Genomic DNA, 144,179 nt, shown 5'->3' with positions numbered 1-144,179 from the left:
AGTGAAATGAAAATAATAGTAAGTATAATGTAATATTTGCGCTTTTCCTTTACATACACATATACTTAGAATAAAAAAAATTGTGGGTATTTTGAGTGAAATGGAACTTAACATGGGGTTTTTTACTTTTCATAGGCAAATGGAGTTTAACCTTAGGAAAATGGATTTATTAGGGTAATGAAGGAAAAGACTTTTATGAAGGGAATTCTAACACTTGATGTCCATAAGTCATTAAGTCGAGGGTTCAGTCCCACCAAAAGTTAGAGAAATGTTCTGGGCCTTTATGAATTGAAGGATTTTTAGTACTAGAACATGTGGATGGGGAAATTAGTTAGTATATGGATGAAATGAATGAGGGGATGTCAATTAAATCAACTTGTAAACCTATGTTTTTTCTTTCTTAATTTCTCATGCACATTGAAACATATGAATAAGCATGATAAACGTTCTTTTGTCCAATCAACTTTATACTTCAGCATCCTTTCTTCTACTTACCCATTACATACCCTAACATTTTTTTCTTCACTTATTTGAGTGCATTTAGGCTAGCAGACCCTTATCATTCTTTTTTCTTTTGAAAAGTAAACTATCTAATTCTAACCTTATATCTTCCAAGGGCTCAAATTAAGCTGATGAGCACCTTTTATTTTCTCTACCTATCTAATGATCTGGCAATATTAAGCTGTTTGGTCAGATTTTATTCTCTAACTATAAACATAAAATTCAAAGTATGAAATAGTCAGGATTAAGCAGTTTGATTACCATGGTTTGTGGCATGTATGACAAGCTGCACACAACCATTATTTAAGATAGTAAAGCAGTAAAATAGTACTGGCATTTAGACTTGCACACTTTCATGATCTGTTTTTGTGTTTGGGGTTCATATATTTTCATTTTTTTCTCTTTTCTTATTCTTTTTGTCCTTTGATATTTCTTTTAGGACACACCCTCTTTACATTTTTTAATTTTTAATATGGAAAACATTTGCATAAAGCAAAGGTATGTACAATATTACAAGGCTTAACCTTAGCCAATTCAAAATTATGAATCCTATCACTATAGAACTCTAACAGTGGCTCCAAATGGGGATGACATTTCTTAGTGAAATGTCAAGAACTCTAAAGATCAGTAGCTTTTGAATTGTGGCTCAATTTACCTTGCAAAATATCCTTCTGTTAATCTACATTATTGATACTTATGAGAGTGAATCCTTCAAAGCTCAGGGCCTTCTCTCCGGGCTTCAACTTCAAAGGATTACCTTCCAATCCAGACTACACTATGCAATGTTATGTATAATGATGCAAAGTAAATTGAACTATTATAAGTCAGTGGAAAAGTAATGCTTCAGCATCCTACCATTAACAGGTTCTCCTGGTAGATTTGATCCATCTATTTTTCTCAAGAAAAAGGCATTGTTGCCTATGTAGCCATAAATGACATAAGGCCCTTGCCACAAAAAATAAAATTTTCCATGCTTGCCTTTGTCTTCTCTCCTTGAATCCCACTTAAGGACTTTTTCTCCTATGTGAAAATCATCTGCTTTAGTATTTTTATCAAAGACTTTCTTAATATTTTCCTAGATTATCTGTGATTTTACATATACTTCTTCTCTAGTCCGCTACAAGTGTATGGTCTTATTTATTCTTCTCTGAATATCATTTGGTTCCACCTATAATTCCTGAAGGATCTTCATGACTAGCAATCCCAAGGATGATGGGAAAACTGCATCCATCCCATAAACCAGCTGATAGGGTGATGTTCCAATGGATTTCTTATTAGTCAGTCTATCTACCCATAAGGCATTGACTAACTTCTTGTTCCATGTCTTTTTGTTATCCTCTAGTAACGTTTTGATAATATTGACTTGACTTTTGTTGGATGACTCTTCTAGTCCATTACCTTGAGGGTAATAGGTTGTGGAATGGCCAAGGGTGATGTGGTATTTGTTACAGAAATCTATCATTCTTTTGGGTTTAAAGGTTGCTTCATTATCAGTAATGAGCTTTTGGGGACATCCAAATCTTGAAAGATATTACTTTCTAGGAAGGTGATTACGACTGTGTTTGTGGCTTACCTAGAAGGTATGGTCTCTATCAGTTTGGTAAAATAGTCTGTGGCTATTAGGATCCACTTGTGCTAAGTTGAGGATACTAGGTGTATTTCTCTAATGAATTCTAACCCCCATTGTTGAAATGGAATCTCAATGGAAATTGGTTTAAGAGGCAAGGGTACAAGTTTTCTCTTTCCCTCAAAAATATGGCATTTATGACAGGATGCCACATGTTTTTAACATATGCAAACAAAGTAGGCCAATAAAAACTAGCCCTCAAAATATTGTCATCAGTACTCTTCTAGTATAAGTGTCCTTCACAAGCCCCTGCATGAAACTCTTGTAAAATCTTGTCAACTTCATCTTTCAGTAAACAAATTAAAAGAATACCACTATTTTCTTTCCAAAACAATGCATTATCTATAACACAATATCTCAATGACTTCAATTTTAAGAATCTATCTTTAGTTCTTGTCAATCCAGGAGGAGCTTGTAAGTTTAGTAAAACAAATGTAATATCTGCATACCATGGTGAACCAATAAAAGATTCACTGATCTGTGGAGTCGCCATCTCCTCCTGATCATCAAGGGCACTAATGAAGTTGATATCAAGGGCATGACAGTTCAATTCAGCCATGAGTTTGGCTAAACCTTGGCCTTTGATGAGCTTGGTGGGTTTTATATCTATGTCATATTCCAATATTGTGGTAATCCATTTTCCTCTTTTTCCTTCAAGCCCATTTTGAGTCAAAATGTCCTTAACTACAGAGTTTGGAACATAAGCAATAATGTGAGAGTATAGAAAGTATAATCTGAAATATTTGATAGCCTTAACCAAAGTTAAAGCCTGTTTTTCCATGATATTGTGAGTGTGGCATCCCTTAAGGATTTACTAAATAATGCTATTGGCTGTTCATATCCTTGATTATTATTTTGCAGCAAGACTGCTGCAATGATGTGTTTTGAAGCAAAAGAAAAAATGATAAAATCTTTGTTAAAGTCAGGACTAATCATGACTGGAGTCTTGGTTAATGCTTCCTTAATAGCTTCAAAGGATTTTTTGGCCTCCAATGTCCATTTAATTTCTGAGTCCTTTCTTAGCATGTTATTTAATCCCCTAGTTAATTCTACTAGATTTGAGATGAATCTCCTAAGAAAATTAATCTTTCCTAGAAATGATTGCATCTATTTAATGTTTTGGGGATGGGAAATGGTAAAAATGGCTTCTATTCTAGTAGGGTCTATCCTAATCCCATCTTTATATATGATGTGTCCTAACAGCTTTCCCTCTTCAAGAATGAAAAGTGTCTTTTTAGGATTTAAAGAAATCCTGAATTTCCTGCATTTGATAAATACTCTTCTGAGGTGGTCTAAGTGTTCATTGTTAGATTTAGAGAAGACTGTGATGTCATCCTGGTATACTACTACGAAATCATGGATTTCCTTGGCAAAAGCTATATCCATAGCTCTTTGAAATGCGGCACCTCCATTCATTAACCCAAAGGGCATCTTTAAATACATGAAGGTACCCCAAGGAGTAGTAAACACAATTTTGGCTTGGTCCTCAGGTTGGACTAATATCTGGTTATACCCAGAGAATCCATCTAACAATGAAATACTAGATAAGCCCACTACCCTTTGCAATATATGGTCCATTTTTGGTAAGTGGTAGTTATCTTTTAGAGAGACCTTGTTTAAGTTTCTAAAATCTACACAAAGTCTATTTTCACTTGTCTTTTTCCTAGTTGTAACTATTTTTGAAATCCAGTCTGAGTATCTAATGGGCGCTATTACTTGGCCATCAAACATTCTTTTAACCTCTTTCTCTATGGATGGCATAAGGACTAGGTTTATCCTCCTATGTTTCTGTTTGGAAGGTGTATGATCTTCTTTTAGAGGTATTTTATGTTGGATTATACTGGTCTTCGTAACTCTAGGCAAATACATCTTGGAACTCCTTAAATAGATTTATATATTTGACCTTTTCCTCTGGGGTAAGGCTTTAGATATCTTAATGAGTTTTGGATTATCTTCAGTTCCTATATTAACCTCTTCTATGTCAGCTCTTAGACGTTCCATCTTGGGTTTCCTAGCTACATCATTAGAGTCAAACAAATCTTCTAAAGGTACTAATCATTTAGGTAGAAAATTATTTTTCAAATGAAGAATATCATGATCATCATCCATTATTTCATCTATCTCTACATTTTATAAACTATCTATTTCTATTCTATTAAATTTAGTTGGTTTAGTTATATCAAAAACATTTTGATCTAAACTGCTTTCCACATTGTTGTCTATTGTATAGTCAGTATCTATCTTACAATTCCGAAATTCACCTTCATTGTTCATGAAATCATAGATCTGAGAGTTCTAGGAGAAAATATGCCAATACTTAATGTTGTCTGCTATAATAGGTCTATGTCTGATTTCTGCAGTGTACTAGTGGTTTGATTGAAATGGTAATTTACAAGTACTAGCAAAGGTAGCTAGACTATGGGCCTGCATGTTTTGTTTTCTATGAATGGAAACAAAGTTTGATTCCAGGAGGTCCTTGATCAAGTCTAAAACAATATCCCTATATCTATCAAGCCTAGGGTTTTTGACAGAATATTCACCACTAATCTATTTGATAATCAGCTCTAAGTCTCCCATAATGGAAACTCTTTTGGCTCCCAATTTCCTAACCAATTGTAACCCTAGAATTAGGGCTTCATATTCAGCCATGTTATTGGTACATTTGAATTTCAATCTGAAAGCGTGTCCCTCAGCATGGTTATTTTCCATATTATGGATCCACACTCCTGCACCAGCCCCTATCTTATTGACAGACCCATCAAAGTCTAAATGCCAAAGTGACTCATGGAATATTTTCTCACTATCAGTTGTTTTGTACTTAAGGTCTTTGGCTGTGATTTCCTTTTTATCACTTTTTGAATTATATAAGATGAAGGAGTCAATATCTGAATGCACAGAGTATATGGGAAAGTTTTGTGGCTTTTCCTCACTACTAACCATGTACTTCATCAAGGTCTCCCTATATAATTTTCTTGGTTGGCCAAAAATAGATATGGTGGCATAAGACATATCCAACTACAAAGATCCTGTATTTTTGCTCCCCATAAGAGAGATAGTAGCATTCCATATTTTGGTGGGATGTCTACAACTACAATGTCCATTAGAATGCTCTTTGCAGGGCACTGGACAGGAGTCACACATAAGTCTTTGATTAGACCAAGGCATTTAACCTGGCTGGAGTCAAAAGAAAATAAATCCTTATAAGGCTTGGTAATTTCTAGGTTCAGCCTTTTCATTATTGCCTTTAGCATTAGATTGTGGGATGCTCCTGAGTCCAACATAGCGTTATGAAAAATTTAATCATGAATTTTTAGGTTGATGTAAAAAGGAGGAACTCCCCCTTGCTGATGAATTCCATTGGCCTCAAGGCCAAATATAAATTCAGGATGGTCATCATTCAAATTAATAGAATCATCTCCCTCTCCTATGTTCAAAGTCTCAGTTATCTGTGACCTGTAAGATTGATTCTTTACCAGTTCAGTCAAAGGAACTGATATCTTTAATTTAGCTATTTCATTTTTAATATTGAAAGGGATCCGAGGTTTGTTTGTTTGATTCAGATCCTCCTTAATGTGTGCAGTTTGAGTATCTTTATTCTGTTTCTCAGTGGTAGGTATTTTTGTTTGTGTTTCTACTGTCTTGCCTTGATTTCTTTTATTTTGATTTTTTTCAGTGATTGTCTCTGTTTGGGTTTCAGTGGAGGTTATATCTATGATCCTAGGGGTTGAAGTTTCAGTTGTTCCCCTAGGGATAATTTGAAATACTTTTTTAACTGGAGCTTCTTTTATTAGCTTAGTTGGGGTTTGGATGGATCTTTTAATGGGAGTCTCATTATTCTTCTTACTTCTCAAGCTTTATTGTTTATGTACCTCATATATAGCTGACTCATATCCTTGTTTAAAATCAAAAGATTCACCAGATTCTAACGGCAACTGCTGAAGCATATATAACTCTTGTTCTTCTTGAGTAAGAAAAACAGTGTCTTCCTCTGTTGTTTCCAGTAAGTTAATTTGGGTATCATCCTCTGCTTCTTGGTTTTGTGAATCCTCAACATAGTTTTCTTGGAAGGGGGACCTAATCTGTTGGTCTGGTCATAGTTTTCTTGGAAGGGGGGTCTAATATGTTGGTCTGGTGTAGCATTTTTTTGCAGTATTAGGGTTCTTCCTAAAATTTGGGTTTCTTATTGTGGGTTGTTTTTGTTGATTTTACCATTGATTTTTCCTCTCCATGTTCTCTAACATATCCATGATTCTTTCTAAACTTTTAGCTAAAACATCTACTTTTCCATATAAAGTTGAAGCTTCTTCTTTAAATACAACTTTTTTTTCATTCCTCATTCGTGCTTTCTTAGCGAACAGGTTGGCCTCTACACTAACAACATTACTCTGCATTTGTTCAAGTGTTTTATGGTTTCTATCCCTTAGCTGGTATGACATGTCAGAATCAAAACCATCAAGGAATTTAATTACTGCTAGGTCAGGCGGAGGCTTAATGTTGGCTAGAATTGCATTGTAGATATTATTAAACCTAGTGCAATAGCCCTGAACTAACTTGTTATGATCTCTTTTAATATTGTCATATTCAGAAAGTATTTGCAATGGGTTTTTCTTTCTCTCCCATCTATCAATGAATAACCTTTGAAAATTTGCTAAGTCTGCAATATGGTTGGCAGGAAAGGCTTTGAACCATTTCTTGACATCCCTAGTTAAAGTTTGGGCAAACAATCTCATTTGGACATCTGCTTCATCTATTTCATGCAATTCAAAAAAGTTGGACATCTTGTTTACATGATGTTGGGTAGTGTAATGACTAGTGGCATCAAACAGGAAGATATTACTCTGATAATCTGCAGGCATGGGATGGATTTGGGCAGGTAAAACAAGAGGAGCATATCGGTTCGCCATTACTGTAATTTTGGTTTGACTGGGGGGTAAAGTTGTGGTGGTTGAAGAAGGGCTTGAAACTGATGGAGGTGAACTAGATGATGATGAAGATGATTGACTAATAAGTGGTTTAGGTGATTGGATTGTGTTAGATACAATTGATGAAGTTGTGGTAAAGGAAGGTGGAGTTACAATGAGTGAAGTTTGTGGAGAAACTCCAAGGGCAACAATAGTAAGGGAAGCTAGCTTAGTTGATTGTTGAATGTAAGAATCACCTATATTACTTATCAATTTAGAGGCCCAAGCTTCTAATTTGTCAAAATTCTCAATGACTAATTTATCTAAATCTGAATGAATAACCCTTTTTTATTCAATGAGATGAACAAACCAAGGATCTAAGGTTGTTTCGTGGATTTCATTCTCATATTTACTTCTGAAAAATGAGAGGTCAAATGAAAAATCGAAAGGGATGTTCTCTAAAGTTGAAAACTCCTCAGGGAGTGAATTAGATCTAACTAACCTACTACTTATGGCTTGAGTTCCTATTGTTTTAGGTTATCTTAAAATCCTCTCTGGGTCATCCACTATATTTGCAGGGTTTGGATCTAGGTTTGCCCTAGTATAGTGAATCTTTTTATGAGCCAGAATTTTAAGTTTTAAAATTGCTTTTATGAAATTTTCTGAAAACTTACTTCAAGTAATGACGTTAAGGGGCTCGAGATTTAATTTAAGGTTTCCTTAAATTTTTATGAGACCGAGGATCGAAGTCCCCAGTATGGTTGCCAAAAATGTTATCACTTTGATAATTCTTTTGAAGTAAAAAGAAATAAAAACCAAAGGTAGCCACAAACCGCTTTTGGAGATCAAGACCTAGCCTTCCTGATGCTCACAGAGGGCTCTCTCTTTAAAAATTTAACTTAGTTTTAGTTAAGATGCTTTTAGGCTTGTTCAAGCGGTTTTTGATTTGTATTTGAGATTGGGTGGTGGGATCTCTTAGACAGATGGATAGAATGATGTCTTTTAAACCATTGGGCTATGGAGTCAAATAGTAAGGAAGCAAAATTGGATTAACTCACTAAAGGGAATGTCCAAAGGGCAAGATAGCAAAGTGTTTTTCAGATCTTTGAGATAGAGGGGTGAAAGGTTTTCACTATGGGTGGGAGAGAAATTAAGGGTTCTTAGACCAAATAATGAATGATGAATGAAGGGATAATCGAGATCAAAGGGCAATTAAGAATCCTCTAACCCGGATATTGAAGAAATCAATCTAAACCAAAGAGCAATTAAGAATTATTTAATTTAGATATCAGCAGAAAACATTTAAATGTATAACTATTAAGACAGAGTGTATTTAAACAAGTTCTGAAATATTATTTCAGTTATAACATTTAGATTTGGAAAAACATTAAAGATTATGAATAACTTGAGAAAAATAACAATAACACATGAGAATACTTGTCTGAAATTTGCTTAACACATGAATCCTTTGAAATGTCTGATCTTTATTTATCAATCCAGCTTGCTGGCTCAACAAATGATACAATAACCCTCTGGGTTTTCTAATAAAAAAGTATATAGAAATGTCTAGTAGAATCCACCCCTACATACTTCGAATTTTGAAGTATTTATAAAAATGGAGTTACAAAATATCTGAAACTGTATTCAGAACTAATCTAGGAAAAAATAAATATCTCCATGCAGGAAGATAGAGACAGCTATTGAACTATTTCATACTTTCCCTTTTATTTTGGTTCTACTGGCTTTGTTCTTTTTCCCTTTTGTCACACGGAATAAGTCGATCTTGCGGACAATATAGACCTTCCTAGAATCTAAAGAAGGCCTAATGACAAGCAAACCAATCACACACTATCTTTCTCTAAATATGCTTTTATAAACAAAGGTAAACAAGTGTTTTAGGCCTACCTTGGGTCCAACGCAAGTTTGTGGAAGCCTCGCTCCTTCGATCCAAATGAGCTCCCTTGTCGTGAATCTGCAAACACAAATAAGCAAACAAATTAAATAGCACCTGAAAAGCCAATATCATAAAACATATTTAACATGAAAGTCAAGGAATTCATGAAACAAATGACATGAGACAATTTGTTGAGAAAAATGAGTTTGATTGTATTAATTCAATCAAGAAGAACTTTACAACCTGTGCCTTGACGCTGTACAAGCTCCTCCCAGGGTCCAGCAAGAAGTCTCCTCTACTTTGACAAGTTTCACTCTCTTCCCAATGAAGCCAAAAAGGTATGTGATCTCTCCTCTCAAGCTTAACTAGGAAGTCTTAATTTCACTAGCATTTACCCTAAAAAATGTTCAGCTTCTAACTTCTCTAGCAACCAGCCCAATGCCTGAATTTATAGTGCAATGGAGGGAAGTTACTAGGTCCTCCTTCAAAGGGATAGCTCCTCTCATCAAGGGATTAGCTCCTTCTCTTTTGGGATGCATGAACCACCTAAGAGTGGCCAATCCACGTCAAAATTCCTTCTAGAATCATCTAGAATTAACCCAAAGTGAGTTTTTAGAATAAACTTGTGCCTTTTTGACTTTCATAGGGGTCCGCACCCACACCTTTAGGGACAGAGCGGGCAGGTCTGCAATTTTTGTAAACAGAAGGTGCGGGACCGCAGGCAATAGTGAGAGAAAGTGCGGAACCAGAGTTTGATTGATTTTTAATGTTTTTCTCTCATTTTCAAAGCTTGACTTGAAGAGCTGAGGTCTGAGACTTGCTTAGGAGGACAGTACAAGTGGTGATAGACCCATACTAACTGCAAATAATCATGGTGATGATATTTTTGTGTAACAGATTGCCCCCTAAAGTGCGAAGTCTGTAGTAGATGAGGATTTCATTTATCATCTAGGAAGAGTGAAGTACTTTATCATTTCGAGGATCATCTTGTGGAGAGCCCGATTGGAACCTGTAAAAACATTCAATGCAAGATATATATATGAGATCATATCATCGCTGAGGTAGGCATTCCCATACTCAGATCAAAACTGACTTAGAAAACTAACTACTGCTCTGATACAGGAATGATCTTGTAATACATTACAAGTATAGACTCATGTGGACACAGTATGGACGCAACCATATGTTTATGAATAGTCCATTATATAATGAACACAAAATTCCTCGTAGCCTGGATTGTGGAAACTAGATCCAGGGTCTTCATTTCTACTTCCTGAAAAAGTACGATTCTATCCATGCGAATAAATGTGTTGATGTCAAACATGGTAGAAACCACTTGATTACCAGTCAATGATGTAAACTGTTAACAAGTGTGAGAGAAACCACCAGTGATGTCAATGGCTCTCAAAGTACCTAGTACAATCCATGAGATGTGAATAAATGTGTTGATGTCGAACATGTCACAAAATCCTTTGATCGAAGGTCAATGATGCAACCTGTCGTCAAAGGCGAGAAACCTGCCATTGAGGCATGCAGATCCCAAGGTACTGAGGATTTCTAGATCATCTTTCTAGATAATGAGGTGAATTCGATAGAAAGCGATCCGTCGCAGGCAAGCCCACAACACGAAATCATAGATCAAGTTGAAGAAATTTAGTTGCAAGGACTGACTCAGGGATGGTCAAGATGGATGACAGATATTTTGCAGATGAATGGCTTATTGGCAGTGACCTCTTGAACACATAATGACACAACAGATGGCTTGGTGACAATTGACCCAAAATTAATACCCAGAAACTGGCTAAAGACTTTCAATGTGGTTTGATCAACTGTTAGGCAAAGGATTTCCCAACCCAAGTGAATAAAAGTGTCGTGTTCAAGAGTGGTTACAAAGTATGACAAACAGGCTCATTTTTCTCTCTTTTCCCCCACCATTTTTGGCAAGTACCTCTTTATTTTTGACAAGCTTGAGGAGGATAACATTTGCTTGATTATAAGCTCATCCTTCGGATGAGTCCAACTTAGTTTAAATTCGAACCCTAAGAAGGAGTGGTTCATTCCTGTTTATAATTGAATAGGGCCTTTACTGTGAAATTTTAACGAGTCCAGTATAGGAGAAACTCGGCGTTTTTCAATTTTAGAGAGTCTGAAAAACTTAAGAAGACTCCAGGGTTGACCTTTTTCATAAATTTGTGTCTCCCAAGCCCGAAAAAGTATAAAATAATACTTGAGAGAACCGCTTGATCTTTATGACCAAGGAGTATTTTTCGTAATTAGTGCCCCTGATCCGAAAAAGTAAAAAAGAAATCAACGATACGTCGTTTTATAACCAGTATCGAATTTGAAACGACAAAAATCCGGCAATATTTTCATGTTTTTACTGTCAGAAAAGAGCTGTAAGTGGACCGTCTTTTAGTTCCATTTTAACGAGTTTAAAAGAAAAACTCGGCAATCTTTTCATGTTTCAGGAGTCAGAAAAGAGCTTAAAGGTGACTCTAAATGTTTTTCGTCGAAAATGATAGATTTCGCCTGAATAATCCGTTATCCTGAACAAAAACGCAAACATTACTCATACCTGTTTCAAATGAATAAAAATGTTGCAAAAACACCTTTCCAAAGTGAAACATAAACAAATTTTCAATTTATTTACTCAAAAAACTTATAAAAAGGGCTTTCGTCAATTCATTTTTACCGTTTGAGTTTTGGGTGAGAAAATAGTGATTTTGTTCAGAAAACTTCCCGTGAAGATTGCGGAAAATCCAACCGTCGGAATCGAACGCCGTCTTCTCCAGTTAATCCACATCATCCCACTCTTCGTTTTTAACAGTTTCATTTTTTGTTTTAGGCTTTTATTTCATTTTTTGGAGGGTTTTTAGGCTTAAAACCCGCGCGCGGGGGCCCGCAGGTGTAACACTGCCAGCCCACGGACCCCGACTTTTTCTCAATGGGGAAAAAGTCAGGGGTCCACACCTTCCATGTAGGCAAGGTGTGGACCCACGCACTGTGTCTAACCCAGAGGGTGCGGTCCCCACCGCAAGGGTTTTTAACCCAAAAATTCTCAAATTTGACCCAAACAAATTAATTTCTAGCATTCTAATTTATCTTTTTACTTGATGCAGAGAGTACATCATGCTAGATTGGCGTGAAAGAGAGCATGGGGACGTGGATCTAGCCGCGTTGAATCACCAACCTTTGATCGATGCATTGAAGGCCTGTAGCTTGTACAAATTCTGGGCCATACCTGGCATGAGGGCCTAGGTGGATTTCTTACAGTGGCTGGTTGACAGATGGAGCATACAGGACCAGTGCTTCTTCATTGGTGGCCACCAGCTCGAAATCGAGCCGGCAGATATATATTTCTTGACTGGTTTGCCTAAGAGAGGCGAAGACTTGACTCTATTTGGGACTAGGCTAGGTGGCCAGTCTGTCGATAGCCTTCGGCTAGAGTTCTACAACAGCCAGGCTAGAGACAAAGGGATAGACATAAAAACCATATCCCTTCCTGAACTCATGGTGATCGCGTTTACTGTCACCAGACTTTGCGGGAGTTTCGCATTACATGTTACCACCGGATCCCAAATGCGGATGGTAGTTGACTGCTTTCGAGGCACCATCTTTAACTGGTGTGATGTTGTGTTGGCCAATGTGAAAGGCTAACTGACCAGAGCCAGGAACGGACAACTAAAGACCTTTGGTTATGGGGCTTTTGTTGTGAGCTTTGGTCTGGAGAGGGTTCCCATGTTGATCCCGCAGCACCTTACTGTTGGAGCTGGGCTTCCTCGAGAGCCAAAACTGATGCGATGGGTCGCAGTTATGGCCCGTCATCCGTACGAGGGGACAGAGGTTGTTCGATTCAAACCTGAGTATTTCCAGTGGTTGGAAAGCCAGGTTTTTTCTATTCAGGACTTCCCTTACGCTGGGGTAGATTTTCGTGGTGGCCCAGACATGGCTCTTCCACCAGGAGAGCAATGGGATGACTCAGGTAAAATCATTTTCAAAATTTTTTCTATTTTATTTTTTTTTATTATTTTTCTATCGCCCCAAAACTGATAATAAAAGTTTCAAATGCAGATGTGGGTCCACAACGACCAACCGCTCTCTGGCCTTACAAGAGGAAACAACCAGTTGCAGTTGCGCCAGCCCCACAGGACGAATCAACAGAGGTTTTGGCCGAGTTGTAGAGTCATCTAGAGCGCTTGAAGGAGATATTCCGGAGACCACCATAGATGACATTCCTCGTCGACTTCAGCGCTATGTGATTGGGGTCCCAGGACCTTTTAGGAGGTTCCTTTGCAAGGTGGCCCGTGCAATGGTTCTTATCGACATCATCACCAGTGATAGGATGATCGCTTATTGTGGGCACATATGACATTTTTGTTTTTTGTACTTATCATTTTTGCCGATCATAAGGTGTTTTTCAACCTATGATCAAGGACGATTTATTTTTTGACACACTCCTATATATATATATATCACTATTACCGGCTTATCTTGTAAATCATGTTATGGAATGGTTTTAAATTTTCATGTATGATTATTGCAAATGTCTACTTAACATTCGAGAAGCAATTGCATCTGCTAATGTATTTAAAGATCTTGGAATATGATGATATTCAATATAATCAAATTCACGTTCCAAGAGACGCACTCTCAAAAATAATCTCAATAACACTGGATTTCTAATGGCATACACTCTATTAAGCTGTAATACAACGAGTTCAGAATCTAACCTCAATATCAAACTCCAAATCCCAAATGAAATAGATTCAGATAATAACTCAATCACTGGACTATACTCGGCAATGTTGTTCGTTGTTTGACCGAGGCTTACCCCATGCATAGATACCAACTCGTCAGAGGGCGAATAGATAACCCAAGCTGCGGAAGAAATGTTCCGTGTATTACGACAAGCACCATCAGCGAAACCAATGTATGTTTGGAGAGGCATCAACATCTGCAATATCAAGAGTAAAACCAAGATAAGCAAGAATAATGACGAAAAACACTCTCTAAGCTAAGCACACTGTTTAAACTAAAACACACCAGCTAGAAAGAAAAAACTATCCTAACTAAAAATCTCCATACCCATTCTTTAAGCATAATACCTCTTCAGGTAAAGACCATTTCTGGGTTTACCTAAAGAGTCCCCGTCAAAGTCTACCAATTCATAGGCCCCTTTTGCTAGCTTTCGCTTGACAACATAGGGACCATGCCACATAGGAACGAATTTTCCAGCGCCTAATTTATCATTATCTTGATCGTAAACTAAGACTAGATCTCCTTCCGAAAAATTTCGAGCGGTCACATTTCGATCATACTGAGCTTTCATACGTTTTGCGTGAGTCTCGATCGCCAATACAACATCATGTCGATTCTCATCTAATTGAGCCAAGTATAACAAACACTTTTCCTCTTCGGAAGTGGTTGGAAGTAACTCGATGGCCATTTGCAATGACGAGATTTCGCATTCAATGGGTAACACAACTTCCAGACCATAAACTAGTTGGAAAGGAGTGAACCCTGTTGATGTTTTACTGAAGTTCGATACGCCCAAAGCGCTGAAAATAACATGTTATGCCAATTCGACCGATGAATCCCAATAATTCGTCGGATCATGATGACTAAGACTTTGTTGATGGATTCAACCAGACCATTAGCTTGTGGATAATAAGGAGTTGAACTATCGTGTCGCAAACCAAGCTGGCCTGTAAGTTCGGTCATCATAACGTTTCGAAAATGATGCCCATGATCAATGATAATTGCTTATGGGACACCAAACCTAGCAATTATATGATTGAACACGAAAATTGCAGCTGTCTTGCCGTCTGACTCAAATGTAGGCATCGCCTCGGCCCACTTGGTAAAATAATACCGCAAGGATGATATACGCATGCCCCCCGACCGAGTGAGGGTTACATGTAATAAAATTGATACCCCATTTGGCAAAAGGACCAATGGCAATTATAGGGTGGAGAGGAGCAGGTGGAGCGCGCATCTTTCGATCAAAAATTTGGCAGTTGTGGCCAGAAGTAGCCAGCGCGCAATATCTTTTGGGCTGTGGCATACCCAGACATATGATCACCACACGCTCCAGAGTGACAGTCATTTAGAACCCTTTCAGCTTCCTCGTGAGTTAAACAACATCGAAAAACAGAGTTCGCCCCACGGTGATAAAGAGTATCTCCAATAATCCTGAATTGTTGGGACTGGAATCGTATTTTCCGACGTTCTGACCTTGAAATTTCTGGCCGAAAGGATTGGGTCTAGAGATAAATGATGATATCCCCATACCACAGATCTAAAGTGCTGATTAGAAACAAGGATTCGTCCGCAATGGGCTCCTCCGCCACAGTTTTCGTATCAGTACACGGGAAATCACACATTAATTCCGCAAAAACTAAAGATTTCTTAGACTTAGATTTCTCAAATTCCAAGTCAAACTCCTGCAGGATAACAATCTATTTAGAGTACTTTCCCCCTAGCAATTGCTTGGTCAACATGTAGATCATAGGGTTGCAATCCGAAATTACTGTAGTTTTACGTAGTAAAATGTAGTGACGAAAACGTTGGACAACTTGAACAGCTGCCAATGCCAATTTCTCCACATGTGAGTATTTTAGCTCAGTTGGATTTAAAGTTCGACTAAGGTATTATATCACATGTTCAGTTCCTAATTCATCTTCCTAAACTAAGACCATTCCAATGGTGGAATGAGAGGCGGTGAGATACAAGAAGTAATCCTGGTTGTAGTTGGGAGGATGCAATAACGGTGCATGGGTCAACACGTGTTTGAGTGCATCAAAAGATTTCTGAGCTATCTCATCCCAATAGAATGGAGTATTCTGTTTCAACAACTGGGTAAAACCCTTTGTAACCTCGGTGTAGTTAGGAATGAATCGTCGTAAAAAGTTTGCTTTCCCTTGCAAACTTTGGAGTTGGCGAAGATTCGAAGGAGGAGGCAGTTTGACAATAGCTTCAACCTTCGAGGGATCAACGCAAATACCGGCTTTCGAAACTACAAACCCCAGCAATTGATCCATTTCTATACAAAAGACACACTTGTGTGGATTCAACGAAATCCGATAATGCCTACACCTCATAAAGATTGCTCGTAAATGGACGAGGTGATTTGCTCGATGTAATGAATGAGCAGGCAAGTCATCGAGATAGGGTTGCACAATGTGCTTGATGTCATGAAATGCATAAGACATGGCCCTTTGAAAAGTTGCTCTGGCATTCTTGAGCCCAAAAGGTAATTTACAATAAGAAAATGTCCCCCATGGACAAATGAAAGTCATTTTTGGTTGATCGGCAGGTAGAATATTGATTTGATTGTATCTAGAAAAACCATCCATGAAGGAGAATATTTCACTGTCGGCACAATCATCGATGATTTGATCGATATAGGGAGTTGGGTAATTTTCCTTTGGACAGGCTCGATTAATGTCCCTATAATCGATACATATTCTTATTGTCCCTTGCTTCTTGTTAACCGGAAAAATATTCGATACCCAATCCGTTAACCGGATTAGATAAATGAAACCTGCTTTGAGTAATTTTTCAACTTCTGCTTTAATTGCAGCAGCTTTTCTTGGGTGAATCTGACGCAAAAGTTGTCGGATGGGTTTAGCGTCCGGGTAAGTCTTTATTTCATGAACAACAATCGCGAGATCAATTCTTGACATGTCCTCATAGGACCATGCAAACATGTCGCGGAATTCCTGAAATAGGGCCTTATATATTTGAATTTCGTCATCTGTACACGAGGCACCTATATGAATGTTTTCAACAATTCTAGGTTTAACCGAAATGTCAATAGGAATAGTTCGAGAGATGTTTCCCAAATTTAACTCCGAATCAGGATGTTTCATTGGATTTTGAGGTTCCTTGACATATGCAGTCGTAAAAATTGATGAAAAATCATTTTCAAAACGATCATTCTTGGATAAAAATGAAGATCTGTGATGGAGATCTTCCCATGGTAAATCATCTACACATAGGATTTCACAAATTTGCTCATCAGAGTGAACAAGTTTAGAAAACGTGATTGAATCCGAGCTTGATGTGAAAAGTGATTCTTCACAAACCACATTCATTAAGTCAATTTTGGTTGAAGATGGGTTGGTAAACGATTGCACGACCTCATATGCAATTTCATATGGACTCAAAGGCATGACATCACCAAATGAGTCTATCTCAGATTCAGAAGGAACGATCCAAGGATCATCATAAACAATGGTGTCTGACGTAATCATATGAATGGTTGCAAATGAAGACGATGCGTTGATCAGAGGAAAAGGAAAAGTTCCCAGTAAACCGGCATCTTTAACTAGTCCTACTCCAACATCCTTATATGGGATAGTCGTTTTACCGACATGCTGAATACTTTCAGAAGAGGCTGAGTCGGATGAGAAGTAAGCCAGCTGGTCTATTGTTACGATCTTTCCATTATGAGGAAACTTTATAACCCGAAAGACCGATGAAACGACAGCTGTCATAGCGTAAGACCAACTTCGACCCAATAGAAGGTTGTAATCTAGAGGGGCATCAACCACCTCCACATCTAAATTAACGGTTTTTCCTTCAACCCCTATAGGCAAATCTTGTAGAATGCCAAAAGGATGAAACCCACGACCATCAAAGGCCTTAAGAATCGTCGGGGATTGATTTAGCGAAGGAGAACCAAGCGATCTCCAACACTGTATCGACATAATACACGTTGAGGCTCCCTCATCAATCACAGTCCGATGAATAGGCCTGTTTTTGACTATCATTGGAATTTGGAAAGCCATTTGATGAGGTAAGCGTGGTGTACTATTTTCTAGATCGAAAATTATTAGGTTCGAGTCATGAACGTCAACAGCTCCTATAGTCGACAAAAGTAATTTACGTTATGCTGGACATGATTGTAGCACTTCCAAAGCCGACATTGCTGAGGGTGAAATAGCTAAATCCTCAACAATGTTATATTTCTGAGCCGCTCTCGCATGTGGATTGAAAGCTGACTTTCGAAGTATACCCTTGGCGGGCGGTTTGATTACCAAGTCTGGATTAGGTTTCTCGATCTGTAGTGGATCGGAACTAGGAGCTGAAGTTGATGGATTAGAATGAGAAGATTCTGCTTCTTTACCATCAACATGACTTTTACTACCATAATCATGTGATCGCGTTGCAATCCTAACATGAGACATCATCAGTATGGGTTCTTCATTGGCACTCGAGGAAGAACCTATCATCTTACTGTCTTGACTTGGAAAAGGATCCTTCAAAACAGTAGGCATTTGGGAACCTTTGACAATCTTCGCAACCTCTGCACGATGAGGGCAGTCTCTTGTAAAATGTTCATCGTCACAAACGAGACAAGTATAATGATGTTTGCGTTTTTCATCATTAGATTCCGATTTTTCAGGTCTCTCCTTTGAATTTTTGTCCGCTTTATTCTTCTTCTTCCCTTTCTTCTTTCCACTAGATTTTGATTTGGCTCTAGATGACTCTACAATGTGAATATCGGCAGAAATCTCCGCGGAAGAATCTCCTGCCGGGGAATCAGGAAAGGTTATGATAGGAGAAGAATTCTTGGAAGACTTCTTCTTGCTCTTAGTGTTAACCGTACCAATCATACCATCGGCCGCATGAGATCCTGAAGGAGCTGCAGCGATTTGATTTTGCTTGGGAAGATCGGGAATTTTCTCGTGTAACGTACCTGACTGAGTGTAGACCAAGTCAAGATACTGTGCTTGAGCAATTACTTGCTCCTCAGTAACAACTCTGGCTTTAGCTACATCTTCAGTGATCTTTGGCAACAAAGACTTTACAAACCACTCAGCCAAAATCTGATCCGGAATAAAAACCTTCACTAAGCACCGCCGACGTCTCCATTCATGAATATGATATGAAATGTAAGTGGACGTCGATTGCTTTAACGAAGTTAACAATTCCGTGCCATTGTCATATCTGACCAGCAACTGAAAATGAGTTAAAAACGAGGTAGCTAATTGACTAAAATTATAAAAAGTGCCTCGCGGTAACTCAATGTACCACTTGGCCGCAAGACCAATTAGAGTGCGCTGGAAAAGTCTTAGACGAATTGAATCATCTGAAATGGAGTTAGACACACACCAGAGGTGATAAGTCATCACATGGTTCGACGGGTCCTCTCCTGATTTGCCTTCGAACTTAGGAATATCACTAGGCAACTTATTCGGCATTGGCAGTCAAAACGGAAGATAATTAATGGGATCGTTCGTTAGGCGCGACAAGTTAGGCAAGTCCAAAGTTGAGATAAACGGTAACTGACGATTAGGGTCCCTAAAACTCTGGGTCATGAGACCAGCCCCAGGAGGAGGATATCCAGGATAACTAGGAATAGGAATTACATTTGGGATATTGTATCCTTCCGGAAAACCAGGATTAACTGGACCATACTGGGGTTGTTGAGGTTGTTGATATGTGTACCCAGGGTACGGTTGATACTGATAGACTGGCTGCTGTACAGCAGGACCAAATTGGTACTATCCTGGGTACGGTTGATAAGTAAATTGTAGTTGACTTGTGGCAACCGTACTTGAACTAGGTTGTCTTACAGGCATCTGAACCAAAGTTTGAATTGTAGATCCAGACGGTGGTAAAGATGTCTGAGGAGTAGATACAGGGATAGTAGAAACCGGAGCTGTCGATACTCCAGAAGTAGGTGCGGTATATTGAACAGATGTTGTGGCAATTGCAGCAGTTGTTTGAGGTGGAGTACGAGGCGTACTAGGCCCAAGCTGAGAAACTACTGAAGGTACAGAAGTTTGAATATTAGACTGGACAGGTTGCTGGGGTGTACCAAAAACTAAGGGTTGTCCCATTTGAGATGACAACTATACATTTGGCTGCAACACCTATTGAGTTTGTGATGGATCCCACACTAAATTCATTCCAGGGTACGGACCCATAACAGGTTGAGAATATTGAGTACCATAACCAGGTTGAGGGTAAGATTGATAAGTCAAAGGTACATTTCCCGTTCCTTGAACATATGATTGACCGAAGGGTGGTTGGAAACCTTGGTTCGAGTACTGACCTTGGGGTTGATACCCTTGAGGCACATACTGATACTGGGGTTGACCTTGAGGTATAAATTGATACTGGGGTTGACCTTGGGGCACATATTGAGTCTGGGGTTGACCTTGAGGAACGTACTATCCCGTAGGTATGTACTATCCTTGAGGTTGCCCCCCAGACGCAAATTGGGTACCTTGAGGTTGCCCCCTAGGCAATGATTGAGGCTGCCCCCCAGGCGGTAACTGGCCACCTTGAGGTTGAGGATTGGGAATAGAACTTGACATCATGAGAATATCTTCTACGCTCAACGGCTTAGTACCATTGCTTCCAGTTAATAACCCTTGTTCAATGGGTTGAGGAGATTCTCCCGAAAAAGTACCAGAGAGTGACTAATACCCAGAGGGAATAGAAGGACCGCCGTACAAAAAGGATTCAGGCAATTGAGTAAACATGGACGACTGCCTTGACATATTTAACGGAGGATAATAACCTCTAGGTGTTGGGTGATAAGGAACACGAGGTGGTGAAAAACTTAACCCTGGGTTTTCTAAGAAATTAGTCAAAGAAAGATACCAATTACTGCTCCTAGGTGGACTGTAAAAAAATGATTCACGCTCCCTTAGCTCAATAACAGGTTGATTTTCAGGGATAGGGATGCCTACTTCTTCTTCTAGAGTAGCAAGTTCTTCAATAGCTATGAGTCCAGAAGGAAGATCTTGGGTGATTACTCTTTCTACCCTAGGTGAACCAGGACCACTAGAAGCTGGAGAAGCAAACCCCGATGTCGGAGTAGCAGCAAATTCACTTTTAGGTTCAGATATTTCAGGTTCCTCACCTATATCACTAGTAGACGAAAAGCTACTAGTAACTTTGGAAACACACTGATTGTGGATTATAATCTGCTACTAAAGCTTGAAAATCAGGATGTAGCACCAAATAAGACTCTCCTTCTTCAGGTGACCCAACTCTACTGTCTCTAGGAGTTACAAGGACTTTCAAACCTTCAAGCTGGCTCGGTGAAAACTCAGGACGTTGGCCCCGAAGTCTATGGGACTTCCTCGATAATTCAGCCACGGTTAAAAACTTTTAACTACTTCACATGCAAACAAAGTAAAATCTCAATGGAAACCACCTAAAGCCTCTAAAGAACCAAACAAATTTGAATCACACACCTAAAGAATCTAGGAGATCAAACACACACAAATAGTAACTTTCAGTACTGAAAACACTAGTTGGTGATGAAATCCAACGTGGCAGAGTTCAATACAGAAATGGCGGTTGGAACAGTTACCCCTGCAACCTGCTTAATGAATAGACTGGCACAAGTTCCTCCACTTAACCGTCTCGAGTGAAGAGAACCCCCCAGAAAATCCAAGTGAGTCTAGCTGACGTCTGCTCCAGGTACAGTGGGATCTTCCCGCCACTGTCACCTTAGGAAGAATCCTAAAGAATATGGCCACTAAGGTTACCAACTGAAACAAATATACCTGGGGGAATAGTCTACGATCCGATACGCACGCAAGGGCAGAGTAGCAAGCTCAATCCCCTTGAAGGCTCCTTGACATAATCCAAGGTTTACCAACAAGTGACCCTAGGCTCCTCGACAATGGTTAATCCGAGGTTTACCTTTTTTAATACGTGAATATCTGGCATCGTTCCCAATGAGGAAGGATTGATTCCCACACTGGTTCGGACACGATCTCGTGCTTCTCCTTTAAGAGGAGCTTTCCCAGAGCATAAATGAAACAATTGGATTTCTTCCCTACCACAAGATACAACTACTTGTTTGTTTTTACTGTCTTGGAGAGTTAATTACTCTCCTACTCCAAGACACTAGCCTAAGCTATGTTGGTGTATCAGAGCCCTAGAAATAAAAATTTTGCTAGATGAATTTTACTTTAAGCGTTATTTTTATTGGTTTTTGTTTAAGTTAGAAGGTGCGGAGATGAAACTCGTGGTATGAAGACTCGACTCAAAATCACTACAAATGCACCTAAGATGATTTAAACAATCTTTTCCCTTCGTTGAACTTCTAGCTAGGAAAGAGTTTGAGAATGCAAATACTTTGTAAACACAAATCTTTCTTAACAAAAAAATTAAAAGAAGAGTTTTTGTCCTTTCCAATGCACTCAAAATGAGACAACTAGTTATTTCACAAAAATTTCCCTTTTCTTTTCAAAGCACTCAACCACTACAAAAACAAACTTTTTTCCAAAAGAGATTTTTTATTTTTTATAAAACGCTCAAAACTATGCAAACGACTAACTTTGAGATCTATAAACTATAAAAACCTATTTGAAGTCAAAGCCTACAAGATGTCTTTTTTAAGGATGTTTTACTTAGCTAGATGTAAGCTAAGGACCAATTTATGCAGAATCACAAATCAGTAAAAAACAACCAATTTTGTTTTCTTTTTTAAAAATGAAAATCCAAACTTTAAACACAAGCTTTTCGAAGTTTTGTAAAGAGAAAACACAAAGTGGATTCCTCAACAAGGGTAGATTTCATTAATGGTCAGACTCATAAGAAGGTTGGCAGAAACCAATGTGATCTGAGGTCCCTACAGCTTCTAAGCTCAGAGCTACTACAAGACCAAAATGAAAAACAAGCCCAGCAAGCAAAACTCCTAGGAATTTCACCTAAGACCCTAACACCAATGAAATCAACCTAAGGAAATCTTCTGACAGGTTATATGCAGGTCTGGGCAGTGGATAATAACTTCTAAACAAAAACTAAGCTGACTAACAGAGGAAATCTTAGGTTTTTCAAAATTTTGACAGGGTCCGCAGGCCCACAGTTAACACAGGTGCGGTACCGCTCTGTGCTAAAAGCAAAAGTGTGGATAAGTACGCACTGTGTCAAAAGGCTAGGGTGCGGTCCTCTCCCAAAGCTATGAAAAATGAAAAATAACCCTGGATCTACAAACTCTACCCAATTCCACACACACCAAGCCAAAAACATAAACAAAAACACAGTTTCTCAGGTCAAAGTAAAAACAAGGAAAAAATCAAGGTCCCCAGTATGGTTGCCATTTTGTCACACGGAATAAGTCGATCTTGCGGACAAGATAGACCTTCCTAGAATCTAAAGAAGACCTAATGACAAGCAAACCAATCACACAATATCTTTCTCTAAATATGCTTTTATAAACAAAGGCAAACAAGTGTTTTAGGCCTACCTTGGGTCCAACGCAAGTTTGTGGAAGCCTCGCTCCTTCGATCCAAATGAGCTCCCTTGTCGCGAATCTACAAACATGAAAAAGCAAACAAATTAAATAGCACCTGAAAAGCCAATATCATAAAACATATTTAACATGAAAGTCAAGGAATTCATGAAACAAATGACATGAGACAATTTGTTGAGAAAAATGAGTTTGATTTTATTAATTCAAATCAAGAAAAACTTTACAACCTGTGCCTTGACGCTATACAAGCTCCTCCCAGGGTCCAGCAAGAAGTCTCCTCTACTTTGAAAAGTTTCACTCTCTTCCCTATGAAGCCAAAAAGGTATGCGATCTCTCCTCTCAAGCTTAACTAGGAAGTCTTAATTTCACCAGCATTTACCCTCAAAAATGTTCAGCTTCTAACCTCTCTAGAAACCAGCCCAATGCCTGAATTTATAGTGCAATGGAGGGAAGTTACTAGGTCCTCCTTCAAAGGGACAAAGCCCTCCTTCAAAGGGATAGCTCCTCTCATCAAGGGATTAGCTCCTTCTCTTTTGGGATGCATGAACCACCTAAGAGCGGCCAATCCACGTCAAAATTCCTTCTAGAATCATCTAGAATTAACCCAAAGTGAGTTTTTAGAATAAACTTACGCCTTTTTGACTTTCACAGGGGTTCGCACCCACACCTTTAGGGACAGAGAGGGCAGGTCCGCATTGTTTGTAAACAGAAGGTACGAGACCGCAGGCAATAGTGAGAGAAAGTGCAGAACCAGAGTTTTATTGATTTTTAATGTCTTTCTCTCATTTTCAAAGCTTGACATGAAGAGCTGAGGTCTGAGACTTGCTTAGGAGGACAGTACAAGTGGTGATAGACCCATACTGACTGCAAATAATCATGGTGACGATATTTTTGTGTAACTCCTTTAATCTGCTTTGTTATTTGATCTTTCACACTGGATGCTTCATTTACTTTAGCCTTTCATCTGATACACTTTGAATCTGTTGATCTATCAACATCCTTTTACCATGTTGTTTTACTTTTACTATACATTAACCTTTTTACTGCATATTTCTATAGTAAATCAGTTAATTTCTCCCATGTTTCAACATCAAGTAATTGGATTTTGAGCATATTTCTATATGTTTGATCTGCCTCTGTGTATTTGGAAAAAGTAGGTTTATTGATAAAAAAGTGTTTTACCTCATGTTGGAGGTAAAATAGGTTTTCAAATGTTTGGTAGAGTACTTTACCTGTTGGCAATGCCTTCATTGATGATGTATTTACCTGATCTTTTTCTACCTCTCTGATTTTCTTGTTGTAATCCTCCTGTGTCATCATCTTATCATTTATCACTAAGGGATTGGGTAATCCCTTTTCTCTCAAAATCTGGAACTTAGCCATAAATCTATCAGCGACTAGCTGCATATTCTGAAACTTATCCTCCAAGTTTTGCATCAAGTTCCTCTTGGAGAGGACCTTTTTGAGCTCCAAAATTATCTTTGTTCTATCCTCTATTTCCAATTCCTACAGCTCATACTTATTCTTGGTGTTAAGGAATTGGATAATTCTAGCAACCTCTTCTGGCATTTGTCATAATTCTGCTTTTACTTTCTGGATGGCCTATGTAGCTAGCTTTATCAAAACTATTTTCTTGAAAATCACCTAAATAGATGGCCAAATATTATTGACAGAGTCAATGATATTGGCCCATAGTTGTTCCTTAGCCTGTCCAAGCGGTTCTTTCAGTGTTAAGTCCTTTTCTAGAGCTTTCAATCTTTCACTCATCCTCGTAGCCTTTTGCACTTCTTCTTTGTGCATGAATTTGGCAAGCTTGTAATCAATTTCCAAGCTTGTCACTTTCTATTTGAGCTTATTCATCTCTGTTGTTTGTATGGACATTTCTTCCATAGCTTTAACCAATTTTCCTGCTTCTTCACCTGTTGTAACTATTGCTAATGTAGATGTTATAGAAACTGGTACCGTTGTGGCCCTTGGAGCTGTGGGAGCCAATGAGGCTGCCAATGTGGAAGGAACAGTCATGGTAACTACTAGGATGACATTCATCGAGGTAGTGCCAAGATTAGTTTGTTTTAATTGGATTAAGATGTAAAATTCCTTTTTTGTCTCCCTCAACTGATCATTGAGTTTAAGGACTAAGTCCATCAACTCTTCATGCTTTGTTTGGCTTTCCAATACTTCCTGTGTCTAGCGGTGTTGTAGTTGAGGTATCTTCAACTATTTCTTGAGGGATGTAATGTCATCATTTTTATTTTTGATTAATTGTTCAATAGCCTTGATGTCTTTGGAATCATGTCCCAATTCAATTACCAAGTCTTCCAAAGACTTGATTCTGGTGTCTTTGGACTGTGAGGAGGCCTTTTCCAACTGATACTAGGCCGAAATGTTATTCAGTGAATTTTGAAACTGATGTGCATTCATGGTCTTCCCTGTAAGGGTGGAGTAAATCATTTCTCCAGTCTACTTGTGAAATTCAATCTGGTCAATGGGATGAATATCCCTTTCCAATACTTCAAAGTCTATCTTCTTGAAATCTATTGATTTTCGAGCAAATAGATTTGATAAAGCTAGCTACAGAGGCCATCCAAAAAGTAAAAGCAGAATTAGGACAAATGCCAGAAGAGGCCTTTTCCAATTGATAGTGGTCCAAAATTTTATTCAGTGAATTTTGCAACTGATGTGCAGCCATGGCCTTTCCTGTAAGGGTGGATTAAATCATTTCTTCAGCTTGCTTGTGAAATTCAATCTGGTCAATGGGATGAATATCCCTTGCCATTAATTCAAAGTCTATCTTCTTGAAATCTGCTGATGTTCTCGGTTGTTGTACAATTGGCTTTATGAAGGACATTTGCATCTTTCCTTCCTTGATGTCAAAAGCTAACATCAACCTACTTTGATTAGGCGGTGTAAGCTTGAAATACTGTGCATAGGATTCCGCCTTCAGTTTCTCATTTCTCATTTTAATCTCCTTGAACCTGTCCTTAATGTCCCTATCTCTATTAGCAGGATTATTGAATGAGGAGACTTCTACACTGAGATGCCTTTCTAAAATTTGAGTTTTTGATGTAGATGGCTCCTGTGTTTCTCCAGATGGAGTTGTGCCTTTTCTCATGTCTAACTCAGCATCAGTTATTTCTATTGAGCCTTCTGTGTCTTCCTATTCTGAAATAGGATTGAGCCTAGGCCTTTTTCTCTAGCTAGCTTCATACTGTACATTTGAAGTGTCCCACCTGAGTTGGAGCCTTCCTCTTTGTTCCTTTTGGGATTCTTTTCCTCATTCTGAAGAGTCTGCAAAATAGTGGGGGTAATCATGGTTCCTTCTTGCTCTGGTACCTGCAAGAATGAGCTTTCATCAAGTTGTTTCTCTAAATAAAACAAGGTATTTTCAACATCTACCTTTGTACTTTCCCTGTCTATGAGATTGTTTTCCAACCACTCAGATTGGTTGGCATATCTCTTTATTTCTGGTATAGGGTGATGAATGTAAGGTCCCAATTTGACCTTTTGTCTTAGTTTGGTTATAAACCCTTGAGGGTCATACATCCAAATGAAATTGTTCTTCAACTTCATTTGTTGCAGAATTTGATCTGCTTCCTCTCCTGCCTCTCTAGTATTGCAAATAAAAGGGCATACCTGGTTTTTGATCTTGAACTGAGTCTTTTTCTTGGCTAAGACAAAGTTGATACCATCATAGTTCATTATCTACCGATAATATTCGAGAGCAAATAACCTCATGGGGAGGTACTTGGGCAATTTGTACAGGGCAAGATGGTAACCATAGATTCTTATTTCAGTGTGATTTTGGTAAAGGTACCAATCTCCCACCTTACTTTGTTTGAAGAACTGGAGCACTCTTTTGATTTCTTGGCTTATTCTGGGTGGAGGGCTTCCGGTCAGCATAGTCATGACTGGACGGACAAAAGAGTCAATGAAGTCTGTGTAGGTGTATGATGATGAATACATGTGGAATAGTGGTGTCCAAAATATAATAGACCTAGATTGGCCTTTAGTATCCAGCTTCTGGATGGTGAAGGGAATCTGTTTGGCTGATAATACAAAAACATGTGGTAAAGTATAGACGATTACTTGAATACTCTCTCATTGTGCATTATGGTAAATTGTTTATGCATCCTTTCAGCTATGAACTGGGCATAATTGTACAAATAGAAGGAGGCTTTCATGGGGTGAAAATGGACATGAAGGCCAGGATGAGCTCATTAATGTATTCATATGCGGTATAGCCCAGAATAAATGATATCATGGTTACAATTTTCTTTCCTTGTTCAGAGAAAATGGCAGAAACATATGGAGGGGCATCTTTAGGAATGTGTTGGTCCTCTACAATGAAAGTTTGGAATATTTGGGCTAGTCTAAATGGACTCAATTTGGTGTACTGATCTAACAAATCCCCAATGGAGAGTGGGGTTAGGTTTGGACCTGGTTGAACTTGCAACATTTCACTGATTGACTCAGTTGTCATAGTAAAAAAGACTTTTTGGTCTGGGGACATTATAGCTCTTTGGCTGGGAATGTAACAAGCATGGCACAGATGAACAATCTCAGGAAAGACATGTAGTTTTGGAAACTAGTATTTGGGCAAATTGGAATCCCAAAGGCCAATGTCATCAGTATGGTTTAGATATCTGTCCTTACTCCAACAATGAATTTTGAGCAGGAGTATATAGGCAACCATGTCTTTGTTTTGAAAATCCCTGTCCGCCAAGGGAAGGTGGTCAAGGTCCAAATGGGGGGTTGACACTAGTTTGACATCCATGGCGACGAGGGCAACCATAATTCAGTTCCTATGGATTTGAATTTGACTTATACAGGTTTATATTAGAGGTTTGAAGGTAATTTCGAAGCTTTTAGAAGTGTTTGGGTATTTTATTCAGACACACACTTTAATTTTAAAGTAATTTCAATTAGTTTTACTCAATTAAAACACTTTAAAGGCTGAATGTTTTCAAATTGAAAGGGTGTCTTGTAATTTCTCTTCAAATACCTGGAATTTGGGTGAATTAACTTCAAATTGGTGTTCTTGACAACTACAGAAGGTTGAAAGGGCTCTGGTACAGACTGAGAACTTGATTGGGGTCTCTTCAACTTCTTCAGGAGTGAAATTGAGGTCAACTGGTAATTTCAGGTTTTGAAGGTGTCACAATGGCTTGCAGAGATTTTACAAAGAAATTGATCGAAAAAGGCTGAATAGGGCTTCTCGGCCTTTTTATTGAACAACGGTTATTTTTTGGCGAGCGAATTACAAATGAATAGTGAGCGGTTTTTTGGGTTAGGCAGGGAGGTGGTTTCCGAAGCCATCGCACCGCTTTATCGAGTAGGCGGTATGTTGGCGAGGTCACCTGATCTACCTTAAAGCTTGACACATAGCAGATGGGGGCCTAAGAAATAAACACATATTTCATTAAAATTGGAATTAAATAGTGTATCTAGAATTTCAAAATAACCAAAAAAATCAATTCTAATGATGTTCTTGTAATAAAAAAATTCCAATTTTAATGAAATAAGTGTTAATCCCACTTTATCGGGTCGGTAAATGTCGGATATCGAGTGAACCTGATATGGTTGTGAATTGTTAGATTCGTGTGCTAACAATCAGACAACAGTTGGGCGACAGAGTAGCACAAATGAAATGGGAAAAGGTTTTGGGGGGTCTGGGGCTTTAATTAATGGTGGTTTGTGATTATTTTGGAGTTAAACAGGAGATTAAATGATTGGACGGGGTTAATGTGGGGATTATCTTAACTTTACGTAGAATTGGTGAGTTAAGAGGGTTTTGTCGGGGGATAGCGTAAAAATATAGTTTATAGTTAAACTAAGGGTAGGGGTAATATATATGGGGATTTATTTATATACAAGGAAAAAGGGTATATCGGGAGCTATATTATTAAGCTAGAAATTAAAATGAACTAAAATGAGAGGAATGAAAATACTAAGTATAATGTAATATTTTTGTTTTTCCTTTTCAGACACTTATACTTAGGATAAAAAGAATTTGTGGGTATTTTGAGTGAAATGAAACTTAACATGGGGTTTTTTACTTTTCATAGGCAAATGGAGTTTAACCTTAGGAAAAGGGATTTCATTAGGGTAATGAAGGGAAATGACTTTTATGAAGGGAATTCTAACACTTGATGTCCATAGGTCATTAAGCCGAGGGTCTAGTCCCACAAAAGTCAGAGAAATGCTCTGAGCCTTTATGACTTGAATGATTTTTAGTATTAGAACATACTTGTGGATGGGGAAATTAGTAAGTATGGGGATGAAATTAATGAGGGGAAGTCAATTAAATCAACTTGTAAACCTATGTTTTTGCTTTCTTAATTTCTCATGCACCTTGAAACATATGATTAAGCATGATAAAATTTTTTTTGTCTAATCAACTTTATACTTCAGCAACCTTTCTTCTATTTACCCATTACTTACCCTAACATTTTTTTCTTCATTTATTTGGGTGCATTTAGGTGAGCAGACCCTTACCATTCTTTTTTCTTTTGAAAAGTAAAATATCTAATTCTAACCTTATATCTTCCAAGGGCTCAGATTAAGCTGATGAGCCCCTTTTATTTTCTCTACCTATCTAATGATCTGCCAAGATTAAGCTGTTTGGTTATATTTTATTCTCTAACTATAAACATAAAACTCAAAGTATTAAATAGTCAAGATTAAGTAGTTTGACTACCATGGGTTGTGGCATGTATGACAAGCTGCGCACAACCATTATTTAAGACAGTAAAGCAGTAAAATAGTAGTGGCATTTATACTTTCACACTTTCATGATCTGTTTTTGTGTTTGGGGTTCATATATTTTCATTTTTTGATCTTTTCTTATTCTTTTTTACCTTTTATATTTCTTTTAGGACACACCCTCTTTAAATTTTTTAATTTTTAATATGGAAAACATTTGCAGAAAGCAAAGGTATATACAATATTACAAGTCTTAACCTTAGCCAATTCAGAATTATGAATCCTATCACTATAGGACTCTAACACCCTATCAACCCACGTGCTTGATCTTGCCTATTTTCCCATTTGGTTGCATTATCTTCATCTTTAGGTTTAGTTTTTTGGCCTGAGGCTATTCTGTAAATACCTTTACTTCTAATTAAATCCATAATGTAAGACCACCATTAGAAGTAGTTGGTGTTGTCAAGAATAACTTGGCACGAAATTTCAATTTTAACAAAAACTGAAGCTGTAGATATTGAAACTAAGTGTTCCAATGGAAAGATCTTGAAAAATTAGGCCGATTAAAAAAAACGACTTTGAAAATGGCTTTCGAGTGAAGAAGTTATGGCTTTTTGAAGAAAAGTTGTTGAAGATGCCGACAAAGTGCATGAATGTGCGAAAGTGAATGATAATGTTAGATTTAAAAAAACAAAATCCCCCATCTTCCCAAACTTAATCTAATTAGCTCACTTTAAAAAAAAATATGTGACCCACTTTTATAAATAAGTGAAAGTCACTTTTACAATGGTCCTTTATGAGCTACCCACTAAATTGTAACTTAAATAAAAGATAAAGAGACTTTAGAATTATAAGTGACTCGCTTTTTATAATGGGTGAGAACACTTTTACATAAAGTAACTTTAATACATAAGTTACATGTGCTTTTTGAAAAAGTAACTCAACAAAAAGAAATACTTGAACTCAAGACCTCTGTTCTCATAAAGTAGCTTTGGACCAAGTGAGCTGGTTTAAAAGGTTAGTAATTTTTGGAAAAGAGGAAGGGCCCTTTTTTTTTGGTCACTAAAGCTTTGGGGTGTGTGCTTACTTGAAAAAACCCTTTTTTCCTACAAAACAAAAAACCACACAACCCAACATGGACATACAAAAAAAACCAAACCTTATGGCTTGAAGTTAGCTTTCGCCGGAAACTAGATATTTTCCTTTATGTTTTTGATTTTCTGAGATCACACTAAGGCATGGCGAAAAAGAGCATACACATGAGAATAATCCTTCCTTTATGTTTATGACTTGCCCAGACCGCAGAGTCACGGGGCAAAGAGCATACACAGAAATGAAAGGTATAGATCTGGTAATAAAAAACAAAGAGATAAATAAACTGAAATAAATAGAGAGATAAATAACTAAAACTGCAAATAAAGACTGTATACCTCCAGATCTTAAAAATGACGTAGCTAGGGATATCGGAAACCTTTTCACATGAAACGAAAGGGTTTCCTCACTAGAACGGATGCTCCTAACACAATAGAGCAGTCCTCTCAGCCTGAAAGTGGTCAGAAATAGTAGATCTAGGAAATGACAGTCAGATGGAGTTGTATTGGCTTCTGATTTGGATCACCAACGGATGCGGCCCTCAAATAGCTCTGATACCATGTAGGAATTTACAGGGCAAGTTCCTCAGATAGAATACCAAAGGACACTGCTCAAAAACATATCACAGATCAATACACCAGTATTCTAGATGTGGTTAAAACCCTCAAAGAGGGAAACAGTCCACAGCTTGAGCCAACACAACCACTTCAGGAAATTTATTAATAAAAGAAATAAAATTACATAAGCTTCTCTCATGAATGGTCACCTTACAAATGACCGTCCATTCTCTTTAAATAGAGATCATGGACCTGTAGGAATTTACAGGGTAAGTTCCTCAGACAGAACACCAAAAGGACACCGCTCACAACCAGATCGCAGATCAATACACCAGTATTTTGACGTGGTTAAAACCCTCAAAGAGGGAAATAGTCCATGGCCTGAGCCAACACGGCCACTTCAGGCAATTTATTAATAAAAGAATGAAAATTTACATAGGTTTCTCTCATGCACGGATTACCCTACAAATGACCCTCCATGCGCTTTAAATAGAATTCATGGACCAATCGGGTGTCAAGCCACGGATCAAGTGTCGGTAATACCGAGGAGAGAATGAACCGTCGGATCACTACATATCGTGACCATCGGATTGTAAGTTACAAAATGTACAATGGTAAAGAAACACACTTTACCTAACTCTATACCTAACTCTACACTAGACCAAGTTGTACTTAACTATTTCCTATGTGTCAGAATATCCTAACATCCCCCCTTAAGAACAACTTGGGATAGGATTGAAGGATTTACAAATATGACACAATAGGAGAAGGAAGGAGGCACTAGAGCCTATCCCCCCTTAGTGACAACTTCCTGAACTCCAACCATAAATCGAAGTTTAGTGAACTTTGCCTCTGTGAGAGCCTTTGTGAAGATGTCTGCAACTTGATCATCTGTTGAACAATATTGCACTTCAAGAACATGGTCATGGATGAGCTTTCTGATGAAGTGCATGTGCAGTTCAATGTGTTTGCTGCGCTGATGTTGGACTGGATCTTTGCATAGCTGAATGGCACTTTGATTATCACACCAAAGTGTAGTCGGATGCTGCTGCTGAAAGCCAAACTCTGACAGGATCTGACGAAGCCACAAGGCTTCCTTACTAGCTTCTACGGCACCACGATACTCTGCTTCTGCTGATGAAAGAGAAATGGCAGCTTGTTTCTTACAAGCCCATGTAATAGGTCCTGAACCAAGAGTGAACACATAACCGACAGTAGACTTCCGATCATCAGGGTCACCAGCCCAATCGGAATCAGTGAAACCAACCAATAGAGGAGATGCTTCGGCACTGTAATGAATCCCAAACTGAACTGTACCTTGAACATAACGAAGTATTCTTTTAGCTGCTTTCCAATGACTTTCACGGGGGTTTTGCATGAACCGAGCAACAAGGCCAACAGCAAAGGAAAGGTCAGGATGAGTATGGGTTAGATACAAAAGTTTTCCTACAAGTTGACGGTATAAGGTAGCATCAACTTCAGGAGAAGTACAAGTGACTGAAAGTTTGACTCGAGACTGAAAGGGAGAAGGGGCTGGCTTACAGTGTTCCATGTGAAAATGGCGTAGAATATCACAGGCATACTTGGACTGGGAAAGAGAAATACCCTCCTTGGATTGCAAGACTTGAAGACCGAGAAAATAGTGTAAGTGTCCTAATTCTGTCATTTCAAATTTCCTTTTAAAGCTAGACTTCACATGGTTTATAAGGTTGATAAGAGAGTTGCCCACTTTCTTCGTGTAGACAGTATTGTCAAAATGACACCTAGAAAAGCCAGATTCTAAAAGAAAGCTATCCATTTTGGCATACCAAGCCCGAGGAGCTTGCTTGAGACCATAAAGGGATTTCTTAAGTCGACATACAAGGATGGAGTCTGTTTGTATGAAGCCAATGGGTTGTTCCATATAGATTTCTTCATGCAAGTCCCCATGCAAGAAGGCAGATTTAACATCCATCTGATGGACTTCCCATTTGAAAGAGGCAGCAAGGGAAAGAACAAGGCGGATAGAGTTCATTTTGGCAACAGGGGAGAAGGTTTCGGTGTAGTCAATGCCTTCAACCTGTGAAAAACCTTTAGCAACAAGACGAGCTTTATGTTTATCAACTTTCCCATCTAGTCCATACTTGGTTCTGTAAACCCATTTGCATCTGACAAGTTTTCGTCCCTTTGGTAGAGGAAAAAGATCCCATGTATCATTTTCCAATAATGAATGATATTCTTCATTCATAGCTACTTCCCAATCTGGATGGCCTGAAGCCTCTGCAAAGGTGTCAGGATCATAATTTACTGGAGCTTGAGCCAGTAAAGAAGAGGCTCTCTCGAACTGAGAACGTGTACGTTGCTGATCTGTAGGATCACCGGCAAGATCACCTGCTGCATCTCGAGTAGCACGAACCCATTTTGGAAGCTCAGGAGCTGAAGGAGGATCCTGAGAAGGTGGGGGAGGATTGTCATCCTCACTTTCATCATCTGAAGAAGAAATGTTTTCAAAAGTAGAAGAGATTGGGAGAGGTGGCACAACCGCCGGACTAGGCTGGCAGGCCGATATATTTTCATCAAATTTTACATATCTTCTAATGATAACATTTTTGGACTTAAATGGAATAAGTCTATAGCCTTTGACATCTTCAGAATATCCAACAAAAGTACATTTTTCACTCTTAGGTTCTAAAGCTTTATGCTTTTCATCTGGAATATGGGCCCACGCTTCACTTCCAAAAACACGAAAGTGACTTACATCTGGTTTGATTGAGCTCCATGCTTCTTCTGGAGTGATATTCTTTAAAGCCTTAGTAGGAGTGCGATTTATTATGTAATTTGCACAGTTAATTGCTTCTGCCCAAAAACTAAGACCAAGTCCTTTAGATTGTAGCATACAATTAGCCATTTCCTTTAAGGTGTGATTCTTCCTTTCAGCTACACCATTTTGTTGTGGAGTATATGGAACAGTATGTTGCATTTGAATTCCATTCTCAGTGCAATAGTTGATGAATGTGTTTTTAACATATTCTCCGCCATTATCAGATCTTAACTTAAGAATTTGATGTCTAGATTGTTTTTCAACAAAGGCCTTGAAGGCCAAAAAAGTGTTAAATACTTCACTCTTGAGTTTTAAGAAGTATACCCAAGTGCGTCTGGAGAAATCATCAATGCAAGTTAAGAAATACTTGCAGCCAAAGAATGACACAACTGGAAGTGGACCACATAAATCACTATGCACAAGCTGTAAAGGGGTTGAGGCGTGCCAAGAGGCACGTTTTTCAAAACTGTCCCGATGATGTTTTCCGAGTACACATCCGGAACAAACACCATCTCTGCAAGATACCATAGGAAGACCTGTCACCATATTTTCTTTACATAGATGCTGAAGGGAGCGATAGTTTAAGTGACCAAATCGCTCATGCCAAAGTTTGCTCACTTCATCGTTTTGAGCAACAAATACTGAGGGAAGATTTGATGACCCAAAGTTGTGAAACTTATACAACCTTGTGGAATCATCAGCAATGCCAATAGCCAAAATCTGTTTAGGATCTCTTAAGTCCTTGATTACAACATCATGAGGTGAAAATTCAACGATTTTACCTTCACCTGAATGAGTTATCTGATATACAGATAGAAGGTTGCAGGATAAGGTTGGAACACATAATACATCATTAAACTGACCATTGTCTAGATGAACAGTTCCAGTCCCTACAACATTAAGAGATCTATCATCACCAACATATATATTTTTGGTGTTACAATCATTTAAAGAAGAAAACATGGCTTTGTTTTTGGCCATGTGATAAGAAGCTCCAGAATCAATGAGCCACTCATGAGAATGAGAAGAAGAAGATACATTTAATGCATAGCCAGACCGAGATGCTTGACAACCACATGCAGAAAGTGCCATTCCTGAAGATGAAGTTGAAGTTGAAGATTGCCCCAAATGGATGTTATGCTTCTTCATTGCTGCTTCCAAGGCTTCCATCTTCTTAAAGCATTTTGATTCTAAGTGGCCATCTCGATTACAAAAATTGCAATGTCTATCAGTCTTCTTCCCTTTGTTTTTATTTGTCTTATCATTTTGTTGAAATGAGTTTTCATTTTGGGGCTGAAATTGCTTAGGACCCTTTTTTGGTTTAGGACCATTCTTTTTAGGATATGACTTCTTGGGATTTTTTGAATTTGGTTGCTGCTGGGCGGCTAACGCTTTCTTGGAAGAGTTTCCAAGATTAAGAAGACCAAGGTGTAAGAGTTTTTCTTGTTCTCTTATTAAAGAATCACAAAAAGAGTCAAAGGAAGGGAACTTGTAGTCTGTTCCTTAAGAAATGAAGGCTTCTCTTGTAGAATGGAAGGTGGAAACAAACACAGAGTAGGCTGGTCCCAACTTTGTAAGAATGGAATAGATAAGATTACTATCTTCTTTCTTAACTTTAACACCTTCCAAAAGATATCTAAGGGTCTTGAACTTGGACAAGAAATCTTCAATGCAAGAAAAATTATTAGGGTCCAATGTAAGCAACTCATTTTCAAGTTGATGGGCTCTAATTTCATTTTTAATGCCAAAAACTTTATTGATTTGTTTCATTGCTTCATCAGGAGAATCAATTTCTGCAATATGGAATCTACGATCTGGAGAAATAGACATCCCTATTAGTCCATGTGCTTGATCTTGCCTATTTTCCCATTTAGCAACCTTATCTTCATCCTTCGGTTTCTTTTCTTGGCCTGAGGCTACTCTGAAGAGACCTTTACTTCTAAGTAAATCCTCAATGTAAGCCAACCATTGGAAGTAGTTGGTGCTGGGGGGGCTTTGGGTTGCGTGCTTGCCTCGAGAAAGCTCTTTTTCCCTACAAAACACAAAACACAAAACCCAACACGGACATGCAAAGAAAACGAACCTTATGGCTCGAAGTTAGCTTTAGCTGAAAAACTAAATATTTTCAAAAAATGAACCTTGCGGCTCAAAGTTAGCTTTGGCCGGAAAAATATTTTTCTCAATGTTTCTGATTTTCCGAGATCACCCTAAGGCGCAAGGAAAAGAGCATATGCATGAGAAAAATCCTTCCTTTTTGTTTCTGATTTGCCCAGATCGCACAGAGTCGCAGGGCAAAGAGCATACACAGAAATGAAAGGTATAGATCCGGTAATAAAAAGGCTAAATAAACCGAAACCGAAATAAACAAAGAGAAAATAACAGTAAACTGCAAATAAACACTGTATACCTCCAGATCTAAAAAATGACGCAGCTAGGGCTACCGGAAACCTTTTCACGTGAAACGAAAGGGGTTCCTCACTGGAACAGATGCTCCGAACACAACAGAGCAGTCGTGTCGGCCCGAAAGCAGTAAGAAACAACATATCTAGGAAACGGCAGTCAGATGCAGTTCTACCGGCTTCAGATTTGGATCACCAACAGACGCGGCCCTCAAATAGCTCTGATACCATGTAGGAATTTACAGGGTAAGTTCCTCAGACAGAACACCAAAAGGACACCGCTCACAACCAGATCGCAGATCAATACACCAGTATTTTGACGTGGTTAAAACCCTCAAAGAGGGAAACAGTCCACGGCCTGAGCCAACGCGGCCACTTCAGGAAATTTATTAATAAAAGAATGAAAATTTACATAGGTTTCTCTCATGCACGGATTACCCTACAAATTACCCTCCATGCGCTTTAAATAGAATTCATGGACCAATCGGGTGTCAAGCCACGGATCAAGTGTCGGTAATACCGAGGAGAGAATGAACCGTCGGATCACTACATATCGTGACCGTCGGATTGTAAGTTACAAAATGTACAACGGTAAAGAAACACACTTTACCTAACTCTATACCTAACTCTACACTAGACCAAGTTGTACTTAACTATTTCCTATGTGTCGGAATATCCTAACAGGACCAATCAGGTGTTAAGCCATGGATCAAGTGTCGATAATACCAAGGAGAGAATGAACTGTCAGATCACTTCATGTCTAGAACATATTGTGACCATCGGATTGTAAGTTAGAAAAGTACATAGTAAAGAAATACAATTTACATAACTCTACACTAGACTAAGTTATACTTAACTATTTCTTATGTATCGGAATATCCTAACAAGTCCACAAGCTCAAATCATATCCAAATCAACCTTCCTTTTGTCTTCATGTCAAAAACCTATTGATGTGCTCATATTACTAATAACCATGACCTCCTTGATCTCATCAAATGTTTATAGCTACTCTCGATCAAATTAAAAATGAACCCAACCAATAATACCTTTTCAAAAATCAATTCGCACTCAATTTGACTCCCAAAACATTAGGAAAATATTTTTTCTACAAAATGGTTCTTTATGGTGTGTGTTATACAAAATGCACAAAGTATGGTAGTCATTCTACAAAATGGCTACCTATGGGTGGCTTAAATGTTTGACAAAATGTCTCTCCATTGGAAAAATAAAATTAATAAAATAATAAACCTTCCATCCGGCTCAAACCCTCAACCTCACAAGAGACTGACAATGCACCAACCAACTATGATACATGTACCTCATATAGGATGGAACTATATATTTAATTTATCGAGGTCCTTTCCACATCGAAGCCCAACAACCAATCAACATGAACTATGCTTTAGACAGTTGGAATTCAATCAAACAATCGTGCTCTCCACCTCAGGGAAACCAACCTAAATTTTCTCTCGGTGCTCACCACGTCATACAAACTATGCTTTCATAAGTATAAACATCAAGCCAATCAACATAAATGTGCTATTGTTTCTCTCCATATAATTGAAACTCTTCTCCTGGAAGTCTGCACATCAAGCCAATCAACAAAACTATGCTCATGGTGCTCTCCATGTCAAACCAATAAAAATAATTGTGCTCTCAACACTCTCCATGTCAGTCTAGAATGAGCCAATCAACAAAGTTGTGCTCTTCGCTCTCTCCTTATCACACTAGAATGAATCAATCAATAGATTTGTGCTCTCTGCACTCTCCACATCAAACCAATCACCAAGATTGTGCTCTCTATGTTGTCCACATCATGCTAATAAAAAGAACTGTGTTCTTGGAACTCTCCATGTCAAAATAGAATGAGCCAATCGATAAAATTGTGCTCTTGACACTCTCCATGTCAAAGCAATCAATAGAAACTTTCTCTCGATACTCTCCATATCAAACTAATCAATAGGATTATGCTCAAGGAACTCTCTGTGTCACACCAGTGTGAACCAATCAATAGAATTGTGCTATAGGCGTTCCCCACATCAAACCAATCAATAGGATTGTGCTCTAGGTGTTTTACACATCATGCTAATCAAAATAAGTTTGTTTTTTGCACTCTCCACATCAAACCAAAATGAACCAATCAACAGAATTATGCTCTCAGCAATCTCCACATTAAACCAATCAAAATAATTGTGCTCTTGGCACTCTGCACGTCAAACCAATCAATAGAAATATTCTCTCAACATTCTCACCATGAGGTTTTGACCCTGCAACCACTCAAAGCACAATGTCTTAGACTAGCCACGAAGACCAAGGATTCACCTTGTTCTCCAAGCTTTCTTTTGATGCTCATAAGTCACGAACCATGCCTCAATATATAAATGGCAAGATCCTTATTTTGGGGAAGTGATCCAACCTTTAAAAATCCCATGGGACCACATCAAATGAATGGGATCTAAGGGTCATTAAGTGCCTGAGTGTTGATGTCACTATGACATCATACCTTCCATGTGGCACATTCTACATGGTCTCTGTGTCACCAATACTTTCCCCTATTGGAAGACTAAAATTTCCATATTGGAATACCACATGACATCATGATAGGATGCCATGTCATCCTCATCATGCCACATCATCAAGGAAAATTTTAGGGGCTAATATTTGCAGGTGGGCTAATTTTCCGTGTTTTTTCCAACAACAAAAAAAATTATTCAATTTCCATTTTTTCTAAAAATGATTTGCCCACATTTTAGAGTATAAAATTATTTTATCTTAAAAGTCACCAAAATTTTATATAGACTAATATAAAATCATTAGAAATATAAATATTTTTACAAAAATATTTCCAAACATTTTACAATATTCATATTAGGGACTAGTAAGATTCACCAACGTTTCTAAACTTTAAGATAAACTTCCATCCTTAAAATTTTCTTTGCACATCATCATCACTTTCCATGTCATAATTTCCTACCACGTCATCTTCTTTAACACTGTCACATGCCACCACGTGCCACAATTATTCAACTAGTCATATCCTACCATTTTTACATCTACTAGATGTCTGCCACATGTCAACATGTCATTTTCTCTAAGAAAACCATACAAGGGTTCATTCCTTGTTAAACACTGTGTATCTCTACAAATAATCGCCATACTTGTTATTATCCATTGTCAAATCAGTCGAAAGGTGCATAATGTTAGTTATGTTAAATAGTGCACATATTCACATGCCTGATGTCATCTATTGTTTACCAATGTTTGGACCCACTCTCAATATGCATGATCGTTAACATATTTGGTGTTTTTGGTCCTCATTATAGCTTCTAAATTCAAATGGTCGTAACTTCTCATCAGGGAGGAGTTTTTCCAAGTGTGTTACACCATTGGAAAGGTATCAGAGAGGAAAATCCAACCTTACCATTCATAAACTAATTAGGACATCATAACTTCAAAAATAACTTAGTAACTATCATACTACTTCCTTTGTTCAATGAATAATACTACTACTCCCTTAGACTTCCCCTTTGACATCAATGACACTAGTCGTCATATGTGAGAACATTATGTTCAATAAAGGTTGCAAAGGCCTTGTAAGTGCAACATAGTATAAAAGATCCAAAACTTCATTTTCTACTTTGTAAGCTACTTTTAATTCTTGAGTGTTAGAAATGATTATGTTTATTTATTTTCTGCACAAATTCCACAAAGTTTAATACTATCTAATGGATAATCTCTTAAAGGATTTGTTTTCCTACATATAGGAAAAAATTGGCAATGCTTCAATTTGTTATTCCTACCTCTTATTTACTTTTAATATATATATATATATATATATATATATATATATATATATATATATATATATATATATATATATATATATATATAAGATAAAAGTGTGCTTAAGATATCAATTTTAAAATTCTCTAATAGATTTCCTAATTTTTCCATTGTCACACTTCTTGGAGATGTCTTGGTGATTTTGGAAAGATTGTCTCTTTGTCCCTTGCCAACTTTAGCTCTTCCCCTAGAATGCTTCTTGCTAAATTCAGAAATTTGATCAAAGTATAAATAAGAAACATCACCTACTCCCATAATACTTAGTATGTCTATGAATTCAACTCTAATTCCTTTAAAATCGTAAAAATAGTAACTAGATTTAGTGCACTTTGTTTGTATTTTTGTAAATTATAAATAAATATTTCTATATAATATTCTAAGTTTGCATCCTCTTGTTAAGACATCCTAAAGATATCCTCTTTGGAGTCTCTGGACCTATGATAAGGTTAATATATCTTTAGAAATATTTTATTCATATTGTCCCAATATGCTCTAGTATGTTCACTTAAACCATAAAACATTTTAAAGTTGTCCCTTTTAAAGTGGTTGGAAATAAAATAATTTTATGGGTCTCATCTAGTATCGATAAGTCTGACACAAAATATTGAAATTGAAAAGAAAAGCATCAAAGTATTTAGTTTAATTACCATAAAAACTTGGAAGGATAGATGGTGGTATATTATTCATTTCTATATTAGTACCAAAGGCTAGAGATGTATCCAAAATAGGAAATCCAAAAGTAACTTCATTTTGTAGCTCATGTGCTCCATATCCTTCATCTCCTTCATTTATTGTTATCTCTCTTCTTGCTCCAACATTAGATCCTTCTTCATCATGGTTTTATTTTTCCTTCCTTTCTCTTTCTCTTGCTCATGTAGCCTCCATGTTGACTTCTCATCCCTAATGTTCTACCATCTTATCTTCCCACAAAACCCAAAACTCTTTAGTCCAATTCTCAAAATTATCCTTTATCAATGTTTCATTAGATGAACTTGTTTGTATTTGTCATTCTTTTGTTTTGTCCTCAAACAATGCTTCATATTGTACTTCTTGTATTTTTCCTTCTCTTGATGATTACTCCTATACTACATTAGTTTTTGGAGTTCAATTAATAGTGGTGGGGGGGTGGGTTGCTTAAGTCACTACAATTCCTTTTCTAACAACATGCAAATTAACCTTTTTTTATCTCTAAGCTTAATTAACTTATGCATATATGAACATGATGAGGGTTTGTGAAGACTCACTAAAGCCAATGCATAGGTTCTCACTATCTTCACTCCTCCTTGTCCTAAATGTTTATATTAAAAGAAAAGAAAAGAAAAATAAAAAAAACTATCACTCTCTAAAGCTAATTCCAGTTGTGTTCCCCGACAATAGTGCCAAAATGTCAAGATAACTTGTTTCATAAATTAAGACACTAATTATCAATTAGTGTTAACACACTTATGAAGTGCATCCACTATATATGAAGAATTACTTTTAGTCTTTTCTAAGGTTCTACTCGGTAATTAGTATAACTTTTAGAAGGTTAAAATTAAGAATGAAATTCAAATTGAGACTACAATTGAAAATAATATAAATATTATTTATACTTAAAATACTTCAATGCAAATCAATAAAACATCAAAATAAATCAATAACTTATATTTTCAATTTAAGGCTACCACATTTTCATTGGTAGAGAATTGATATATAAGGTTCCATTACCTCAAAAGGGCTAGTGGCTTTTACAATGTTACTTTGTTAATTAATGTGGTTTAATGATTTGAAAATATTTTTAACACTCATTAATCAATCAATATTTAATTAACTAAACTAAATAAAAAGATGCTTGATAAAGTTTAACTTGTTAGCTCTAATAGTGGAATCACCAACTACAATGTGTTTATACAATTCTATGGATGAAAAAATCTTATAGCAATAATCTAAAGATGCCTTTTCTAAGAAAACATAATCAAACTTGTTAGAAATGAAACTACAACTTGAGAAAATAAAATCTGATCATAAAGCCATAGCTAATCAAATGAAATTTAACCCAAAGGTACAACTTGTCAATTGTAATGAAATCTAAAATTTAAAGAATAGAGAATTGATATATAATAGAACTTAATTAAATAAATATAAACAAAGCATTTACTTATGAGCATACACAATATAAACAAAGTTTATATCTATGATAAGTATGCACAATAGAAATAGAGTTTCTATCTATGAAAAGTATGCAAAGTAAATACAAATTTGCTATCTCTGTAAGGACAAAACCAATGCATATGGAAATAGTGTGGGGGTCATCCAAACTTGGCCAATGCACAATGAAAACTACTCCTTATTAGAATTCAAAGCTGATATATTGATAGAATAAAAGAAAATATACAAATATTAGTTAATATTCCCTGTATGGGGTATTGATCCCCAAGATTGTTCTCTTAATTACTTATTTATACAAATGGAAATGAAACAAAACAACTACGATTTCTCCCTTAAATAATTTCACATAAATATTCCCTATAAACATAACCACATTGATCCCATAGATGAGTAATTCCATGCCCCATCATGCATTTATGAAATAAAATGAAAAAATTGTCCATACTATTGTGTGTATCCTCATGTTGGCACTGGATTGAGTAGCACATCGACTGTGGAATTCAATATAATCTTCTGCAAATCCAAGAAGAGCCACACCATGTGGTGAAGACGAGCATCAAAACTCATGCCTTAAATTTTCTTAGAAGTAGCCGCAAACATCTAAACAAATGAGAAATTAAAAGATACATTTTATTCTTGAAAGTTCTAGTAAAAGAGAAGTTTTTTATATTAGATATCATTTTTGGGATTCAACTGCGTTAAGTAAGTCATTCAAACGTATGACCATTTCCATGAGAGGTAGTCATAACTGACTAATTTCTCATGATTTTTGAATAGTTCACTTAGCACTCATTGCATCGGGTGATGCTCACAGGGGTGAAGAAGTGGGATTGAAACTAGTGAAATGTGGAGAACGAATCACATAGCATCAATCATCACTTCCGGGGCTTGCACCCGGTAACCAGGACTTCCCAGGAGGTCACCCATCCCAGAACTCCTCTGGCTCAAGCGCGCTTAAATTCAAAAAGAGTCAAGGGATCTCTACTTGAATGGTTCATGAGGCACAATACTTGCTAAGGTTTTGCAAATGGGGTAGCAAGCTAAGTGGGCTTGATTGTGGGGAAAAACTCCACAGTTAAGCGCGCTTGAGCCAGAGGAGTTCTGGGATGGGTGACCTCCTGGGAAGTCCTGGTTACGGGTGCAAGCCCCGGAAGTGATGATTGATGCTATGTGATTCGTTCTCCACATTTCACTAGTTTCAATCCCACTTCTTCACCCCTGTGAGCATCACCCGATGCAATGAGTGCTAAGTGAACTATTCAAAAATCATGAGAAATTAGTCAGTTATGACTACCTCTCATGGAAATGGTCATACGTTTGAATGACTTACTTAACGCAGTTGAATCCCAAAAATGATATCTAATATAATGCACTGCGTAAATCCCCCATACTTAAATTCAAAAAGAGTCAAGGGATCTCTACTTGAATGGTTCATGAGGCACAATACTTGCTAAGGTTTTGCAAATGGGGTAGCAAGCTAAGTGGGCTTGATTGTGGGGAAAAACTCCACAGTTAAGCGCGCTTGAGCCAGAGGAGTTCTGGGATGGGTGACCTCCTGGGAAGTCCTGGTTACCGGGTGCAAGCCCCGGAAGTGATGATTGATGCTATGTGATTTGTTCTCCACATTTCACTAGTTTCAATCCCACTTCTTCACCCCTGTGAGCATCACCCGATGCAATGAGTGCTAAGTGAACTATTCAAAAATCATGAGAAATTAGTCAGTTATGACTACCTCTCATGGAAATGGTCATACGTTTGAATGACTTACTTAACGCAGTTGAATCCCAAAAATGATATCTAATATAATGCACTGCGTAAATCCCCCATACTTAAGTTTTTTATATTTTAATATGAAAATTAACTAAAATTAAAATAAAATAGTATAAATATATATTTATGGTTTTATTTGTCTTTATTGTTGCTAAAAGTAGTAAAAATGTGTAAATATGGACAAAATGAGAGTAAATATGGCTAAAATGGGCAAGGTTTGAGTGTTCTCTATATGAAAAAATCAAGTGTCAGTAGCAATATCACATCTTCATTTATCAACAAAGAATATGACTAAAATTATAGGTCTAAAGATGTGTATAGAATGGTTCACACCACACATGAGTAATTCCAATGACATAGTAGTCATAAATCATAAGCAATGCATTTGGTATACTTCCATGGACCACATGCATTACCCAAAAATAAACTTTTTCACATATTATTAAAGCATTTGTAAATGCTCGAGTGTTTACTTCCATGCCCATCACATTCTAAATATTATTTACTTTCCATCCAAGCTATGTAAATTACATTTCACAAATATTTTCCAATTTTAATTATGGGGTAAACACCTCATCATTTGATATGTATTCTTGCATTTATGCATCTTCTTTAAACATATTGTCACTCTTATCATGGAGGATTAAATTTTAGATGACTTGTTCATGGCTAGAGATCAACATATTTGGTAACAACCAGTTCTAGTAATCTCCTCTAAGTTAGGTGAAAGGAAATAAATACAATAGGCTACTCGGCATGCATTGCAATATATAATGAAATTAGTGTACTTATTGCTACCACATGATGCACACTAAAATTGATTACCTAATGATCCTATTTCTCTAATATATGGAAAATTATCTTCTTTATTTTCCACACATATGTTCATGTAAGCCTCTATATTTTCTATTGTAATAAATATTTTTCTTGAAATATGTACATTCCCTGGTATCTTTGGTAAGTCATTAGTTTTGATAAAAATCACCACTTCCCTACCCTACTATGAGCATATGATTTCATATTACTCATAGGTATGCAAGCATTGCAACTCTTTTCAATCTTGAAGTCTATATAATTGTGTCACTTCCATGGAAATATTCAAAGGTTTCCTAATGTTGTTGATCTAGAACATTACTCTCAAATATTGTTCCACTAATACTTGTCCTTTTAATCATGTGTATGATAAATGTGTCAATTTCCTTAAACTCCTCCCATACCCATTCATAATTTCTATTTGAGTAGTACAATTCTTTAATTAGAAATTATTTTCCTACTATTATTTTCTTCAATCCATGATTCACGAAACTAATCTCTTAAAATATCAAGAACTTCCTTCATTTTGACATTTCCAACTTCAACCAACGCCATGGCATGATAAATAATATAACTAATTTTTTAAGCAATGGATGAATTATCTTTATTTTCATTTAACTTATGGCATAGTTCACTAGCTTTCTTACATATGTTTTGAGCAAAACAACTTTTGATCCTCCAACAACTATTTTTTCCATGAAGGCTTCTACTTGTGTGCACCTCTTCATCTATTTTTTTGTTGAGAAATTATGTCATTTGTGGTATTTTTATTCATCCCATGGGTTTTTGATGAATTCAGATGATGTAATAAATTAATAGCTCTTTGCACCGATCTAGAAAGTTAACCCATTAGGTTTCCTAAGACGTATTATAAAATCATGATCTCAATCCATAAATATATTTGACACATTTGTGAAATTCAAGGAGCCCTCCTTTAGTCTAAAGAGATTATCTTAATCAGTTGTAGAATGCTATTTTGCAACATGAAATGTTCTAGAAACAACATCCTATTAGTAAATCCATACATCAAGACATCCCCCATATAAATATGTTGAGCAGTTGTGACTACCAAGACTTTTTTATCCCACTTTACAGTCTCTAAGATACTATCAACCTAAAATTAGTATGTTTTAAAGATTTGAGCTTCCTATTGAGAAGAAAATCATGATTAAAAACATTATATGTGCTTTGAACAAACCATTATCCTCCCAAACACATTATTTCTAGTAATAGATGCATCCTCAATTCAGTGATTATTTCTAGTCAATAACACCTTCTTTAGAACAAAAAATATTTTCCTCTCTTAGTTTATTTAAATGAACATCTTTCTACAATACTAGAAATGGATTTTCAATGATGTAGGCGATTGTAAATAGAGGGAAAAAATGCTCAACATTCAACTCATTATGTGGCCTATTTTTTCCTAAGATTCTAAAGGGAGGGGTGATTTTTTTTATATTAACATGTGGGTATTGAATCATCAAAAATCATTGATGGGTTTTTATAAATAGGTTTTTCCCAGTATGGTTTTCTCCTTTAACAATTTCATGGCACACAATTTTGAGGTCCATGGTAATGTAATTCCTATTAAGGAAATCAAAATGTATTCTAATATAGGGTTAATATATTTAGGAATATAAATATTATACTATAAAATTGTAAAGATATAATACAAGGAAAAATAAGAGTTGCAACATCTGAACATTCTTTTTGGTCTTCCTAGTTTGTGTTTATAGGAAAAGAATTGTGTTAAATGTGTGTATGTGTCATTGCATATTTTTTGTTTTTATTAAAAATATATTTGTAGTAATTAATTGTACAAGGTTAAAGCCAACATTTGGTATCAAAGAAATTTGGCTTCAAGGGGATGCCTTTATGGCTAATGGTTTTGGATTTTGCCTATGGTAGACCCTATTACAATGGAAGATCTATGGAATCAATTCTTGTGGTGAAAGGAAATGGTAAGAAGCTCAAATATTAAGGTTGACAAATTTAATGGATAAAATTTTGTGCTGAGAAGCTCAAAATGGAAGATATTTTGGTATATAAATATTAGTGGATCATTGTGGATCTGAGAATTGCACTACTAGGATATCGATATAAAATTGGACCAAGTTGGATTAGAAGGAAAAGAGCACAATATAGGTGTGTCTCTCATATTTAGTATTACTAAATGTTTTAAGAGAAGCTATAGTGATGGTATTATGGAACAAGTTAGGGGCTTTGTGTCAATTTATTTCCCTAGTGAACAAATCGTTCATGTGAGAGGAGTTGTAAAACCTAAGGATGAAGGTGGACATGATTGCATAGAATATGAATGCCTTCAATATCATGGTAAGTTAGTTATTTGTGTTGATATTACGATTTCGTATGAATATAAGTGTATCAATTTGTTGTTTTATTTAGTAGAATCATGGCATAGTTAACTTGTTTTCATAGATGGTAATGAAACTACTTTAAGTTTCAATGAAACAGTCTCATCATTGTTATCATAGGAGATTAGATGGAAAAACATGAAAAGATAAAGCATAGATGCATTATTTGTGAGAGGAAACTCCTAGGATAGAAATAAAAATCAATCTTGAAGTGGGAGATATAAATTTAAACGAAGGCCTAAATCTCTAGGAAAAATCATAAAGTTATGCTAGAGATGTGGAAAATAAGGGCATTACAAGAAAAATGTAGATCCAAAAGTGTTGAAAGAGGGAAGGGATATGATGATGCTCCTGTGAAAAAATCATAAACCTCCTCATATTAAGGATGGGATGTGCACTTGGCTTCTTTAATCACACATGAAGCTCACAAGGCATGGTTGGTCAGATCAACTACATATTTTCGTATGACTCGTCACAAGCAATGGTCTTGTGAGTATGAAAGGTATGACGAGGATGATTTTTTCCTAGGAGATGATCTAATATCTTTAATCCTAGGATGATGAAAATATAATTCTATTTCCATGGATGAAAGGATTAGAACGCTCCCTAGTGTTCTACGCATCCTAGGATTAGGTAGAAATTTGGCTTTTATAAGAAAGATGAGTGAGGCAAGTGTTAAAACAATGTTTGAAAAGGAAACCAACATGGTAGTTTGAGGATAAATGGTATTGTTGAGGGGTATTTGGATTACAAATCTATTTAAATACTACAAAGAATTATTTGTAACGGGTGCCATAATTTCATTGTTGTTGAGAGTGGAGCTTAAGAAGGAAAAAATCCTACAATCTCTAGACAAAAAAACGATGTTGTGGCATCAAATATTAGGATATATTGGAGAGAAGGGAATTTGAGTACTAAAACATAGGGGTATGGTTGAAGGAATGTTTAATTTCTCTCTAGATTTAGATTTTTACAAACATTTTTTATATGGGAAGTAGAATTGGGTAGATTCTTCTTTGGTGCTATGAAGGCAAAGAGGATATTACAATTTCTACATAACAATGTGTTTGGACCTATGTTGGTTCTATTACTAGGTAAATATGTGTATTATGTCTCAGTTATAGATGAATTCTCAAGGATACATGGATTTATTTCCTCAAGAATAAATCTGAAGTCTTTAACATATTTAAATACTTCGAGTCTCTTATGGATAAGCAAACAAAATAAGAAAATATAGGTGTTGAGGATGGGTCATGGTGGAGAATTCTATGTAATGAATTTGAGGAATTTTATGAAAGTCTGGTATAGAAAGGAAGAAAACTACTCCATACACACCTCAATAGAATGGAGTTCTAGAAAGTATGAATAGGATGCTGATGGATACATCAAGAAGCATGCTCAATGGTGCCAGGTTAGGACATGATTTATGAGTAGAGGTAGTGTATATTAAAAGTTCCTAACTAAATTGATCACCCTCATAAATGTTCGATGAGATGACTCGACATGAAGTATAGATTAGTAAGAAACCCTCTCCTAAACATATTATGGTATTTGATTGTGATGCTTATGTACACAATCCACAGGAAAATAGAAGTAAGTTGGGTAATAAAGTTGAAAAGTGTAGCTTTATTGGATATAAAGATGGTTTGAAAGGCTATAAGATTTGGAACCTAGAAAATTTGAAGGTTGTGTATAGTTCGTATGTGGTATTTAGATAAATCAAATATGTTCTCAAATAGGAAGCCCTATCAAGGGAGAAATAACTAGAAAAAAATAGAGTTTGAATTTAAGGATGATGAACTAAATCTAAAAAAGAATATGAATAAGAAAATGAAGAAGAACACCATACTCTAGTATTGAATAGATCAATTCAAGAAACAAGGAAACAATAAAAATATGCTCCAACTATTTTTCATTCCAATTTTTCTTTGTTTATTATTGATGATAATCTTGGAACTATTAGAGAGGTATTGCATTCATAGGATGTAAAACTCAAGAAAAAGGCCATGGTTGAATACATGGAATCTTTGGACAAGAATGAGGCTTGGGACCTAGTGGAGTTTTCAGTTGGAATAAATCCAATTGGTAGCAAATGGGTGTTTAAGAAGAAGTTGAATGTAGAAGAGAAGGTGGAGAAATACAAAGCTTGGTTAGTAGGAAAAGTTTATTCCTAGGTAGAGGGATTTCATTTTTGTGCGACTTTTTCTCCTATTTCGAAGTTAACTTCAATTATATTCATTTTATATATTTCTATTGCTTCTGATTTTGACTTAGAATAGATGGACGTGAAGACAACATTCCAATGGGGGGGTCTAGAAAAATAAATTTACACGAAGTAACTAGAAGGATTTGTAGCGAAGGGAAAGAAATACCTAGTATGTAGGATGAAAATTTACCTACATGGGTTAAAGCAATCTCGAAGGATGTTGTACTAAAAATTGAATACTTATATATTTGGAATTGACCTCACAAAGAGAAAAATGGATCATTTTGTGTATTTCAAATAACTTATTGATAATCGTATTTATTTGGTTTTGTATGTGGATGATATGGTGTTGATTGGAAATGGAAATGAAATCATCCAAGATGTAAAAAACTAGTTATCCTCTAAATTTTACATGAAGGATCTTGGTGCTACAAATTTCATTTCGGGCGTGGAAATTAAAGAGTTTTGGAAAATAGGAAACTTTGGTTAAGTTAGAGGAAACATATCCAAACAATTCTTTAGGTTTAATATGTGTTAATGTAAACCAATAAAGATCCTTATTCCTATAATTTTAAATTTATATGCAGATCAATGTTCGAAGGCATAGGAATAGGAGGAGGTAATGTCATGCATTCCATATGCTATTGTTGTTGGAAATTTGGTGCATGCAATAGTCTTTAATAAACTAGACATTCCACATGCAACAGGAGTTTTGAAAAAGCATATGTCAAAACTAGGGAAGGAGATTTGGGAATCCATAAAGATGATTTTTAGGTATTTGTGTGGTACTACTAGTTATGTATTATACTATGAAGGAAGACTAGGATTACATATAGTGTTGGATATACATGGATTTTTTGATGCAAACCGGGCTACATATTTTATACTGTAGAAGATCTACAAGTGGGTATGTGTTTAACCTATTTGGAGGAGAAATTAGTTGGATGAAAAAAAGTTATTATATAGTGGTAATCTCAACTATATAAGATAAATATATTATAGAAACTCATCCAAGCAAGAAAGTAGTATGGTTACAAATATTGGGTTCAAGTATTAGGTTGGTATAACAAATTGTAAGGATAGATTGTGACATTAAGAGTGCCATCTCTATAGTTAGTAAACTAGCTTATAATTCTAAAACAAAGCATATTGATGTTCATTATAACTTTGTGAGAGACATGGTTGAATACATGAAGGTGTTGTTGGTGAAGGTGGGCACCATGAAGAATGTTGCAGATTCACTAACAAAGTTTGTGATCACTAAAAAAACTTCTTGGTACATAGAAACAATGGGAGTTTCTACCCTATATCATTTTTCAGTAAATCCTATGGCCTTCAATATCCAAAGAAAACAAGTGGGATACTTTTGGTATGTCTTATATTCCTTCCACATGGTGTAGTGAGAGAGTGGCAACAAGGGGGGTTGGATGGAGAGTCATATCCCCTTTGTGGAGCCTTGAAGGGTCTCACCAAGTGAAAATTCATCTATAGGATTTTATCAAGAAATTTTGGTTGGCATGTGTTAGGAAACCAACTCACAAAAAGATAGAAAAGATCGATCAATGCCTTAGAATTCAGCCTCTTCGAGGGGGAAACCTCCTTTTACATTACACAAATGAACAATTCTTGGATGATACAAATGAGTAAACCTCCCTTCTATATATAGGAGTCTAAGGGGTCATAATATAATCAAGCCGACACAACAGTAATAACATAAGGGCACAAAAATAACAATAGTGGGTTTCTATGGGGCATACTAATAACAATATGGGGACAATAGGGGCACAATAATAATAATGAGGGATACAATGACAATGGTAATGGGGGAATCACTAGTATTATAGGAGCCTAACATGCCCCTCTCCTTTCGAAAATCATTTTCCTTAATTCTTGAGTAGTTGTGGATGCTTCTGTATAAAATTCTCATCCTCCCATGTGGAATCTTCAGCAGATAAGTTCTTCCACTTGATGAGATACTCCGAAATTGATCGATTTCATAGCTTCCGAGTTCTTTTTTATGTGATTTCTTCCGATTCCAATATGATTTTTCCTTCCTCATCAAGTTCTAGCAATATTGTTTGAACTGGGAGCTTGTCATCTATAACCTTCTTTAAACATGAAACATGGAAAACTGGGTGCACTTGAGAAGCTGCAGGAAGCTCCAATTTGTATGCCATAGTACTAATATTTTGCAACACCTCGTATGGACCATAATACTTTGGTGATAATTTACTATCCTTCTTAGCTTTCTTGAGGGACATTTTTTTATATGGTTGTAGCCGTAGGAATACCCAGTCGCCCACATCAAACTTCTTTCACTGCGATGTTGATCTTCCTGTTGTTTCATTCTATTTTGTGCCAACATGAGGTTATCCTTTAAGAGTTGGAGAACTTGTTGTTGATGCTCGACATGATGTTCCACTACTTGAACCTTAGACTTTTCTCTTAAATGTGATGGATGGTGGATGATATCCATAAAGTGCCATAAATGGGGTCATTTTTGCTGCAGTATGGAAGGAAGTGTTATACCACCATTCAGCCAAAGGCAACCATTTGACCCATTGTGCCTATTTATCAGATACAAAGCAACTAAGATATACTTCCAAACATTTGTTTACTATCTCAGTTTTCCCATCATATTGAGGATGGTAAAATGAGCTATGAACTAACTGAGTACCGAGACAAGAAAATGATTTTGTCCAAAAATTTCCAGTGAAAATGGGATCTCTGTCGCTTATAATAATCTTTGGGCTTCCATGTAGCTTTTGAAATGTTTCCATAAATGTAGTAGAAATTTTACTGGCTTTAAATGGATGTGATAATGCACAAAAGTGTGCATACTTGGTAAGTCTGTCAACTACCACCATGACGACACTCTTTCCCTCAGACTTAGGTAAACCTGTGATAAAATCCATTGAAACATCCTCCCAACGTTGGCTTGGAATGGATAAAGGTTGTAATAGACCTGGGGTCTTAATTGTTTCAACTTTATTTTGTTGGCAAACCAAACATTCTACCACAAACTTTTGAATAACCTGATTTAAGGCCATCCCAAAAAAATTCCTTCTTAACCATGTAGTAAATTTTTAAAAATCTTGAGTACCCTCCTAAGGGACAAGTGTGCAATTCCATAAGAATCTATTGTTTGATTTGGGAATTATTACATAGGTATGAGTGATCTTTGTACCAAAACGAATCTTTTTTCCAGCTAAATGTATCAGATGTACTGGGATCTTGTTGTAACATTCAAATGACTACCCACACTTCTTCATCATTCTTCCATTCCTCCCTTGCTTAGTTGGATAATACAAATGGTGCACAACAATGCTTCCACATTCTCATCCTTTCTTGAGAGTGCATCTGCCACAACATTTTGCTTCCCTTTTTCATAGTTGATTTCAAAGTCATAACCCAACATCTTTGTGACCCATTTTTGTTGCTCTTCAGAGGATAATCTTTGTTCTAAAAATCATTTAATACTATCATGATCCATTTTTACCTTGAAGTGTCTTCCCATTAGGTAGGGTCGCCATTTCTTAAGTGCATGTAGTATTGCCAACATTTCCTTCTCATAAATAGCTTTGTGTAAATACTTTCCCTTGATTGGACAACTTTCGAAAGCAATGGGTCTTTCATCTTGCATTAAAACAACACCAATTCCATTTCCTAAAGCATCACATTCCACAGTAAACGTTTTTTTGAATTCAGGCATAGCTAAGACCGGTGCTTGGAACATTGCCTCTTTAAGATGTTCAAAGGCCTTTGTTGCTTCTAGAGTCCATGAAAATGCATCTTTCTTCAATAATGTTGTTAGAGGAGTTGCTATTCTCCCATAATTCTTAACAAACTTGTGATAATACCCTATCAACCCAAGAAATCCTCATAGATGCTTTATGGATGTGGGGATTTTCCATTCCTTAATGGCTTTAATTATGTTAGGGTCTACCTTAAGACCTTCATGAGATACAATATGACCTAGATATTCCACCTCTTGTACTCCAAAGAAAGATTTGGAGCTTTTTTCATATAATTGTTTCTCCTCCAATAGTTTTAGCACCCTGTCAACATGTTCAACATCATCCTTCCAAGACTTGTTGTATATTAGTATATCATAAAAAAATACTACCACAAATTTTCTAAGGAAGGGTTTGAAAATGGAATTCATCAAAAATTGAAATATAGAAGGTGCAGTGGTAAGGCCAAAAGGCATTACCAAAAATTCATAATGACCCTCATGAGTTCTAAATGTTGTTTTAGGAATGTCTTCAGTCTTCATTCTGATTTGATGATATCCTTAATGAAGATCCAACTTGGTGAAGTAAATTGATCCATGCAATTCATCCAATAATTCATCAATGCCAGGAAAGGGAAATTTATCTTTAATAGTGAGATTGTTGAGCTCCCTATAATCCGAACACATGCGCCATGATCCATCCTTCTTGTGCACCAATACTACTGGAGTAGAGAAAGAACTTTGACTAGGTTGAATTATACTAGCCTCTAGCATTTCTGCAACCATATGTTCAATTTCACTCTTTTGGGCATAGGGATATATGTACGTCCTGATGTTTGGAAGAACACTTTCTGGAATCAAATGAATAGCATGATCATGATCACAAATAGGTGGGAGACCTTTGGGAGTCTCGAATACCTTGGAATGATTATCCAAGACTTTTTGGAGATCTGGATAAATAGACGATTTCGATGTGGGAACCTCTAGCGAACATAATTGTACAATTACACCTCGTTGTTCCTTATTTAGAAGCTTTCTCATACTGTTAGAGCTTATTATATTTCCCATTTTCCCTGCAATACCCCTTAGTTCAACTTCCTTTCCTTCTGCACAAAATTTTGTGAAAATTTCTTGAAAATGAAAAGCTATTGTACCCAAGGATTGTAGCCATTGGACCCCTAGTACAACATCAGCACCACCCATTGGAATGGAAAGCATTGGGCTATTCAATACATATTCTCCCATGGATAGCTTGATATTATGACACTTTCCAGAGCAATTTATGGTTCCTCCACTTGCAACCATCACTTGACACTCGGGTGCTAGATATAGGAAGCAATTCAATTCCTTTGCTATCTTACAATGAATAAAATTATGGGTACTTCTCGAATCAATCAACACTATTACCTTTTTCTTCTTGATATGTCCTTCTATCTTGATAGTTTGAGGAGTGATAATTCCATCCAATGCATTACAAGATATCGTCGTATTCATTTCTTCTTTATCTAGGGTTTGTTCCTGGAGTATATCCTCTTCTTTTGGCATTTCATGTTCCTTTTCTTCCTCCTCTTCACAATCTATGTAGGATAATTTCTTCTTAGCACAATTATGACCTTTACTGTATTTGCTATCATAATTGTAACAAAGCCATTTTACTCTTTTTTCTTCCAATTGTTGTGGTGTCAACCTTGTAGGTTGTGGAAGGCTAGGGGAAACAACACTTCCATCTTTATAGTTGTGAGTGGTAGGCTTCCTGGTTGTCATAATTTTGCTTTCCGTTTTTCTTGCTAACCTGAATGCCTTCTCCAATGAATTAGGTTCCCAAAGGCAAACCTCATGTTGGATATTATCCTTTAAAGTCCCTATGAACATATCAATCCTATGCTCCTCCAGAATATCTTTTACCCTTATGTTCAATTTTTGGAAGTCGTCAATATGCTCCATCATTGAACCCTTTTGTTTGAGATTTATCAATTGGATTAAAAAGGTGTTGCTTTTTGTATCCTCATAATGTGTTATCATTTCTTCTGTAAAAATTGCCCAACTGATTTTTTTTTTACAAGAGCAAAGCCATCGATACCATACAAACTGATTTGGTTCTAAATATAAAGTCTTAATACATACCTTTTGTGTGTTTTGCACTTTTGGAGATCGAAAAATTGCTCCATCTGTAGTATCCATGTTCTGGGATCCTTGGCATCAAACTTCCTCATATTGATTTTTGGAACATGGTGGGTCTTGAATCCAACATTAGAGTCTATGAAATCATGATTAACATTCCTTTTGTTCTCATCATTATTTTCCTTTACTACCCTTTCACCATTAGTGACCATTTCTTATAGCAACGTATTCAAATTTATCTTCAATTCTTCCATCTTATTGTCCATGCCATTCATCTTAGCATCCATGCCATCCATCTTAGCTTCCATGTCATCCATCTTAGCTTCCATATTAACTTGCATGCCATTCATATTAGCTTCCATGCCATTCATCTTGGCTTCATTTACCTTTAGTGAGAGTGAAATGTGTTGTACTTGGTCTTGTAATTTTGATATATCATGTTTCATTTCTTCCTCTTCTTCATGAGTCATGCTAGAGCTTTCAGGTTGCTTATTAGGTGTTTCAATTTTATTTCTTCAGGGCATTAATTAATGCTAATAATTCTTCATTATTCTCTTTGAATTCCTTCAAACTAATTTTTCAAACCAATCTTATGCAAAATTAAAAAAAAAAAAACTACACACCTTTCTTTTCACTTTGTAAGAGCTCGATATTGAATCTGTTGTATCTTTGTAACTGCGGATCTCAAATATCTGAAATATCACCTTGAGGTAGTCCTTTGTGTCCTATTTCTAACCCCACAAGTATAATCAATATTTTATTCTCCAAGGAAGATTTATGCAAAATATCCCACGGTGACCTGATTATAAACTAGTTCCATAGATCGAACTTGTACGACATGTCACATGTCATTGTTTCGACCTCAGTACTTAAAACTGATACAAAGAAAACCAAAGGCCATCGCTTTTCTGAAACATCTTACGAAATTTCAACCTAATGCTCAAAACAAAAGTTATGACGATTTTCCCTAGGTCACCTGTTTGGAATGTAATTTGAGAGTCTGCAAAAACACTAACTTCCTCAAATCATATCTCTGCAGATATAGCGAGACAAGCTTTGAAATTCGGACCCAAAGTTCAAAACTCTTTCAGCTCAAATGGGTTGTTTTTTTAGCTTCTTAAATGTTGCCTAAAAGGACTTATAGTGAAAATTCTACGATGACCTATTTGGAGCAGAGAAACCCTAGAATCCAAAGCTCCGATACCAAATGTCAGGAAACTAGCTCACAAAAAGATAGAAAAGATAGATCAACGCCTTAGAATTCAGCCTCTTCGAGGGAGTAACCTCCTTTACATTACACAAATTAACAATTCTTGGATGATACAAATGAGTAAACCTCCCTTCTATATATAGGAGTCTAAAGGGGTCATAATATAATCAAGCCAACATAACAATAATAACATAAGGGCAAAAAAATAACAATAGTGGGTTTCTATGGTGCATACTAATAACAATATGGGGACAATAGGGGCACAATAATAACAATAAGGAATACAATGACAATAGTAATGGGGGAATCACTAGTATTATAGGGACCTAACAATATGTTTTTTTCCTTTGGTTATTTCATGGCACATGATTTTGAGGTCCGTGGTAAAGTAATTATTGTTAAGAAACTATGATTGTATTCTAATTTAGGTTTTAATTGATTAAGGGATATACATATTTCATTCTAACATTGTAAATACATAATACAAGGGAAATAGGACGTGCGTCCTCTTAACATTATTTTTGGTTTTCTAGATTTGGGTGTACATGATACAATCTGTGAAAAATGTGTTTGTTTGCCATTACATATTTTCTATTTTATTTAGAATATATTTGTAGCAGTTAACTATATACGGTTAAAACTAATGTCATTGCCAAAAATGCATTCTCCTCATACATATATAGCAAAATCATGTCTAATATGAAATTCATACCCTTCATATCCCCTACCATATATATATATATATCATATTATATGTGAAAGTTAAAGGAAAATCCTTATTTTAGGTTTGAAAAGGTTGTGAATGAAAACTCTCATGTTCATTAACATTTTCCTCAAATTCCACACTTCCCCTGCATTATTAAAGTGATAATATGTGGAAAATGTTTTAGGGGTGCGTCTAGAACAAATCATGAGGAATATTCTTATTTGTGACATATTGAGCCAATAGAAGAAGAGGGTTGTAAGGATATAATAAAAATGAGGAGCACTGTTGTTGGAATTTATTCATTGAATTAACTACTCCAATATAGAATAGTACAATTTATTGCTCACAAGATTGAAAATAACACTGTTGAGATTTGAATGGAGGGTATGGCTTGAAGAGGCCATGTGGACTGTATTCAAACCAGATATGGAACTTAATCCATTTCAAATATTCCTTGGATTCAATGACTTTATTATGATTGTGTCTAAAAGAAATGAATATGAAAAGCAATCCTCCAAAGGTCATATCCTTGGAGAACTATAACATTTCTAACTCGTGATGATAGAAAAAGGGAATTTTAGGATTTGAGGAGATAAGCACTTTGAAGCATTTTCAAAGTTTCAGAAAAGGAAATCTAAAGAAACAACCCAATGAGCCTCGTGAGTTTTTTTTTAAGTCCAAAAAGACAATTTAAGAAAGGGAGCAATGGGAATGTATAGACAACTTTTCAAATTACAATAGGAAAGTTGAAAAGGAGCTCAATAAGACTATTTATCTATTTATAATATTTAAAGTGCAAAGTTATAAAAGGAGTCCCAATAAGCATATCAAGGGAATTTCATCAAAATAATAAAGCTAGAAAGAGCTCAATAATAGTGCAATAATCATATTTTAAAGTTTTAAAAAATATACGAAAATAAAAAAGATTCTAATGCGATTTAAACAACTCACTTTACTATCATTTTTTTTATTCTTCAAAATTTGAAAAAAATGTGAATTAGAAAGAGTCCCAGTTGAGTATTTTGGGTTATCTTAACACTTCAAAATGTTGAATATTGTGTTGTCATTGATGTCAAAGTCACAGGTGTTGAAATTCGATTGCAAACTAGATTTTTTTATCATGATAATTACTTGTGACTTATATATATTTTTTCCTTTTTAGCATTCACTTCATTTAGTTATGTCATCAAGTAATTGTGCATTCAATTATGCAAGTATAAAGAAAATAGAGATCACAACGCACAAAGAGAAACCAAAATTTTAAGTCGATGACTAGGGGAAAACCCACAATGGGAAAAAACCTAGCAATCCTTTCCTTATAGATTCACTGTAAACAAGAGAAATCCAATTCACATGTAACCTAACTAGTAGACCCATTATCCACGTGCAAATTCATCCTTCGATGAACAATAATAGTAGTAAATAGTCATAAGAAAAGTTTCATAAGTATGCCCAACATATGCCTCATGTATGTTCTCAATAGGGCCAAAAGTCGGCTTGTAGTCCTACCTCAATCCTCATCATAGTTTCACAGAAAAACTCATCCTTGATCACAAAATAATATGCATCAGGTGGTTTTCATTTCTTAGAAGAGTAATGCCTTAGACATCTCTGAATTTCCTCACCACAAATGAAGTGAAAATTAGTCACAAAATTGTGGAGTAATGATGCCAATATATAGTTGTTTCCTCATCTAAAAAGGTTCCTCTAGAGGCTAAGATGCTTGAATTCTGGAGGTCTAACTTGGTCAACTTGGAGACTCAAAAAAATACTTTTAAAAAAAAATTTTTTCTTTCTTTTAAATGTCCAAATGGGACATGATAAAATAATTTTCTTTTGACTGAAATAAATTATTTTTACTCTTTACAAAATCATAATGATAAAATATACATTATGAAGTCCAAACTTGGTTAAATTTCAACAAGGGGAAGCCCAATGAAAAGGTTGAGAAATAAGTTTGCTGCCAAGCGCAAAGGAAAATAGAAGGGTGTAGAGGATACATTTACAATGTTAAGAGATATATATTTAGTCATCACTAAACATTTGTCTATTAGACCTTAGAGTATTGACTATATCACAAAGCATAGGTGTAACAACCCTGGTGAAATTTTCATGTAATAATGTAAATAAAGGAAAAATAAGACCATGGGTAAGGGGCACGTATTCTAAGTTGAATGTTGGGCAAAGATATCCTGGTGGGCATCACTGGATGCATGTTTTGGTTAAGGAAATTGGAAAAGGCTAAGGCAAAGGCATTAAAAGGAAAAAAAACCATTTTTGGCACATTTATTTATGAAAATAAAGGAAATTAGGACAAAAGAAAGGTAAAAGGCCATAGGTTTCATGTGAGGAGGAAAATGAAGGAAAATAACGGAAAATGAAGAAATTAGAGGCCTCATTGATAGAAAGGCTTCTGAGGATTACTTGGGAGATTGCTTAGTGTTAAGCTCTTGGTTAGTGAAAGTTTGGAGCTCTCTCATTATTCTCTCTCTCTCTCTCTCACTCTTGGAAACTTAGAGTTTTCTTGGAGCACTCTAGCTTTGGATCAAGGAAGGAAAAGCAAGCAGGGAAAGGAAGGAAAGCAAGGATCAAGGAAGAAAGAGTAGGATCAAGCAACTTTAGCATGAATATTTGCAAGTAACCTTTTGCATGTGTGATTTCCTAGATGGTTTGGACATGCATGGCTTTGCATGTTGGTGTATGGTTCTCTTACTATCGATGGCATGGTTTTTCCAAGTTATGACAACGATTTTCATCCTAGACTTACCTTTTTCCAGATGCCATGGTGTGTTGGGATGTTGATCTCAGTTTTGAGCTTTGGGGTTGTCGGATGGATTTCAGAATCCGGGGTAGAGCTGGTCTCAAGATTCATTCCCAAATGTTGAGGAATCCATTGACTAGTTTTGGCGGGATACATGGTAAAGCTTGAGGGAGCATTCTCAGTTTAGGGCCTAGTGATTTAGGTTTGGATTGCGATAAAGCCTGAGAGACAAGGAGATGGAAAATTCCTCAAGGATAGTGACGGATTCCGGATGGCATTCTATGTTCTGTCAATTGTGATCGAAGCACTTGTTTTGGTGTGATCATGGTTTGATGAAGGTGTAGGAGGTTTAATGTCTAGATTCCCTTAGTTGTTCTTAGATTGGTCATTCTATGAGATCCCACATTCATGGTTAGAATATAGCATGGGGGTGACTGGCTGAAAGAGAGATTTGGTTCAACCATGTCTATGGTTGGGTGGTGTGTGGAAGTCCCGAACCTGCTCCAATTTTCCTTTGATTAATAAAAGCTAAATTCTCTTAATTTTTCACTGATTTATATGTGGATTTAATGGTTATCATATCTATAATATTTACATGGTTTAATTCTAGTTATAATCATGGTTAGATGTTTGGTTTATGTCATGCTTATTTCATGTATTTACTTGTAACTATTAAATGGATGGATGCCAGACCTAATTGATGATGTTGTAGCTCAATGGAGAAGGAGGTGATCCTTTTGGTTATGTTTCATAAGTGGTTTCAACCATTTATTCTTTGCCTTATATCCTAGACCTGTAGGTTTCATATTTACTAAGTGTTTGACAAAATGTCTGTTACGATTAGGCTTGGTTAGGTCAATCCCTTAACCAATTTTTGTATTAGAGGCTTTACCTTGGTGTAATTTGTTGTCTTGGAAAGTCTCATCAAGTTTTAGGCATTGGTTTGGAGACTAGCCATGAAAAAGTGGCTTAAATCTCGCAGTCTCTGGCAGAAAAATAGCTGAGAGAGACTACAGTCTCTCCCTTGCAGGAATTATGGGGGTGACTATAGCTTTACAGTCGCATGCATGCGTTGTAATGGGAGGTGAATTCGGGCCTAATTCATTGAAATTCTAGGTTAACACAAAGGATGGGAACCTGGAATGGTGGATTAGATGTTGGGGGTCCTAAAGCACCTGAGGGAGGTCTGTAAGGTCTTGTTTTGTCGATCCACTTCCTTAAGGTCACATAGGATGTCAAATATGATCATAGTATCCTCTCTTCTCATGTTTACCCCAGTTGACATGGTTACCTTGGGGTGTCCTGCGGGGGGGGGGGGTGTTACAATAGGTTAATTAAATCGCATTATCCGATAAGGTTGGCACTTGGTCACAACCCCCAATCAAAGTGCTAAGGTAAAGCACCCTTAGAATCTGTATTGGGTATAAGGTGTATTTTTAAAATATTAAAATGAATAACCTAGTATCAATGTTTGAAACAAAAATATTCAACTGCTAATGCTTGTTAAAATATGAATAAGACATGATTAGTAGATACTAGTTGGGTTTAGTGATATTAATCATACTAAGCATTAGATTCTTGTTGATTGAGCATTCAAGTGTCATTTGAGCATAGATCCAATGTGATGCAATAATTTTGGGTCCCATACTAGGGTATCAGGCACTAGATTCTTTATTGATAAAGAGATTCATAAAATGGTCAATGATTGAGTATGATGTGGAAAAGATACGACATTTTAGAAATATGACATGGAAAAGATATGACATTACAGAAATATGACATGGAACCATATGGATGACAGGTGGAATTTTGTTTTTCCCTTTTCGGGTAGCCAACTAGATAGTTTAAGGATGATATGTGGCAACAATGGATCATGACATGTAGGAGAGATATGGTGTGGCAATGGGTCCTATTTGATGTCAAACTTGGAACCAAAAGATAATGGTACTAGAGTACTAAGTTACCAAGATGACTAAGACGGCATGATCATAATTGATTTCTAGTATGACAGAAAATAGGTCACTAATTGTACATTATGGAAAATAGTTTAAACAATCCATCAGCTAATAGGAAAGGAGTACTTGGGTATTGGGATGGATAAAAATGCTTGAAAATCTAGTATGTGGCATTCTAGTATTAAGGTTGAGATCAAAACATGTGGTCATGAAGGGGTAGATGTTGGGTCCCTATAATACTAGTGATTACCCCATTACTATTGTAGTTATACCCCTTATTTATATTGTTTCCCCTATTACCCCCATATTGTTATTTCTGTGCCCCATAGAATCCCTCTATTGTTATTTTTGTGGCTTTATATTATTATTGTTAGGTCGGCTGGATTATATTGTGACTCCTTAGACTCCTATATATAGAAAGGAGGTTTTGTCATTTGTATCATCGAAGAATTGTTCATTTATGTAACGTAAAGGAGGTTGCCCCCTCGAAGAGGCTGAATTCTAAGGCGTTGATCTATCTTTTCTATCTTTTCTTGAGCTGGTTTCATAACATTTGGTATCAGAGCTTTGGATTCTAGGGTTTCGCTGCTCCAAACAGGTCATCGTGGCATTTTCGCTATAACGTTTTTTCTATGATTTTTCAGAAGTCGAAAAAAAAACCCATTTGAGAAGAAATCGCGCTGAACCTTGGGTCCGAATTTCAGAGATTTTCGTGCCATATTTGCGGAGATATGATCTGAGGAAGTTGGTCTTTTTGCAGACTTCTGAATTACATTCAAAACAGGTGACCTGGGAAAAATCGTCATAACGTTCTCTCTGGGGATCAGATTGAAATTTCGTAAGAAGGTACAGAAAGAGGACAGACTTTAGTTTCTTATATGTATGTTTCAGATTCAAAGGTTGAAACAGTGACTCGTGGCACGTCATACAAGTTCGCTCTACGGAACTAGTCTAAAAGCAAGTCACTGTGGGAGATTTCACATAACTCTTCCTTGGAGAATCCAATTTGGTTCAAACTTGTGGCATTGGAAAGAGGACGCAGAAGGCTACTACAATTAGCAATTTCAGAACTGGATGATCTGAAATTACAGAGATACATCAGATTCAATATCAGGCTTCTATAAAGTGAAAAATGTGTGTAGTTTTTTTTTAAAGTTTTGTGTAAGCTTGGTTTAACGAAATTCAAAGGGCATAGTAAAGCATTATTATCAGTAACTGATGCCCCGAGGAAAGAAAATGCAAACACCTAGTAAGGAACCTGAAAGCTCTAGCATGACTCATGAAGAACAGGAATAAATGCTACATGATATATCAAAATTACAAGAACAAGTGCAACAAATGTCACGCTCACAAAAGCTAACAGAAGCTAAGATAAGTGGCATGGAATCTAATATAAATGCCGTGGAATCTAAGATAAAGGGCATGGAAGCTAAGATGGATGATTCAAAGACAGATTTGAAGAGAGACATGGCAGATTTGAAGACAGACATGGAAGAATTGAAGAAGTTGCTACAAGAAAGGGTCACTAATGGTGAAAAGGTAGTAAAGAAAACTCATGATGAGAACAAAAGAAATGTTAATCATGATTCAATAGATGCTAATGTTGCATCGATGAATCACCATATTCCAAAAATCGATATGAGGAAGTTTGATGGCAAGGATCCCACCACATGGATATTACAGATGGAGCAATTCTTCGATCTCAATAATGTGCAAAACGCACAAAAGGTACGTATGGCAACTGTATATTTGGAACCAAATCAGTTTGTATGGTATTAATGGATTTGATCTCGTAAACAATTTATTACTTGGGCAATTTTTACGGAAGAATTGATAGCACATTATGAAGATACAAAAAGAAACACTTTTTTTAGCCAATTGATAAGTCTCAAACAAAAGGGTTCAGTAATGGAGCACATTGAGGAGTTCCAAAAATTGAACATAAGGGTAAAAGATATTCCAGAGGAGCATAGGATTGATGTGTTCATATGGTCTTTAAAGGATAATATCCAACATGATGTTCGCCTTTGGGAACCTAATTCATTAGAGAAGGCATTCAGGTTAGCAAGAAAAATGGAAAGCAAAATTATGGCAACCAGGAAGCATACCACTCACAACTATAAAGACGGAAGTGTTGTTGCCCCTAGTCTTCCACAACCTATAAGGTTGACACCACAACAATTGGAAGAAAAAATATCAAAAGGGCTTTGTTACAGCTGTGATAGAAAATACACTAAAGGCCATAAGTGTGCTGAGAAGAAATTATTCTACATAGATTGTGAAGAGGAAGAAGAAAAGGAGCAAGAAAGGTCAAAAGAAGAAGATATACTCCATGAACAAAGCCTAGATGAAGAACAAATAAATCCGACCATATCTTGTAATGCATTGGCAGGAATTACCACTCCTCAAACCATCAAGATAGAAGGACAAATCAAGAAGAAAAAGGTAATAGTGTTGATTGATTCAGGAAGCACCCACAATTTTATTCATTGTAGGGTAGCAAAAGAATTGAATTGCTTCCTATATCCAGCACCAGAGTGTCAAGTGATGATTGCAAATGGAGGAACAATAAATTTCTTTGGAAAGTGCCACAATATCAAGCTATCCATGGGAGAATATGTATTGACTAGCCCAATGCTTTCCATTCCAATGGGAGGTGCTGATGTTGTACTAGGAGTCCAATGGCTACAATCCTTGGGTACAATAGCTTTTAATTTTCAAGAACTTTTCATCAAATTTTCTACGGAAGGAAAGGAAGTTGAATTAAGGGGTATTGCAGGGAAACCAGGAAAGATAATCAGCTCTAATGGCATGACAAAGCTTCTAAAAAAGGAGCAAAGAGGTGTAATTGCACAATTATGTTCGCTAGGTGTTTCCACATTGGAATCATCTATTTCTCCATATCTCCAAAAAGTCCTGGACAATCATTCCAAGGTATTTGAGACTCCAAAAGGTCTCCCACCTATGCGTAATCATGATCATGCTATTCATCTGATTCCAAGAAGTGTTCCTCCAAACATCAGGCCGTACAGATATCCCTATGTCCAAAAAAGTGAAATTGAACGTATGGTTGCAGAAATTCTAGAGGCTGGTATAATTCAACCGAGTCAAAGTTCTTTCTCAGCTCCAGTAGTATTGGTGCACAAGAAGGATGGATCATGGCGCATGTGTTCGGATTATAGGGAGCTCAACAAGCTCACTATTAAAGATAAGTTCCCCATTCCTGTTATTGATGAATTACTGGATGAATTGCATGGATCAATTTACTTCACCAAGTTGGATCTTCGTTCAGGATATCATCAAATCAGAATGAAGATTGAAGACATTCCGAAAACAACATTTAGAACTCATGAGGGTCATTATGAATTTTTGGTCATGCATTTTGGCCTTACCAATGCACCTTCAACATTTCAAGGTTTGATGAATTCAATTTTCAAACGATTCCTTAGAAAATTTGTGTTAGTATTTTTTGATGATATACTAATCTACAACAAGTCTTGGAAGGATCATGTTTAACATGTTGACAGGGTGCTACAACTATTGGAGGAGAAACAATTATATGCAAAAAGATCCAAATGTTTCTTTGGAGTCCAGGAGGTGGAATATTTGGGCCATATTGTATCTCATGAAGGAGTTAAGGTAGACCCTAGCAAAATTAAAGCCATTAAGGAATGGAAAATCCCCACATCCATAAAGCATCTGCGAGGATTTCTTGGGTTGAAAGGGTATTATCGCAAGTTTGTTAAGAATTATGGGAGAATAGCAGCACCTCTAACAACATTATTGAAGAAAGATTCATTTTCATGGACTCCGGAAGCAACAGAGGCCTTTGAACATCTTAAAGAGGCAATGTGCCAAGCACCGGTCTTAGCTACACCGGACTTCACAAAAACCTTTATTGTGGAATGTGATGCTTCAGGAAATGGAATTGGTGCTGCTCTAATGCAAGATGAAAGACCCATTGCTTTTGAAAGTCGTCCAATCAAGGGAAAGCTTTTAAGCAAAGCTATTTATGAGAAGGAAATGTTGGCAATACTCCATGCACTTAAGAAATGGCGACCCTACCTAATGGGAAGACACTTCAAGGTAAAAACGGATCATGATAGCCTTAAATACTTTTTCGAACAAAGATTATCCTCTGAAGAGCAACAAAAGTGGGTCACAAAGATGTTGGGTTATGACTTTGAAATCATCTACAAAAAAGGGAAGCAAAATGTGGTGGCAGATGCACTCTCAAGAAAGGATGAGGATGTGGAAGCATTGTTGTGTGCCATTTCTATTATCCAACCAGATTGGATAAACGAAGCAAGGGAGGAATGGAAGAATGACGAAGAAGTGTGGGCACTTATTCGAAAGCTACAACAAGATTCCAGTACTTCTGATACATTTAGCTGGAAAAATGATTCGTTATGGTACAAAGATCGCTTATACCTCTGTAAGAATTCCCAGCTAAAACAAAAGATTCTTATGGAATTGCACACTTCTCCCTTAGGAGGGAACTCAGGATTTTTAAAAACTTACCATAGGGTTAAGAAGGAATTTTTTTGGGATGGCCTTAAATTAGATATTCAAAAGTTTGCGGTGGAATGTTTGGTTTGCCAACAAAATAAAGTTGAAACAATTAAGACACCGGATCTATTACAACCTTTATCGATTCCAAGCCAACGTTGGGAGGAGGTTTCAATGGATTTTATCACAGGTTTACCCAAGTCTGAGGGAAAGAATGTCATCATGGTGGTAGTTGACAGACTTACCAAGTATGCACACTTTTGTGCATTATCACATCCATTTAAAGCCAGTACAGTTTCTACTGCATTTATGGAAACAGTTCAAAAGCTACATGGAAACCCAAAGATTATTGTAAGTGATAGAGATCCCATTTTCACAGGAAATTTTTGGATAGAATTATTTTCTTATCTTGGTACTCAGTTGGCTCATAGCTCATCTTATCATCCTCAATCTGATGGGAAAACTGAGATAGTAAACAAATGTTTGGAAGGATATCTTCGTTGCTTTGTATCTGATAAATAGACACAATGGGTCAAATGGTTGCCTCTAGCTGAATGGTGGTATAACACTTCCTTCCATACAGCAACAAAAATGACCCCATTCATGGCACTTTATGGGTATCAACCACCATCCATCACATCATATTTAAGAGAAAATTCTAAGGTTCAGGCAGTGGAACATCACATCGAACATCAACAACAAGTCCTCCAACTCTTAAAGGATAACCTCGTGTTGGCACAAAATAGAATGAAACAACAGGCAGATCAACATCGCAGTGAAAGAAGTTTTGATGTAGGTGATTGGGTATTCCTACGGTTACAACCATATAAGCAAATGTCCCTAAAGAAAGCTAAGAAGGATAATAAATTATCACCAAAGTATTATGGTCCGTACAAGGTGTTGCAAAAGATTGGTACTATGGCATACAAATTGGAGCTTCCTGCAGCTTCTCGATTGCACCAAATTTTCCATGTTTCATGTTTAAAGAAGGTTATAGGTGACAAGCTCCCAATTCAAACAATATTTCCAGAACTTGACAAGGAAGGAAAAATTATATTGGAACCGGAAGCAGTCACAGAAACAAGAACTCGACAAGCTACGAAATCAATCAATTTCAGAGTATCTTATCAAGTGGAAGAACTTATCCGCTGACGATTCCACATGGGAGGATGAGAATTTTATGCAGAAGTATCCAGAATTACTCAAGCGTTGAGGACAACACTTTTTTGAAGGAGAGGGGCATGTTGGGTCCCTATAATACTAGTGATTACCCCATTACTATTGTAGTTATACCCCTTATTTATATTGTTGTGCCCCTATTACCCCCATATTGTTATTTATGTGCCCCATAGAATCCCTCTATTGTTATTTTTGTGGCTTTATATTATTATTGTTAGGTCGGCTGGATTAAATTGTGACTCATTAGACTTCTATATATAGAAAGGAGGTTTTGGCATTTGTATCATCGAAGAATTGTTCATTTATGTAATGTAAAGGAGGTTGCCCCCTCGAAGAGGCTGAATTCTAAGGCGTTGATCTATCTTTTCTTGAGTTGTTTTCATAACAGTAGAGGACTCAACTTCTAGGGCTATGTCCATCAGGATATTTCCATAGTGACATCTTAGCATAAAAGGAAAGAAAATCTTATATCCAATATTTGATATCGGTTACACCTATTCACAACATGTGGTTATGGGTGTTCGACGATTTAGCCCTAAGGCTAAAGGGTCATGAAAGATAAAGGAAATATGGGTAATTTGGATAGTTGTTCCTCTTGATATTTTTTTTGAGTGCCAATGTTGGGAAATCAAATAGGTTTAGCCTAGGGTTTCTTATGAAAATCACAGTATTGGCCATAGATGGGGATTCAAGACTTCTTGTCAACCCAAACCATATTTCAATGATGTATTTGTCGTGATCAAGCCATTTTTATTATAAATAACTTAGTCAAGAAGTCATCATTAGTGTGTAGAATAAATAGAACTAATATTTGAGATAGATATATTGAAGTCTAAATTTTGTGGAGTTGATCACAAAGAAGTTTGAAGTCTGGAGAAGATGTGTAGCCTATGTAGCAAACCTATCCAAAATATAATGTTGATTTAATGAATTCTATGACATGAAAAGAAGTATGAATTAATGTTTTCATGATGAGATTGAGCATTGAACTGAAAAATAAGTGTTGCATCAAGTGAGATAAGCTAATTGATGCCACAGACTAATCCTACAATGAACAAAGCAAAGTGGAAAAGCTATGTAGTATATAGCATAGAGTGGCATACATAATTGTGAAGATCATAGTGAGTGTTGTACAAAAATTATGAAGAAAATGTCAATTTTCACACTACTTTATGTTGTTTCAATTACTTTTATCCCAATTCAATACTTCAATTAGAAATATTTTCAATACAGATTAATATTTCCAATCATCAATAGTAATTGAAGATAGAACAGTAAATGCAATGATAAAGGATACAATCAACACATCAACAAGAGGCACCATATTTGATCAAAGACCAGGGAAAAACCCACTATGGGGAAAACCCTTGAAATTCTTCTTCTTTATTAGATTTTCATAAAATGTACAACAGAGAGTACAATGAGCTCAATACAAAATCAGCCAGCAAACTTAACCCAATACCATTTACAAATATGTTTCTAGCATCAATATATGTCATAGGCAACTTTTCCCATCTGAGGTCAATTGTAGTCAGCTACCATCAATTACCAAATATTATCCCTACTTTCTAGATACAGGGAGGAGGAGTTGTGTGAGTGAATGAGAGCTTCTAGTTGCTACCTTGAGCTTGCAATCAAGTGAATACAACTGAATATTCCATTTTTTAAGCCAACAATTGTAACCCAAAACCTAAGAAACAAATGCGAGCTTCAGACCCTATAATTTCAGACCTTTGCAAACTTCTTTTGTCGACCCAGCCTCATACCTGTGCGAACCAATCAATGAAGAAGAGAAGAAGAAGATGCTTGGCGACTTCCAAATGAACTTGAGGTCACTTGTATTTATAGGCTTCCAAGGGTGACCAATTTACTATTAGGGTCGACCTATCCGAATGTGTATATGTGGGATTTTCTTCATATTTACATTATCCCTTATCCGATTTTAGTGATAATTAGATTGATTTTTGTCCTATCGAAAAGAGGAATTCAATGCAATAATTATCTCCATAAAATGAGTTGTCCAAAGTGGATTTGAATCTAGGTGAATAATTTCACACTCCCTCTCAACTAGGTAGAATTCCACCTATCTCATGTCATGTATATCTTGTCACCATATCATGCCATGTCTTTACTCAATTCTATCCGCTTAGACATTCTTGAATCTAAAGAAGAAGAACTAGGGAGCATTAACTTCTACCCTCTATAACTTCAAAGATAACATCTCAATCAGAAAAAAATATCATGGAGCACATCACAACTTGAATCTACATCAGGGAGCACATCTCAACCCAGAATTGCATGGGGGAGCTAGACATATGAAACATGATATCGATAAATAGGTGATATATGAGATCACATCTCAATAAATCCTATTGAATACAGTTCTTCACAACAATTACCCTCAATATTCATGTGGTAGAACACTTGCATCATAATCAACTTGGGTTGTGTTAGGACTCCATATTGTCTACTTTTGACCTTGTATTTTTTCATTATGTTACCCTCTTTAGCCCATAAGTTGAAGCCTTGATAACATTTTGACCTAATTATTCCAAAGGTATGAAGTAACTCTCCTCATTGCTATATATTTAATTATTCAACACATATTCATGTTATCTTTATAATTAATCTTTGGAAGTTGACTAAGTCGCTGACAATTGATGAAACTGTTCAAAGTTTGCAGAATTATAATTCACAGTTGCTGGAACACCAGAAACAACAATTGTGCAGTTGCTGCAATACCAGAAACAACAACTGACTAAAGCGGGTAAAACCTCATTTTGCAATGGCCGAAACATCCGAAACAGCAATTGCCTAGCAGGAGCAGTAACCGTCTGAAGCTGCCGGAACTATACATGCAGATGCTGACAGAGCATGATCAGCCACTGTCCAAAATTGGCAAAACACAGTCGCAGATGTTGGAACACCAGGAGCAGCACGAAAAATTCAATGGAACAATTAAGATTTACCAAATCAGCAAAAATGGTGAAACAACCAAGGACAGTACGAGGATCTCAAAGAGACGATTGAGGTTTACCAGCTTTGCAACAACAAAAGGATTCGATTAACGAAGGATGACAAAGTTACACACTGTTGTAACAGCATGCTGTAACAGGAATTGATTTCCTATTTTTGTACAAAAGGGTCAACTAAATGAGTAATGACAATCTATTGTAATAGATGTCTCCTCTATAAAGAGGAGACATCTACATTAGAAATGGGGGGAAGAACAAGTTGTAATAGGGGTATTGTAGTGCAGAACAAGTCTGAATCCTTTTTGTAATTTGACATTTTGGCAGATGAATAAAGCACTGTTCTGAGCATTTTAACTTAGCATCTGTGTCCTGGGGAATCTTGTGAGAGGGACAGGGCCCACCTTCTTCACAAGATTCACCCATTTCTTTTCTGTTGAGTGTGTGTGTGATTTCTGTGTATCTCTAGCATTGCTTCTGGTATTTTTCTTTTGCCGATACTCTGATTTCTTAATCAATTGGCGCTGTAAAAGAGCGTGTCACCGGTGATTAGGATTTGCAGTGTGCATTGGCAATTTGGTCACAGGGGCAGGTGTTGAACATCCTTACCCTGAGGATAGGGTCCTGATCCTCTATTACAAGACAGCCATCATTTCTTTTTGCAGATTTGTTACCTTTAGTTAACTGTTTTCATTTCATTTCTGCAATAGATCATAGTTGCTGTAACACATAGTAAGGGTTTGATAGAAAGTAGATTTGTTTATACTACAACATTTAATGCTTTTAGAATTAAGTGCATACAGTACGAGGTCACCTTTGAAACAAAAGGACTTTCTCGGGTTGACAATTTAATGTGGTACTCGATTGTTTAATTAATAAACAATTCGAGCAGCCAACATTTTGGCACCGTTGTCGGGGAAGGCGACTGAAGATTTTAAAGGTATTACCATTTTTTTCATTTTTTAGAAAGGCAGGGTGCATGAGAGGACGCAAGAAGGTTAACCATTCAGGCGGTAAAGGCAAAGGAGGAGGAAGAAAAACTTTTATTGACGATATTACTTCAAATGCTGAGACATCCCAGAGGTTAAGCTCTCGGAGGCCACAGACCCAACACTCTTCCCAAACAGATTTTCAGACAGAGGAAGTAGCGGGGCCAGAGAGGGTTATAGAACCATCAGAATATACTAAGGAACCGGTGGAAGAAGACGAGCGACTAGTAGAAGAAGTTAAGGTGGAGGAACCAGTGCAGGACATCGAAATCCCAATAGAAAATTCTGAAGACCGGGCAAGCGCATCAGGAAAATAACCAATGGAGGATAACAATGAAGCACTTTTCGGTGGAGGACGCGGAATAGAGGGAAGGGGAGAAAATTCTCTCTCCACCCTGGAATTCCCCATTGGAGATCTACCCAGAGGAGCAACTCCTATGAAGAATATCCCACTTTCAGCATTACCCAACTTCCATGGGTTATCCACAGAAGATCCTGATGAATTTCTTTTTGAATTTGATATACTGTGTAGAAGTTATGACTATATTAATTCTGCTCAGAAATTAAAGTTGTTTCCAGCTACATTAAAAGGGAATGCATTAAGATGGTTCATGAGCCTGGGAGCTCATGTGATTACAACATGGGACCAGATGAAGGAGAAATTTTTGGCTAAATACCAAGATTATTGTCGAACAAGAGAAAGAAAGGAGGAATTATTCAAGATGACTCAGAAAGAGGATGAAAGTCTAGAAGACTTCGTGGAATGGCTACAATATAACTTACAGCGATCTGATCATCTTGATATGAGTAAGGATATTCTCAAGTCAATACTGCTAAGAGGGGTACGAGATGATTGTTTAGATATGTTAAACATGCTTGGAAAAGGAGACATATCTAAGGAATCCTATGATGAGATTATCAATCTCTGTAAAAGATGTTCAAGAGGAGCAGCAAGTAGACCAAAGAGCAAAGATAGTACATACTCAAGAGTCCAGAAATCAGCAAGTGGAGGAGCAACACAAGCCGAAATAGGTAACTTACTTGAAGAATTTAAAATTGAAATGTTAAGCTCTTTTGCTTCACAAATTGATACCTTGCAGGTTAAGAAGAAGCAGGCAGAAGCAGAAGCCGCTCTGGCTATTTTTTTCTCTAGATGCAGGGAGAAACACCCACTAAGGGAATGTCCCCTGGACAAGGTACCAATTTGCACCATCTGTGAAAAGGACCATGAGACCCAACAATTCCCTTCTCTGCCAGGAATAAAAGCAGCACTGCAGCCAACTGAAGAGGAAGCTGAAGCAGTGTACCTCCTCACACAGAGAAGGCAATGGCAACCACGAGGACAAGGTATGAATTCTAACATGCCATTTAATCATTGGAATAATCATCCTCCTTTTCAAGCAAATTACCCAACCTTCAATCAAATGCATTACCCACCCTTTAATCAAATGAATTTCCCACCCATGCAGCAACCGAATCCTCCTTTTGTTGATCCTACAGTGTGGAATCCCTGGGCTTTACAGCAACCCTATCAATGGAACCCGAACTGGACAGCTCCACAGATCCCATTTCCAAACCAATTACCTCAGTATCAGCAATCTCTCTCCTTACCATCAAATGCCCCACCTCATAATCAGACGATAAGACCTCAGCTGCCTGTAAAACCTAACCCCAACACGAATAATAATAAAGCTCTGCAAGTAATTGATGTTCAAAACCAACTAGTTTCCCCTCTGCAATGCAATGGCATTCATTTACGCTCAGGAAGAATACTTGAACCCATTATTGATGACATCACTTATGATTGTAGAGTTAAGGCTTCTGTGATCCATAACAAGTTTATGATAGAAATCTATCATAAAATCACTTTTGATTCTGATAAAGAAGAAATCGGAAAAGAAAATTCATCTAATGCTGAAATAGTTGGATCATCCTCTAATAATAATGCTGAAGCGGTTGAAACATCCTCTAAAAAGACTGCTGAAGCAGCAGAGCCACCATTCCCTGAACATTTGGCTCTTACCAAAACACTTGAGCCACCTGCTTTTAATTTGTTAGGAGAACTGCAGAATTTATATGTTAAAATTCCACTTTTACAAGCACTAAGAGATGTACCGATTTATGCTAGAACTGTTAGAGATATTTGTATTAAGAAACCTAGAAGAAAAGCTAAGGACCCCCTCACAGTTCATGTGATGGGTCATCTAGCTTCTCTAATGTCAGAAAAAATCCCCCTGTAAAATATGGTGACCCTGGTCACCCTACAGTAACAGTTCAGGTTGGTAAAACCTTTGTTTCTAGAGTTCTGGTAGATCTCGGCGCTGCAATAAACATCATGACACTTGAAACAACGCAGTTATTGCAGTTAAAAAATTTTATTAGGGAAACCCCAACCATTCTAGAGCTGGCTGACCGCTCCACAATCAAACCTGAAGGAGTCATTGAAGACCTGATAATTTCAGTCGAATCTTGGAACTACCCAGCTGATTTTGTGGTGCTACAGACCAAAAATAAGTTGGGGGGTCACCCATTGATTTTAGGGAGGCCTTGGCTGGCTAAAGCAGATGCCTTCATTATCTGTAGGTCAGGTTCAATGAAAATTTCTAATGGATCTGAAACCAAGCAGATTACTCTGTACCCTCATGCCACACCTATGATTAACAATGATAATTCAGTATGGTTAGATTATGAGGATGATGAGACTCAACCCATTTTGACTGTCGGACAAGCCCTAACTTTTAAAGATTCAACCAAAGATGAAGTAATTAGTAGTTTTATTTCTGAACCTTCTTCGGTTAACTCTGAAATACATGATCACTTGACTTCAATCTTGGAATCTGAATCACAGCAGAATCTTAAAACTGAAGACTTATCTCAAACATCAGCTGACACCCCCTCCAAAAGTATAGCAGTCGAAATCGAGCCTGGAAAAACATTAAATATAAACCCTAACTTAACAGATGCTGAAACACAACAGTTAATGAAGTTATTTCACGAAAATAAACAAGCATTTGCATGGGATTACACAGATATGAAGGGAATTTCTTCTGAACTATGTACTCACCAAATTTATATTAAAGAAGGATCCCTCCCAGTCTGCCAACCCCAACGACGAATGAATCCCAATTTAAGGGAAATTGTGAAAGAGGAACTTCAAAAACTGTTGAATGCAGGATTCATATATCCTATATCTGATAGTGAATGGGTTTCACCATTAGTGATAGTACCTAAGAAAAATGGAAAATGGAGAGTGTGTGTGGACTATAGAGCTCTGAATAAGGCCACTCAAAAAGATCATTTTCCCTTACCATTTATTGATCAGGTGCTAGATAATTTGGCAGGTAAGAGATTCTTTTCCTTTTTGGACGAGCTTAGTGGTTATAATCAGATCAAGATTGCACCCCAATATCAAGACAAGACCACTTTTACTAGTCCATTGGGAACTTTTGCCTTTAAAGTTCTTCCATTTGGACTATGTAATGCCCCAACAACATTTCAAAGGGCAGTGATAGGAATTTTTTCTGATATGCTTAATGATTCCTTAGAAATATTTATGGATGAATTTACTCCTTATGGTGTGACTTTTGAAGATGCCTTACAAAATCTTGAAAAAGTACTTAAACGGTGTATAGAAGCACATCTTGCCTTAAGTACTGAAAAATGTCATATGATGATGAATCAAGGTATTGTTTTGGGACACTTCATTTCATTCCTAGGAATTCAAGTTGATCCAGCTAAGGTACAAGTAATCCAGACTTTGCCTATCCCAAAAACACAAACTGATGTAAGAAGTTTTTTAGGACATGATGGATATTATAGAAGATTTATCAAGGATTTTTCTAAAATAGCTTCTCTTTTGTTTGTGTTACTTATGAAAAATGCTGAATTTAAGTGGACTGATGGTTGTCAAAAAGCATTTAATGAACTTAAACATCAATTGTCTACAGCTCCTATTTTAAGAGGACCTGATTGGGCACTCCCCTTTCGTATATCCTCTGACACTGCAATAGGAGCTTCTTGGGTCAAGAAGAAAACAATCTTCCCTATGCTATCTATTTTATTAGTAAAAATATGACCCCTGCTGAACTTAATTATACAGTCACCGAAAAAGAATTCTTAGCAGTTATTTATGCTATTAACAAGTTTCGGCATTATATTACTGGTTACACTACTTTTGTGCATACTGATCACTCGGCCATTAAATATTTAATGAACAAATCAATTACAAATGGTCGAGTTACCGGGTGGTTATTATTATTACAAGAATTTGATATCACAATTGTAGATCGGCCAGGTAAAGAAAATGTAGTTGTTGATTTTCTTTCTCGGTTAAAGACTGATGAAAATATTCTAGTAGATGATTCTTTTCCTGATGAATATTTATTTGCAGTATCTGCTCACTCACCTTGGTATGCAGACATTGCCAATTACTTAGTTGCAGGAAAACTACCATCACACCTATCACACAGAGAGAAAAGAAAGATCGTTCAGCAAAGTGCTAGGTACAGCTGGATAAGTGGGTGTCTCTTTCACACAGGACTCGACCAGGAAATTCGAAGATGCATTAGAGAAGACGAAGATTATGATATATTGAAGGCTTGCCACGATGGCCCTTGTGGAGGGCATTTTTCGGATAAAAGAACAGCACACAAAGTTCTCAGAATGGGTTACTATTGGCCCTCACTTTTTAAGGATGCAAAGAAATATGTTAGGGCCGGTGATAGCTATCAGAGAATGGGCCAGCCTAATCACAAGGATGAAATGCCACTTAACCCCCAGATAATACTTGAACCTTTTGAAAGATGGGCACTAGATTTTATAGGTCCCATCAATCCTCCATCCAATCAAAGAGTTTATATACTGGTTTGCACAAATTATATGACTAAGTGGGTAGAAGCTAAGGCACTTATCAAAGCTAATGAAGAATCAGTGTTAACTTTTCTATTTGAAGAAATCTTTGTTAGGTTTAGTTTGCCTAGAGAACTAGTCACAGATGGAGGACCTCCTTTTAATTCTCATGGCTTCAAAGATATGCTCCAGAAGTATCACATTAAGCATAAGATGACTACACCTTATCACCCCCAAGCAAATGGGCAAGTGGAAAGTACAAACAAAGTCATAGAATCCATTTTAAAAAAGACAGTCAAGGAGAATACAAGGGACTGGTTTCAAAGGTTTCCTGAAGCATTATGGGCTTACAGAACTACTTTGAGGAACACTACTGGTTTTTCACCTTATGAATTAGTCTATGGTAAAAATGTTGTTTTTCCTGTGGAATTTGAGATCAAAACCTTAAGGACTGCTTTAGCTGTTAACCTTGATTTGACTGATGCACAGATAGCCAAGTTGCAGCAGCTTCAGGAATTGGATGAAAAAAGGTTGGATGCCATCCATCAAACAACCATGATACAACATCAAAGAACTAGGTGGCATGACAAAACTATTAAGCACAAGCAGTTCCAAAAAGGTAATTGGTACTTACTGTATGACTCTCGTTTTGAAAATTTTCAAGGGAAATTAAGGACAAGGTGGCTAGGACCTTATGAAGTAGATGTTGTTTTTCCAAATGGAACAGTCAGACTCCTAACAATTGATGATAGAAGGACACCATTATTAGTGAATGGGTATCGACTCCATTTGTATCAACAACCTATTTCTAAAGAGGAATTCAAAGCTACTTGCATGACAGACATACACTATACCTTTTTGGGGAATCTGCTGTCCCTCAATGCACTTAAATTTATGTTTGTTTATTTATTTCTAGAGTAATATTTCTTAACTAATAATCCATGTCAAAGGTTGCCATGTTACAATTAATTATTTTGCAGATATTAGTTTCAAAGGATGGCTGAGAAAACAAATTCCAAAAGAATCACTTTGCAGCGGAACATCTTTCAGACCAGAAATCATTCCTTTCACCATTTCCTGTTGCTACAACACCATTTCCCCTTGCCGCAACACCATTTCCCCGTTGCTGCAACACCATTTCTTGTTGATACAACACCATTTCCTGTTGCTGCAACACCATTTCCCGTTGCCGCAACACCATTTCCCCGTTGCTGCAACACCATTTCCTATTGTTGCAACACCATTTCTTGTTGTTGCAACACCATTTCCTGTTGCTGCAACACCATTTCCCGTTGATGCAACACCACTTCCCCGTTGCTGCAACACCACTTCCCGTTGCTGCAACACCATTTCCTGTTGTTGCAACACCATTTCCCATTGTTGAAACACCACATTCCAGCGCTTAACACAAATCTTTTTCATTCTTCTACTAAAGAGTACCAATTTCCTCATTTGTGTTCCCGAAAAATGAACCATTATTCTGATGGAACATATCATTATTCATTAAAGGAACTAGCCATGCACCCCGATAATTACATTTCTCCACTACTACTTCCTGCCAATAATAAAGACCACCCATATTTTCATATTTTTAGACCCTTTTTAATCATTATTGATCCAGAAAATGACAAGATAAGACTTTATGGCGCAACAACTAAAGGTAAATATAAAGGTATGCATGTTTAAGTGTGGATATTAAATTATAGTCAATGTGGAGACATTGATACGACTACCGAAATCATTGTACTACCAATCAGATCATTCAGCCGTAGCTTTGGGAGGATTACCAAAACGTCCTAATTATGACTTAACACGTCAATCACCGCCGTCCCTAGTTATCGTGGTAGTATCTAAGTCACCCCGACTGTACCTTACCGTGTCATAACCTCATTTGTAACGGTTTACTCTGTCTCGACCTCGGCTACTCGGCTCTACACTGTGTATTTTGTCTGAACTAGCAACTATGGGGGGAAATCTCATTACACATGAACCTGGCTCAACAGCATTGCTGGAACTCTACCCAGAGGCCTACCAAATCTTTCTTCAAGCAAGATGGGTAGAGTATTTCAGAAGACTGCCAGAGTTTAACTCACAGCAAGTTTTGGAGTTCGCATGCAACTTAAGAGAAGGATTTTCCATTGTCCAGGGAGTGCAAATTCCAGTGACAGAAGAAGCCATAGCCCAAGTTTCCGGGTTACCAACCAATGGTATGCGCTGGTTTAGTAGAAAACATCTTATTCTGAATGCACAACAAGACTTTCTCCTACGAGGCGAACATGTTGAAGCCAAAGGCAGAGGGGTCACACTTCAGTCACTGCCCCCACCATGGCCAAAGGTTGCAGAGTTCGTTAAGCAATATTTGACATGCGAAGGTCGTTATCAGGTAATTTACCAACACGACTTCGTTTTGTTAAATCATTTGAGGCATGGTCAGTTAATAAACATGCCTTATTATCTATTGGGTTGTCTAAAAAATATGTCACATTATACTGTAAATGCAAAGCATCAGCTCCTTTCCCTGAAACACCATCACTTAGCCCAACTTCTGATAAATAGAGGCTTTTCTCTAAACCACCCACCCCCCTCATTAATCCTCTTCAGTAAATAGAGGAAATTCCTCAGCAAGCAGAGGAAATTCCTCAGCAAGCAGAAGAAATTCCCCAACAAGTATCCCAGGAAATTCCCCAACAATCAGAGCAAGTATCCCAAGAAATTTCCCAACAAGCGGCTGAAAATCAACAATCAGCAGCAGAAACACCCCTGCAGAGGACCCCATCCCCCAATGAAGCTCAACCATCCACCCCTGTACTTCATATTTCCACCGATGACTCTGATGATAATACCCCCATCATCTTTCGCAAAAGGAAAAAGAAGCAGAAAATTGTAACCCCACCAAAAAGAAGAAGAACCAGGGCTTCAGTTAAAGAAGCTGCTATTGCTGATAGTTCTCCCATTTTAAAGGAAAGTGGCAGTAAGAGAAAAATCATTGATTTTCCTGTTTTCTTACCAAGGCGACGAACAGGGTCGTCTGTAGCAACTGAACCCATTATCCCTAGTTCCCCACCCATCATCCTGTTGAAGCCCCGAAAATCGGGTCGAAAACAAGGGGGATACCCACCCGGTCTGGACCTTGGTTGGCAGCTCCTTATCCGTTTGGTATAGCGGGTCCGACTGGGGATAATGGGACCAGTTTCTCAATCTAAGGGGTGTGTGTGTGTGTAGAGTTGGATGATGCTGATCTAGGAGTATTTTAAGCTAACTTAATTCAAACTTCTAAACTAACTCTATGCTACTGTAATCTAATAAGAAACAACACATCTAATCTACGCTAACCCGGGGTGTATTTCTTCCATTATGCGATCTAAAGAGATTTCAAACAATAACTGGTAATAAAGATCATTCAGCTATCATAAGAATAGAAATCAATTAAGATAAACCACTCTGCATAAAAAGTTAAGCAAAACAGTTGTGAACAACATATCGCATAATAAGTTATTCATATGTCAAACACAAATAAATGACTCCACCGTACAGAAGTGCCAAATGGTAACCCACACATTCATGCATTAACATATAAACAACTGAAAACTACATATCACTTTAAGAATATAAGCAGAAATTGGTCAAGAGATAAAAGTACCATTTATGACTGGTTCCACTCATAAGCTTCAAGCAATAACGATTTACCTCTACTTGTTCTAACATCTACTAAGAGTACAAAAGTGCAACATCAGTAGCAGACATTAAATGCAAACATTGATAAATCTCGATCCATCCATTCATCAAAAACCCCTTCCGAGGGTGCAAAAGTGCATGTTCTAAGGACAAGTTTTTTGACAAATTTCTGGACCCTTCTCCAAATGCCTGAGAAGGGTTTAAATACTGCTAACTAATTAATCTTAATTACATAAATTTAGGACACGGTTTCAAATAACCTCCCTTCTACTAAAGAAAATTTATTTCTAAAAATTAAATCTAATTTCTAACCGTTTCAGTATTTGCTCCTTAGTGCTGTAAGTGATGCAACATTCGCCTGGGAAGAGTCGGCTAGTTGTCTTCTCCTTTCGTTTGAGCTATGAAAATAGAAATAACAAGAGCTGGCACTGTTTTCTGACAAACTAGAAGATATTTTCGAAAATCTTCCTCTGGCTTGGTGTATTCACTGTGTGTATACTTGGTATAACCCAAATTTCTTTCAAACTGATTGTGTTGTTGCTATTTCGGTTTCCGGCCGTGCGAATGACTGAATAAGTTAGGGACTTCGCTCTCTGAACAATTTTATGTATTGAAAACTGCTTCCGTTCTTTGTTCCAGGCTTTTCTGGAGCGTTTTCCCTCTTTAGCGTTTTTCTTTTTGCTTTACCCAGTCTAAGCTTCAGGATCTTTTGTAAACATGCTGCTTTTGTGCGCCTTTAACTCTGAGTCTTGGATAGCCTATTTCCATCAGTGTCTGTTGAGTGATACTCTAGAATCCGCGGTCCTGCTGCATGTAGCATCCGTTTGCGAAGGCATCTCTTCTCTGTTCTCCGAGTATTGACGCTTTCCCCTTTTCCTTAGATCTTTCCTGCACATTGATTTATATTAGTTGCTGTCTTACAGTTTACGCAAAGGAAAAGAGTAATGACGAAAAGATTGACATGAAAGCTTTAAGCTCTAATGAATGCATAATCATGACACTCATAATGAACTGACTCTTCGAAAAACACAACACAATCCTTCTTGGATACTTTGGCGTACAATCATTAATTTCTTTTAAGGCGCGTGCCCAATTTTGGTCTACAGATAGCTTTCCTTGTGTTAGCACTTGAAATTTCACCTCAGGCTGAGAAAGGTAAACCTCAAGGCAACATCAAACCATTTAGCCTCGTAGCTAGCCCTACGGGGCAGGAAAAGGCTCTCTCCGGTCTATCTCAGTAAAATCTTCAATAGATGAGATGACCAATAAGGTAACATTGATATTAGGCTAGTAAACTGATCAAAAGGTTGATTTGGGGTTTTTTTAGGGTTTTTGGTGGCAAATTGAGGGGATGGCAATTTTGGGTGCGGGGATTGGACACAGTTTCTGCAGGGGGTTCTTTGGGGCGAGGTAGGAGACAGTATTGATGCCTTTGATTGTGGTGGATGGTCAGGAATGAAAGGTGAGGAGCTAAAGAGAGCAAACAATAACTTTGAATTCTCTTTAGACAGTAGAAAACATTGAAATTAAACAAACTTAAAAGCAGAGCATGGCAGGCATGAATTCTTACTTTAACACTTCATTTGTTTAATGTGCAGAAGAAAAAGAAAGGAAACGAGTCACATAACACACTTACAAGTACATTGAGAAACACACCATCAACACATGAGTCCACAAGAATCCCAAAGAGGACTGCAAAACCCTGGTCTTGCTTAGCCAAAAATTGCAGAGATACAGTGAATAATACAATGATAGCTTCTCCCTCAAGAGTCCAACCTTCCAACCTCTGAAAATGACTAAGAAAATACATAATATAGGCAAGCTAACCTCTTTCCATTCCTCCATGGGTCGAGCTCACTATCCTAGGAGCTGTTTCAACCACTTCTAAACTAAGCACTTAAAACTAGGCAGTCAAAACAACTTGCCTCTATAAGCTAGGAAACCAATTCATTCATTTAATTTTCACCTATTTCATGAATGAATCTTCTAGAAGAGTTACATAATTGTAAAAGTGTCATAAAAGTACATTAATTACATCAAATAGCATAATAATCCACCCCAAAAAGTCAAACAGGGTCAAACTGCGTTTTTCTGAGCTGTACACTGAAATTTGGAGAAATTTGCCTGACGGGTCGTGCGCCTCTGCCTGACGGGTCGCGCGCCTTTGGGACCACATTTGGGGCACTTCCAGGTGTCAAAATTGAGCTAGAGTAGGCTTTTTGGAAAGGTCTGTGAGTCTACTTTCCAACTCAACTGGAATTTTTGAATTTGGTGGTCATTTGCCCCTCCAAAATTGCAATCTCCCAAGACTGCTTTCTGTGTCTCAAAAATGTGGCAGAAAGTCATTTTTTGCTTGTTTTTTGACTTTCTGAAGGCCCAAAACTTCATAAAATCTCAAGTCCATTGATGAGAATATGTAACTTCTCATGAAAAAACTGGAAATGCTGAGTTTTTGCAAAATGGAGTTGCCAGGATGAAGGGTCGCGCGGGGGGTGAGACCCGTTAATGGAGAAAACCTGTAATTGCCTGAAAAAACCAAAATTTACCCAAAATGCTCAAATTTTTTTGGGATTTGTGCTATGGCTGAGCTATTTAGTGCCTTCCTCATTCGAAGAGGCTTTGGCCAAAATTTGGAGTGGATCGGGCCTTTTCCGTCGTTTTAGTGCCTCGGCCAACCTCCTTGGATCTGGCGATTGCAATTTTGACATTTCTCTAAAACCATGACACCTGTGCAAAAAGTAAAGGAGGCTTTTCTTCTTTGGCATGTTATGGACAAAAACCTCTCTCAGTTTTCCAAAATGCATCTTTTATTCCTCTGGAACATCATTTGAGTGTGACTTGTCCCGATGTGTGAAACAAGGAATTTTGTCGAAATGGAGCGAAATGAAGGGGATAGGGGGCTTCTAAATTCTTGGGAAAATATTTGGGAGTGGGGAGGGATGTTATGAAGCAGGGGAAAGTGGAATCTTAGAGATTGAGTGAGGGGAAGGGGTCCAAAAGGGCAAAACACAGGCCAAACCTAGAAAATTGCCAAGTTGTAGCTAGAAACTAGGGTTTGTGCGAAAATGAGGAATTTGGCAGATCTAAGGGATGGGAAGCATTTAATAAGGTACTTTAAGGATAGGGGAAGGTGTATGAACATCAGGATACAATTTTTGCCAATGATATGACCGTCCAAGAGAATTTGCCTTCAAAACCCTAGGAGAGGGAAATGACCTTACCTAGGCGCAACTGAAGCATGGACAAGGTGTAAAATGACTCATTAGACACAGAGATGATAATGACAACCCTATGAATGACGATAGACTCAGCTGAATAGTGACATAGATTGGCATTTGGGAAACTTTGAAAGAGTGAGAGCAAACCCTAGACCTAATGCCTAGTGACTAAATTTTGCTTGAAGACTCACTGAAATGACAAAATTTGACCTTGACATTTCAAAATCACTTTGTAAGAGCACGTTTGATCACTGGAGGAAGGCTGGAAAGACTGACACTAACATTGGCTCCAATGGGGATGGTAGCTCCTTGGAGGTGCCAAGAACCGTAGACCTCTGGGAGAGCAGACCAGTGCCTTCAACCATTGGGCGATGGAGTCATTATTTCGGCAAACGACACAAGACTTTGACTCATTTATTGAATAAAAACTTGACTGAAAACTGACTGAAACTTAATTGAAACTTGACTCAAACCGACTCGATGGCAAACTGAAATAACTTGAAAACTCACTTAACAGACCAAACACAAATGACTCATGACTGACTTAACTAAAACAAGAACTTACAAAGCTTATTGATGGGCAACAGTACATCAAGATTTGAAATCATGATGACAACCACCTGTGTTTCTTACAAGACAATATACATCAAACTATATCAAAATTCCAATGCAACCAATCAAGCAGATGCCCTCTTGATTGATTCTCCTGTTTAGGTCTTCTGGTCAACAATACAAACCTGTCACTGGGCATCCAAAAACATAGTTGACCATGATCTCCTTCATCACTGAACACAACAATAATCACTTTCACTGCTGGCTGCAACAAACTTGCTAGAGGATCGTAAAAAGCATGAAGATTTGTCACTGCCACCTCCTGCTGAAAGAACAAGGTGTCTTTTGCTTCAAATTCTGATCTGCCTTCATCATGGGCTTCAGAAAGAGTATGTTCCTGGACCTCAAAAAATTCTGAACAAGTAGATGAGCAGATCTCCTCTTGAAATAACATTTCAAAACATGAGACATATGAGGAAGGATCTGAAATGGAATCCTGAATGGTTTGATCTTCTGTAGTTTGACAATATGGTAGGTCATCTTCAAATGATATGACAACCGGATTCTCATTACATTCATCAATCATGAAAAAAGAAATTTCAGATGTTTCGTGAAACCCAACACTAACATTTCTATCAGCTATCATAGATTCATCCAGAGAAACCTTTTCACTTACTTGAACGAAGATCTTGTCTTGTTTTTCACAGAGGCAAGGAACTACCTCCTCATGAAGATCTAGTACTAGTGAGATGAGAGCATTTAGGTCTGCTACTCCATTTTTTTCATTTGAGGCAGCCGCGACAATGCAACTCTCTTTTATGAGATCCGGAACAACATGTTTTGCCTCATCACAATTTATCTCCCGATCTGATTTATCATCATCACTTTCTGAGATTAGAACATTACTTTCCTGCGTTACCTGCATGCTGTCTTCTTCTATGGACAGATCTGAAACAACATTTGCTCTTTCCTCATTTTCAACCATATGGAAATCTTCAGCCTGCTGATCTTGACAAATATCCTCTAAGATTTCTGTGTGCTGCTGAAATGGATTCTCATATAGAGCCTCCATAATCTCAACGTCCATAAAATTATCATCTTCATAATATTTCTCAAGGCTTTCAATAAAAGTAGAAGCATGTTTGCAACAGTCATGAACCAAATTTAATGATGGATAAGATGCTTGATATCTTTCAATGAACATAGCATGAAAATCCTTTAAACAGTAAATACAAGCAAGCGGCAAACTTTCATACCATGATTGGGCTTCACCTTCCAGAGTGGCCAAGAATATCTTCATCAAGCAATCTTCAGGAAAATCCACCTTCAACTTGCGAATATGAATATGAAATCTAACTAGATGTAAAGCAACATCCTTCTTACCATCATCATTAAATGTAGGCAAATTCCTTGACCAATCTACCTTTGGAATTTTATTTGGAAAACCAGGGATGTGATCTCGGCTCAGGGGAGCGTATCTTCTTGCAATCCGATCCATCTTGAAAATCTCACAGCTACTGATCTCTCTGCAGTGAAGTCACCATGAAGCATTGATCTCTAGAGTTTTCAGTGAAGGAGTCGCCAGTGAATGATTTCAGCCTTGTCAGTGTCTGATCGTTGTCCACTATCAACAATCAAATCTGAACTTGATACATGTACTGGGGTAAAATGTGAATGAAGTGTTGTATTCACAAGCTCACGGATATTTATCTACTTCCGCTAATGCAAAGCAAAAGCGTTTCGAAGGATACCTGGCATAACTTCAGGCTCCGTCTAAGACTTATGAAATAACACGTCAATGAGCAAACGATTAGTTTGTTCTCCCCAGTATGGTCGCCAGTATGTTAGCGCTTGAAATTTCACCTCAGGCTGAGAAAGGTAAACCTCAAGGCAACATCAAACCATTTAGCCTCGTAGCTAGCCCTATGGGGCAGGAGAAGGCTCTCTCCGGTCTATCTCAGTAAAATCTTAAATAGATGAGATGACCAATAAGGTAACACTGATATTAGGCTAGTAAACTGATCAAAAGGTTGATTTGGGGTTTTTTTAGGGTTTTTGGTGGCAAATTGAGGGGATGGCAATTTTGGGTGCGGGGATTGGACACAGTTTCTGCAGGGGGTTCTTTGGGGCGAGGTAGGAGACAGTATTGATGCCTTTGATTGTGGTGGATGGTCAGGAATGAAAGGTGAGGAGCTAAAGAGAGCAAACAATAACTTTGAATTCTCTTTAGACAGTAGAAAACATTGAAATTAAACAAACTTAAAAGCAGAGCATAACAGGCATGAATTCTTACTTTAACACTTCATTTGTTTAATGTGCAGAAGTAAAAGAAAGGAAACGAGTCACATAAAACACTTACAAGTACATTGAGAAACACACCATCAACACATGAGTCCACAAGAATCCCAAAGAGGACTGCAAAACCCTGGTCTTCCTTAGCCAAAAATCGCAGAGATACAGTGAATAATACAATGATAGCTTCTCCCTCAAGAGTCCAACCTTCCAACCTTTGAAAATGACTAAGAAAATACATAATATAGGCAAGCTAACCTCTTTCCCTGCCTTCATGGGTCTAGCTCACTATCCTAGGAGCTGTTTCAACCACTTCTAAACTAAGCACTGAAAACTAGGCAGTCAAAACAACTTGCCTCTATAAGCTAGGAAACCAATTCATTCATTTAATTTTTGACCTATTTCATGAATGAATCTTATAGAAGAGGTACATAATTGTAAAAGTGTCATAAAAGTACATTAATTACATCAAAGATCATAATAATCCACCCCAAAAAGTCAAACAGGGTCAAACTGCGTTTTTCTGAGCTGTACACTGAAATTTGGAGAAATTTGCCTGACGGGTCGCGCGCCTCTGCCTGACGGGTCGCGCGCCTTTGGGACCACATTTGGGGCACTTCCAGGTGTCCAAATTGAGCAAGCATAGGATTTTTGGAAAGGTATGTGAGTCTACTTTCCAACCCAACTGGAATTTCTGAATTTGGCGGTCATTTGCCCCTCCAAAATTGCAATCTCCCAAGACTGCTTTCTGTGTCTCAAAAATGTGGCAGAAAGTCATTTTTTGCTTGTTTTTTGACTTTCTGAAGGCCCAAAACTTCATAAAATCTCAATTCCATTGATGAGAATATGTAACTTCTTATGAAAAAATTGGAAATGTTGAGTTTTTTCAAAATGGAGTTGCCAGGATGAAGGGTCGCACGGGGGGTGAGACCCGTTAATGGAGAAAACCTGTAATTGCCTGAAAAAACCAAAATTTACCCAAAATGCTCAAAATTTTTTGGGATTTGTGCTGTGGCTGAGCTATTTAGTGCCTTGCTCAGTCAAAGAGGCTTTGGCCAAAATTTGGAGTGGATCGGGCCTTTTCCGTCGTTTTAGTGCCTTGGCCAACCTCCTTGGATCTGGCGATTGCAATTTTGACATTTCTCTAAAACCATGACACCTGTGCAAAAATTAAAGGAGGTTTTTCTTATTTGGCATGTTATGGACAAAAACCTCTCTTAGTTTTCCAAAATTCATCTTTTATTGCTCTGGAACATCATTTGAGTGCGACTTGTCCCGATGTGTGAAACAAGGAATTTTGTCGAAATGGAGCGAAATGAAGGGGATAGGGGGCTTCTAAATTCTTGGGGAAATTTTTGGGAGTGGGGAGGGATGTTATGAAGCAGGGGAAAGTGGAATCTTAGAGATTGAGCGAGGGGAAGGGGTCCAAAAGGGAAAAACACAGGCCAAACCTAGAAAATTGCCAAGTTGTAGCTAGAAACTAGGGTTTGTGCGAAAATGAGGAATTTGGCGGATCTAAGGGATGGGAAGCATTTAATAAGGTACTTTAAGGATAGGGGAAGGTGTATGAACATTAGGATACAAGTTTTGCTGATGATATGACCGTCCAAGAGAATTTGCCTTCAAAACCCTAGGAGAGGGAAATGACCTTACCTAGGCGCAACTGAAGCATGGACAAGGTGTAAAATGACTCATTAGACACCCTATGAATGACGATAGACTCAGCTGAATAGTGACATAGATTGGCATTTGGGAAACTTTGAAAAGAGTGAGAACAAACCCTAGACCTAATGCCTAGTGACCAAATTTTGCTTGAAGACTCACTGAAATGACAAAATTTGACCTTGACACTTCAAAATCACTTTGTAAGAGCATGTTTGATCACTAGAGGAAGGCTGGAAAGACTGACACTAACACCTTGAACACTATGTCGAGAAATTTTGCGATGAGTGATTTCTGCGACTCGTATCGCAGTATCGAGGATTGCGATGTCAAGATGTGTCATCGCAGGAATTGATGGTCGCATTCATCGCAGATCGCAATATCGTAGATCGCAACATCGCAGATCGCAAATCGCAAATCGCGCTTAGTCATCCAATCATTGTGTGCTGCTTATGCGATGTTGCGATATGCGACGTCGCATATCAGCCATCGGCGATTCCTTAATTTTTCATTTAAGAGCGCTTCACAATATATGCGATGCGATAAATTTCGCGTTGCTTCTTCACAGCTTATTATGCGCATAGGAAAACGCTTGACTCTCTTATTGCGATGCGATACAACTTTAGGGAGTTAAAATACAAAAATTTTGATAAAATGTTTTTTGGATTTTTTGTTAAGGGTCCCCATTTGCTTGGTGTTATTGCTAATACCAAACAAAGAGGGGGGTTGTTGGTGACCACAACAATGGCGATTCACTGTGAAGAACCAGTTATCTCTGCTTTTCTATTGAATTTCAACTTCCGAAGCAGAAAAAATTTCATATGTCTAAATTTTGTTATGGACAGATAGAGTACATTACGCCTTATCCTATCAATGATACTTTGTCTCAACCTTTTCATATTCCAATTGTTTGTTTCCTCAGGCTTAGTTCTTGTATTCACACCAGACATTACTTGGTCTTTTTTAAAGATAAAATAAGGTCTTCTCTGCGTGCTGGCTTTTAAAATATGCTCATTTGTCGTAGGTAGAACCTCTGCTGCCTGCAAGCGTCCATAGCCTCGACAGGGTTACCTGTTATCCAACAATGATCCTTTATCCTGCTTGAGGTTATTTACAACATTTCAGAAAAAAAAACCCTTTTTGACACTTTTTCCTTTTTATTCTCTAAAGAACAATGTCTTGGTTTGGTGGCCAAATTATGACACAGTCATTCACTTGATTTACACTTTTGCTAAACAAGCTGGCTCGTGTTGAGACCCCTTGTCTTTTGATTGAAACAATCTTGATTCGTTGCCCTGTTTTGGTAGACAGCATTAGCAAAGTCAGCAAGTTATAATATCTGTGATCATGATAAGTCGGCTCGTGATGAGACCTCTTATTCTTTGAGATATAGTGTTTTTTTCGGATTGTTCCTCTGAATGCTGCAATTTCCTTTAGCAGGGAGGAAGTCATTGTTTTTCCTTAAGAAAGCTCTGGACGACAATAATAGAGTTTGAAAACAGAAACTTTACAGAGAATATTTATTTTATTATTGATACCTTTCATTGTGCTGATGTAAAACAATTTCTTACCAAAGGTTGCTTTCATCAAATTTTTTGAAGTTGAAACTAGTATCATGTCTAGGCTAAAGTTAACTCTACCTGTCAATAATAAAAATCATATTTTTTGAAAGTTTTTGCTACTTGTACAAGCGAAAAGCTCAAAATCTGATAGAGAATTGGTGTCTTTTTCATGAACCCTTTTAGTGACCATCTACAACTGGTTTTATTTATAAGAAAGAGAAAAATCAATAAAAACTAAAACTATCCTACAAAAATAGAAGAGTGATCTTCTATGGAAAATACATTTTAAGAATCTGTCCATTAACAGGCAAAGAATCTCTTCTACCTGCCAAATCCTGCAACACAAACGTCGATGGGCCTATGACTTCTACAATCTGAAAAGGACCAAGCCACAATTTCTGAAATTTCGTATGTTTGCCCTTTTTTTCATGAGCCTTATCCCATTTCAAAACTAAATCTCCCATTTGAAAATTCTTTCTGGTCATTATGCTTGAGTCAAAAGAGGATTTTATCAGCGCTTGGTAATGGGCATGGGTTTTCTTAGCTTGTTCTCGTTGTTCTTCTAATTTAATTATTTCTATTTGTCTTAGTTGTATGGAGGTGGTAGATACCTCATCGATGTGTTGTACTAAAGACAAAGAGGGGATGACTAAGTGAGTTGGAAGAACCACTTCTTTCCCATAAACTAAATTAAAGGGAGAAGTGCCGATTGAAGCTTTCTTCGTTATTCTATTTGCCCATAAAGCATTTACCAACGCTTTGTGCCAATTCTTTTGGTTTTGGTCGACTGTTCTTTTAATAATCCTGATCAGGTTTTTGTTTGTTGATTCAGCCAATCCATTACCTTGCGGATAGTAGTTGGCTGAATATTTCAGTTTGAATCCTCTTTTAAGTGCAAACTCAGTCATTGTATTTCCAGAAAAGTATGAAGCATTATCAAACATTAAGGCCGTTGGCAATCCAAACCTAGTGATTATAAATTGATCTATGAATTCAATAATGTTTTCAAAATTAGTTGTCTTGAGAGGAACTGCTTCTACCCATTTAGTAAAATAATCTGTTGCCGTGAGGATGTACCTATGCTGCTTAGAAGAGTGAGGAACGATCTCACCTATTATGTCCAAGCCCCACTGACTGAATGGTTGCTCGATGTTAACCGACTGTAGTGGCATGGACGATTTCTTTTGTTTCCCTGAAGCAGTCTCGCAGACTTGGCATTTCCTCACGTAACTGTATGAGTCTTTGAACAGCGTGGGCCAATAATATCCTACACGTAAGATTTTATGTGCAGTAGCATCTCCAACATAGTGTCCGCCTGCTGGTCCATCGTGGAGTTCCTACAAAACCTTTTCGGCTTCAGTTTTATCAAGACACCTAAGAAGCACAGAATCGTAATTCCTCTTAAACAAAACATCATTTATGAGCTGGTATTGTTTAGCTTTCAATCTCAGAGCTCTTTTCTTGGTATGATCCAGGTGTGATTGAGCATACCCGTTCTTAAGATAGTAAATGGTGTCAGCATATAATGATTCTGCGTCGTTTAGGCTTACCTCATGCGTAAGTACCTCTTCAGATGAGTTCTCAGGAATTTGCGATGCTCCAACCAACATTTTGCAGAAGCCTTGACCTCTTACAATGTTTGCTGGTTTGATTTCAAGATCGTATTCTTGTAAAGTGGTGATCCAATTTGCTCTTTTTTCGCCCACATCCTTCTGTATCAGAAGGTTTCTTACCGCTGGAAACGGTACTACGACTTTAGTATGGGCTTTAAGTAAGAAAGGTCTGAAATACTTGATCGCTTTGAAAACAGCATATGCCTGTTTCTCCACATCTAAATAGTTGAGTTCAGCACCTTGTAGATTCGAGCTAAAAAATGTGATTGGAGCTTCCGCTTTCTCTTGATTTGCTTGAGTTAGAATTGCAGCATAAGATTTCTCTGAGGCAAATGTGTATAAGATAAAAGATTCTGAAAAATTCAGGGTCGCTAAAGATGGAGCGTTAATGATAGCTTGTTTGATCAAGTTGAATGCTTCATGCTCATCTTGACCCCATTTAAAATTTGAATTCTTTTTAATCATATTTTGCAAAGGAGAAACAATACGTGAGAAGTCTGGGACAAATCTCTTCACAAAATTGATTTGACCAAGGAAAGATTGCATGGCTTTTTTGTTATGAGGCATGGATATTTCAGAAATTTCTTTGATTCTGTCAGGTTCAATGTGAATACTAGAATTTGACACTATGAATCCTAGAAGTTTTCCTTCACTTAATGTGAAAAAGTATTTCTTTGGGTTAAGTGAAATCCCATACCTTAAACATCGTTGAAATATTTGTTTCAAGTCTTTGAGATGGTCGCTTCGCTTCTTGGAGTACACTGTTATATCATCCAGGTAAATCACTACAGATTTATTGACTAGACCTTTGAATGCGATGTCCATGGCTCTCTGAAATGTAGCGCCGGCATTGATCAAACCAAATGGCATCTTCCAATATGCGTATGTGCCCCATTTAGTTCGGAATGTGCTTTTTAACTGATCATCGGGATGTACCAGTACTTGATTGTATCCTGAAAATCCATCCAAAAAAGACATTAATTATGAGCCTGCTACTGCCTGTAATATCTGCTCCATAGGTGGGAGGGGAAAATTTTCTTTTTGACAGGCTTTGTTGAGATTCTGGAAATCGATACAGATTCTAATATCTCCGTTTTTCTTTCTAACGGGTACCATATTGGAAACCCATTTTGGAATGTCTGACGGGGAAAATTATTCTGGCTCTCAACAACTTATTTAGCTCAGTTTTTATCTGATTTTCTAAATTGGGGTGGATTTTTATGAGTTTCTGTTGGACAAGTTTTTCATTGTCAATCATAGGGATAGTATGTTGAATGATAGAAGTGTCGTATGTCTTCAGCTCATCATAATTCCAGGCAAAAACATTTTTCTATTGTCTCAAAAGACGGATATACGCTAATTTTTCTTCAGGGGTTAGGCCATGGCCTAGATTAACGTTTTGTGGTTTCTCATCGGTTCCTAGGTTTACTAATTCATAGTTCATAGTCAAACTGTAGAGTTTAGAATTGGTAGACCTTTTAAACCGACTTTTCAAATCATATAAGTCTTCTAACTTAACCACTGATTTAAGTATAGCATTATTAGTGCTATTTTGTTGTATTTGGTGATCATGATGGTCTTCGTCAATTATTTGATTTGAGTAGGATCCTTCAGAAGTTAGGAAACTTACAATGTCAGGATCGTCATTGAATACTCTCCAGTTTGTAATGTTGTCAGGGATGGACGGTCTAAAGATTAATTCTATTGAGAATCTATCTGGACTAAAATCTTCGAAGGGAATAAGCCTAGAGGCTACGTTAGCTAACAGGTCTGCGCTCGCATTTTGGAGTCTTGGGATTGACGAAATATTGAATGCTATGAAATGTGTAGTCAGATCTTGTACTAAAGATTGATAGTGTTTCAAATGACCTGATAGGCAATGTATGGTGTTACGTACCTGTTTGACGACATCTCAGAGTCTCCGAAGACTTGAAGGTACTTAATGTTCAACCCGATTGCTTTGTATAGGCCTTGAACCAAGGCCTCTTATTCCGCTGTATTGTTTGTGCAATTGAATTCAAGTCTGCACGTAAGCATGGTCTTATTTCCGTCTGGGCTAATCAGAACGCATCCTGCTCCTGCTCCCTCGTTAGATTTAGAGCCATCAAAATATAATTTCCAAAACAAAGATGTATTTACAGGGTTATCTAAAAAATTAACACACTTTGAATTATCAGTTTGGGAAAAAATTTCGACTTGGGACAAAACTGAATTTTCAAAGTAAGGTGAGATATGAGCATTGAAATTGCCGAGGAAAGAATCTACCGAGTAATTTCCTATGATACTGTTGTTGTATGCTATTGCTTCATTTTCTCCCTCCAATTCCGTTACTATGTATTTCTGGTGCAACTCTCGTTCAACCTTTATTTGATTCGGCTTACCATTGTAGGGTAACCACATGTGTGACCAGTCGGTTGAGAAGTATCCATGGAGTTTTTCGGACCAATCCCTGCTAATAATTAAACCATAGAATTCAAGGATATCAGCTACTAGAATGTCAATAACCTGACATACCTTCGGGTTAGATGACAATCTTATGGTCACTTGATTAAGTTCACCAATCACTTCGACTTGAGATCGATCAAGCTGAACTATGCGCACTGCGGATTTTTGTGGTTGAACATTCAACTTGGCACATATTAATCTGGGTAAAATATTCGTTGAAGCACCACAATCTACCAAACAATTGTGCACGTTTTTATTGAAAATTTCATAAGTGAGAAGAAAAGGGGGAGTGTGAGACCTTGATCTTCCTCCAATCAAGGTGATGTCATTTGGGTCAACCTTATTGATCGTGTTGGTTGGAGGTATTCCCATGTTGTGAGAAGCTACAGCTGTAGGCAAAGATGTACTAGGCACGGCATGTAATTCTTTCATCATTATCTTCTGGTCATGTTTCAATTTGCTCAACTCGTAAAGAGTGATATTAGCCCTAGTATTTTTCATGTCATCGATAATGTTGTACTCCATTTCATCCGACACAATGAGTGTTCTTGATGGAGGGGTTTCATCTGATTGGACTGGGCTATATTGAGTCACTTTAGTGATTTTTTTCTTTGTTGCGACTTTATCTTTTGCTTTAGGGCTTGCGCCCTTCTGCTTAGGGGTAGTTTGGGGAGGATCAAGTTGATTTTTGCTTCGTGTGCTAACCGGAAATACTTCTTGATTTTCTTCCTGTGGGAGGATGAAATCCCACATTCCTTGTAGTTCCACGACTTCTTCGTCATCGTTCTGCCCTTCAGTGGTATTCTCTTCTTCTTCCCCTTCTTCGGATTCGACGTTTGAGATGGCGTTGGGTGGTTTCACATCCATTGAAGGATTTCTTTTAAAAGCTCTGTAGGGCTTTTTTGAAGAAGTTTTTGCTACTTGTTTTTTTATGTCAATCATCTCATTGGACATGGTCTTTAACACTTTTTGTAATCCTTCCAAATCGAAAGGATATTTCGTTTGTTTCTTCTTGGGGCCTTCCTTGTAGGAGACTTTCTTAGATTTGCGTTCCTCTATCGCAGATCTTTTTTCCAGGGCTACTACGCGTTTCTCTACTGCTATCGCCTCTGTCAAGTTTTCAACTAAGGTTGTCTTATTTTCCCTATCCACGAAGATTGCCAAGTTTGATGGTAAGGCTGTAATATACCATTCACATCTCACTTCTTCGCTGGGTTGGGAAGCAGTGGGAATTTTGTTGAGGATTTTATTGAGCCGGAAATGGAAATCTTTGATGGGTTCTCTAGCCTCGGCTTTAAGATTCGATAGGTCAATTATCAACGTCGTCGTTGATCTGTCATCACCAAACTTGGTAAGGAATTGACTTTGAAAAATGTCCCAACTTGTGATAGACCCAGAAGGTAATGAAAAGTACCATGACCTGGCTGTTCCTTGCATTGTGTAGGGAAAAAGCCGGACGACAGCATCCTCGTTGGTAACTCCGTTGAGATTTACAGAAAGCATGAAATTATTAATATGCTCTTCAGCTAGCATGCCTGCTTCTGGATTGAATTTGGGTAGCCATTTCTCAGGATGGTCCGGTATTGGGCTCAGAGGTGGAGGCATTAAAACCGCCCCAGGATTGTTCCATGGAGACTGGGCCATCATTGAGCTGCTAGTAAATGAAAGTGCAGAGGATGATCCCTGATGCTGGGAAGATGAAGATATTATGATCTTTGATGATTGAAGAGGAGGGGTTGTGGAAGATGAATGAGTGATTTGGAATGAAGATGTGGGTGGCTGACTTCACGGTGAGGGAGTTGAAATGGACGACGTAGATGAAAGAGTCTCATTGTCAGACTCTGGTGGTGTTTTCCTTGCTCTTTTCCTGGTGGGGAGAGGGAATTCAGTTGGCTGGATGCCAAATTTTTCGCTCTTTAATCTGGTCAGGGGATGAGCAGGATTGTACTGCGAAGTCACGCTGATTTGAGATTTATCAGACCTCTAAGTAAAAATAGAGAATCCCTGGAGTTTACGAATCAGAGTTTGAACTTCAGGGGGTTCAATGGTAAATTTGTCTGAAATATTAGGGTATGTAGCAGCGGTTGATACTCGAGCGACTTCTGACTCTGGATTTAAACGTACTGGGGAAGTCGGGGGAGTTGATGAGGGCGATTTACTCTCAGAATGGTATTTAGATTTTGATTTAGGTGCCATTCATAGTTCGGGCCCTCCTTCTAGCGCCAAATATGTTGAAGCCCCGAAAATCGGGTCGACAACAAGGGGGATACCCACCCGGTCCGGACCTTGGTTGGTAGCTCCTTATCCGTTTGGTATAGCGGGTCCGACTGGGGATAATGGGACCAGTTTCCCAATCTAAGGGGTGTGTGTGTGTGTAGAGTTGGATGATGCTGATCTAGGAGTATTTTAAGCTAACTTAATTCAAACTTCTAAACTAACTCTATGCTACTGTAATCTAATAAGAAACAACACATCTAATCTACGCTAACCTGGGGTGTATTTCTTCCATTATGCGATCTAAAGAGATTTCGAACAATAATTGGTAATAAAGATCATTCATCTATCATAAGAATAGAAATCAATTAAGATAAACCACTCTGCATAAAAAGTTAAGCAAAACAGTTGTGAACAACATATCGCATAATAAGTTATTCATATGTCAAACACAAATAAATGACTCCACCGTACAGAAGTGCCAAATGGTAACCCACACATTCATGCATTAACATATAAACAACTGAAAACTGCATATCAATTTAAGAATATAAGCAGAAATTGGTCAAGAGATAAAAGTACCATTTATGACTGGTTCCACTCATAAGCTTCAAGCAATAACAATTTATCTCTACTTTTTCTAACATCTACTAAGATTACAAAAGTGAAACATCAGTAACAGACATTAAATGCAAACATTGATAAATCTCGATCCATCCATTCATCAAAAACCCCTTCCGAGGGTGCAAAAGTGCATGTTCTGAGGACAAGGTTTTTGACAAATTTCCGGACCCTTCTCCAAATGCCTGAGAAGGGTTTAAATAATGCTAACTAATTAATCTTAATTACATAAATTTAGGACACGGTTCCAAATGACCACCCTTCTACTAAAGAAAATTTATTTCTAAAAATTAAATCTAATTTCTAACCGTTTCTGTATTTTCTCCTTAGTGTTGTAAGTGATGCAACATTCGCCTGGGAAGAGTCGGCTGGTTGTCTTCTCCTTTCGTTTGAGCTATGAAAATAGAAATAACAAGAGCTGGTACTATTTTCTGACAAATTAGAAGATATTTTCGAAAATCTTCCTCTGGCTTGGTGTATTCACTGTGTGTATACTTGGTATAACCCAAATTTCTTTCAAGCTGATTGTGCTGTTGCTATTTTGGTTTCTGGCCGTGCGAATGACTGAATAAGTTAGGGACTTCGCTCTCTGAACAATTTTCTATATTGAAAATTGCTTCCGTTCTTTGTTCCAGGCTTTTCTGGAGCGTTTTCCCTCTTTAGCGTTTTTCTTTTTGCTTTACCCAGTCTAAGCTTTAGCATCTTTTGTAAACATGTTGCTTTTGTACGCCTTTGACACTGAGTCTTGGATAGTCTATTTCCATCAGTGTCTGTTGAGTGATACTCTGGAATCCGCGGTCCTGCTGCATGCGGCATCCATTTGCGAAGACATCTCTTCTCTATTCTCCAAGTATTAACGCTTTCCCCTTTTCCTTAGATGTTTCCTGCACATTGATTTATATTAGTTGTTGTCTTACAGTTTACGCAAAGGAAAAGAGTAATGACGAAAAGATTGACATGAAAGCTTTAAGCTCTAATGAATTCATAATAATGACACTCATAATGAACTGACTCTTCGAAAAACACAACACAATCCTTCTTGGATACTTTGGCGCACAATCATTAATTTCTTTTAAGGCGCGCGCCCAATTTTGGTCTACAGACAGCTTTCCTTGAACACTATGTCGAGAAATTTTGCGATGAGTGATTTATGCGACTCGTATCGCAGTATCGAGGATTGCGATGTCAAGATGTGTCATTGCAGGAATTGATGGTCGCATTCATCGCAAATCGCAATATCGCAGATCGCAAATCGCGCTTAGTCATCCAATCATTGTGTGCTTCTTATGCGATGTTGCGATATGCGACGTCGCATATTGGCCGTCGGCAATTCCTTAATTTTTCATTTAAGAGCGCTTCATAATATATGCGATGCGATAAATTTCATGTTGCTTCTTCGCAGCTTATTATGCGCATAGGAAAACGCTTGACTCTCTTCTCGCGATGCGATACAGCTTTAGGGAGTTAAAATACAAAAATTTTGATAAAATGTTTTTTGGATTTTTTGTTAAGGGTCCCCATTTGCTTGGTGTTATTGCTAATACCAAACAAAGAGGGGGGTTGTTGGTGACCACAACACATCCTAAAATCCCGAATTCTAACTAGCCTTGAGCATTCACCTCTCTCACCCTCTGTTGCTGAAATGCAGAGCGTTGACAGTTTTGTGACATTATTTTCTTTAAAAGAGGCAGCTGCTACACAAGAACCAGCTGCCGAAAAATCCAAAATAGACACCCAAGATGATATTGGGCAAGTGGCTGTTACACAAGAACCAGCCACTGACCCAATAGGTGTTACACAAGAACCACCTGTTGGGAAACAAGAAGATAATGACCTACATGTGGCTGATACACAAGAACCATCCACTGACCCAACAGGTGATACACAAGAACCACCTGTTGGGGATTCCAATGATCAAATTGATGATGAACAATGACCCCTGCCTCCACTAGAATCTGCAGCTACACAAGCCTCGGCCACCTTAGCCTCCCTGCAGGAAGAAATTGAGTTTTTAAAGTCTCAAATTAAGGATTATCAGCAGGAGATAATAATGGTTAAAGAATCCTATCAAAATGAATTCAATCTACATACCTTAGCACGGGTAGCATATGCAGCCGAAAAGATTCAATACAATGAATATATGTGCAGTGAGAGTGGTGAGCTTTACACTCAAGCGGGATACAAGATAGTCGAAGTTCCAATGACTGGAGCCAACTCACAGACCTCTCCTGTTGTAATTAAAACAGAACAACCTGCTGTTACATAAGAACCAACAGGCTCTCCAAGAATGGAAAAAGAACAAACAGAACAACCTGCTGTTACACAAGAACTAGCAGGTTCTTCAAGAATTGTAGAGGAGGACATAAAACCACCCTGGCCTACCCAAACTATTACAGAACAGAAATCCTTTACTGATGCCTTTACACAAACTGAACCTCCCTGTGTCAGCAATTCTCACAATGAGACCTCTAGTTTTCAAGAACTAAAGGACACATGGAGAACAGAATATGAGCTTTCACGGGGGAAGGCATTCCAACAACAAAAGTCAATCTGGTTCAGCTATGCATATAAAAATTGGGATGCACTCGAACAGTTTCGATCTCAACGCAAAGAAAATAGGAAATTAAAAGCTAGGCTGTCCAATATATTTGATTTGATCCAGAGGGTACTGGCTACAAGAAAACCCTCTTTTAACTATGCAGCATTTTTGAGAGAACGCTTAGTGTTCTTACAAATAAAGGCAATCAGAGATGGAAGACCTTATCAAGTTGCTAGACCTGATCAATTTATTGAAACATTCACAGAGGCACCAAATAATGATCAAAACTTGCTCTGTGAACTCTATCTTCACAATGAGGCCATGCCTGAAGATAGAGTGATGAATATACTCCCTATCGTTGGTGATATCCAAATAAGAGCTTTCATCTCTTTTCTAGCCAACCAACTTACTTGGAAAAATGCTTTTATGTTAGCAACACATAATGAGCAGAACTGCCTCCTCTGGATTCGAAGTGAACCACAGAATGTAGCCATCTTCATTGCACAACATCAACAAAATCTGAGTAAACCTGGGATGGTTGATCATATGAGGCAACTACAAGGAGCAGTCTTGCAGGACTGCCAACATTATGTGAAAACAAAGGGAGCTCTAGCCATCAAAGCAAACAATTTATTTTGGGAACATTGTCCGAAAGGGAGACAGGAATATCATCCTTACAATCCCCTCAATCTTCCAGTAGCAATTTCACGCATACCTTATTATGTCAGATGTATGGAACAGTGTGCTGAAAAGTGGATTGGGTACTATTTTCATTTCCCGCTCTTGTGGTTACCTAGTCAGCAATATAAGGCTCATTATAAATTGACCAAAAAGGAGGAGGTGGCAGTATGGCAGCAACTACAGAGTGTCTATGGGTTCAGAAATAGGTTGGACAACACCTTCTTTAGCTACTGTATCAGCAACTTACACTCTTCATCCCAGTATTCTGACTCCAATTCAGAGTAAACGTTGCATGGGGACATGCAACCCTTTCAGTTGGGGGGGATGTTAGGACTCCATATTGTCTACTTTTGACCTTGTATTTTGTTATTATGTTACCCTCTTTAGCCCATAAGTTGAAGCCTTGATAACATTTTGACCTAATTATTCCAAAGGTATGAAGTAACTCTCCTCATTGCTATATATTTAATTATTCAACACATATTCATGTTATCTTTATAATTAATCTTTGGAAGTTGACTAAGTCGCTGACAATTGATGAAACTGTTCAAAGTCTGCAGAATTATAATTCACAGTTGCTGGAACACCAGAAACAGCAACTGTGCAGTTGCTGCAATACCAGAAACAGCAACTGACTAAAGCGGGTAAAACCTCATTTTGCAATGGCTGAAACATCCGAAACAACAATTGCCTAGCAGGAGCAGTAACCGTTTGAAGCTGCCAGAACTATACGTGCAGATGCTGACAGAGCATGATCAGCCACTGTCCAAAATTGGCAAAACACAGTCGCAGATGTTGGAACACCAGGAGCAGCACGAGAACTTCAAGGGAACAATTGAGATTTACCAAATCGGCAACAATGGTGAAACAACCAAGGACAGTATGAGGATCTCAAAGAAACGGTTGAGGTTTACCAGCTTTGCAACAGCAAAAGGATCCGATTAATGAACGATGACAAAGTTTCACACTGTTGTAATAGCATGTTGTAACAGGAATTGATTTCCTATTTTTGTACAAAAGGGTCAACTAAATGACTAATGACAATCTATTGTAATAGATGTCTCCTCTATAAAGAGGAGACATCTACATTAGAAATGGGGGGAAGAACAAGTTGTAACAGGGGTATTGTAGTGTAGAACAAGTCTGAATCCTTTTTGTAATTTGAAATTTTGGCAGATGAATAAAGCACTGTTCTGAGCATTTTAACTTAGCATCTGTGTCCTGGGGAATCTTGTGAGAGGGACAGGGCCCACCTTCTTCACAAGATTCACCCATTTCTTTTTTGTTGAGTGTGTGTGTGATTGTATCTCTATCATTGCTTCTGGTATTTTTTTTTTGCCGATACTCTATTTTCTTAATCAATTGGTGCTGTAAAAGAGCGTGTCACCGGTGATTAGGATTTGCAGTGTGCATTGGCAATTTGGTCACAGGGGCAGGTGCTGAACATCCTTACCCTGAGGATAGGGTCCTGATCCTCTGTTACAAGACAGCCATCATTTCTTTTTGCAGATTTGTTACCTTTAGTTAACTGTTTTCATTTCATTTCTGCAATAGATCATAGTGGCTGTAACACAGAGTAAGGGTTTGATAGAAAGTAGATTTGTTTATACTACAGCCTTTAATGCTTTTAGAATTAAGTGCATACAGTACGAGGTCACCTTTGAAACAAAAGGAATTTCCCGGGTTGACAATTTAATGTGGTACTGGACTATTTTATTAATAAACAATTCAAGCAGCCAACAGGTTGTACACCCCAAGTACACTCTCAACCCATTCGCCAGACGGGGAGCGTAATCCCAAAAAGTCTAGCTTGAGGGTATGATGCCAATTGGGGTGTACTCTACAAAGAACAAGATATGGGAGTAACATCTCCAACCATATGGGTAATAGATAAGGGAGCAACATGTACAAGCCTATTGTCCAGAGATCCCTCAACCCCAGGAGCCCTCTATCTCAATTCCTCACCCTGGAAGCTCATATGGGGGGAAGAGTTGGCTCAGTGTTCTTGATCAATGATGTGCCTTATGAGGAGAGGTCACATCCATCAGTCCAAGCTTCCCTCTACCAAGAAATTTCCTTTCAATAAAGCCTTGGTGAGTATAACTGCAATGTGTTCATTTGTCAATATATGGTGGAGTCTAACGGCTCCTCTCTGCACCATGTCTCGAATGAAGTGATATTGGATATATATATATATATATATATATATATATATATATATATATATATATATATATATATATATAGATGAAATACATGATTCTCTACCAGAAATATCTCACTCTTGTTGTTGAAATATATCATCGTAATTCCTAGGACCTACTTAAATAGCTCTCCAAAGAGATTCCCTAACCAAACTACTTCACGACTAGTTATGCTATAGAAAACATACTTTGCCTCGATGGTACTAAATGCTATGGACTTCTACTTCATGCTCATCCAAGATATCATGGCATATCTATGACTAAAACAACATCCAAATGTACTCTTCCTATTAATAACATTTCTTTCATCAGTATATCCATGAAGTCAAACATCTCCAGTAGTATATCTCAAACCAAGGGTGATCGTCCCATACAAATATATCAAAATGTGTATGGAAGCAACCTAATGTGCATGGAGAGGCTTGGTCATGAATTGAATCAATGTGTTCACTATATAGCATATGTCTAAACAGGTGTTCACTAAGAAAATCAGAGCCCCAATGAGTTGCCTGTACTTAGATGGATTCACCAGATTAGGCCCTGCAGCTTGTCCACATAAATTTTTGAAGTTCATCTCCATCGATGTAGGAAAAGACTTGCATATCATTCCAAATCTCTCCAACAGCTTCACGGCATATTTTCCTTGTGAAAGGAAAATCTCAATGGGCCTTTGCTACACCTCAAGACCTAGAAAGTAGTGCATGAGTCCAAGGTCCATCTCGAATTTAGAGGCTAGCTCCCTCTTACACTCGATAATCAAGGGTTGACTACCTGTCAAGAATAGATCATCAACATATAAAACCAAAATCAACGACATACCTTGGACTACCTTGAAGTAGAGGTTGGGATCGACTTTTTTTTTTGTGAATCTTGACTTCACCAAATGACTGTCTATGTGGGCATACAATGCTCTGGTGGCTTGCTTCAAACCATAGAATTCTTTATTCAACCTGCAAACGTGTATTTCGATCCTGCACTTCAAATCCCTATTGCTACTAAACATACACTTCTTCATGTAACATACCATGGAGGAATGTTGTCTTTACATCCATCTGATGAAGATACCATCATTGACTTATGAAAAGGGTAACTATCGAATGAATGGTTGTATATTATGTTTTCATAATATTCTCCCTCTTTTTTGGAGAATCCCCGAACCATGAACCTTGATTTATATTTCTCAATGCTAGCATTAACTCCATGTTTGATCTTGAATAGCCATTTTGAAGTCACCACAAATTTTCCTTTTGGTCTCAACATGACATCCCATAAGTCATTCTTAATTATTGATTCATATTCTTTGGCCATACCATCCTTCTGGACTTTTTCTTTCATGAATTCTTCAAAGGTGGGAGGTTTGACTTGAATCTTAGTGCTACTAGATGCAACATATCCTTGGTATCTCCATGTTTTCTTACTCTCTCTTAATGATCTTCAAATGAGAACTCATCTCTCATCATCTTGTAATGTGTAACGAAGCCAAAGTGGCCTTTTCCTAGTAGGAGGATCACATGGAGGAAGATCTAAGGGATCCATAGGTTCCATGGGATCATCAACAATGTTTGTCTTGGATTTAGGCATGGAAGGACCATCTAAAATATCCATATCATCATTCTTCTCTAGATGAGGAGGCGGAGGAAGTTCCCCTTCTTTCCCAAGGGAAGCATATTCATCGAACGTTACGTCCCTACTAATTTCAACCTTCCTTTGACAAGGAATATTTATTCTAAATGCTTTAGAATTTTCACAATATCCAACGAACATACATTTTCTTCCTATGCCTTCCAACTTGTTTCATTTGTCTTTCAACACATGGAAATATATAGGGAATCCAAAGCTACAGAGATGGCTAACCTCAATATTAACACTTGTGAACACTTCTTATGGGGTCTTGTTGTCCAATGCTTGATTAGACAACCTATTTTGAACATATACAACAACATTTGTTGCTTCTCCCCAAAGGAAATTTTTCAAATTTTGATCATGGAGCATGGCACAAGTGGCTTCCACAATAGACTTGTTCTTTCTTTCAACTACTCCGTTTTGTTTGGGAGTATAAGGCACGATCATCTCCTTCTTGTAAAAATCAATGAACTCCTTTGGTGTGTACTCTCAACCATTGTCAGACCTGAATATTTTTCTTTTCTTCTCTAGTTGATTTTCGAACAAAGCTTTTGACTCCTTGAACATTTTGAACGCTCCATCCTTGTGCTTCAAATAATGTATCCACATCTTTCTTGAGAAATCATCAATGAAGGTGATGCAATAGAGATGGAAACCAATAGAATGTATGGGCATAAGACCACATAAGTCGAACTGAATGAGATGGAGGATTTCATTTTTATTGTTCTCACTGGAGGGGAATGGTCCCCTTATATTCTTCCCACTAACACATCCTGGACATACTCCATCGTGTTGGGCTTGAACATTGAGAATACCAGAGACCAATTTTGGAAGAGAATCATAATGTAAGTTGGCCAATCTTCGGTACCATAGCTCACTTAGATGATTTGTATCATGGACCAATGCTAGAAGAGTTCTTCTAGTAACCCTATAGATTTCTTCAAATCGTGATCCCAATGTAAATGCATTTCTCATAGGTGATCCAACAGGAAAAGTTAGAACCTTCTCCCTGATGAAGGAAACCCTCATCTGTTTATATTCAAAGAAAATATTGACACAAAATTATTCTTCAATATTGACACATACATCACATCATGGAGCACAACATATTCCCCATATTCCAAATGAAATTTAATGAACCCAAAGCCTTTCACAGGATGAGTGGAGTTGTCTCCTAGAATAATTTTCAAAATTGACTCTCTCTCTACCAAATTAGAGAGAACTTTGTTATACCCAAAGAAATGATGAGTGGCCCCACTATAAACCAACCAACTATCCCATAAATCTGAAGGAGAAGAACTAGTAAGGGAAAAAAATAAGAATATATTCAAATTGTTTGCCAACATTACTCTCATACATGGAGTATCTTGACTTATTTTGAGGATGACGATCTTCTTCATGGTCACTTGGAGAATCTCTTCTTCTTCTTTCATCTCTTCCATTGTGATAATTCCTTCAGTCATCTGTTCTTCTTCGATCATCAAAGATGTTTTTGTTGCTTCTAGTGTTGTAGCGTGAACCATTGTTATTCTCGGCACATCTCTGAGCATAATGACCCTTCTTGTGAAAATTATAGAATTCAATGTGAGATGATGTTCTATCAGTTCTTATCTTTGTATCTCGAGGTGGAGGCTTTCTTGAATTTGATGGACCTCCTTTTCCTTTCTTCTTCTTCTTTTGAGTGACGAATGCAATGGGCTCTCCTTCTTCATTATTTTGAATCCTTCCTCTTGATATCATCCTTGATTCTTCTTGAGTGATATTTCCAACAATTTCATCAAATGACAGGAGGAAATTATTGTTTCTTATGGTAGTCATGAAGGTTTCCCAAACAAGAGGGAGACCTCTAAGAGTTACAATCACCAATTCCTTGTCAGGCACAATTTCTCCAACTTTTTGAAATTAATATCTAAGATGAGATATCATCATAATATAGGATTTCATAGACTCTCCCTTATTCATCTTCATGTATTTGAGTTGACCTTTCAAGGAGATGATTTCATTCAAATTATTGACTTCATACATGCTAGCTATCTTATCGTACATGTCCTTAGACTTTCTTAAATTTCCAACATATGCAAGTAAATTATCTTGTAAACCATCAACCATAATTTTCTTTGTTTTTAACTCACATTTCTTGCACTTGTTCTTGACAACAACAGAAGCATTCTCAAGAGGCTCGGGTACGTTTCCTTGAATGTAATCCAAAACATCATTGTTATCAACTATGATCTCCAACCTAACTTTACATGCAACAAAATTAGATGAGCCACCCATCTTATCATTTTCCTTAAAGAAGGAAGACATATTTACTTGACTAGATTGGCTCCTTCGACTTTTCAAATATGATTGCTTCAATTCTTGTCTACTTTTGGGCTTGTCCTTCACCTTAGATCTAATACCATGTTAATTTTCACACTGCTCTATGTTGTTTCAATTACTTTTATCCCAACTCAATACTTCAATTAACAATATTTTCAGTAGAAATTAATCTTTCCAATCGTCAACAATAATTAAAGATAGAACATTAAATGCAATGATAAAGGAGAAAATCAACACATCAACAAGAAACAACAAATTTGGTTAAAAACCAGGGGAAAAACCCACTATGGGGAAAACCCTTGAAATTCTTCTTCTTTATTAGATTGTCATAAAAAATTTAGAAGAGAGTACAATGAGCCTAATATAAAATCATCTAGAAAAATTAACCCAATATCATTTAGAAATATGTTTCCAACATCAATATACATCATAGGAAACTTTTCTCATCTGTGGTCAACTGTAGTAAGATATATTCAACTATCAAATATTTGCCCTACTTTCCAGTGGCAGGGAGGAGGAGTTGTGTGAGCAACTGAGAACTTCTAGTCGCTCCCTTGAGAATACAAGTGATCGATTGGAGCTGAAGATTCCATTTTTTAAGCAAGTGACTGTAACCCAAAACCCTAGAAACATATGAGAGCTTCGAACCCTATATTTCGGACCTTTGCGAACTTCTTTTGTCGAACCAACCTCAGAACTATGTGAACCAATCAATGAAGGATAGAAGAAGAATATTCTTGGTGATGTCTAAATGAGCTTAATGTCACTTGTATTTATAGGCTTCCAAGGGTGACCAATTTCAGTTAGGGCTGACCTATCCAAACGTACATATGTGGGATTTTCTTCATATGTACACTATCCCTTATCCGATTTAAGTCATATTTAGGTCAATTTTGGTCCTCTCAAAAAGAGGAATTCAATGCAATAACTTTCTCCATCACATAATCTATCCAAATTTTGATTTCTCCCTAGTTTCATAATTTAACATAAAATATTAGAATAGAACATAAGTAAAGTAGAGGGGGATTGGGGTCTCCTTTAGATTAGTTCCTATGAATCATGGGATAGGTGTCTCCTTCAAGTTGGTTCTTGTAAATGAGGGGATTGTGTCTCCTTTAGCTTGGTCCCTATAAATAATGGGATTGGTATCTCATTCTGGTTGGTGTCTACAAATCATAGGATTTGTGTCTCCTTCTGGTTGGTGCCTGCAAGAATAGTTCAAATAATTTTTGTAGTTTTCTCCCTTAAAGGGTTTCCACAAACATCTGATGGTTTGATGTCTTTCTTATGTTTTTGATTCATTTTTTTTTCCTTGAAAAAAATATTGTAATTTTATTGCATGAGGAAAAAAATTACATTTTTCATATGCTTAAAGCATTCATGAAGAGCAATACCATAGTATTAGAAGAAAAATAAATTTCCTTTAGGCTTGTTGTGAAGATAAATCCTCTCTACAGATAGAGGTGATCTCTCTAGCCCAATGAGTGGGTCTAGCATCAAACTTAACAAATTAATGCATACTTTCCTAGCTTATGTTTAAAAAATGCAGAGAGAGAGATAGAAACTTACCTCGCTCTGATGCTAATTTCTCAATCCTTTGGTGATGGCTTTGGTCCCTTATCTTCCAAGCTTGCTACTTTCTTTTTCCTTACGTCCTAGTACATGAAAAAGATATCAAAATACAATACAAGATACAAGAGCATACATAGTATATATCAAACATAAACTACTTGATAGATCAAGAAATATCAAGCTAAATGCTTAAATATTTAGACATTTATGGAAAGTGAACATCAGATGTCTATATTAATGAATAAAAAAGGGAAGCATATAACCATTGCCTTGATGTTGGAGACCTCCTTTCGATGGATGTCCAAGTCCAAGCCAAGAATCTTCAAGCACTCCTTCTCCAAGTTAGATGTTCAGCATTTGGGCATAACCTTAGTATAGGAATGCAAGCAATTAATGACCAACCATTTTGGAATGGAGGGGATTTGATTTATAGGAAGGGAGAAGGAGTGAGGGATCCAAAAGAGAGGGAGGAAGGTACACATCTCGAGGGGAAGGCCCTTAACGGTAGGATCAAGAGCTCCAAATGAGAGGGCTCGACCATATCTCTACCCAACAACATCCAACTCATTGTCTCTCAAAGTTTCCAGCATATGAAGCTTCTCCTCCATTTTGAGAAAACCTGCCAAAAGAGGTTCAATGCGGGTTTTCATATAAAACCCCATGCTGGTAGTGCAAGGTCAAAGAAATGTAGCTTTCCATCAGCATGGGTGAGCATTGGATCAAAGAGAGTTGGTCCTAAAATTTAGGGTTTTAGTCAACCTTCTCTAGAATTTACTCAAGGTAGTTTTTCTTCCATTCTTCAATTGGTTTTAGTATGTGTTCCATGATGAGTACACTTCACAGTTGTCAATATTTTGGTACTTTAGGACATGGAACAAGAAGTGAATAGGAAGTGTGACAAATACTGTGTAACAAATTCCCCCTAAAGCATGAAGCTGGAACAAGGAGTGATGGGTGAAATGCTTTACAAGTAAAGGCAGGGACCGGAAAAACACCTTCAGGAGACTTGCAAATCAAGCATATACATATTCATATACATATCTGACATCTCAAATATAACATGCCTAATGATACATCTCTGAATAGGCATCTAATAATACATGAATCCATGGCATGGATGCAACCATCCAATTAGAAAGGATCATGTATACAATCATGAATACTCAATAAATACTTGCAACCTGGATTTATTAGATGAAATCCAAGGTCTTCATCTCTATCTGACCAAAGTATGAATCTAATCATGTGAATAGATGTGTTGACATCGAACATGGATGAAACCACTTGATTACCGCTCAATAATGTAAACCGTTAATAGGCACGAGAGAATCCACCAATAATGAAGATGGCCCTGAAGGTACACCAACACAATCTACAAGTCTGAATAGGTGGGCTGAATTCAAACACTTGCAAAATCATTCAATCGAATTCCAATGATGTGAACCTGTTTTCGAATGTGAAGAGCTTGCCATTGAGGCATGCAAGCTCCAAGGTACTGGAAGGGTGTTTCTAAATCAACTTCCTGGATAATGAGTTGTAGTTGATAGGAAGTGATTCATCGAAGGAGAGCCATAATGTTTCCCACATCACCGACACAAAACATAGGATATCTCAAAATGATAGGAGTGATTCAGGATTGTGACAGAAAGGTCAGACATTGTATAAGCGGTAAAATACTGCAGATGGGATTTCTCTTAAACATATCAATGACACAACTCCAGAGTTTGGCAGCATTGGACTCAACATAGGACCAGAGGTCATAATAACAATTTAGTATAATTAGATGAGAGGCAAAATGTATTTCCCAAACCTCGGAAAGAAAGGGATGAAGTGAGGATAACCCAAATCGACATGAGCAACAGATAAGTGTGATGTTCAAGAGTGACAAGCTGCCTTTACACAAAATTCAAGAGATGTTTGCTTTCATTTCCCCCCCCCAGCTATTTCTAGTGAGTACCTCTTTATTTTTATATAAGCTTGAAGAGGATACCATATGCTTGTCATATAATTTCATCCATTGGATGAATCAATCCTAGTAAGTTTAACAAGTCCTACGAAAGAGAAACTTGATCTCGTCATGATGAAAAATCCTGCATCGTTTAAGTTTTTCGAGTCCGATGGAGTTGAAACTCAACATTTTTTTCATGTTTAGAAAGTTTTAAAAAGAGGCAAAAAATAAAACTCCAAAGGTCCCTTTTCGTAAATCATCTCTTGAATCAAAAAAGGTAGAAAATAATATCGAAGAGGACCTCTTAGCCATGTTCGACTAAGGTATTTTGTAATACCCCTGGTGAAAATTCCATGTAAAAATATATAAATACCATGGATGATGGGACACGTATTCCAAGCTGAATGGTGGGAAAGACATCCTAGGGGGTGTTCGTTTGGTTGTTTATGGCTAAGGAAATTGGCAAAGGCAATGGATAAGGCATTAAAGAGCCAAAAAGTTATTTTGGCACATTTATTTATGAAAATAATGGAAATTAGGAGAAAAATAAGGTGAAAGGTCACAGGTTGCACATGAGGAGGAAATTGAAGGAAAATAATGGAAAATGAAGAAAATAGAGGCGGCTTCTGAGGATCAGTGGTCAATATTTTGTTATTTTAGCTTTGGGGATCTCTCGTTATTCTCTCTCTCTCACACACTCTTGGATACTTAGAGTTTTCTTGGCATTGGAGCAAGAAAGAAAAAGAAGGAAATATGAAGCAAAGATCAAGCAGGGAAAAGCGGGATCAAGTAGCTACAATAGGCTTCATTGCAGGTATCAACTTGCATGTGTATTTTCCTTGCTATATTTCACATGCATGGGATTGCATGTGTTTCTTTTTACCATGGCATGGGTTTTTCTAGGTGTGACAGTATTTTTAGCCTAGCCTTTCCATTTCCTAATAGCTTTGATGAGATGGGTTCTCTCATGTGGTTTGTGGGGGATGGTCGAATTGGATTCGAAGCTTAGTGGGGTGGATCTACGAATTGACAAACACATGGTGGTAGTGATCCCTGAACCAGACTGAGGATGCATGAATCCACTGGCCTAGTAACCCCTGAATCATATTGTGGGTTGCGGTCAAGCAAGATTGTGTGCCTCGGTGAGCCTAGAAATCATTGTCGTTGAATGCTGGGATATACGATAAAGCCAAGAGGTGGATTTTCTCTCCATTGGGCCTAATGATTATGAGATGGAATGCATGGTAAATCCTATAGAGTATATCTCGATGTAGGGCCTAGTGATCCTTGGATCAGACTGTGGATGCACGATAAAGCCTAAGAGACTAGGAGGCACTCAAATTCATCACGATCTAGGAAGAGAACTCTGGTGGAATCCACATTGATTGGTGTTTTTGATGTGTTCTATGAATCCCACATTCATGCTTGGAATATGGCATGGGGGTGAATGGCAGAAGAGAGACTTAGATTAGCCAATTTATGGTCGGGTGGAACATGGTAGTCCCATCACCGATTGGTTCATTGAATTTATTAATGAAAAATTCATTCCCTTGATTTTCATGTGCAAATGTACTGATGTATATATGGATTTTGATGGCTGATATGTTTGTTGTGTTTTTGTTCATATTATGTTGGTTTATATGCACATTTACCCCAGACGGTGTTACAGAGTGGTATCATAGCATGGTTCAAACACTTGGACCGGATGGGCTCGATCATAGATGAAATGAAGAACAAAGGTTTAAATTTTAGACCGTTCTTTCATATCTGTTATAACAATTTTATTTTATTTTATTTTTTATTTTATTTTATTTTATTTTATTTATTTATTTATTTATTTTATTTTTATTTTTTTTCTGTGGCATATTAGAAGTTTAAAATTTTTCCATATTGAAGGTAAATCCCACTAATAATGTGGTAAAAATTTCAGATATTGGTTCACAATGCTTTAGGAATTATGATCCAAGGAAGAAGACCTTCTTGAATGCACCTTTAAACAGGGCATGTTGGAATTTCTGCAATAACTCATCTTTTGTAGGCTTTCAAAAGCTGAACATTTGTCCACATTGAGGGGACATACCACTTATTATGTGGTAGAAATTTAAGATATTGGGTCGCAATAGTTTAGGATATATTAGTAGAGGGATTTGAGCCTTTTGAATTCTCCTAAAATTAGGCCTCCAATAGGTCACGCTGAAATTTTTGTTATAACTTTTCTTTTGGGGACTATAAGTAGCTGAAATTGTTTTTACAATGAGGGGATATTCAAACATTTATTCACTACATTTTAGGAGATATTACCAATGGAAGTCGAGCTTTCTGGGTACTCCTAGAATTGTGCACCAAATAGGATTGTGTTGGTGTTTTGTTATAACTTTTCATATATGAAATATCAGAAGTTGTAACTTGAACCATATTGCGGGAAAATACCACTGATAATATGGTTCAGTTTCCATAACTTGTACTACTACAGTCTAGGATATATGCATTGAATCATTCACTATATTAGTTTGCATGCAAAGTGTTTGATGAAATGGTTAAATGGTTCAATGATTAATTGCATACAAACTATTTGATAAAATGCCCCAATGAGTATGTTGTTTGTGGTTGGGGATAGTATTGATGTGTAATAGCATTCTTGTAGTTGATATATTCTTACTTGTATGCATATAGTTTGCTATATTAGTTTGCATGTAAAGTGTTTGAAGAAATGATTACATGCAAATGTAATAGTATAGTAGTTGTTTGAAGAAAATGTAAAAGTATGGTAATTGTTTGAAGAAAATGTTATTTTTTAGATGGGATAGTATTGTAATATGATAATATGGATGTAGCTGGTCTATGCCTATTTTCATTTAAATAATTTGAAGAGTTGCGCGTAGGGAATTTGAAAGGTTGCATGCAAGGAATTTGAAAAGTTGCATGTAAGGAAGTGGAAAAGTGGCATGTTTTTAGTTATTACGTTACAAGTGGAATAAGTGCAATGTTTTGACTTAATCTCATACAAAATGTATGAGAAATAAAAATAAAATTCTTTCCAAAGTGTGGTTAAATTTAGTAGAGCTTTGGAGATCCCATTTCCATAATTGGACATTGGAGATCACACCATTATAGTAGCTTCCTCCTTCTACCTTAGTGTGGAACATGGATACTTAGGGGGTATGCTTATAGGTTGTTTGAATGCTTGATTAAGTGCATTATATGTGTTTGTTCTTATAAAAGTGTATGAAGGAATTCTCTTGTTTTAATACGGTTGTACTAACACAATATGTGTTGAGGCAACTGTGATGCACTTGCGTGCAAGTGGGTGCTAGTTTAATATTATGACTATGATTGTGAGTTGATTGCCAACTATGATATGGTTGTTAGTGTTGGTGAAAGCTTATTTCAAATTAATAGACACGGGGTCTTGACTTTTGGAACATTTGACTGACTGTGTATGAATTATATGTCGCTTACATGTTGATTTCATGATAACTACTTACATCCTTGTATGTTAGGTTACATTTTTAATATTTTGATTACATGTATCAGTCTTGTAGGTTGATTACAAGAGTGGATCGCTTGTGTTTAACTACATACATTTATGTGTAGGTGTAGTTGATTTGGCATTGCTTATGCATACTTTTGGTTGTATGTGGCAATGTGTACAATGGAGTAATGATTGTTGTCATGCATGGGGTCATGGTTTATGTACTTGATATGGTCATGCATTGATGATTGGACTCTAGCTAGAATGATGTGTATATGATTTTGTACTCATTTGTTATGTGTGTATATGCAGTTGTTATGCATGTATGGCCGTGGCTATGATTATGCATGTATAGTAGGTCAAATATGCCCTGTGAAGTCATTGTATGCAATTTAGGTCATCATAGTGCTATTGGATGTTATGATGCTAATATGTTGGATGAGATAGAGCAGGAGATGTAGATCATTATAATGAGGTTGCGGCGTTGGACTTTGGGATAAGAGTAGATCGTCATGCATGTATTGTATGTTTGACATGCAGGTATCTAGATTAAGGGTTGTTATATGAATTAGGTTTATATACATTAGGTCTATGTACATGTCTTTTGATGTTATGATTACATTCATGATAGATGTTAGTTGATTAGTGTAGTTATATGCACATGTGTCGGATAGTCAAGAATGGTAGTAACCTATAGTTTTATGCATTGCTATTGTTGTTTTATATTAGATAACCTGATGATTATGCTATATGTTGTTGATGAGTATGTTATAGGTTAACTTGTTGATTGTTATATGACAGTTAGCTTGACGATTCGGTTTTATGTTGTTAATGAGCATGATATATAGCTTATTGTTGTTATATTCTATTAACTTGATGATTAGCATCATTTCATTGATATATTGGTGTTATAATTTGGATTGGTCATATGCATGATGGTTATATTGATTGCCTTGAAGATCTTGATGCGATATGTATTGTGTTAACATGGTTTGACCTATGCAAATGGTTATGGTTGCGATATTCAAGTATGAACTGACATATTTGTGAGATAGTGGCATACTAATCTAGATTGACTTTGCATATGTGTGAATGATAATTGTGTATGAGTTTATGATGTGAACACGTTAGTTAGATATTGTTATGGATATCATGATCTTATGAGTGCTTGAGCTAATGTGTTGTAAATTTATATCATGCTAACTATATTGATTGTGTAGACAAGATCACCTCCCCTTAGATACATTAAGGTATCAGTTTCTCATGTCATATATTTTGTGCTTGATTGTTGATTATGTCATCTAGCTGATTTATTTAACATGGTATGAATGTTTGATGAATTGCATAATATGAGTATGTGTTAAAATGATATTGTTTTAAGATGATTGTACTAAAATATATGTGTTGAGACAGTTGATATGTACTTGAGTATAGTAGGTGATATTTGTAGTATTATGACTGATGACTATGAGTTGACTATGGATTATGACATGATTGTTAGTCTTGGTAACAATTAATTTCAAATTAATAGATATTATTGTCTTGATATTTTGAACATTTTGTTGACATCTGTGAGAATTTGTAGTGTAACATGCTTGGTATTAGCATGACAAGGTAATAGTTGATGTGCCTATATAACTAATAGTTGGGTGGTGTGACAACACATAATAAGCCTCGATTCCAACAAGGTAAAAAGGTAAATGAAAGGAGTTGGGCAAGAATTCCTTTGGCTATGTTTGGAAACCCTAATTTCAAACGAATGAGTGTTTTACACACAGGAAGTCTTCTTAGCCTTGATTTTGTCCGACATCATGCGGATATGTGCTATATCCATGAACATGTACTTAATAGGTATATTAGCTAGTCTTTAGCTACAGATCGACATGTTAAAGGAGTGGAGTCCCTTGAGAGATGGTGTGGATGTGTTCAGTTACAAGAAGCATGCTTGGCACAATAAGATGAGGTAACTGGTGTATTATTATGCTTAATTATACATTGACATTTATGTGTTTATGGAAGCATGATGTAGGGATTTGCATGGGAAGACAGGTTGCCATGAAATCTTGAAGACGACTCAAGTTGTGCTTTCCTTGGGAACCATGGGGATTGATTCATGGTGTCACTCTTGTGCTTTTGGCCTTTTGAGCTTGATTATAGTTTTGTTTATGTCTGGTGCAAGGCCTTTCCACTTTGTTGTAGTGTCATATCGTTATGGGTTTTTGCGGTCTTCTTCTTGGTTTTTTTCTTGTCTTCTCTTTTATTGTTTTGAGTCTTGGGAATTGGTTGGGAAAGAGGAAAGTTGATGGAGCTTGGGGAGATTTTTGTCGTACCTGAAAGGTAATGTAAGATTCAAATGAAGCTCGGTGCATGAGTAAGCGCAACGGAAGGTAAGACTATGACAGTTAGTTGGACCTGCTGGGTCCATTGTGGTAAATGGACAGTAGTAGTATAGTCATGAGAAAGGTAACAGGAAAAGGTAAAGTAAATGGATTTGAGGCATCATATGCCTTGGCTATGTTGGGAACTGTTGTTCTCATTGTTGTGCATGTGTTTCATGAATAAATGAATTTCTCTTAACCTAGACCTTATGTTATCTGGTAATTATGTTATGATCATGATTATGTTGATGTTTATAGATATACATGAATGTATGTATGTCGTTGTCTGACAAGGTGATGATTGTTATATATGTATGTATCTATGTCACTGTTTGATAGGGATTGTCAGGGATCATTCTTGTGAAGGAGTAATTTCTTATGCAATTGAATGGCATGAAGAGGTTCTTGGTTCATGAGGAATCAAGTGGGAAGAGTAGTCATGACAAATATACGAGGTCAGTATCATGTGGTTATGAGTTGGTATTATGTGATTATATTATGTCTATGTTATGGACAGGTTATACCAAGGAATACATCAGCAAAGTGAAAGCAGTGTGGTCTACGACATGGTAGGATAAGCATGAATAAGACACTAGAAGTAAGGTTTCTTGGTAAGGAAAGTGTGGTACTATTGTTGTGCATATGTTGTATATGTTGTACATGTTTCATTTATGATGTGTGCACTTGTAGTGTTGTGTATACATAGCATGTGTACATGTTATTTATGCAATGTTATGTACAAGATGGTACAAATAGCGTTGTGCCAATATTGTATATGGGGTTTTGTATACATATTGTACTGTCTTCAAGACATGTATGTAGCTTGTGTGCATATGGTGCTTTGTGCATGTTTGATATGAAGTGTTGTGTATAGATAATGATATGCACATGTTGGGAATGCAATGCTATGTACAAGTGGTGTTGCGTGCATGTTGTACATGTGGCGCTATGTACATATGGTGTGGTGTGCATGATTTTATGCGTGGTGTTGTGTGCATGTGGTGTTTTATACCTATTATACAAGTGGTGTTGTGTACATGTCTTGCATGTGGTGTTGTGTACATGTGGTGCCATGTACATGTGGTGCGTGTGGTACTGTGTACGTGTGGTATTATGTACATGTTGTGTAACAAGTGGTGTGGTGTACATGTGGCATTGTGTACATGTTGCATAGCTGGCATCATGTACATGTGATGTTGTGCACACATTGTGTAGGTGGTGCAGTGTAATGGTGGTGTGGTGTACTAGTGGTGCGGTGTTTCGATGGTACTATGTACATGTTGTACATATGGTACTGGTGCACCTGTGTTATTGTGTGCATGTCATATGTGTTGTGTTGAGGGCATGTGGTATTATGTATGTGCATCATGTACTCATGGTATTGCGGGATGTCTACTTGTTGTGTGGTACTCTGTGTATGCATTGGGTGGTCTTTCACATCGGGTATAGATGGATACATTGTATTGTATACACTAGGTGTAGGTGTGTGTTGCATGTAAAGTGTAGATGCATGGTGTGGTATGCCGTGTTTTTGTATGTGTGTGATGCAAATTGTGTCTATGCACATGGTTGAGGGGAAGACACTGGGTGTAGCAACTGAATCGAAGTGCATATGGAATAAAGACAAAGGTAGAAGCTAAGGATTGATGAAAGGATAAGTATCAACATTTTATTTCAGTTTTATTATTCATGTGATTTATGACTATGGTATATGATGATTATATGGGATCTATGATTTTGGTTTATGATGGTTACATGTGATTTATGATTTTTATCTATGATGGTTCTGTTTGAGTTAACCTGATGTGATATCTTTATATATGTTGATTTAGTCAAGTATGTTATTTTGACTTGTTGTGAGAGGAAGTGAACAGTATTGTAAATGTACCTTATTGACGAGCTACCAATGAGGTAAGATGTGAATTTATTTCAATTTATTTTAAATCTAATGGAATTTATATGCTTGGTACATGAATGCATGAACATGCCCAGTTGAGTGGCTAAAATTGATTGCAAGAATTAGCAACAACAACAAATGAATTGAAATAGGAAGCAGTATGATGGCAAAGCAATTCAGGAGCAAGGCCATTGTGGGACATTGGTACAAAATAGTGTCCATTGATTTCCATGAGCATGTTATGATTGGTATGATGTGTTAAGGCTAGTATATGCCTTGGTTTTTTTATCTTCCAATCCAAGGAATCCTTGCCAAGGGATGGAATGTCCAGGATGGGGGTGCCAGTAAAACTTGGAAGGTGACTGACTGCATTGAAGGGGTGACTGGATTCCTGAGGGACTGTGTAGCAGAGAAGAGAAGGTCATGGATGGATTTGTTTTTGTCATTAGAATTTATAAATGGAATCAAATGCACATTGGGAGTGCGCCCTGGAACAATGAGCTAGTAACTTTTCGCTGAGAGGACAAGTGACGCAGGATTATAGCATTGGACATTAGATGCATATTTGACCGTACAGTGGATTCTGGATTTCCTGGGAAGGAGGTGGATCTTGGTATTACTTGAGGGTGGAGGCATGATCCTCTGGATTCCCTTGTTGTGGATGCATGCATCATATTGTTTTATTTTCTTGTTGAGAAAATGTGCATATGTGTATGTGTATATGTGGTTATTGTAAATATCGTAATGAGTTGTGTTATAAAGCTCTAGTATGCAGCATTTTGTCATGATGTTTTGATTTTCCATTATTTTCTTGTTCAGTTTATCTTTGGAGCTCTCTCATTATTCTCTCTCTCTCTCATACTCTTGGATACTAAGAGTTTTCTTGGAGCAGTTTTGACATTGGAGCAAGAAAGTCAAAGAAGGCAAGAGGAAGCAAAGATCAAGCAATGAAAGGCAAGATCAAGTAGCTACAACAGGCTTCATTGTAGGTATCAAGTTGCATGTGTATTTTCCTTGCTATATTTGGCATCATAGAAAATTTTAAGGGTTAATATTCACAGGTGGTCTAATTTTCTATATTTTTTCCAAAAAAAAATCACGAATTTTCTTTTGTTCTAAAACTAATTCACCCAAAATTTATAGTATGAAATTATTTTACCTTAAAAATTGCTAAGATCTTATATAGACTAATATAATATAATCATAATTTTAGATATTTTTACAAAAATATCATCAAACATTTTACAATTTTTCTATTATAGATTACTAAGATTCGCCAAGGTTTTTAAACTTTCAAATAGATATCCATCCTTAAAATTTTCCCTATTTGGCTTGCATGGGATTGCATGTGTTTCTTTTCTACCATGGCATGGGTTTTTCCAGGTGTGACAATATTTTCAGCCAAGCCTTTCCATTTCCTGTAGCTTTGATGAGATGGGTTCTCTCATGTGGTTTGCGGGGGATGGCTGGATTGGATTCGATGTTGAGTGGGGTGGATCTTCGAATTGAAAAAAACATGGTGGTAGTGGTCCCTGAACCGAACTGAGGATGCACGATGCCACTAGGCTAGTAACCCCTGAATTAGATTGTGGGTTGTGGTAAAGCTAGATTATGTGCCTCAATGGGCCTAGGAATCTTTGTCAGTGAATGGCAGGATATACGGTAAAGCCAAGAGGTGGATTTTCTCTCCTTTGGGCCTACTAATTCCAAGATGGAATGAATGGTAAAGCCTGGACAATATGTCTTGATGTAGGGCCTAGTGATCCCTGGATCAGACTAAAGATGCACAATAAATCCTGAGAGACTAGGAGGCACTAAAATTCCTCACGGTTTAGGCAGAGAACTCTGATGGCATCCGCATTGATTGGTATTTTTGATGTGTTCTATGAGTCCCACATTCATGCTTGGAATATGGCATGGGGGTGATTGGATGAAGAGATACTTGGCTCAACCAATCTATGGTCAGGTGGAACATGGTAGTCCCATCACCAGTTGGTTCATTGCATTTATTAATGAAATATTCATTCCCTTGATTTTCATGTGCAAATGTACTAATGTATATATGGATTTTGATGGCTGATATGTTTATTGTGTTTTTGTTCCTATTATGTTGGCTTACATGCACATTTACCTCGGAGGGTGTTACATATTCTTTTTTTATACAATAGTTTATTTCAGTTTGGAAAAGGGTTAAACTTATAATGAGTAGACGTCATTTAATTTACTTTAACGAGATCGAAATGACAAGCACTCGACGATATTTTCATGTTTCAAGAGTCATAAAAGAGCTTAAATATGAATCCACCTGGAGGAACGAGTGGTATAAAATGATAGCAATTGGTTCCGGTCATGATGGAACTACTCAAAACATGTAAAGTCAAGAGGTTGGCTAATAAGACCACTCATCATAGATGCTCCTTAGGTAGGGGTAGAAAAACCAAGTGAAAGCATATGATTGGCCAAAGATATGGTGACGATGGAATGAAAAAACTAAGGCTCATCTAACAAAACTACGTTGATAAATATGGAAATCACGAGAGGTAAAGTGGGAATGGTTTCATTTTTACACAAGCTTGAAACATGGAAACTATGCTTGAGTATACTTGAAGATAGTTTCATTTTCTCACGAGCTTGAAACATGAGAAAAAATTGTGCTTGGATTTGGTTTCATTTTTACAGAAGCTTGAAATGGAAACAAACTATGCTTGGCTTTGGTTTCATTTTTACACAATCTTGAAACAAAGATAAACTATGATTGATATGAGTTTGCATGCCCCCAACATAATGACTCAATTTTTGGTACATGCCCCCCAAGCTTCATTTCATTCACCCAAGTAGACTACTGGTTACTAACAAGTGAATGGAATGAAGGTTCACTTACGCGATCAAGTGAAATATTCGACTAGGATTTACGAGATGTAATCAAAGACTCAAATTGGAAGGGGATTTGTTTCATTTTTTAACGATCTTGACACATGAAAAGAACCATGCTCACGAAACCTTGTCTCATTTGTTACCTATATTGAAACAAGTAAAGGAACCATGCTCATAATCTATTTCATTTTTTAACGAGGTTGACATAGTAAAAGAACTATCCTGATAGCACCTATTTCAATTTTAATGAAGTTGACATATTAGGAAAATAACTATCCTCATGACCCTGATCATGGACTATAAGAGACCATGGCTTCAATGAGTTTCTCATCAGATGGGAGATCAACACTCTAGAAGGGATACCTATCAAGGAATCCAAATGAAAAATCAAGTTCCAATGCCCCCAGTACATGATGTACTACATCACTTACTAGATCATTATTAGATGTGGGCATGAAACAGGTGGCCATGTAATTAACCTGTGGCGGGGGTGATATTGCTTGCATATAAGAACCATTTAGGGATGATGGTTGATTTTGGGTTGATTCACGAACAATGAATGTAGGCTGAAAAATGATCATAATTATTCCTTCATGCAGGAAACACATCACATGTTAGAGAGAAGAGATAAGAGCTCCCATGACATAAACATAGTCACGACCAAGGAGTATATTAAAATCTCAAGGGACTTTGAAAACCATAACGTCTATATAGACAGTGTTTCCTCCCAAAGTAATAGGTAACTTAGGAAGGATCCCTAACGGTTGATTAATTCCTCTATTAAAAGCTAACATATTCTAGGGAATGGGGATAAGATGAGGAGAACCTAAATCTTGCCAAGCAGTTGAGGACAAAATGCTAACATATGTGCCATCATTTATGACTGTGCTAGGTACGACCATATTGTAAGCCTGTACTATAATCTGGAAAGGCACATAAGACGGAGGATGATATCTTACTAGTTGAATCCAATCAAAATAAGTGATTAAACTACTCGGAGGGGGTGCCATAGAAATGTGAGATTTTCCCTCTTGCGTTATGGGAACAAGAGAACTACTCTCATGCACCTCAGGAATGGGAAGATTTCCCTCCAGTTCATTCAAAGCTAAAGAAACCAAAAGAACCTGAGCAGTATGAGATTCACTCTCTACCAGAAAGGTATGGTTAACTGAAGGTGGAGCCAAGTCTATCATTTTCTCAACCAATGGTTAGTCGAGAATGGACTCATGAGACTCACTTTCAGAGAGAGAGGAGTTGACCAAAGATGGACTTTTTATCAATCAATTGATCAACTAGCGAAGCATCGAGAAAGATATTTTGATAACCAATTGGAAGACAAGGATGGGAAGTTGTAAGGGTTTCCAACTCTTTGGAAGCCCCGTCTAGAAGAGGAAAAAGTTGAATGAGATGATTACCTTCACACAACCTACAAGGAAATTTGACTTTTCCCTTTTTTCCATGGACCTTATTATTACTAGTTGAAGGTTTATCACCAGAATGATCTCCATAGGTTGATGACAAAGGTTGATGTGAACCTGTGGACCACACTTCTAAGATCTTGGGAATACTAGGACAATTTCGAAGAAGGTGGTCACCCTTACATAACATGAAAGGGAATTTTACTTTTCGGGGTTGGTTGGAAGAATTTTCTACATCAGTTGCATCCATAGCAATGGCTTCTTGGTTTCCCCCTTTCTTATGTTGCTTCTTCTTCTTCATCCTCTTCTTCTTCTTCTTAGCTTCCTCATTACTAGAATCTAGACTTTCACCAGGTGAAGAGGAAGAACGAGGTGAAGAAATAGATGACGAAGGTGAGGAGTAAACTTTAAGATCAATTTGAGGTTGATGTTGTTTAGGTGGAGGAGAAATCAGTTGAAAAGCACTTTGAACACTCAGAATCACCGAGGTCAAAAATAACCAAACTGGCAGACCAATGGTCAATCTAGTAAGGGACAATGTTTCCATATAGGGAGCACCAGTATTTCCAAAAGAAGAAAAAGAACTAGGATTCCTCTGAGAGGGGTTTCCTTGACTTGTAGACTCAGCAAATGTTGTCATCAATATCAACCTAAGATCTACTAAGGATTATTTCCACAGGAAGGATGTTGTTCCATGGTTAATTAATTGATTTTAGAAATTAACAAAACAAAATAAAAGAGGGGTAAGGTAGGCAAGAGGGTTTACCAAGTATTCGTGAACCACAATATACACCTTATCTGAAACCAAGGACTTAATGTATGGCAACCAATCTCCCTAAATGTTGTGTTCAGTGTATCATGTTTACAAGGTGATTGAATTGATTACCTGTGGCTAAAGGATAGAAACCTAGTTGGGTTTCCCAATATATAGGCAACGGCACGAGGAGAACAAGTCTATATTATGGATGTCTAATGCATAACCATTTGATGAGATCATTCCCATATAATTTCCATACATGGAGTGTCTCCGATATACCTGAGAGTACCGAAGAACCATCCTATATACTTTCATACGTGGAATGATATTTCACCCCTGGGATACAATACTAGAAAATAACGACAGTTTCTAGGTTTATAGATGTCAAAACATGTCTCTAGCCTAGACCTCTAAATTTTTGCATTAAGTTCCAAATTTTTCTTAGGCTAATTGAGTAAATTCTAACATTTATCTTGAATTATGTTTCAATTTTGGGCTCAAAACGATGTCACCTGAATCCCTAAGTTGCAACTATATGAGAAAAGGAAAACTTTCGATTTTTATGAAATCTAGACTAATCAAGGGAATAAGTTGCAATCGATAATGCATCAAACAACATGCCTTCCACTAAATTTCACTTTCACTTTCCAAATGAAATGCTCAAAAGTAAAAATGATCTTCACTTTTCACTATCCTAAATGTAACTCTTTGAAAGCAAAATGATTTTCACTTTTACTACGATGCACTTATATAAATTATGTTTTTCTTTGAATTTTGAATGATCTAATGTAAATAAAGCATGAACTAAAGAAAAATGAAAATTTTATTAAAATTCTCTAATGCAACTAATGCATCAACCAAAGCAACACCAAATCCAATTCAAAAGCACCTAAATGAAAACAACTTTCACTTTTTCCTTTTGAAGAAATAAACGATGCACTCTTTTCAGCCTGTAAATCAAACAATGTAATCTATGCTTGATTGACAACAAAGATGGTTTCCAAATGCAAGATGACCTATTGCAATAAAAAAGAAACTTTGTAAAAGACAAGATAAAACCAATGAAAATTGAAGTTTTGAATGATTTCCACAGAAAACAAGATTCAATCAATCAACAAACTAAAATCTCAATGAAATGAAAAAGCATCAAGTGACAATCGAATGACCTAAAAACCCTAGAATTCAATTGAATTTCACTCCAAGCACTTGAAAGACAAAGAGACTTAATTTGCTAATTAATGAAGATAACCAAGAAAAACACTGGTAAATTCAATCATAAAGGATAGGAAACATACCTTAGGGGCCAAGACATACTAGATTCTAAGAGAGAAACCCTAATTTTTCTCAAATTTTCGAGATCAACATAGTTGTCATAGCCAAACTCATGCTAAAAGGGAGTTCAACACGACTATTTTAAGGAAATGTGTGCTGGCAGTGTGATTGTCTAGGTCGAAAATGTGTTAGGTGAGGAATATGGGAAAAAATAAAAAAAGACTTCAAAAAAAAATCCAAACTCATCACTTTAAGGTAGTAATCAGTGAATGTGTAGACCTATACAGGCTCAAACTAACTGAGAACTCAATGGTCGATCAAATTGATTAGGAGATTAGCTCGAAAAAGAGATTGAAGAGGCTATAGCTTCCCTAGTGGAGTCTCCATTTTTTTGTGAAGATAAATCCCCTCTGTGGACAGAGGCAATCTCTCTAGCCCAATGAGTGGGTCTAGCAACAAACTGAACAAACTAATGCATACTTTCCTAGCTTATGTTTAAAAATGCAGAGAGAGAGAGAAACCTACCTCGCTCTGATGCTAATTTCTCAATCCTTTGGTGATGGCTTCAATCCCTTAGCTTCCAAGATTGCTCCTTTCTTGTTCCTTACGTTGGAGTACATGTGAAAGAAATCAAAAGACAATATAAGATACAAGAGCATACATAGAATATATCAAACATAAACTATTTGATAAATCAAGGAGTATCAAGCTAAATGTGTAAATATTTAGACATTTATGGAAAATGAACATCAGATGTATATATTAATGAATAAAAAAGGGAAGCATACAACCATTTCCTTGATGTTGGAGACCTCCTTTTGGTGGATGTCCAACTCCAAGCCAAGACTCTTCAAGCATTCCTTCTACAAGTTAGATGGGAAGCATTTAAGCATAATCTCAATGTATGAATGTAAGAAATCAATGACCAATAATTTTGGAATAGAGTGGATTTGATTTATGGTAAGGGAGGAGTTAGAGATCCAAAAAAGAGGGAGGAAGGTCAAAATATCAAGGGGAATGCCCTTAAAGGTAGGATCAAGAGCTCCAAATGAGAGAGCTCAATCATATCTCTACCCAACAACGTCCAACTCACTATTTCTCGAAGTTTCCAGCATATGAAGCTTCTCCTCCATTTTGAGAAAACCTTCCAGAAGAGGTTCAGAATGGGGTTTCATATAAAAACCTGCGTTGGTAGTGCTAGGTCAAATAACTGCAGCCTTCCATCAGCATGGGTGATCAGTGGAGCAAAGAGAGTTGCTCCTGAAATTTAGGGTTTCAGTCAACCTTCTCCAAAATTGACTCAGGGTTGTTTTTCTTCCATTCTTCAGGGATGTTTCAGTATGTGTTCCATCATGAGTACACTTCACAATTGTCAATATTTGGTTACTTCTGAATGTGGAACAGGAAGTGAATAGGAGGTGTGACAATATTTTGTAACAAGGATAAAAAATAAAATATAACAACTGAGAAATTAAGTGTTATTAAATTCACTTAAATTCTCCTTCTTTCCCTTCTTTCTTTGCACCTTCTGCCAACCCCTTGATAATGTATCTACAAGCATTAATTCCAACTTTGTCACATTCACCACTGAGGGTTTTATTTATTAGAATAATAAATCTCCAATACATGTGCTCATTTTTTTCCTGTTATCCCATCATCTTTAAGTGTTAGTGTTCCTTCTACACCAAGATCATGAGTTGTACTTGTATCTTGTGATTTTTACATATGTTGTGAATTTGAAACTAGATTTTGGGTTTTCATATCATATTTAGAGATGGGGCTTTCCTCAATCTCCTCTTTGTCAAACTCTAATAAAATGGGTTCATATGGCTTCTAGATTTTGGATTTACAAACCTACCCATTTTTATTTTTTGGAAGTTTTTTTACCTGTGGGCATGAATCCTGAAAACGCCATGTTTGAAAACATGAATGAAATATGAATTCCATGTTTTCATAATATAAATTATCTATCCATCATAAATATCTATGGTTCAAAAAATATGATCAGGTAGACCTTTACTCAGATATATTTCCACACATAAACGATCAAAGGTAAATAATCCTTGTTGTAATGATTCAATATTCATATTTATGAACTTTCCAAGAGTATTCCCAATGTCCTCAATGATATTTTGAAGGAAAAAAAAGAGGGAAATGTGGCAACCTAACCCAAACTAGAATTGATATTACAACCATGTTAGAGGGATCAAAATTTGAAAACCATGGAGTGAGGAAGAGCCCCAATCTTCCCCAAAACCAAGACCCATTTGCCATACATTTTCCATAATCTTCCTAGGAATCAAACTATACTATAAAAAATCCTTTGGAACACAATTAAATATCACAATTTTTTGTGTAGGTTGTAAATATTCACTGATGTAATGTTATGAAACCAGCTCAAGAAAAGATAGAAAAGAAAGATCAACACCTTAGAATTCAGCCTCTTCGAGGGGGAAACCTCCTTTACATTACATAAATGAACAATTCTTCGATGATACAAATGACAAAACCTCCTTTCTATATATAGGAGTCTAAGGAGTCACAATATAATCCAGCCGACCTAAAAATAATAATATAAAGCCACAAAAATAATAATAGAGGGATTCTATGGGGCACAGAAATAACAATATGTGGGCAATAGGGGCACAACAATATAAATAAGGGGTATAACTACAATAGTAATGGGGTAATCACTAGTATTATAGGGACCCAACATGCCCCTCTCCTTCAAAAAAAGTGTTGTCCTCAACGCTTGAGCAGTTCTGGATACTTCTGCATAAAATTCTGATCCTCCCATGTGGAATCTTCAGCGGATAAGTTCTTCCACTTGATAAGATACTCTGAAATTGATCGATTTCGTAGCTGCCGAGTTCTTGTTTCTGTGACTGCTTCCGGTTCCAATATAATTTTTCCTTCCTCGTCAAGTTCTGGCAATATTGTTTGAACTGGGAGTTTGTCTCCTATAACATTCTTTAAACATGAAACATGGAAAACTGGGTGCAATCGAGAAGCTGCAGGAAGCTCCAATTTGTATGCCATAGTACCAATCTTTTCCAACACCTTGTACGGACCATAATACTTTGGTGATAATCTATTAGCCTTCTTAGCTTGCTTTAGGGACATTTGCTTATATGGTTGTAGCCGTAGGAATACCCAATCACCTACATCAAAACTTATTTCATTGCGATGTTGATATGCCTGTTGTTTCATTATATTTTGTGCCAACATGAGGTTATCCTTTAAGAGTTGGAGGACTTGTTGTTGATGTTCGATGTGATGTTCCACTGCTTGAACCTTAGAATTTTCTCTTAAATATGATGTGATTGATGGTGGTTGGTACCCATAAAGTGCCATAAATGGGGTCATTTTTGTTGCTGTATGGAAGGAAGTGTTATACCACCATTCAGCCAGAGGCAACCATTTGACCCATTGTGTCTGTTTATCAGATACAAAGCAACGAAGATATCCTTCCAAACATTTGTTTACTATCTCAGTTTGCCCATCAGATTGAGGATGATAAAATGAGCTATGAGCTAACTGAGTACCAAGACAAGAAAATAATTCTGTCCAAAAATTTCCAGTGAAAATGGGATCTCTGTCACTTACAATAATCTTTGGGTTTCCATGTAGCTTTTGAACTGTTTCCATAAATGCAGTAGAAACTGTACTGGCTTTAAATGGATGTGATAATGCACAAAAGTGTGCATACTTGGTAAGTCTGTCAACTACCACCATGATGACACTCTTTCCCTCAGACTTGGGTAAACCTGTGATAAAATCCATTGAAACCTCCTCCCAACATTGGCTTGGAATGGATAAAGGTTGTAATAGACCTGGTGTCTTAATTGTTTCAACTTTATTTTGTTGGCAAACCAAACATTCCGCGTCAAACTTTTGAATATCTGATTTAAGGCCATCCCAAAAAAATTCCTTCTTAACCCTGTGGTAAGTTTTTAAAAATCCTGAGTGCCCTCCTAAGGGAGAAGTGTGCAATTCCATAAGAATCTTTTGTTTTAGCTGGGAATTCTTACAGAGGTATAAGCGATCTTTGTACCATAACGAATCATTTTTCCAGCTAAATGTATCAGAAGTACTTGAATCTTGTTGTAGCTTTCGAATAAGTGCCCACACTTCTTCGTCATTCTTCCATTTCTCCTTTGCTTCGTTTATCCAATCTGGTTGGATAATAGAAATGGCACACAACAATGCTTCCATATCCTCATCCTTTCTTGAGAGTGCATCTGCCACCACATTTTGCTTCCCTTTTTTGTAGATGATTTCAAAGTCATAACCCAACATCTTTGTGACCCACTTTTGTTGCTCTTCAGAGGATAATCTTTGTTCTAAAAAGTATTTAAGGCTATCATGATCCGTTTTTACCTTGAAGTGTCTTCCCATTAGGTAGGGTCGCCATTTCTTAAGTGCATGGAGTATTGCCAACATTTCCTTCTCATAAATAGCTTTGCTTAAAAACTTTCCCTTGATTGGACGACTTTCAAAAGCAATGGGTCTTTCATCTTGCATTAGAACAGCACCAATTCCATTTCCTGAAGCATCACATTCCACAATAAAGTTTTTTGTGAAGTCCGGCGTAGCTAAGACTGGTGCTTGGCACATTGCCTCCTTAAGATGTTTAAAGGCCTTTGTTGCTTCCAGAGTCCATGAAAATGAATCTTTCTTCAATAATGTTGTTAGAGGTGCTGCTATTCTCCCATAATTCTTAACAAACTTGCGATAATACCCTGTCAACCCAAGAAATCCTCGCAGATGCTTTATGGATGTGGGGATTTTCCATTCCTTAATGGCTTTAATTTTGCTAGGTCTACCTTAACTCCTTCATGAGATACAATATGACCCAAATATTCCACCTCCTGGACTCCAAAGAAACATTTGGATCTTTTTTCATATAATTGTTTCTCCTCCAATAGTTGTAGCACCTTGTCAACATGTTCAACATGATCCTTCCAAGACTTGCTGTAGATTAGTATATCATCAAAAAATACTAACACAAATTTTCTAAGGAATGGTTTGAAAATTGAATTCATCAAACCTTGAAATGTTGAAGGTGCATTGGTAAGGCCAAAAGGCATGACCAAAAATTCATAATGACCCTCATGAGTTCTAAATGCCATTTTCGGAATGTCTTCAATCTTCATTCTGATTTGATGATATCCCGAACGAAGATCCAACTTGGTGAAGTAAATTGATCCATGCAATTCATCCAGTAATTCATCAATGACAAGAATGGGGAACTTATCTTTAATAGTGAGCTTGTTGAGCTCCCTATAATCATGACACATGCGCCATGATCCATCCTTCTTGTGCACCAATACTACTGGAGCTGAGAAATAACTTTGACTCGGTTGGATTATACCAGCCTCTAGCATTTCTGCAACCATACGTTCAATTTCACTTTTTTGGACATATGGATATCTGTACGGCCTGATGTTTGGAGGAACACTTCCTGGAATCAGATGAATAGCATGATCATGATCACGCATAGGTGGGAGACCTTTGGGAGTCTCAAATACCTTGGAATGATTGTCCAGGACTTTTTGGAGATCTGGAGAAATAGATGATTCCAATGTGGAAACATCTAGCGAACATAATTGTGCAATTACACCTCTTTGCTCCTTTTTTAGAAGCTTTGTCATGCCATTAGAGTTGATTATCTTTCCTGGTTTCCCTGCAATACCCCTTAATTCAACTTCCTTTCCTTCCACAGAAAATTTCATGAAAAGTTCTTGAAAATTAAAAGCTATTGTACCCAAGGATTGTAGCCATTGGACTCCTAGTACAACATCAGCACCTCCCATTGGAATGGAAAGCATTGGGCTAGTCAATACATATTCTCCCATGGATAGCTTGATATTATGGCACTTTCCAGAACAATTTATTGTTCCTCCATTTGCAATCATCACTTGACACTCTGGTGCTGGATATAGGAAGCAATTCAATTCTTTTGCTACCCTACAATGAATAAAATTGTGGGTGCTTCCTGAATCAATCAACACTATTACCTTTTTCTTCTTGATTTGTCCTTCTATCTTGATGGTTTGAGGAGTGGTAATTCCCGCCAATGCATTACAAGATATGGTCGGATTTATTTGTTCTTCATCTAGGCTTTGTTCCTGGAATATATCCTCTTCTTTTGACCTTTCTTTCTCCTTTTCTTCTTCCTCTTCACAATCTATGTAGAATAATTTCTTCTCAGCACACTTATGACCTTTTGTGTATTTTCTATCACAATTGTAACAAAGCCCTTTTGCTCTTTTTTCTTCCAATTGTTGTGGTGTCAACCTTGTAGGTTGTGGAAGACTATGGGCAACAACACTTCTGTCTTTATAGTTGTGAATGGTATGCTTCCTAGTTGCCATAATTTTGCTTTCCATTTTTCTTGCTAACCTGAATGCCTTCTCTAATGAATCAGGTTCCCAAAGGCGCACATCATGTTGGATATTATCCTTTAAAGACCCTATGAACACATCAATCCTATGCTCCTCTGGAATATCTTTTACCCTTATGTTCAATTTTTGGAACTCCTCAATGTGTTCCATTATTGAACCCTTTTGTTTGAGACTTATCAATTGGCTAAAAAAAGTGTTGCTTTTTGTATCCTCATAATGTGCTATCAATTCTTCCGTAAAAATTTCCCAAGTGATAAACTGTTTACGAGAACAAAGCCATTGATACCATACAAACTGATTTGGTTCCAAATATAAAGTTGCCATACGTACCTTTTATGTGTTTTGCACATTATTGAGATCGAAGAATTGCTCCATCTGTAATATCCATGTGGCGGGATCTTTGCCATCAAACTTCCTCATATCGATTTTTGGAACATGGTGAGTCTTCGATCCAACATTAGAGTCTATGGAATCATGATTAACATTTCTTTTGTTCTCATCATGAGTTTCCTTTAGTACTCTTTCCCCCTTAGTGACCATTTCTTGTAGCAACTTATCCATCTTATCATCCATGCCATCAATTTTAGCGTCCATGCCATTCACCTTAGCTTCCATGCCATCCGTCTTAACTTCTACACCTTTCTTTAAACCATCCATCTTAGCTTCTACATCTTTCCTTAAACCATCCATTTTAGATTCTGTTGCTTTTTGTGCAAGTGACACTCGTTGCACTTGTTCTTGTATTTTTGATATATCATATAGCATTTCTTCTTCTTCTTCATGAGTCATGCTAGAGCTTTCAGGCTCCTTACTAGGTGTTTGCATTTTCTTTCCTCGGGGCATCAGTTACCGATAATAATTCTCTAATATGCCCTTTGAATTCCTTCAAAATAAATTTTCAAACCAAGCTTAAGCAAAAATTAAAGAAAATCTATACACCTTTTTTTCACTTTGTAGGAGCTCGATATTGCCTCCGATGTATCTCTGTACTTTCTGACTATCTAGTTCTGAATTTGTGACCTGTAGTAGCCCTCTGTGTCCTCTTTCTAATGCCACAAGTCTGAACCAAATTGGATTCTCCAAGGAAGCGTTATGCGAAATCTCCCACAGTGACTTGATTATAGACTAGTTTAGTAGAGCGAACTTGTACGACATGCCACGTGTCACTGTTTCAACCTTTGACTCTAAAAAATATATAAAATAAAACTACAGTCCGTCCTCTTTCTGCGACTTCTTACGAAATTTCAATCCGATGCTCAGAAAGAAAGTTAAGACGATTTTCCCTAGGTCACCTGTTTTGAGTGTAATTCAGGAGTCTGCAAAAAGACCAACTTCCTCAGATCATATCTCCGAAAATATCGCGCGAAAAACTCTGAAATTTGGACCCAAGGTTCAGCGCGATTTCTTCTCAAATGGGTTTTTTTGCGACTTCTGAAACGTCACAGAAAAAAAGTTATAGCGAAAATGCCACTATGACCTGTTTGGAGCAGCGAAACCCTAGAATCCAAAGCTCCGCTACCAAATGTTATGAAACCAGCTCAAGAAAAGATAGAAAAGAAAGATCAACGCTTTAGAATTCAGCCTCTTCAAGGTGGCAACCTCCTTTACATTACATAAATGAACAATTATTGGATGATACAAATGACAAAACCTCCTTTCTATATATAGGAGACTAAGGAGTCACAATATAATCCAGCCGACCTAACAATAATAATATAAAGACACAAAAATAATAATAGAGGGATTCTATGGGGCACAGAAATAACAATATGTGGGTAATAGGGGCACAACAATATAAATAAGGGGTATAACTACAATAGTAATGGGGTAATCACTAGTATTATAGGGACCCAACATGTAATGCTTCTTACTTTGGCTATAATCTATTGAATATGCAGATGATATCCCTAGTTTGTAGGATTCTGAAGAGATGTTTTACCTCTACATTGTTTATTTTTTATGCAAGGATTCCCTCCATATTCTCTACAATGTGCAGTCCTAGGATAGCTTGAGACTAAACTGTTGAGCCTAGGATCTTTACCACACACAACACCCTAGAACCCACTACTCCCCCTTACAGTCTCAAGGCAAAAAACATAAACAAATTCCTAGAGATGTTGTATGCACTTAGTTGGAAAGATTCCAACAATTGTTTTCCCTCATAAATAAGATGTTGAAAGACTAATAATTCCAAGATGTTGTTCCAAGATTTGTTTTAAATCCTTCACCTTGGTTTCTGCATGAAACCAAAATGGTATAGATTTTCCACTTCTGATTTTAACTAAACTTTGAAAGCCTTGCATGGGTTTTGGGATTTTTGTTTAGTCCATTGCCCCCATGGAAGGGGGATTCAAAGAGATCTTTTGTAGATCTACTTCTTTCCAAGTGGATCTGTATATATTGAGAATGTCTGTCTCTGTAAGAAAAAATGAGTCTCATATATATGCACATATGAGTCTAAAAATACAATAAGAGGGACTCGGGCCCTTAGAAACCCAACCAAAAGATCGAAACAAAAAAGGTAAGACATGTTGTTCCAAAAAAACTTTGAAAATCACTTGGCTCTAACCAGATCTTGTAATGGGCCTCCTACACAAAAAGGATCAGTCTCCCTCCTCTCCTCTAGCAAGAATCAAACTGAGAAAATGATAGCTTGAGGGAATGGATCTCATAACCATGCAAAATTCAGACCATCCTGATAGAACCCTTCAAAAAGAAATATTTTTTCACGCAACCAAATGCCAACCCAAAATGACAAAGGGGTTCATGCCTAAAACACAGGTCACTCTAACTAAAGCTTGTATCAAGGGCCAAATCGCCATACAACATCTACATAATAACCCTAGCTCTGGTCACTATCATCCTAGAATATTTCTCTCAATCCTATCCTCCCATCCAAAATCGATGTTATTTGATGCATTATATTGCTTGAATTGTTTTAAAATTCTAATTTGGTCATTATTCTGATTCACCTCCCCTTTCTTTTTTTTCCATGGAAAAAGTCCGTAATTTTATTCATATGAAAAAATTACATGTTGTAGATGCTATAAGCATATGCAGATGGCTATTCATGAAAGGGACAAGTTACAATAAAAAAAGTAAAGAAAAATATCAACAGGCCTATGTTTTTCTGCCCTTTTTCTTCTCCACCCTTCTCCAACCCTCTGATTTAGGAGTGGGTGAAATTATGGCCAGTTGGTTTTCCAATGTGTTCAAAGGTAGTTCCTTATCGAATTCAAATCCATCTGATCCATGAGTTTTTTTTATTCCACTGACTTCCAACTAAGGTTCTTGATGTTGTTGTATATAATTTGGCCCCAAATTAGCACCTCGAGTAGTTTCTTCCTGATTATATTTCTGTCCCGAGTAATTATTAGTTTCCCTTTGGTTCTTTGGAGGTTTTGATTGCATATCCTCCTCTTCTTCCATTAGGTCAGTCTGCTGCCAACCCTTGGGCTTTTTTTGTTGTTTCCTTTTTCCTTTGGAGTCCTTTCTGGTCAGCGGGTAGTTGTATTGGAGATGACCAGTTTACAGGCAGTTGCGGCACCTAAAAGCAGTATTCTCATAGTCGAGCGGTTGAGTCCTCAATGTATTGTTGTATTCCAAAGTGATGTGATCAGGCAATCCTTGAATCAGGTCCACTTCAATACATACTCTGGCAAAAGTGAAGATTCCCTTGTTAACTCTGTCTTCATCTATTTTTAGGAATTTCCCCAATGTATTCCCAATCGCTGATAAAACTTTGTAGTGCCAAAAATGTAAAGGGAGGTTATGGAGCCTCACCCAAACACGCATAGTTGAAATTTTCATAGAGTTTGCGTCAAATCCATCAAACCAAGGAGTGATGAAGAGGCTAGCATTGCCTCAAAACCAAGGCCCCTGCTGGATAATACTGTCTTGTTCTTGTTCTGCGCTGAAGCTAACAATGAAAAATCCCTTTGAGCAAAGGTGTATATCACAGTCTGTTGTCCATGTGGAGTAAATCCAATGGTGCAAAGCATCAGATTTTGGACAAAAGCCATTAAATCTACAAATGACAACATTATTGAATAGTTCAATGTGTAGTTCAGTTACCTCTGGTAGATGAACTTGGAGCGTTGGGGATTCCATTTTTTGTTCCACTATATAGGGACCTAGTAACACTAGTTCTGGTGCTGATTTATGCTGCGTTTTTCCTTTTCCCTTGACAGCAACTCGAAAAGAGCCTGTGTTTTTTGAGCTGCCTCCATTGCAACCACCACGCAGTCACAGATTAAGAAATATGGTTGAGTCATTGTTGATACCATAATCATGAAGTGAGAGGAGGTCCTATAGACTATGTCCAGAGAAAATTAGGTTTTGGTATTTGGTGGGAGTCCCAAACTGGTTCTATATTTCCTTCTTTAGCTCCTGTATAATCAACCCCTGTTTGAGCCTCATACAATGATGGCTACCCTCTATGTTTTTGATGAAGATATTAATCCGTTCTTCACCCACGCATAATGAATCTGTGTTTTTGGGGCCACAATTCGTAAAAATGGGCGATTTTACTTCAAACCCCACTGTACCCCGGCTTTTTATATATTGTCTACTTCCTGCTAGATTTAGATTTGGATTATGGAGGTCATTTTTTGTGTGTTTTGTCACAGTGCCAAAATCTATGTGGCCCGATGTGGTCAACCTCCCTTCCCACGCACGTGATGCCTCCATAATAGATTGGAGCCAGGGTGTTGTAAGTCCTTCTCTTATCCACTCGCACAGCAAACAGTTGGTGATAAATATGATGACAAGGGATGGTCCTGGCAAGACAAGAGGTGGTATGATGGCAATAGAAGTCGGCAAGCCAGGAACTCCAGCCACCGACTAAACCGAGCAGTGGCAGAAGAAATCATGAAAGGCACTCAGGTAAAGAAAACTGGAGGACAAAACCCACGTCGAGGAAACCGAGTGCTTGGAGGTGTGTATGTGGCTAAATAAACCCATTTTGGAATTGAAAAAAATGAAATGTTACCTCAACCGAATTCGATTCTTTCCTCAGGAGAGAGGGAATGCCTAGCGACCTGCAACCACCTTCGATCGATCTATAGTGAGCCTGGGGGAAGATCCCAACAAGTAGAAAAGGAGTGTTCGCCATTGAAAGTTCAGAGCTCGGTTACCACCCAATCTTAATCTTTTCTTATTCGATTTCAGAAGGTAGTGGGCTTGGCCTGGTTCGGTCACTACTCGCATGACGAGCTACGACCTTGCTCGGGATCGAACGCAAGACTGGTCCGTCATGATGAGGTCGACTTTACCACTATGCCGCCTCCATGACCTTCACCTCCCCTTTCATTATAATCTTAATTCCAATAATTGGTATCAAAGAAGGTTCCTTCAACATCATTCTAACCAATGGAAGGAAAACCCAGCAAGAAACATGGTGAGTCAAGATGGCAGTTTCAAAAATAGAGCTCCTTTGTTTAATGGAACAAAATATGCCTTCCAAAAAGTGAGAATGAGGGCATATTTGATGTCTCCTGGTGTTGATTTTTAGTATGCATTAGTGGATGGATATAAAGAGTGAGAAACTCCTTTGATTAATAAATATGATAAACTGGATTGCACCTACAATGCAAAAGCACTAAAAGTTATCCTTTGTGGCCTCTCATAATCATAATTTGTCAATTTTATGCATTGAAAATCATCAAAGGAGATGTGGGACAAGTTACAAAGCACCTATGAAGGAGATGACTAGTTAAAGAGAGCCATCAAATGCATTTTGAAAGCTTAAGGATGAAAGAAGATGAAAACATAACATCCTTCTTCCTTCATGTAGATGAGTTAATTATTATTATTAAAGGCTTTGATGAAGTTATTAATGAAGTTGTATTGATTCAAAAGGTTTTGATATCACTTCCCTTTAGATTCAATGCAAAAATTTTATCCCTAGAACAACTTAAAGATATTAAATATATATCCATGGATCAACTTCATTGTATCTTGATATCCTGTGAGATGAGAACCATTAAGGAGAAGTTAGGATTAAGGGAAGCACCCTTCAAAGTAGCAAAGACAAATGATGATCATGATTGTTCAAACTCTAAATATTATGAGGAAGAAGCATAGTTTGTGAGGAATTTGAAGAGAGGATCTAGAAAGTATAAAGGTAAGCTACCTTTGTCATAAATTTGGTCATTAAGCTTCTAGATTCCCATATGGTAAGATAGAGAATGAATGTGATAAATCTATGAAATTCAAGAAGAAAGGCTTCTATTCTAAAGATGATAACATCTCATCAACAGAAGAGGATGAAAAATCATTTGATGAAGATAAGGCTAAATATTTCTTTCTCATGGCCATAGAGACCCATAGTAAGTGATAAGAGGAAACATAGTCAGATGAAGAAGAAGGTGAAGTAAATGTTGAAGGTGAATTGATTAGTGCCTCGACAGAAATAGAAAACCTAGGGATAAATAATATGAAGCTAAGAGATCTAGTGATGAGGAATGAATGGAAAGATAATGACTCTAATGAAACATCAAACATCCTCCTAAATACTCAATTGGAAGAAGCAAGAAGAATGAAAGAAGTGGTGACCAACCATTTTAAAGAAAAGGAAGGATAGTGTGAGAAACTAGAATCTATGATTGTTTTCTTGAGAAATGATCTTGAAAAGGAAAATGAACAGTTGAAGTGTGGAAGCAATTCTAAAACCTTGGATAATATACTTAGCAACCATAGATCCAATTTTTTTAAAACGAACATTTGGTATCATGAATCTATTAAAGGAGAATCAAGTTCAAACACATCAAACAAAAAGGAACCTAAAATCTATGTCAAGTTGTTCAAGAATTATATCGATGACAACATCAAAAGGAAAAAAGGAGATGACCAACAAATATTTAATCCTAAAACGAAAGAAATAAGCACTAGGAAAAGAATTGAAGACCAACCAAAACTAGGAACGGATTTAGAAGAATAATTCCTCCAAGAAATCCTATTACACCTAGGTACGAAAATTTATATTATGGATATTTCTACTTATATACTAATTTCGGTCACAAAGCTATAAATATAGATACCATGCAAGAAATGACCATGTCAAAATTATAAGTAAAGAATTTTTTCACACTTCAAGATATAGGTATAACAAATGTATAAACTTCCAAAAGAGAAATGACAGGGGAAATAATTATTTTGATCCCTTGATGAATGTCATTAAGTGTGACAACTACAAAGTTTTTGTACACAAAGTGGTTGATTGTAGAAATATTCAAATCCGATCTCACAACCAGAATAAGCAAGCAGAGGAAGTAAGAAAGGCCTAGAAGGAGAAGAGACAAGAGAAGCAAAAAGAGTGTGGCTTTTTCCTATATGCACAAAACCAAGGAAATTAGTGGTATAGTAATAGTGGGTGCTCAAAACAAATGACAAGTGATCAAAACAAGTTTATAACTTTGAATGAAAATAAATGAGGCAATTTTTCCTTTGAGAACAATGCACCAGGAAAGATTATTTGCAAAAGCATAGTTAGTATTGAAAATGGCAGAGGTATATTGATAGTGGGTGCTTAAAATACATGACAAGTGATAAAAGCAATTTTCTATCTCTAAATGAAGATAAAAGAGGCAGTGTTTCCTTTGGGAAAAATACACCAGAAAAGATTATTGGAAAAGGCATAGTCTGTCTAGAAAATGGAAGAGGTAAAGCCCAAAATGTTTTATATGTTGATGGACTTAAGCACAATCTTTTGAGCGCAATTTAGATGTGTGATAGAGGGTATGAAGTAACCTTTCACACTAAAAGGTGTGAAATAAAGAAAGTAACTACAAGGAAAGTTGTGGCAAGTGCATCAAGAACTCCAAGTGTATATTCTTAATGAAGGAAATGAAAAGTGTTGCATGGGAAAACTTGATGAAAGTTGGATTTGGAACAAAATATTGGGTCATGTCAATTTTGATCACCTAATAAAGCTCAACAACAAGGAGGCAATGAGAGATTTGCCCAAAATTTCGAAGTCCAATAATGCAGTTTGAAAATATTTTCAAGTTGGGAAGTAGACTAAATTGCAATTTATGGCAAAGGAGCATTCAATAAGAAGACCATTGGAGCTAGTTCATACATATATTTGTGGACCAACAAGTACATGAACCCCAAGTGGCGAAAGGTATTTCTTGTTGATAATAGATGACTTTACTAGGTTGGCATATGTTGCATTCTTAAAATAAAATTTTGAAGCATCTGGAAAGTTTAAAATCTTCAATGCTCTAGCTAAAAATCAAACTGATATGAAAATCAAGTGTATGAGATCTGATAGAGGAGGAAATTTGCATTTAATGAGTTTAATGACTTACATGAATACCATGGAATAAAAATATAGTTCTCAATAGCTAGGACCCCTTAGCAGAATGGTGTAGTTGAAAGGAAAAAGTGAACAATGTAGCAAATGGAAAGAACTGTGATTGATGAAAGAAAGTGCTAAGAATATTTTGGCCTGAAGTTATTCATACAATATTACATATTCTGAATAAATTTCATATCAATACAAACAGTAAGAAAACACCTCATGAATTGTGGTTTGGAATGCCAACACCAATTAAACATTTCAAAATATTTGGTAGAAAATTTTATATTAGAGTAAATGAGGAAAATTTGGGAAAGTTTCATTCCAGAGTAGATGAAGGCATATTTTTAGGTTATGCAACCAAAAGAAAAGGCTACCGATGTAAAGTATTGAACAAAATTGTTGATTTCATTGATGTGAACATAGATGAAGCATTAGCTAGTAAGGAATGAAAAAGTAGTTCAGATGAACCAAGAAATTGTTGGGATACGACCCCAGGGGTAGAATTGAATTAAACTTAGTCAATTTTGTAAAGAATTTTGTAAAAGATGTAAAGTCTCTTCAAAATGTGGACGCAGAGCACGCAGATAGAATAGAGTCAAAGGACCTTAGCCCCTTGTTTTTGGTCAGTTTTGAAGACTCACCCATGAGTCGGGGGCCATGGTATTGTATTAGGAAAGCTATAAATAGTTGAGTCTTAGTGAGTCTTAGAAGTAAGTTTTGATAGAGAATTGGATACATTGAAGAGTTTCTTGTCTCAGGAAAGAACAAAGGTAGGAAGGCTCTACTTCCTGTGCTTAGATAGAGAACGGAAGGTTCCTGCAACTGAGTGTGCATGAGACCTGGGTAGATTCTGTGGCTGAGTGTGTGGACCCTTGCAGTTGTGTGCGCAAGGTAAGAAGAGTTTGTAGTCAGTGAATTGAAGATCAATAAAGACATGTTATATACTTCCGATGAATGACATGTTCTATGAAATAATTATTGAATGCTACACGAATGTCTTGAATCTATCATAATAATGTATGAAATTAATGCTTAGCCACTTGCGTGAAGTTTCAGGCCATTTCCCTTATGTTTTCCAATGAATTAAGTAGATCTACGTGAACCGCAATCTAGGGTTGCTTGTTGATGTGCGGAAGTAGATAAATCAATTATTTAAGGTCCGCAAGCACTGATCATGGACCTTCGTGAGTGTCTGAAGGCTACTTTAAATTAGTTACATAACGAGCCTTAGAAGTCTATCGATCTGCACGGAGGTAGATCCAAGGCACTAAAAGACATCACACCAATCTCTGGATGCATAAACATGGTTCTTGCATCCCCAATACTGTTTCAAGTGAGACTGAAGCATGCGCTACTTGGGTTGTTGCTGAAAAGGCCAGAAGTGTAGGGTTGTTTTGGTTGGTGCAACTAACTCTGAACTTGGGTCAGGACCCCCAAGCCAACAAATGGTTTTGTTGTCAGGACCAGGATCTTCTTAAAGAAATGTGTGATGTTGCATCATTGGAATCCGTCTAAGAAAGAGATTGAATAGTGGATAGATTGGAAGATTCATGGGTTTGCAGCTCAAGAAAACGAGAATCCATGCCTGTCAAAGGAGGATTGGTTGAATAGATATCTTTATACAGAGGTACACGAAATCTTCTTTTGTACTTTCCCAATTGAACTATATGAGTGGTTAGCTAAACTAACAAACAGTCAAGGAAGGTGGAAGTTCAATAGTCCTATAGTGTGGACTCCAAAATTGGTGCGATGACTAGAGACCTCTGAAAACAAGATCGTGCAGTTGTTAATCATTGGCTTGATCAAATTTTGGGAGGATTTGTCATAGAATTTGTAGTTGACACCTCAGTCAGCTATAGCGAAGTAGAGCGCAGATTCTTCAAAGGACCGCATAGTAAGTATTTAAGGGCATTGAATACTTGGATTAAAATGCTATTATGTGAAAAGAGGGTAATTCCATTACCTTGATGTTCAGAGCTGCGCGAAGTGGAAGATTCTTTAGAAATCGTGAAGACTCAGGACCAGATTGTAGCCCATTGATTGGACCTCCTTCAAATGACGACGAAGGGGCAGTGCATAATACACCACGAAGTGTTGTTCAACTAATAACTCAAGGTATTCCTAGAACACATCTTCCATTGACTCAACCTCCACCCCCACCTCCACCACCACCACCATTCAACATTGCAAACGCAATGAATATGCTGATCTTCAAGGGAATAAGAAGTGAAGATATATAGAAGTTCTGGTTTGTTGCAAACGTTGTATGGACAGTGCAACAAATTACCGATGATAATATAAAGAAGACGTAGTTGGTTACCGCCTTACAGGATCGCACACTAACTTGGTACATTAAGTATTGTGCTGACAATCCTCATGCTTCTCTAGTAGAAACTCAGACAACTTTGAACAAAGATTTTAGTAATCCTAAATCCGAGGTGCAGTTGATAATTGAATTTAAAGAGATCATGATGAAGGCTGAGGAGACACAATGGGACTTTGATCAGAGGCTGAAGTGCCAGATCAAACAAGCTAACATGCAAATCTCAGATAGCCAGCATTGCAACTGGTTCATCGCTCCAGTTTTTCCTCATTTGAGAATTGCACTATCACATTAAAATATACCAACATAGGTAGAAGCCTTGGAGATCGCGACGAGGTTGCATGCATCACCTATTCAGGATATGAACCTAGGATTACAACAAATCCACTCACAGTTAATGAGCCTACACCTATAGTTACAAAATTTGAAGAAAGAAAAGGAGACTAAGCCAGAAGTGCATGCAGAGGTTTGGTGCTTGAAGTGAAAGGACCACGGGCATGATAAATATCATTGTGCAGTATACACGAACTATATTATTGTGGGGGGGGGGCTAGCCCCCCTAAAGCCATAAGCCCCAGTCGAGCTGAGCACAGGAATTACACTATGGTGCAGCATTTTTCAAGTCACTGGGAAAAATGTGACAGATAACTGCCACTTGCTTCAGAAGTTCGTTCAGACACCTCAGCAACTATTCTGTAATTTTTGTAAATTTGTGGGCCACGATGAGCGCCATTGTCGAAGCTATGAGCTAATGATGGAAAGAACCCCTACTTACCATATGCAAGTGGAAACATGGCCTCCATATCAAGGCACCAGAGGAGTGCACAGGGGTTTCCAGGGCTGATGACGAGGCCGAGGAGGAGGGCCTGGTAGAGGTCATGGTCAGATTATCTGCTACAACTGTGGATAGTCAGGGCACTTTGTGTGAGATTTCTCGAATCATACACACCCTTCTTGTCAATACTGTAGATAGTTTGACCATACCATAGAAGAATGTCTGATGTTAATAGCTAAAATGAAAGAGAAGAAAATGCAGCCTCAATAGCCTATGTAGAATTTACAAATGATGAGGGTTGAGCACCGCGAGGAGGATCAAAACATTAATGTTGTACTAAGAAGTGGTATGACGACTGGCGCAGATAAGGACAAGTAGCCTGAAGACAATGGATGGGTCCACAAAGCTCTAGAGAAATAATTTGGCTTTAACCTGAATCGCTCTAAGGAATGGAAGCTAAGAAGAGCTTCATTGAGGTCTCCACCTTAGGAATCTAGGACAAGATGCAAGAAATCAGTGTGCCATCAGAGGTTGATCCTTCCGTACTCACTACCTTTTTGGAGACCTGCATAAAGTTACTGTGTGATAGGAAGGTTGTGGAAGGATTGTAGGACCTAATAGACAAGTGCTCCAATAAGGAAAGGACTCCTTTGGAGCAGTGCACAGTCAGAAAAATCAGTAAGCATAAGGAACGCATAGGGTGAGATATGCGGCTAACAGTGAAAATAGGTGATTATGAAATGGACCAGGTCATTTTGGATTTGGGGTCTGATGTGAATGTTCTAAAAAAATAGACATGGGAAAGGATGGGGCGATTTGTGCTATAGTGGTCTCCAATTCAGCTCAGGATGGTGAATCAGCGAAAAATCTCCCCATGGGATGCTTATATGGAGTAACTGTTGATATTGATGGTGCGAGTGCATTAGCAAACTTTTAAGTTATAGAAATTGTCGATGATAGTAATCCCTACCCCGTTCTCCTGGGAATCGACAGGGCTATTGATATGAATGGGGTAATTAACCTGAAGAAGAGGACAATGTTGTTTGAAAGAAAGTCGCTTAGGGTTATAGTGCCACTGGATCCTGTAAAAGGGGTGCGTTATACTGAACCAGTCCACGATTATGTGGAAAGTGATGATGAGCTGGATCAAATATATAAGCTGACTACGCGAGATCAGGATTGGATCAATCCAATGGAAGATGGATGGATTGCATGGGACAAGGAAAGTTCCTACACTTTTGATTCAGACAGGAATTAGAGCATTGGCAAAATTGCTTACGTGAAGTTTCTACATTGTGATGCAATATGATGACTAATTCACTGTGTTGTGTTTCATCGAAGGTAATAAAGTTACTTTATTGTGATGGGTTGACTAACGTAAATATGTTTTTAGATGATTTTGAGTGTGAAGTCCCTGAGGACCAACACTTTCAAGCCTTGGAGTTGGTGTTGTGTGCTACACCTGCACGAAGGTGGGGTACACATAAGGATAGTTTTATTGGATGGCGAGTTTACAGGAGAATGATGAAGCTACTATTTGGACACGCTAATACCAAAATGACTGAGAAGTACAATGGAAGGGATGATCCACGCGATCACTAGGAAAAATGGACTAAGGTGTGCAGAATAGAACCACAGTCCAAATAGGTACACATATTTTGTCATACCTTGGATACAATCCCCATGAACTGGTACCTTGAAAAGGAGCTCCACCATGGCATTGCGGAATGGGATGTATTGAAGGAATGTTTCTTATTGAATTTCATCTTTGAGGATAGATTTCCAAGCATCAATGAAGCGCTTCAAGAGATTAAAGCGGTTATCTTTAGAACACCGAAGGAACCTATGGAGTGGACCCAACATATTGGAGCACCCAGCTGTGCCACGCATTGGAATGCTATAATGTGACCATTGAAGAGGAGGAGGAGGACCCAAGGAATATCAATATTCCAGAGATAGAAGGGCATCACGAATTAGAAGGTCCACAAGTAGAGAACCCAGACATATCTGCACCTTTGAAAATGAAGCAAGTAAACATTAGCACTGAAGAAGAACTAAAGTTCATGAAAATTTGAGACTTTTGGGACAACGTTACAGTAGAAAAAATTGCTTAATTGCTTCACAAATACCAAGATGTCTTCCCCACTAAGTTTTCAGATTTAAAGGGCATAATTGGTGATTTGGGCGTTATGAAGATCACATAAATTTTAGATGTGAAGCTTGTTAAATAGAGACCTTATCACCTTAACCCTAAGTATAAGGAAAAGGTTCACCAAGGGCTGGATAAAATTTTGGAGGCAAGCATTATGGAAACCATTGAAGAGTCTCATTTGGTGAGCCTGATGGTGGTCCAAGAGAAGAAACAAAAGGGTGAAATAAGTATTTGTGTAGATCTGCGGAAGCTTAATGATGCATGTGTTCACGATCCATTTTTGACATCGTTTATAGATGAAGTGTTAGACAATGTCGGAGGGTGGGAGGCCTATTCTTTTACTGATAGTTTTTTCAGGTATCATCAAATTAAGATTGCCCCAGAGGATAGAAGCAAAACCACCTTCGTGATAGATTGGGGTTGCTTTCAATACACTATTATGTCGTTTGGATTAAAGAATGTGCCTACAATATTTTCCCGCATAGTCATAGCAGGGTTCAAAAAATTCATTCATAAGTTCCTGGAAGTGTAATTTGATGATTGGAAGGTGTTTGGCTTGGTGAAG

The sequence above is a fragment of the Pinus tabuliformis genome, chromosome 2_2, assembly GCF_031772625.1.
Source record: "Pinus tabuliformis cultivar Carrire ecotype Pingquan chromosome 2_2, CPIR1, whole genome shotgun sequence".
Lineage (NCBI taxonomy): Eukaryota > Viridiplantae > Streptophyta > Pinopsida > Pinales > Pinaceae > Pinus > Pinus tabuliformis.
Note: the sequence above shows the minus strand (reverse complement) of the source record.